Here is a 142,296-nt window from a genome sequence, read left to right on the forward strand (position 1 = left end):
ATTGGAAAATGTGATGACTTGGCAAACTTTCATTTAAAGATTACAATGAAGTTACAACAATTGACTCTGTTTCTATGAGGTCAGTATTGACTCAGTAATCACTTCTGGTCCATTATCCTGTCGTTCTGTGAGTGTATTACATGTGCCATTGCTGCATGGAAATTCACTGAAGTACAGAACACTTGAACAGATTCTCTGTACCTCTTGGGTGCTGAACTAGACTGCACTTTCTACAGCATCTGCAACACCTTAGAGCCAGCAGAATGTTTACAATATACTACTTTTGTGTGGCCTGGTTAACAGTTGTTCCTTACTGCAGTTTCATAATCAAACACATGCCCTTTTTCTGATATTTTCAATACATTGTATTATATTGAATGCATGCTTACTTGTTTTCAGTAGAAAATTAAATCTCCATTTTATTAAAAAAATGAAGCTTATCTCTGATTTAAAATGAAAAAGGAGGGTGAGAATCCCAGAATTCTGAGTGCAATATAATCACTTCAACAAAAATACTTTTGAGTGATTGTTTACAATATATATCATATGTGCAGATGATAAATATTCTTTTAGATATTAGAACAGCTTTTTAGCTGCTTTATTGTTATGAATATATTAAGAATATTTGTTAAATCAGCACAGAGTAAAATGTCACCTTTTATATGAGGAAAATAAAATCAGTGTAATTCCTAAATGACAAGGAAAAAGTGGTAATTTGTGTACAAGATTTTGTAGTTATCTTTCTATATACCTTGTTTAACTGATGCTCCAGGGTGATACTTCAGTCTCAATGAGCAGGTTGTCAAACTTCAGAACTGTTTTTCTGGGTCTACTATCAGTATAGATTGGGTCCTTGGAATAATTCTATGGAAAGCATTTTTTAATATATTTTGCTTTTTCTAACTGTGTTTTGCTGTTAGGTGGTCACAATCTAAATGTTTATTTGGTACGTAGTGAATAAGAATTGATAATTTGTATCATCTTGATTCCTAATGCTAGGAATGCTGTCCCAGCTAGAGAGAAAAGAGGATTGGTACTTGCTGTCATTTGTCTGCCAGAGGATTTGGCATTGTTACTCCCCTGAGTTGTTCCAGCTGTGATCACACAGGATCACATCACTTGTAGGTAAATGCATTCAGCTTTAGAGAGTTTGAGGGGAATGTACCATTACTTTGCTTCAGATTCTTGTAAGAAACTGCCTTGTCCTGATACAGAAGGAGCCAGAGCTCCTATTACAAGACAAATAACTACCATAATATGGGGTTTTTTTCAGCTTTACATGTTGAGTGATGGCTCTTGAGTTCATTCTGTTCTGCATTCCCTTAACCCAGGTGCTAACCACAGACACCTTTGGCACACAAAGCCAGTGACAGCCTTTTGTGGCTGGTAAACTGATTTTTATTTATTTTCCTTCCCCTTGACTGAGATGTGACAAATCCTTTTCAAGGAGAGAACCTGTGCAGCAGTTCTGCTTATTAGATTAACTGAAGTCCTCTACTGATTTCTAACCTTTGCTGCCACCATCCAATGGGGAAGGAGAAACTATTTGGCCATAGGTTCTTCAACACAAAGCCTCTCTCTGAATTGTGAAATGATTATCCATCCTGTGCTTGTCCACACCCAATGGATCTGGATATTTAGTCATATTCAGTGTTGAAACTGAGAGTAGAAAAGATACCAGTCCCGATCTCTTCACTTGTATATTTTATTTTCTGGGATTTTATGAAATAGCTTTGACTTTGTCCTGTCTGCTTGTTCTCCCCCTGCCTTAGTAGCAATGAGAACCCACTTTGTACCATGTCTGCCTTACTGACTACTTCTTGTGCTTTTGAGAGCTTAGATTCTTGGACTCACATGGTTACTGATGTAAGTTTTCCTTCCAGCAATTATTTTTTTAATGAATGATGGATTGTATAAATCACTAAGATGGTGACCCTTCCCCCTTTAAGTAAACTTTTCCAGGGCTAGCATCCAGTTAGGAGATAGCCCTTTTTTCCTGTACCAAAAAAATCCCCAAACCCAAAAGCCAGAGTGGTAAGAAAAAAAAAAAGCAAGCCTTTTCATGTTTTCTTCACATTTTGAGAAATATTGAATCATATTACAGCAATCTGTATCTCATTTCCTTGGACTGGATAAATATAACTTGAGAGATGCATGCTCAGGCAGTAAGAAAATTGGCATAATTTGGTATACTGCACGGTTAAATTATGGTTTCAACTAAGTCTTAATAGAGATTTTAAAAACCCAGGCTTTTCCCAGTTATAACAACCCTCTGATCCAACATTTCACAATGAAGCATGTTTTAAGTTAACTTTCAAATTCTCAGAGAGGCAGAGTAGCAGTCCACACTGCAAATGTGTACTGCATTTTTCAGAGGTCCTGCAAAATATGAAGTACCACAGGAGTTCACTGAAATCAGCCACAAAAATTCATGTTTAATATTTCTATATTTGGCCAGTCTGTTACCTTTCTTCACCACTTAGGAGGGTGTGGAAGGTGCCTTATACTTACATATATTCAAACTTCAGAAGATTTAATGTAGTTTTTTAGCCTATTTTCTCATGGGCTGAAGTAGAGGAGAATATGATTGCAAAGAGTTCAAGAAGCTTTGATATATTTACACAGGTGTACAGTAATACCTGAAAATAAAGACATCTGTCTAATTTTTTAGAATTTTCATAGTATTCTATTTCAGAAGTTGCAGGTAAGACAAACTTTTCTCACCAATGTTAAAGTAATAGGAAAACAAAATGCTTTTGTTTCATCTTGAGCTACAAAAATCAGATTAAATTTAATTTTCAGGCTATCCTGTAATAGTAAAATTTTACAAATTTTCATTACTGTAAATACCTGTTTCTGAAACAACTTTATGATATGGATGTAAATATTGTCTTAGGCTCCAAAATATTTGCATTAGGAAAATGGTAACATACAGGCCAAATCTGACATGCCTACAACTCCATTGCTTACCTCCTTTTTAAATCTCTTTGCTCAGGGTAGAACTTTGTAGGGAAGAAGTTTGGAGCAGTAAAATATTGACGTTTTTTCTCTCAGTTCATCTTCTATCAGCTTGATATTTTAATTTTTTTCTTAAAATGGTATCATCCTTTTCTCACCTGTGGAAACCATAATTCTGCCAGTAGCTTTTGAATATTGTTCTTCTGGCTTTCATTGATCTCGTTCCAGGCTTTCTTTTTGCCAGTGTTACACTAAAGCTACTGAATAATTTCAGTAAGGAGTGTGAAAGCACAGGGTTGTTAAATTGGTATCTTTTTGGTGCCTAAACTGTTGTCTTGCTTTTAATAACATTTTGGTTTTGATAGTACTTTGCCTTTAGAATTGTATTTAGATAAACTATAGTTTCTAAATTGATCACTTTCCTGGTATGATTGTTTTTGTTGTAGTGTGTATTAAAAACAGGAGGTGGGTGGTGGTTTGGAGGTTTTTGGGTCAAATTGTGAATGATTCTCACGTGACTGAATGGTGTGTACTGGGTCATTGCTCCCACACACCACCTGATCTTTTGTTTATATCTCCTCTGCTGCAGTCAGAGCACAGGGAAACCCCCACATACCTTCCTGTTAGCATCACCCTCCACCACTCTTCTCCATTCAAAAAGTATCAAACAAATGATAAGGGCAAAACTGAATTTGGATTATTGCTCTTTTTTCTGGTGGTCAGGTGTCTGCAGAGAAAAACTCTTGCAGCCTCCTTTGTAGGGGAAAGAGGAGAGACACCAGAGAGGATTAAAAATCACATCTGTGTGTCAGGAGTTCTAGCAACCCATATCAGCGTGAGGTGGTTAGTTCAGCCCGAAGCAGAAGTCTGCTATGGTGTCTATGGTGTGATTTTTTTGCCTCTTTTGATAACATGGTGTAAATTTCCATAGCTGAACACTGCAGAAGTTGGTCACAGCTTATAAAAACTATCATACACTTAAGCTATGAAGTATTCCCTCCTGGGATCATAATACATGACACAAACCAGTGATAACAATCTGGAAAATTCTGGAATTTTTTTTATTCAGAGATAAAACATGGAAAGATCAAATTCTTTCCAGGCTGAACTAGTCTTATTTAATGGTATCTTATTTGGCTGATGGAGCAATGGGCCAGGAACAGCTCAATCAGTAATAAGTCTAGCAAGAACTATCACATTTTTCTTCACCTTGGTACTCTCCAATGCAATTAAATAGCAAGTGTGAAGGTAGGCAAACAGTAGTGTGAATGGAGTGCAATTTGTTGATGTTTTGTCTGTCACAGGTTGAGATATTCCAGCACAAACACTTGCAGGATTTTGTTGAGATTGTCAATAGTGGCTCTGTCAAGGTTTTCTTCTGTGTCCTTCATGGTATGCCATACTGCAGGAAAAGGGGATGGAATCAGATGGAGGACTGGAACCCCTATAAAAAGCAAAGTGAAATTTGGAGAAGAAATATTGGAGAAGTTCTGTTAAGCCAACTGATACTTCACCATTTAGCAACAGAGTCAGGTAACTACTCAATCAGCTTGCTTTATAGGGTGTGTCACTACAGCTTCCTCTTACCTTCTCTTGTTTTGATGCTTGTGACTGCATCCCATCATTAAAGAGTGTGTTGTGTAAAGATGCCACCTTCCTTTCCTTTTAATACTTTTCCCTCTTTTATTTTTCCTTTTCTTTTTTTAAGTAATCTGTAGCTACTTGTTGTTTTTGAGATTCTTTGAATTGTGTGTTTAGGAGCTACAGAAGGACAGAAATGACTGCAGCTCCTCACTGAAAACTGATTACCATGTTTTTGTGAAAGTGTTAAGACTGTTTTTGAAGCATTTTTTACTGCTGTATGTAAATGGTGAAATAGGATGTCTTATTTTTACTCCATAAAACAGAGACAGCGTTGCCCTCAGATAAAGGAACTTCCACTTGAAAGGACTGTATCACTGCATATATGTGTGTGTGTCTATATATATATATATATACATCAAGCCACCTATATGTGTTGCAACTTTTAGATAAAAGAGGAGTTAAATCAGTCTTCTGCTTCCTTGATTGCTTTTGGGAAGGAACATACTTTTTTTTCTCAGCCTCCTTCCTGTTTTAATGCTTTTTCTCTGATTTTTCAGCTGCATACCACTAAGGAATCAATTTTTTTCATTAAGGTGTTACATCAAAGCTCTAAAGTTGGATTCAGAAGCCTCAAGATGGGGCAAATAAGCTTGATAAACAGGAGCATATGCACTTGCTCATTTACTAAATGATGCATTTCTTACTGAACATATACTTCAAACTATAAGAATTTCTGGTACCTCTTAATAAAAATGGAACGTGATCATCTTCAACCAAGCCTCGATGTAAAGTACTCTGGAAATACTGACTTTCAACACGGTGATTCTTCAGCAGATTCATGTTGTGTAGCTTTTTCTCTGTAATGCACAATGAAAGTGATTATTACAATTTCTGGACAATGAGGAATGTTAGCACGTTTGAATTATTTTTTCCTCTCCCGTGGAAGCTTTTCCAATCAGAGAAGAAAAAGGCAGTGGTGACTGTCTTTTGCATTTGTTTAATACTTGGAAGACCTCAGGATTGGTGCTATTACCATCATTTTACAGAAGTGAGAGCTAAAACACAGAAATGAAGCAGTTGCCAAATGTCACAGAGTGACAATCAGTAATAGAATCTGTTTTGTTGCTTCTGAGAGTCGTCCTCAGTTGTTTTATTAACTGAGTATCAAAATTTTCATATAGATTTAAGATTTCACATTTACATTACCGAAGATTATTACTGTAAACCAGAAAATTAATCTAAAAATCTGATTTATCTGGGCTTAATACATTCAGAAACTACTCACTAGGTTTTGAAATTCATTCAAAGCACATATCCTTCTGCTTACCAATTGCTTGAAGCCTCTGAAACCATCGAAGAGTGTTTTGAAAATAATTGGGAAAGACTGGGTTTGGTGCACCAATTAAATCCAGTAGTACAAACAGGTCCTAGAGAAGAAAGAATCTTTAGTACAGAACGCTTTCCTACACCAGCAGCAGCAAAGAAATTCTTTGTTTCCTGTATAGGTCATGAGCAGGTCTTTGCTAGCCCTGGCAAAGATGTGGCTTTTCTACCATGGTGCCTGAGAAGAATTCACTAGCAGAACCTGATTGCAATATGATACATTTTGCTGTCTTTCCAAGGAGGGAAAAGATAGGCTATTCCTCTGTTCCTCAGGCTGAAGCAGGCTCCATAGCTTAATATGCAATTTGTGTGTTGTGTCTCTTTAAAAGAAAAACGACAGTAGGTGGGGAGAAAGAAGAGGAAATTGCTTCTTCCCCTGAGAACAACGAAATCTATCAAGGGAAAGACATTTTATGAGTCACAAGAAGCAGTGACAGAAGAGAAGTGCCTCAGCAGTAAACAGGGAAAGTAGAAGGGAACAGACAACCAGAATGTCAGTAGGAATCAAAGGAAAACAGAGGTTGCTGTAGCTTAGTACTGAGCTAGGGGAGATTTGTTCATAGGCCAATACTGTTTGTGCTCTTATCACTTTGAATTACCTTTTCCTGAAGGAGGTGGGTATCCTAGTTTATATTCTAATAAATTGTGTATTTTGATATTTTTATGACTCCTCCTTGTACTTGCATGCAGCAGATCTAATCACCTGAAAATATCTTGCCAATTCTCTGTTATATTTCATCATGTTTCCAGAAGCCTGCTTCTTCCTTTAACTTTAATGGGGTCGTGGTTTCTTGGGAATTTGGCCAGTTACTTACTAATTAAATACATTTTAAAATGCCATTTCCTATTGTTCATTAAGGAGGTGAAAGCCACTTACTATGCCCTGCAGTTGGTTTGTGGTTGTTGAACCAGGTGGGTGTGGAGTCGATGCCATTTTTTGAGCTAAGTGTTGAGATCCATAGAGGGAATCAGAAGGGGACCACCGAACAAAGGCTTCTTCACCATCAAAAAAAATGAGCTGAAGTGAAAGGTCTGGTCTTGACGTTGAGCTGGCCTGTTGGAGGAAGTTAAAAGTAAAATAAATGATTCTGGCCAGAACATTAAATAAAGGGCAAATACTGTATTCATACAGGTAACAGAAATAAGGGAGTATTTTCAGGTATCCCTATGCAAACCTTCCTTTAGCTGTTATTACGGTGTAGTAGTGGTAGTGATCAGTCAAGGTAATTGTTATTTATCTAATATAGTGACACATTCTCCAGTCTCATATGATTTTGGTTCTGGATAAAAGTTTCATTTCTGACTTTGGAAGACATGAGTGTTGAGACCTGCAAAACCAGGTAGCAGCAGCATTATCTCAAATAATGAGGAGATGTGTCAGTAACAACACCTGATGGGAGTGCTAATGTTATTATTCGATTGCATCACAAGGATTAATATAATTGCTACAGCTGTGCATCAGTGGAGGTAAATTATATATTTGACAAGTTGATAGTTCTTTGAGCCCCTTCTTTTCATTCAGGGGAATTTGCAATCACTGAGGCAACCTTATGCTAAACCAAAGCAAAGAGAGTGGGTATGTCAGATATATCTTTCCCTTTCAACAACCAGAAATGTAACAGCATTAAAATCTGAGAATGTATATGATAAATGTATTTAATGTCACAAAAAAGACATTTGTATGAATTTTCTTCTCAATGTAGAGGGAGACTACTATCTGAAGCCTTGTTTGAACTGTCAGAATTTCTTAATAATCCACAGCACAGTGAATCCCAGTCTGGTTCCACTAAATGGACAGTTTTGGGAGCTGTGGTCTTGACAGTTGCTATAAATATTTTAATCTCTCTATGAATTAACACTGCTTCAAGTAAAATTGTACGATGTGGTTAAAAAGGTGGGGTCACTGGCAGCAGTCATGTCCTGGATGGGCTACAACTCCCAAATAGCTGGAGCTGATGCAAAATCAACAGTAGTGAAAAGCTTCTACAGAATGTCACTCAGGCAGGCTAGATGGTATTGATGGTGCTCACAGTGGTATATTGATTTCTCTAATGGCAATGGTTTTCTGCCCTTTGTCCTTTGCACATGACAGAGCTCTGTGGGCAGCAGTCACTTTGCATTACATTCTGGAGGAAACTATCAGTGCTATTTGAGTTTCAGAAAGTAGTACTTGTGTTGTTATTACTATTACTGCTTAACACATTTTAATGTAGAGAGATGTTTTTGCCTGTTAATTTTAAACTTACTCTGTATAACTGTAGAGACATCAAGATAAAAAATCACACCTTCGAGTCAAAGTATAAATATATTTGGCTGAAAACATAGCAAAGTCTGTTTTGCTACCATAAGCAGAGCAAAAGCATCATAGCTAATGTATTAAGCAGATGGATCCCAAAGTATATTTTGTTAACAGACTGTACAAGTGGTGGCCTGTGCAAAGTAATTAGTTGCCTTTTTGTCAAATGCTGTCTTATCTTAAATGATAAAAACCAATTTTCATTGTAAAATAGTGTAGTCATAGTGGAAAATGCCAGTCTTTAAGGTCAGTGTGCAGGTTGTTTCATAAATAATCACTAGGCAAATTTATTATAAATGAAGCTTCTGAATGAAAGCCTTTGTATTACAGGAGTGTTTTGTTTTGTGATTAAAAATATTGGCATATTGTTAATCTTCTCATTCTTAAATATTCGCATATCAGAAGGCACCAATCCAGTTTCTGGAAACTGCTGTTGACAAGTGATCCTAATGCCTGAGCTGAGTGCACTCCTGAAACTTTGTAGAGTGTCTCTCACATTTGAGAGACCTTTTCCTGTAAAAGCTCTGTAAACGTATGAGAATTATTTTTCTGTAAATAGTGAATATTGAACCAGTAGATGGCACTCGTGAATCCGTAATCCTGCAAATTTGTAATCCTACAAGCTTTAAGAGTTTGTAGGCTCAACAGATTTTTGTGCCTAGCAATTGCAGCCCTTTGAAGCAGATTTTTGTAGCATAGCTAACACAGACTGCTAATATCATACTTCTTTCATAAATAAACTATTCAAATTTGTAAAAGAGAAAAAGAGAGAAGAAAAACTCGAAATCCTTGTGGGATGGGGGAACCTGAGTGTGATTCTTCTGCACAACAATTAGTTCATCTGTGTCCCATAGCAGAATACAACTGAGAGGTTTATGCAGGATTCAAAATGTAACAAAAATTTCTGCAGGATTCAAAATGCAATGAAACTTTTCAATGACCCTAGATATTACTTGATATGATAGAAACTTCTGAGTCAGGTTCTGTGCCTTTTAGATAGAAAGTACCATTGTATCTTTCCAAGTCTATGAAACTTCTATTATTCATGTATCATTTGTTATTTTTATATGGTATATGTTTATATAGATAACTTTTAGATATCTGCCCTTTTTATAAGAATTTTTAATGTGATAATGTACTTCAGAGTAGTAGATACTGATCTCTGTTTGTTCTTGGAGTCAATGTGAGATTTATTACAAGCCCAGCAATCAGAGAACTCAGCACGTAGACTATGGAAAAGAATGTGGAAATGCCCTGAGGCCTGTTGCTGTTGGAAGGGCAAATGAAAATGAAACAAAATACTACCTTGATTAACTGAAGCTTGTTATCCAAGGCCCGTGCCAGCTCCAACATCATAGCACAAGGCACAGCTGAATCAGTTGCTCCCACGAACACTCTGTCCTGCCATTGTTGTCCAAAGAATTTTGAGTCATAATGGCAAGCAAGTACGAGATGGCGTTTTGCAGAGGGGTCAAGAGTGCCGATAATATTTGTAAATGTTTTATAGCCATATGGTGTGTATCTCTGAAATGTATCTTCTTCAATTTCCCAACCAGCCTTTAAGGTTTGAAGACGGTGCTCGATATGCTGCAGTTATAAAAGACAATCAGATTAATATTTCTTGCTTCAGAAAGATGTTGCAGACAAATTGTCATTAGCTAATTAATAGTGGCTCCTAAGCTTATTTCTATAAGTTCATGGCGTTTTAAAGGGTAAACTTTATAGCAAAAAATGTAATATCACTGTATAAGTTTGCTACCTGAGCCTTTGCCTCATTTGCTTTTTATTTCTTCCTTTTGACCCTTCTCTTTGGAGCGTGAAGGTGTTTTGAATTATTGCCAATTATTTTGAAACATTAAGATCTTGATCTCTGAAGTTTTTAGGCCAGTGTCTTTTTCACAGATTTCATGTTAATGTTTAATGATTTAATGTTAACATCTTCAAAGCTTAACTCAGATGTGCCTTTAAATTAAAAGTCAGAATTGGCTGCAAAGACCTTGTTGTGGCTGTTTAGACAATTATCATATAGAGATGCCACAGCAGTATACGGAAAAAAAAAAAAAAGCTGTTTGGTTTGGTTGGTCGATCTGAGGTGGTTGGGCTTTTTAGTTTCTGTGAGAAATCTGCCTTTTGAGTGACATAAATTGTTTACAAGGCCATTACAGATAGGTAAATTTGTTTAAATTAAAGAAAGGATGAAACATTTCAGAACAGCATTTTAAAAATGTCTTAATTCTTATCTTTACATGAGCTACACTTACAGAATTTCAATCTATAAGGCAAATTATTCATTTTAGCTATCTTCCTGCCCGAAGATAACACCTCTAACAACCCCAGCTATACTTCAACCAGAGTTCTGGCTAACTCATATGAGAGGGACATCTCTGTTTCTCTGTTGAGCAACTTATTTTTATGGGTCCCTAGAGAGCTTCTTCAAGGCAGATTCCTCTCTCTTTAAGTAAACATTAGGAAAAGCCTCTGAGGGGAAAACAGACTTTGAGGACTTGTTCTGCTCTTAGGAAAGTCAGTAGGAATGATAAAAAACAACAATATTGCCATAGATTTTAGTGCTAGAACAAACTTCCATTTTGTTTGTGGTCACCCTCTGAAAGCTTTTACAACATTGTATGGTTTATCAGCTATCAGCAGGCAGAATGAAAGATGTCTGTTAAGGATTAAGGGGACTATATAAGCCTGGATGGAGTTCCCATCTTTTCCCCTTTTCCCTTAAAGGAGTCTGATGATTTTGTGTCTCAGCAAAGAAGTGTAATCCATTTCAAACTCCATTACTGTGTTTTGACAATAGAGGACTCTTACTTTTTTTAATACATGCTGTTACCTTGTAACAGGATCATCCTATTTTGAACATGATCTGTGGTTTTCTAGCCTAGGCTCAGCTGTTTTTTTGTTTTTCTTCCTTTTCCCCCTTTCACTTGGCTGCCTTCCAGAGTATCACTAAAGAAACCACAAAACTAAATCAAAAGAGAAGTGCACACACACAATGCATAAAAAGGCTGCATTTTTCCAACCTACCAATTGCAGAGTAGCAACTGAATTTATTGTAGTTAGGGCTGTCTTAAAGCTGTTGAGTCAGTGCCTGAAGGGTAGATGAAGGCTAGTGAGATGATGTGAATGTCTTTAATAAACTCTGCTGTACCATTGTCTGTCTCCCTTTTGGCTAATGTGATCCAGAGCCAGCACGGACACTGTCCTGAAGATTCCATGCAGTGAGTGCAGAGCAGAGGTGCTGACAGAGCAACAACCCCTCTGGGTGGTAACTTCTTGTGGCTCAAAGACAATGTGCTGGAGTCGTCACTGCCTTGGGGCCAGCTGCAGCCTGGGCTTGTTAGCCCAGCATTGGGACGCCGCTGTGCCTGGGCTGGTGGAGCTGGTGTGGTTCATGGGCCAGGGCTGCACTTTGTCATGCTGCCCATTTCATCTGCCCCTTTGGGCTCCTCTGATCCCCTTTTGTGTTGATACATCCATCTGAAGCAACATTCCAGGGCACTGTAACAGCACAGGATGGGGCCTCTCCAGAAAAAGTGATGGGGTGTCATTTACTTCATTGCATGCATGATCTCAGGTTTGAACCAGTGACCAAAAACCTGCTCATGTGAGGGAAAGGAGAACCATTGTGCTGTACTTTGGGTACCAGACCTGGGCAAACTTTTAAATCAAAACAACTTATTTTTCATCATGCTATGCAGCCCAGGAAAATAATGCCAGCTAATGTGCAAGCTATGTCATGTAGGCACTATGCAGTCTAGACTTGAACAGTGATAGATTTCATCCTACTGAATGAAAGGAATGTGGCTGTCACTTCAGTGGGATGTCTCTTTGGTGAGGGTCACCAAAGGTGTTACCAGAATATTATTATTATAAATAATATATTCTTAGAGGTTGTCAGGAAGTGTTGTCTTACCTGTCGCACAATGTAATTTCCTTGTGATCCCGGGTATCTTTCTATCAGGATAGGGCGCAAATCATTCTCCCACATTGCAGAAATATCTGTGTTGGCCACAACTTTTTGAATAGCATCAGAACCTAAAATTCTTGGTTGGTGAGAATACTGTAGAGAAGAAAGAGCGCTATAACTATTACTAGATCTCTTTAACCATAGTTTTCTTCAGAATTACAATAAAAATGGCACATTGTGCTACTCCCAACAAAAAGTAATTAAGAAACTCCTTTTCACTCAGAAATGACTGGCTTCTCTGTCTTCCATTTCCATGCAAAATATGCTAGTATTTAAAGTATGGGGGAAAGTTTTACCTACCAGCTAGCTGTAAAACCTGAACCTATGAATGGGTTCTGTTTCCTAACATCTTCATTCTACATGTCATGTCTGCAACCACACCCCCTTCAACTGAGGTTTCTATTGAGACACACACCAGAAGCTTTTTCTAGTAATAATGTTTAGCTTTATGCTGTGTCTATGTAATAAGATGTAGAAAAGCAAACAAACGCCTAAGGTAACTCACTCCCAGAGGGAACGAGCTGTATCATTGTGGCCTCTGCCCACAGTGGCAGAATGGGTGTGACTGCACAGGATGCTGTGGCTCCTTTGGGGCTAGCTGGGGCATTCATCAGCTTGGTTAACCTCAGCAGTGACCTACCTCCCTCTAGTATGTGACTGACCTCCCCAGTGACTTCCCTTCTGTTGCCCAAGAGAAGGGCTTTGGGGCTGTATCAGGTGACCCAGACATCCTTGTGTAGCTGGCAAATGCACATCTCTGATGTGCAAGAGCTCTGCAGTCTCTGGAGTGGTAGCTCAATGCCAGATGGGATTCCCAAGGACATCTCAAATGCCTCTTTTGAACCTATCCAATCTCTAGCAATTGTCTCCTCAGAAACTTCCTGTGCCACTACTGTTTTTATAGATTCCTATTTCAGGCACTATCATATATACCTTCCTCATTTATATCACAGGGTCTTCCCTCTACTCCTGTCTTTCCCTAATAAAAAATACTGCTTTGTTTATTAGTTGTTTGATCAGAACTGCTTTACATAACTGATCAGACTTGCTGTCCTTCAGTGTACCTTGTCTATGTCATCCTTTCTGAGATGAGCAACAGGAGACAAACTGGAACATGAGCACATCGTAGTTTATACTGTAGGACAATGGTATTTTTTATTTTATCCTTTTTCTTTCTTCAAACTGTTTGTTTAGCAGCTGACTTGCTTTTGGGCTGCTCCTGCATCAAACTGACATTTTCATAAATACCTGTAGTCTAACCCTCTCACTGCATATGTAAGCAAAAAATAATTCACTCTCCTGTTCTACTCGTGTGTGTCATTTTACACGTGTCTGAAATAACACCTAAAACCCATGACCTGGCCAGAATGTGAATTGACCTCAAAAGTCAGATATCTTATTACCTGTTATCTTATTACCCTACGTGATGAATATTGTTAAAAAATTGAGGTTGCCTCACTATCTGACTTACTTTCTACTTTGTTTGTAAAAGCAAGAATAAGCATGAGTATTTTCTAGACTTCACTGCAAACATTTAATTCTGCCCTTCTCTTGTCTCCTAGCCGTTTATCTCCATGTGAACCTTTCCTCCAATTCTACTTAGGTTTACCAGTGAAATCAAGCAGAGGGATGACAGAAAGACACTGAATCTCATTGTGCCAATTTTAATACAGTGTTTAAAGCTGAATTTTAAGACTGTAAGGACACCAAAATTTAGGATGGGCAGTTAACATTTTTAATGCTAGCAAATTTAGACATAGATTAAAGAAAAATTGCATTTCATCTGATATAAAGATGAACTTTTAAAAGTTTGAAAATTGTACCATGGAAGTTGTAAAACACTCTTTTGAAATACTAGAAGTTTAATATGGTGGAACTTAGACCATTGTAGAAGAGGCACAGACAAGAGAAAATGTCAGGAAGCTGTTTGGTTTAGGAGGAGCAAGCTGTAAGGGGAGAGTGAAAAGCTAAAGCTAGGTGCTTCAGAAGAGTGTAGGAGGACAATTTAATTAAGGAAGTTCAGAAAATGTAGTTAAACAAGTGAAGAGCATGCCTGGTAATTGGGGTCATTGAATCACTTTAAGAAACATTATTAAAGTAGAAATGCATGAAAATACTTCAGAAAAGAGGAATCAATTCCCACTTCTAATAATGGAGGCATCTTCAAATTTGGGAAGTGAGGGGAGTTACAAAAGTGGTTATGAAATACAAGAGAAGCAAAATAAGATTTGTAAGTGACTCATTCTTTACAGTGTTGGTCAATCCCTATTTTGCCACAACAGAGAGGCAGAACAATATATTCGTGACAGGGTTGTCACTAAGCCTGTTGTACTAAGCTGTATAAAACTGCAAAACTTCAAGTTCTACAAGTGGCCCAGGCTTATCTGTAGGACTTTGAATTTCTGGCTTACATGTCCCTCCAGGGAGAAAGAACAAAAGTTGCTGAAGGACAAGGATTTGATGAGGAAGAGGACGTTGTTCTTGTTTAGTGCATGCACAGGCAGAGGAGCTCAGGGAGGATCAGCATCAGAGGCTGGTTCTATGGCTGGATGACACTACTGACAGCACTGGCGAGGAGATTGACTGGTCAGAATGGAACCAACTAAGAGTGAAGTGCTGGGGCTCAAGGGGGCTGAAGAAAGGAGCGCTGGGGCTACACGATTGCTCGCTGACCAGCGTGACTCAAGATTTAGCCCCACATGTTTTTATGCATATACTGTATATGTACATATACATGTGTTATGCATTATTACAGATATAATTAGTACATAAGTAGATGTATTATGTTACAGATATATAGTCTATACATGAGCTATATATATTATATAGTGAGCTGTACACATATATATGTATGTATTGTAAGATATAATTAATAGAACAGAATGACACAGTATCTCATTAACAAACAAACAAGCCAACATTTCCTTGAATGGGGGCGGTGAATAAAATCAAGGAGAAAGGGAATGACAAAGGGGAAGTGTGAGGGAAGCTTCATTTTACCAGCTTGTCCTGGACTCTGATCTATTGGTGAAGAGAATGGTGAACTGGATTAGTGGAATTCAGTTGCTTCTTGCTGAACTTTGACTTCAGCTCTTCCACAAACACTCGGGGAAGGGCCCTAGAAATATATTTTCTGTTTGGAAATTCCTGAAATGTTTAGTCGAATGTGATCTGCAGTTTTATGCTCTCCTATGTTTCATGTGGTTTAATTATTTATGAATAAAACTATGTTAACGTTTCATAATGGAACACTAAGAGCTGCTACATTGAGAAATCTGTGGTTTAAAGCTTACCACTGTTTAATTAAACCTTATCTCAAGATTCCTTTTTTCAGCAGTTCACACACCACTCTAAATTAGACACAATATAGTTTCAGTCAACAACATATTAGAGCATTATATCTTTTCAAAACAATTTTGTACCAGCTATCAGCACCGTGCCTACTTATTTTTCATTGATATGAGTGCATGCTGCTCGAAGAGGTATTTGTCTTCTCAAACTAAGTCACTGTCCTCCGACTCACCGTAATCACAGTGAAAGTTGGAGTACAGTAGAATGTTATAAGGAATATAATTTCAGATTTTGATCTGTCTTGTCCCGTTTGGGTTTCCCCTTAAATTCAGTAACTGCCCCGACAAAGCTTATCCCTCTTGCTGCCCGGTCCCAAGAGGCACAAAGACAAACGTGTGAAGATTTGTTCTCTGCAGCCACCGAGCTCGGGCTAAGAGGGAAGCCATGCCACCCACCCTCACCTGCGGGACCAAGGGTGACCGCAGCCCGAATTCCCGTTGGCAGCCAGGGCAGGATGGATGGGGCTGTCCAGCCGCACACCCCTGCCCGCCGGGAAGGCGCTGCCCCCACACCAAGGGAGAGGCGAGAAGCGCCCGGGAAAGGCAAACGCGACCAACCTTCTGCAGGGTCCACTGCGCTCCGGCGTCCCTGCCGAGCGCCGGGGGCAGGCAGGCGGCGAGGCACAGCGCCCCGAGCAGCCGGGCAGCGATCCCCGCCATCCCTGCCGGGGCCACGGGGAGAGCCGGGGCTGTGCCGGCGGAGGCGGAGGCGGCACGGAGCAGGCACGGAGGGAGGGAGGCAGGGAAGGAGGAGGAGGCTGCGGCAGGAGCGGCGCTGCCTGCTGGAGCCGCAGCCCTGCCAGTGCGTGCGGCAGCCCGCGGTGCCTGCGAGCCCAGCCCGTCCCCGCAGCACGTCAGCAGTGCCAGCCAGGGGCTGCCCGAGCCCCCGGCCCCCGCCCCATTCCCTCCTCCCGGGCCGCCAGCGCGGGCAGGCACTCGTGATTCCCACCGTGGGAAAAGCCGGAGCCTGCGGCTTTGCCCTGAAAAGCTGGTTTTGTGTTGCGAGGGGCAGCTCCGACACGGGGCCCCGCGTGATGTGGCGGCCCCGGGCAGCGCTGGCAGCCCCGGGAGCGGGGACGCTCCGCGGCACAGCCCGGGCTCTCCCGCCGGCAGCCGGGTGGGAGCTCGGAGCCCGCGCTGCTGAAGGGTGGGACTGCAAGGACCGACAGAACCGCCAAGGGGCTTAATTTACTCCTTTATAAGTTCTTCTGATCATCTCTTTTAGGCCTAAAACAACAACAGTACTTGCTAGAATGAAAATCCGCTCTTCAGGTGTTTTAAATTCTGTAATTATACTATCAACTAACAATGAAGCAGAACCTGTGGTGAGGTGGTATTTTGCAGTACACCAATTTAAATTATTAAACCAAAGATACAAGTTTCGGAGCTCATGTTTTCTTCTTTAGGACGTTTGACATTATCGTTTTTGCTCGAGGATGTTGTAGAAAACATCTAACTATTCTGCATCACAGATACTCCATTTAAAGTCTCCGATTTTTCCGTATTTCTTAAAGTTCAGGCTTAATTCAAAACAAATTAAAAGGAAAAAAAGAGAAGAAATTAAGGAGGGAAGCAGCAGGAGTAATCATATTGCTGCTCATCAGCCTTGTACTGGAAAGGCACATCCTAGTAACTATAGCTTTGCAAGTGAGGGTGATGTTGGAGAAATGGAGTGATTTGTGATTTGCAGATGACTGACCCAGATTTCACAGGTTTCCTAGAAAAGCTGGTGGATCTGCCACCCAGCATATAGATGACACCTCTCGTGGTGATAGCTTTACTATAGATGCAGCATCCTTCAAGCTGATAGTCAGAATGTGGCTGTGTCCATTTTTTTTTTCATATATGGGAAAACAAAGAGTTAATTTAAATTGGTGCCTTTTTTTTTTTTTTTTTTTCCAGTCGTGAAAGTCCACATAGTGCTTTGTTAGGAAATTGTTCCAAATTCACAGCCAAGTCACTGGTTAACAGGAAGAAATGGGCAATCTTTTGATTACCCAGGAAAATCAGCATGGTTGACAGATTTTTAGACAAAAGCCCCAGCATGTCAGAGATCAAGTCATGGGAAATTAGTCTAAATCCCACTACCAAGATGATGGTGATCCCAGCAGAACTACACAACAGAACAAAAATCTGCTGCCCCTCCATGAGATTTCCTGTGGTTAACTATACAATCCAGATGCTGGACAGAATTTCTGGGTGATGTGCCAGGGTTCCCATACAATTTAGCAGAAAAGAAAATAAATACAATAGCTACAGGAGAAATCCGACAAGAATATAAGTCAGGACTAGCTAACACTGCTTTTCCCTAAGGGATTGTGGTTGCTCTGAGGGTTACAAATATTTGATAGATTACAAATTTGGCAAGTGTAAAGTCAGATTAAGGCAGTGTTAACATCACCTACATTGGAAACACACATAAAAATGTAAGTGCTGGACCAGATGTGTGGAGAGATTAAACAGGATTTTTTAAGGACATTACTTTCAAAATTTGGAATGGAGATATATGGTATATTATGGTACACAATATATGGTATACAACACATCCTCTCATAGCCAATAACCACCCCATAAAGTTCTATGTCTATAAAGAAGTCTGAGGAGAAAAAAAAAAAGGACTCCACGTAACAGAAATCAGAACGTTTCACAGCCTAAAATGGAATTACATAACTATTTTAAATATGCAAACTTAGAAAATCAAAAGTGATGGACATTTTGTTTTTCCAGGGATTTTTAAAGGAAAAATGTGTTCTTTAGTCCTGCTTCATACCACCTAATAGAAAATGTGACAACAAATCGCTCAGTGGTCAGCCGTTCTATGATATACATTTTAAATAGTTGGATTATTACTCTGAAAAATCAAATAGATGTAATCAGATATCATCTAGAGGGGGGAAAAAAGGGTAGTTTCTTTGAAGAAAAGCATAAGTAATGAGTGACAGTATGATCTGTACATCGTCCCTTCCTGTGCTCAGGAAGAGACAGCTGGTGTGACAGTGCCATCTACTGAAGTCCCGAAGGACAGTGGATGGCGGCACCGCTGTCAAAGCCTGTTCCTTCTGCTGACCTCCAACATTCCAGCATTTCAGCGAGCTCCGTCATTGCCTGGGCTATTAACTCTGCAGGAATGCACTGCCCAGCGCTGCGGGGTTAATGCACGCCGCTTTTCCCCAGAAGGGCAACTCCCGCACCTTCCACTGTTACAAATGGAGTTTTAACGCTTGGCTCTTCCGACTGGCAGCTCCGGGGCAGGGAGAGCAGAGGAAGTGTGGTTTGCTGTGATTTGGATCCACATCATAAAAGGTCATTTCCAATCCAAAAGGTTGGATGGGGCTCTGAGCATCCCAGTCTAGTGGAAGATCCCTGCCCACAGCAGGTCTTTAAGGTCCCTTGCAGCCCAAGCCACTCTACGATTGTGTAATTTTGAGCCTGAGCTACGGCTGATTTGCCATCAGCAGTGCGGCAGCACATACAGCCTGAGATTTCCAGGGCTCAGCAGCCTGGGCTGCTGCAGACTCAGAAATCCATGGGCAGCTCTTCCAGCCCAGAGGAAAGGGTGGTGGGGCTGATGGTCACAGAGGAGCACAGGGGCCTGCAGGTGCCTGGTGTGCATCCTGTGGGCTTGAGCTGCTGCTGCTCATCCCGGTTAACTCATCACTGCTCGCCTCTCTGGGGCTTGGAGCAGCCTTTATCAGCCTTGGTGATTCAGGTGATTCTCCTTGGTGATTCAGCTTAAAGAGACTCTGCTTCCATGGGATGATGCCTTCTCGGACAAAGCTTTAATAAGTGGAAAGTGTAAAATAGGTTATGTTTACCTTTAACACTTATTTAGGAAAATAACTTTATTTTGGAGCCAATACGGTAGAATTATATATATGATTTGAATGAGGCTACCCATCCTGCAGATGCAAGGATCTGCGAATTCATTCCTTAAACTGGGGGGGAGGAGGGGGGCATAAGTGAATTCCAAAACTCAATTACCTATAATTTTAAATACGAATATGATTTTATTTAATTTTTTAAAAAAGTCAAAATCGTATGTTTATACCAATGATTCTATGTTTTTAAAGCCTATACTAAACTTTTCACTGGTTTATTGGAGGCAGGTTTTGGGACAAAGTTCAGCTAAGGGCTCAAACCAAGACGATGAGGTAATTCAGAGACATACCCACATTTCAGGATTTTATCCAAACCAAACCTGAACTCCTAACCTTTTTTTCAGTTCTCTTATGAGAGATGTTGAGTTGAGAGAATGGGAGAGAAAAGAGACAATGAACAGGAAAAAAAGAATAAAAAAAGGAAAACCGCTTCTATATTTTTTTCTATAGAGACATTACTTCCTCTTTTTTCTGACATTTATTGCAGATCTAGCAGATCCTAAATGAGAGCCTTTGCTATGTAACATCAATGTCAAAAGCAGTGAAAAATAATCATGGCAGCATGTGCTAATGGAATTTCTTGGGCAAATGCACCAGTAACCTCTCCCAAGGCATTGCCTTGAATGTGAAAATATTCAAAACATTAGATTGGTGAATAGAAATGTATCCACTATGTATCCATTGTCAGACGAAATAGCCAAATGCTAGGGATATTATTTTCAAACTGGAAAAACTTAATGCATTTTTAGAGTTCTAAAACAGTTCCAAATGCAGTTTGTTTACATAGACCTTGTGGTTCATACAGAAAAACAGTTTTTTGTTTATAGAAGCAAATAAATACAATAAAAGTTGCCCATTTCCTGGTATCTTGTAGATTTAAGAGTGATTTGTAAAGCACAGCTGGCATCAGAGGAGAAAGCTGAGCTGTGAAAGCAAGCTAACCATCTGAGGGAATGATGTGGGCTCAGAAAAAAAAGTAAGAACATTGATGAAATCCACAGGAAATCACTAATTATGGTAGTCATAAAAATAACAAACCAGAATGCTTGCCCTGTCAGTTACTGCAGCCAGGGCTAATGCTGTCATGATGCTGCAATCACACAGAGTCAGCTGTGCATGTGCACAGATGGATGTGCTGCTCCACACACAGATACTGAATGCAGAGCTGCTTTCAGATGTGTTTTACACATCTTCACAACAGAGATCTTTACAAACACAACAGGGCTTGGATGCTTCAGTGATATTTGTTTAATAGAAAGTAACACCAAAGAAGTACTTAGAACAGTTTGGTTTAGTTTATTTTGGCTGATGCTGTCTTCTGTTCTGTAATAAATTGATTTTAACTAATCCATCTTCTGATTTATGAAAAAGCAGCTATTACAGCTTAGGGCAGCAAATTAAATGGCACCAGCCCTATTGGATGGTACAAAGCTGAGCTTCTTTACAAAGAAATATAATCGTTGCCCAGTGGCTGTGGTAATACCTAATATCCATCTGGTGTTGTCCATAAACAGCTATTTTTAGGGCTGCTACTCAAAATGTGAGATGCTTGCTGCACTTTAAATACAGTAGAGTGTGACTCCTTGCTGTGCTAAGCATCAGAAATCATGTTTATGGAGGCAAGCTCTGTGTTTACAGTGCTGGCGTGTGGGAGTCCCACTTCAGAGGAAAAAGGAAACGAAGATTGCTCAGCTATCTGGTGCAGAGCTTTGGCAAGAACATCCCCTATTCATGGAATTAGCCTTCATTAAAAAGTCCCAGGGTGGTTTTTGGCATTCAAAACCAGTTTAAAGCAGAATCAACCATTAACTGCTATGTTTTTAGTTTAAAGTACTTCCAGATTTTGACAAGAAGCTGCAGGCTAATTATTTATCAAATAAAATGGCGCCAGTCAGAGCAGAGAGCTGGTTACACTCTCTATCAGCTGCACTGTGTAAAGGTCTGATGCAAAACAGGGTGAAGAAAGCGGAAAGACTCCCCTCAGCTTCACTGGCTTTTGGGCCAGGCCTCAGGAGCACAAGATGAAGGAAATGAGAAATGTACGTTACAAACAGAGCTATAAATGACAAGGCACTAATCTGCTTCTCCATCTGTGTCTCACTGAGCTGAGGATTAGAAGCCTTTGAATTTGACAGTTTGCCTTTTCAAGGTGCTGTCGGTCTGGTACGTAACCTAAACTTCAGCAACTTCCTATGGTAGTGATAATATTTTAAGATTGTACACAGAAATTGAATCCAAATTCAAGAAGGAAGATTACGAGTTGTCTCTCAACAGGGAGCTTTTGGGCTGGAGGGAGGTTACAGAGGCAGTTTTGCCTTGCACCAGTTTTATTTGGTACTTCAGCTCACTGCTTTGCTAAGTATCTTGCGTGCAGAAATTTGCTGCTGATGCCAAGAGTGGCATCATTAACGCAGGGCAGAAAATGGGATTTGGGTGAATCAGAGTATTGAAGGGGGGCTGAAACGCAGCAGAAGACGGACAGCGAAAAGGGCCTGGAGAACTTCTGAATTCTTGCACGCACATCCGTGGGGGCTAGCGGGAGACGCGAAAGGCACTTCCAGCTCCCAGGTCAGCGCGGCCACGGAAAAGCCCAGCGCGATGCTGTGACACACTAGGTCAAGCATTTCCTGTGCAGCGATGGAGGGCCTGCCCGGCCCAGGGGACATCCCCGCGGGGCTGCGCCACCCCCGTCCCGGCAAGGTGAGCCGGGAGCGGCGCGGACGGAGACACGGGCTGTGGGTGCCCCGGCCGGGCGGAGCGGGGGGACGGAGCCGCGGTATTGCGAGGTACGGCGGGCAGGGCGGGGGCCGCGCGAACGCGCGCCCGGCGCTGGCACCGCAGCCGGCGGCTGCGAGCTGGCGCGGACCCAGGCTTTGGCACGGCTGGAGAGGCGAGGCCAGGGCGGCGGCAGGGAGGTGGCAGCTGCAGCTCGGAGCGCAAGGCCCCGCAGCCGGGGCCGTCCCGTCCTGTCCCGTCCCGTCCCGTCCCGCTGTAGCGGCTCGGGGCAGCGCCCGCCACGGCCAAGGAAAACTAACGGAAACTCTTTCAGGGAGCCTTGCGCGTGCGCCGCCGCGCGCGCTGAGCCCCCCACCCGCGCGGGGCACGACGGGGCTCGTGGTTCGCTCAGGCCGGGCGGCCCGCGGCAGAAAGCGGTCGCGGAACTACAGCTCCCGGCAGCCCCCGCGGCGCAGCCCCGTCCCGTCCCGGGCGGCTCTGGTGTGTGTGCGGGGAGCCGCGGGGCTGGAGATGCGCGAGCGGTCGCTCCGGCCCGGGGCTGCGGGGCCGCAGGTGAGCGCGGCGGGACCGGGGGCACCGCGGCTGTCGCTGTGGGCGGGGGCGCCGCGCGGTCGCGGTGTGTGGGTGTGTACGGGGGTCGGCGCCGCTGCCGCCACCGCGCCGGGGAAGGGCGGGGGCGGACTCGAAAAGTTCCTGCCGCGGCGGCGGGAGCGGCCGCCGAGCCCGGTACGGGCCGTGCCACGGGGGAGCGCCCGCCGGCCCCCGCGGGGGGATAGAGCCGCGGCGGCAGCTCCGCCCTGGGTGCCCCGGGGTGGGGGTGACGGGCCGAGGCCACATCATCTCCGGAGATGGTGCCGGCGGGGGCGGGTCGCGCAGCGGGGATTTAAACCCGGGAGGGACGGGCAGGACGGGACGGGCGGCTGCCAGCGGCGGCCCGGACGGGGCTGCGTGACCCGCGGCAGGCAGGACGCGTCCCGCCGGTGCCGCCCGGCATCCGTGGCGGGGAGCTGCCGGCCCTCCCGGTGGGAACGGCCCCTGCCGGGGTAAGGACTGCGAGTGGAGCCGCCTGGAGCGGGGCTCGGCGGGACGGAAGGGCGGGTTAAGGGCCAGGTGTGGAGAAGCTGCCCGAGACACGCTTGGTTTGGCGGCAGCAGGAACGGCAGGGACAGCGCTTCTGAGCGAGAGCAGGCTGCGAGCTAGGCAGCAGGGGAAGGAGGCAGAGGAGCTCCTTCATAGCCCCTGTGCCTCTCCGCTTTTTGAGGTGTGGGGTTTTCCTTGCATAAATAAATAAAAATGCAGAATTGCAGACTGCATGTCAATTTCGGCATACACTCACTTGATTTGATGCTCGGAAGAACTCTATCCTCACTACAAAGTGAGCAGTTTCTATGGCTTTCCTTTCGTAGAAGGATCCATTCTTTCCTACCGAGTAACAAAAATAAACTTCTTCAAAGGCTTGGATGCAAATACACATGGTTTCAAAAGGCTTTGTCAATGCAAATGCAGCGTGCTTTTGATAAATATAATTAATGTTCTAATTAGGCAGTTGTAGGTGAGCTTTCACAGGGTGTTTTCACTGTCTAAATTAAACTTGCCTAGCAGACTCATTAATTCTTTCAGATCATAAGGCTTTTCTGTTCTCTATTATGTTGGTTAGGCATTGTTTTTTGTAATTCAAATGCACCCCTAAGGCTTCGTATTTGCCGTGTCTCTGGTGAGACATTGCTGTGAGAGGTGAGGGAGAGGAAAGCAATGTGTAGAAAACAAGAACAAGTCATCTTCAAGCGAACTTGAAGGCACTGTGAAGCTGCTTTCTTGAGAAAGGTCCTTAAATGTTACTGTTGCTGCCCTTACTCTTCCTATTTATGACTTTCATCTGTATTGTGTTTAGCGTGTTCTTTGAGGGAGAAGTTTCTTTTCAGCTGTTGTTACTAAATGTCCAACAAGTCTTCTTGTATTTGAAGGCAAGAGTTTCTAGGTACCTGTGCTGAAAATCCAGGAGTTTAAATTGGTTCTCTCTTCCGTATTCCCTGTTGGGAATTTTTATCACAGTACTAAGAGCTTATTTTCTTTCCAGTACTGCAAATTGTGTATCTCTCTTTCCTTACCTGCCTTTCAGAATGCAGTGATAGCGAGGTTTTGAACTATTTACACTGGTAGATACCAGGAGTGCATAGTGTATTAAAGTCTCAGCTTTATTTCTCAGAAGGATAGCTTCTACTGTGTGCAGATGTGGCATTTCTCTTCTGAAATTTCATTGCAAGAGGAATACACTTTCTGAGATTTTTTTTTTTTTTTTTACATAAGGGAAGGAAAAAATATGTGAGCTTATTGATTCTGGTATCCTGTATGGATCAGTGCTCCTTAAAAACTGTTAGTAATATTTAGTATCTATGTATTTGGGCCACTTTTGCATCCATGGAAAACTTTTCCTGTGGCAGAAATTTCATGGGGAGTCTAGAAATTATTATTTTCAAACATTTCAGTTGTTCATGAAATGATTGAAATATTGAATCGGGTAGTATAGCCTCTTGTAATGAGTATCTCAAGCCCATGCTCACGAAATGATTTATTTTCAAAGGCTGTAGTAGACTTGCTTTTTTAACAAGATGTGCGAGTATTATTAAATGATTTTTTTTCCAAAGGAGCCACATGCTCAATTGTATGCTCTGCATATCTTCTTCTAGTTAGAGTTTGTGCAAGTCATTCTTCAGTTTTCTTGAATAACAGTATTAAAATGATAGCCTGGGTACATGCTGCCGTATAGTGTTTGAGTTTTTATCTTGTATTTTTTGACATTTCTATGCATTTAATGGTTTTCCTTCCTTGCCCACCAGCTTCTCAATGTTGATGTACAGAGCAGAGCTGTGTTCTACTGCTCCCTCCCCCTACCTTTTTTGTTGTTTTGCTCTTGAGTGCTAAGTGCTTTGCTCTGCTAAACCAACGTCAATTAGAAGTTGTGGTAACATATTGGTCAGTGCTAGATCTGATTCTCCTTGTGTATCATACAGTGGGAATGCAGTTAAGCTTAACTTAGAAGTACAAAATGCTTCTAATGTAACACGTTTGAGTAAAAGGAGTTGGTATTCTGCTGCATAAAAGTAGAGTGGTTATGACACGGGTATGCGACTTTATGCATTTCATGTGAAATAGCAACTTTATCTTTTCCCCTACAGGCAGAGTACAACGTTTCAAAATGCTGGAGATTATCTGGGTGATGCTAGAGATTACATTTAATGTGATTGTGTCTTCAGACATTCTGCTCCTCCATTTCATGAGCTAAAATATTTTATAAAAATGAAATCGGATATCTTCATTGATCTTCAAGTTCACCGCGTCCTGTGAATTCAGAGAAGACTTTCTGAAGGAGGAATAGAGTCATCACATACGTGGACTTCTGTTGTTGCTCAAGAATTTTCTTTCATTGTAAAAGGCTATCTGCATGAAGATGAGACTTCATTTAAGATATGATCTGTGTAATTAGGTGAACAAGGATACCTTTAATGAATTAACGACATCTATTTCCATCTGCTTCTCCAGCTTTTATTTTTTAATGAAAATGAAGGACAAGTATAAAACAGCAGAGCTGATGTGTTCCTGTGAGGCCTTTATATAAGTCTCTGTGTTTGGATGTGGTGCTAAAGGACAGGCAATCTGCTTTTGATCAGCTGATTGTAACTGCAGAAAGAGAACCTTTAATTTAAAGTAACTTGCAGCTGTAATTATTTTACTCTTTGGCTTGCACCAAATGAAAGGGAAATTTAAGTTTTACTGGTCAAGAGCATTTTACTGAGCTAAGAAAGGGAAACTTACATTATCCTTGTTTTCATTTCAAACCAAGAACTGATAAGGTATTTTACTTAGAATTTGACTACTAGGGAGATCTCAGCAGAGTAAAGCAAGTCAGATGTCATCAAACGACTCTTCTCCCCCATCCTTACAGAAGTTTTCCCCACCTACGTGTCATGCTGCTGCACCACAGACCCCAACTTTGTCTTCAAGTCCCCAGTCGGGGCTCTCCAGTCGACTCTCCAATGGCAGTTTCAGTACCCAGAGCCTCACCAACTCCCGAGGCTCTATGCATGGCATCTCCTTCCTTCTGCAGATTGGTCTCACTCGAGAGACTGTCACCATTGAAGCTCAGGACCTGTCCCTCTCTGCTGTTAAAGACCTCGTGTGCTCAATAGTTTACCAGAAGGTATGGTATAATGCTACCGTGTTCTGCTGATGGCAGCAGTTGTTTGCTAACAGGCTGTTTAGTAATAGCAACTGAGATATGCCAAGAGTTTGGTATGGTGACAAAGATCTATGTTAGGTGTGTGCAATTATGCAGAAAGAAATTTTGGTAACTCTCAAGGGAGAAACTTTTAATTCAAATATGGATGTCTTTTTCCTTTCATCAATTGTCACTGATACCTTAGGTTTTTTACTGGCTTACACTTACTACTGTTGAGGAATATTCTTAGATCTGTATAGCCAGCCACAGTGACAGGGCCAATTGTGGCTACAGACATGCGTTGCAGGGCCACAGACTTGATACTAGCTGTTCTTTTTGTTTCTAGTTAGTAATTAAAGATCCCACCAAACAGCTAATAATATCCTAGTATTGTTTTTCTGTATACTGAATACATGTGTTACTCTTATATATCAATATAATTTATGTTAAGAGAGGGTTGACCAAGAAATAAAAGAACCTTAGCACACTTTTCTGTTGTGTCTTGGCTACCCTGTTGCAAATTCTGTCTCTCGAGGAAGGAAGTAATGCTGGTTTTGCATCCAAATTTTATCTTTATCTTTAGGTTAGGAAGGTTAGATCCCAGGAAGCAGCCTGAAAAGAAGTTACCAGTATTTCATAAAATAAGAAATAATTGCTGTTTTCCATCAAGGTCGGGGAATTATCTCCATGTCTTTCATTTTGTGATAATTGTGATATTTATTGTTGGTTAGTTTTATTATATAATTCCTTTTCACCTAATAGCCTGAAAAAAAATAAGCACATTATGTTATTTGCATATGCTTGTGTATCTTTTTTTCCCACCTCATAACTTACTGCGTCTTTCATATTTTTACAAACAAGTTGTCAAACAAACCAATTTCATAATAACTTCCAAAATGTAATTCAGCATGTTAGTTCCTTTCTGAAGAGATGAGTTATTTGAGTCAATTTTTTTTTTCATGTGCCATGTATGTAAAAGTGTACCTTTACGCAGCCATTTTAGGGGCTGCTTTTTCTTTCTATATCAGCTTCTTCTCTTTACATCTGCATATTTCCTGTCTTCTATCTTAAAGAAAGATGAAAACAAGTGCATTCACACTTTCCTTTTTTCCTTTCTGTTTTTTCGGCAGGCTCAGCTAAAAGTTTAACTTGAGGTCTTGTTATAGCTCAAACTTCTTACATGCTAAGCCTAATCTACTACAAAACTGATGAGGATTTCATGATCAGTTTTCCTTTTTGTCTGGCTTTGCTGCAGTTTCTGCTCTCCTGCAGCTACCAGAAAGTGACTGCTCAGTGAAAACATGTTGCAGGCAGCAAACTGATCAGGAAACAACCTCATGTGTGGTGGATTCATCTTTCATAAGTAGTTTTGCAGCTAGTGCACGAGTGACAATATGCTCCCTGTACTCTCTATTTGACAGCAATATGTCCTGCCTTGACTTTTTTCTCTTAGATCTGGTGACTGTTGCAGGACTGTTAAATGTTCTAGGATTAGTATATGGCTAATGTGAAAATGATGAGCTGCGTTCTTGTTGGTAGTCATGCGAATGGTTGCTGTTTTTTTCCTGTTAAAAGCTTTGAAGCTGCTGGGTTTGCTGTTGAGATTCAACAGTGTTAAAGCTTCTCTTTCCTCTGGTATTCCACAGCCTGCTTAAACTGTCTTGTCTTGACTGCAGGATACTGTGTGGTTTCTTGTTGTGATAGTTCTGTATTTAACAGTATTTATTTACTGCTGCATTTCTTTGATTAATAAGGAGAAATACCTTTCTTTTTTTTACGGTTCTCTTCTTATGAGTGTGTTATCTTTACTAGTGTTAAATGGACATTTCCTTACTTCACAGTCACATTTCAGGCTTGTTTTCCTCTACGTAATCTGGAACAAAATAAAACTCTGAGGAGTCCTTCTTCACTTACTTGGGAGCTTGAATCGCCTGCCTAACTGTATTTGAGGCTACAATTACAGTCAAAAATGTTGGTTAGGACTCTGCTTTTCTGTGTTTCCTGCTTCAGACACTGGTGTTCAGTGTAGCTTGTTCAGGTTTTGCAGAAGGGTAATTAGAAGCAGCATCAAGAGAACTGAAACTAAAGAGGCATGTGTCTGCAAGGAGAGTGAGATGAGTAATGCAAATATTTGGTGTGTCTCTTAGCTCTATTACAGATGGTCTAAACATCAGGAGATGTTTTTTCTTTTTAAGTGTTTTTCTTCAATTTTTTTTTGCAAGTTTGAAGTTAAGTTTGGGGAGAACTGTGTTAGGGTTGTTGTGTACTGGAATGGTTAATAGAAGCCCTCAGAAAATCTAAACTTTAGACTTTATAGAGATGCTTCAAAAAATTTCTTGCTTATGATCTCCAGTACATTCATGGTCTTCTCCGTTCATTCCTTATCTAGGTTGCTGTGCATTAAAGTATCAGACATAAGACATACAGTTCTCAGGGGCAATCTGAAGAGGAGCCTAAGCTGGACACATGGCTGCTGGAACAGAGGGACAGTGTTTAGAAGCAGAAAAACTTGTAGCAGATAGACTGTGTGTGTCCTTGCACAATGATCAGATATCACAGAGGCAAGTTCTCAATCGTGTTCGGTGTTGGAATACTGTTTCTTCATTCCTCACGTGAAGTAGAACAAAGGGATTATTGACTTAAAGCTAGAAACTCACATGTGGTGATGTTCCTGCAAACTGAGAATTATGTTGGACAGCATACTCTAAATGCTGTATTCTAGCTTACCTTTATTCTGGTTAGAGCTATAAATAAAAAACATTTGATTACTGTAGTATTGCTTGTGCTATTAGTTGTGTAGTATCAGTACCTGCAAGATTTGTTGTAACTTTTTCAGTAAACTTATGTATCTTTACTTTCATGTTTCTACAGCTTCTCTATTTTTTTGGTCCACAGACCTGTCCATCATTTTCACTTTCAGTCATATGCAGCATTCTCCTTCTCTGTATATATTTCCTCTGATGGTTTTGTTATGTTTTGCTCTGAAACAAACGAATTGCTCCCCTACCTTAGAATGTTACCCTGAAATTCTCATGATCCTTTAACCATTGCATTCTTTTCGATTGAGTACTGATACTTTACCCGTGCAATGTTTCTTACTCTTCCCACCTGTTTTTCAAGAACAGTTTTTCTGATTGAACCCACCCAAGTTCACCATTTAGCAAAATCAGAGGGGTATTTCTTATGTCTTGCTGATTAGATTCCACTTCTGTATTTTCATTGCATTACAAGGATCATATTGCAATCCGCCCATATTAAAAATGGATCTCTACAACTCTTGCAGTAACAGCTTGAGTGGTATAAATAAATAACAGTACTGCAACCAGTGTTCTGGGTTTTTCTCCAGGTTAAGCTTGTAATAGTTCATGGTGTTTGTTTTTGAAAGACTCTAAAATGAAAGCAAATCATCTCTTCTGTTCAGATGTGCTCAGATCTATTTTCCTCCTACTGCTCTGTCTTCTTGACTTGTCAGCTGTTTTCTTCATATGAGCTAAGCAATGCAGTGACTTAGCAAGAGTTGAGGCCTGAGAAGCCAACATGCTTATGAGAACGTGAGAGCTGAGGAGTTACTGGTGGTACAGAGGTGTTACATGGGGGACAGATTAGCATTTCCAGCATGGTGATAGGTTTGTATGCTGGAAAATCTAGCCAAGCAGTAGTCCAAGTATGTCTGTACTGAGGCATCTGGTGAGGGAAAGATCTCCTGCAACATGTTTGAAACTAGTTGTCTGTGTGATAATGTGATTTGGCACATGATTCTAAAGAGTGGGAGTGAATAGCTGGGTAGGGGTGCAGGATAATAGAATGGATGACTTCAGTGAACGAAGAGATTTTCCAATGGAGTTTTGGACCATTAGACTTTGGAATTAACTTTCAGTGGTTGAAGCATTTGTTTTGCGTTATGATGGGTCATGAGATATTGGACCTTGAAACAATATCCGCCTACACTATTCCCTAGTGTGAATTTTTGGCGACTAGTCCAGAACTTTGTAAAATAACTCCTGGAACTTGAAGTAAAGGGATTTTTCAGTTACTGCCAAGATAGAAAGAAGCCTCAGTTGTGTTTCGCTCAGTGATACTGACAGATGTATGTTGGTTGAATTCTTCTGGATAAAAAAGACGATGCAATGCACTCTCAGTTAAAGCTAGATATACTGTAATACAGTATGAGCATGCTAGATAACACCAATGATTTTTTCTTCAGTGTAACTGCAATAATGCACTAGTCGTGTTATTTGTGCTAGTGCCATCCAAGTATAAAGAATTACATATATTATTGATAGAAGTTGATATATTGGTGTACCAGAGATTAATTTTGGCACAGTCTAGTGCATATGTAGACTTCCCACAAGAGATTTCCTGTCACTAGATGCTCTTTTGGAACTGTTAAGACTGGGAACAGTCATGTTTTTGCTTTTAGGAAACTTAGTAATACTGGGATTAGTAGTTTATATGTTCTGAGTAACTGTGCAGATACATTAGGCTTGTATGCAGGAAAGTAATAGCTGTATAATCCCGCAAGATAAAACAGGCTTTAAAAAACTCTGTTTTGAATTTTGTTTTCAAGTTTACATTATGAGCTCTTAGCACTTCAAAGGAACTGGATAATGTTCTTCCTTAACAGCTTCATGTAACGGAGCGTAAGACAAGCTATAAAAGCTGTACTTTGCTGCAGTACAAGAGAAAAGAATTTGGTAGTGTACAACTTGAATACAGTTCAACTATTGAACATAGTTTAAGCTTTGCGTAAAAATTCTGTTAAAAGATACCACTTGAAATAAAACCCCTGTTAATCGATGAGGTTATTCTTGGCCGGCAGTCTGCACATAGCCTTCTGGCCAAGGTGCTAGCAAGGAATGCTGAATTCCCGAATGGACTGGGGAGCGGAAGAGAGAGCAGGGCGCCGCATGCCTGTAAGGAGCCAAGCTGCTTGGTTGGAGCTGATTGCTCCCTGCATCGAGGCCCAAGTGCCTTAGGGCTCTGCTGGGCCACCTGCAGCTCATCAGAGCCGGCCGTGGGGAGGGCAGCCAGCCAGTGCTTCCATGGCTTGGGTGCACGGGGCTGCAGTGGGGGCAGAGGAGAGGAATCTGAGCCAGAGTGTGTGGAAAGGAGTTAAGAGGCAGGTACCTTCCTGGGAGGGTCTGTTCTTTTCTAACTGGGAAACTTTTTTTTTTGGTGGGAAAGGAAAGAGCAGGATTAGTTCATCTAACTTGAACATTTTTGTTAGGAATTTGCAGGCTGCTGCAGCACTGTCCCTATGTGCAGCCACGGACAGCAAGACTGACCATGTAGTCCTGATTGACACTAGCATTTGGATACAGGTGTGCAACACATACATGTATACACACAGATCCAAACAGATCAGCAGTGTGTTTGTCTGTGAGCACTCACATGGACACAAACAGCACCAGCGGTCCCGTGCTCTATCAATCTCCAGAGGTCTCGTAGTGGAGAAAAAACCATACAGACACATACCCACTCACCCACCAGTAAAAAAATAGTGAATGTCTCCAGCAGCCAGCTTTAAGCACTTTCTGCCAAGTAGCAGCTGCTGGTTCTTGGTCTTTCCAGTTGCTGACACCTGGATATTCAAGCTCTTGATTTCACTTAACTGACCTCTCCAGTCACTGACCTTACAGGGTCCTTTTGCTCTGATTGCTGGCAGTCAGACTCCCCCATACACACACATGGGCTCAGAATAAGAGAAAAGAATTCAGGAAAATAGCTAGAAATTGAATTGAATGAGAATAGAGGACGGGTGGTGCTGATGATGCACAGGGCGTGATCAGACAATTGTTCTGACCAACCCCTGTTTACAGGTGACCAGCCTCTTTTATCTTCTTATCCCTCGATTTTTTCCCACGTTTATTCCTTCCTGAATCACCTCTTTCCTTGCCTTTGCTTCCTTCTGTAAACATTCCATAGGTATTGTACAATCCTAATTTCCCAGCATTTTATAATCTGTACCATACCACTGGACCGCAACCCCTCTTGGGCCAAAAGGTGATCTAGTGTTGATTTACCTGATCAGTGTATGTGTGGAAACTGGGTCCAAGGATGTCCTATGAAGGCCAGGGTATCTTTTCCCTGGAGTTCTTGATTTGGGTTCCTGTCTACCCTTCTTTCTCTGTGCTCCCCTGGCTTGTGGAGGTGGGACTTTAGTGGCCTGATGGCTCCTGTGCTGGGAAGTTCTGGACAGGGTGTTGGTGGGCTGCCCCCACCTGCATTTTTCCTCTCTGCTGCTTTGTGGATGTGCAGACAAGCACCTCACAGGCAGGACAGGTAAAGGAGCTACTGTGAGGTTCCTCAGCTACTGCCTGTCCTTCTTATGGATTCAGGAAAACATCCTAGCAACTGAAGCTCTCCATACCAATCAATAGGTTCTCTCTTTTCTCATCCTTTCAGCTTCTGGAATTATTTCAGAAATGGAGATCAGGCATGCACAATGCCTAGAAAAATGTGTTGTGGTACAATCTTTGTTGCATACTATAGAAACTGTATACAGAGTCTGTGTTTAGTGAGAGAATTGTTGTACTCTGTACTAGTATAAATTATTCCCTTGTTAGTCGTGAGTGTGTGATTCTGCATCTTAGTCTAGAAGCCATTGATAAAGCTCAACTTTGTAAATAGAATAAATACCTTTTAAGGAGGTTAAATGTTAGAGTTACAAAATCAGACAATCTTTCACAGTCACTTTTTTATGTGTAAGTATATTTGTTTTGGAAGAACAGGGCAGTAAATTTTATTGTGACAATACGAGGAGCATTCATGATACACAGCTTAAAAGGTCCATTTAATTAATGGAGAACCAAATAAGGGTGTCGATGTCAACAGTTCTAACAATCTGTAATAGATGATTTTGCTTTTTTTTTTCTACTCCATAGAAATTAATTTTGCCTTTGTCTGGAATTTATTTGAAAACAAAAATCTTAATTATAGTTATTATAATGTTATTTACAAACTTTGGATCAATACTGATGCTGCTTTCTAAGGGTTGTAATGTCTCACATTTTGTAATGATTATACTTGGTGTCACAAAGAGGACTTGAGTGGTTATCTGTAACTTTAGTTTATTTTGTCATTTAATGCTTTTTAGCAATGAAAACTAATGTAATATGTTTAAAACATATGTATGTTTAAAACATTTTAATAAATCCAAGATTTGTACATGAGAATGGGTAAATAGTGCATAGGCAGAATATATTTTATCATAGCAATTAAGATAAGTGCTGCTTGGCAGTTGATTATGTGACCTCTGGCTACTGAGGTGGGGGATTATGTGTAGGGATGTTCTGGCAGCTGCATGACAGGGTTATTGTGTTAAAGAGTGGGGGGAAAAAAAAGAGAAAGACATATCTTTATCAAAAGGAGACTCAGACCTGTTAAATATCTTAGAGGCTTCCTTAAAATCTACAGTTCATAGGTGGTTCTGTGAACTTAATACGAAGAGGCAATAGTTCACATGATTCCCTGAGTCATGAGTTGTCCCTCCTGGAAGCTGAAATTAATATTGGTGTTATTAAAAAGTATCATGTATATCTGCCGTCAGATATATACTGTTGTAATGTTGATTTTATATCCCTTTTGTTAGAATTAAGTTCTTCATCAGTATAATGCAATTAACAAAAGTTAACAGTCGATCAAGGAATAAAGCCTCACAGTACTTATTTTAATAATGTAAATATATCTTGTTTTCTTGTCAGTCAAGACACAATGGGATTTTGGGTTAGAGCTTAAAGTAAGTTTATGATGTGGTTTCAGATATGAAATTTCAGTTCCCCTGGAAGAATAACTGATGGCTGTATCTTTGTGTGTTCTGAATATAAAGTCAAGTCCTGTGCATACTTGCAGAGATACTGAGACACATATTTGGGCAGCACAGCTAATTCTTAAGCTTTATATCTTCTTTCCTATTACAAATGATCTTTGGGCAATTGGAAAAGTGTAATTTTCAGAATTATATTCGTGGATATTTGCTATTTCACGTAGGAAACATGAGAGTGAGTCAACAGACAGAGGAAGCAGCCAGCTGCTTTGGCATCGGTCCAGTAAATCAGTTTCTTCTTGCTGTGGACTCAATATCTTTGTGTCAGTATAAATTGGTCAGCTCTGTCTTTTACTTTTGCAAGGGTTAAATTATACAAATTCTGCTGCTTCCCTTTGTGACTGTCCAAGGTAGCATGCTTTCTGGAACATGGACTTCTTCAGTATTATGTGTCATGTAATTATGTAGTGTGTACACACCAAAACAGAGAAGACCAGCTTGATATTTCAGATAAAATTGCTGCTGTAAAGAGGACATTATTTTTTCTCTGAATGGGATGAAAGTGTGAAAAAATGGGCATGATGGATACAATACCTTTGTTATATTTTTGATTTGGTAGAACAAATCCTTGATTTTAGTTAAGAACAGGTAATATACCACAAGCTTCATGCAGTTTAAATACTCGTTGATTGTGTAACATGTAAATTACAAACTTGTTACCTCATTAATTAAAAGTTTCTTCTGAGCTTTTCCATATTTTTGCCACATTTTTCCTGTTTTTTTCTGCATATGGGTTCCCACCTCAAGTTTGAATTCTGGTTTAAATCAAAAAGGTCAAAGGAGTTGCTTGAGTGCTGCTCATTGCTCTCCAGAGTCTGTTCGTGCTCTTTTTCCCCATGAGCTATTTATTTTTAAGCTTTTCATTTTAAGGTTTACTCATATTTGACAGTATTTTGAAGAGTAGGGAAAATATGGAAAGCTTTTTTTTCAATATCATGGAAAAGTGACACGTTATTTAGTGTATCTGTTTCCCATGTGGATTTCTCTTATTTTTGTTTCTGTCCTTGTGGGGATTTGAGTTTTTCTTTTCACAGAATCACAGAAAATGGGTAATGTTGGTAGAGATCACTAGAGGTCATTGAGTCCAACTTGCTTGCTGAAGCAGTGTCCTCTGGAGCATGTTACTTAGAATTTCTCACATCTGTAGATCTATTGCTGTGGAACAATGACATGGAGCCTTTTAACTGGCTTGCTCCTCAAGAAAACTGTGGCAGGTGCTGCTGGAGTGTCTCGAGCTAAATACCTGCCTGACCAGAATACCCACGAAATAAGGGTTATAGGTGGTGGTACCCAAGTTAAAGGTCTGCATTGGCTTTTACTTTCCAGACTGATTATGCAGGTCTGAGAGATTAAAAACCCAAAGAAACAAAAAACTTAACACTTCTTTTTTTCAGGTTAAAAAATAAAATTAGAAATTTTCAGAAAAGGCTTTGTTTCCTCAAAAATAAAGAGATTAATTTTGTTACCATGAAACTTTTACAACTCTTCAGTTCTGTAGCTGTTCTTAGAAACATTGATGTAAATAATTATCAAAGAGCATGTATTAATTTAGAGTTTGATTTCTGTTGCAGTTCCCAGAGTGTGGTTTCTTTGGCATGTATGACAAAATTCTCCTGTTCCGCCATGACCTGAACTCAGATAATATTTTGCAACGAATTACATCAGCAGAAGAGATACATGAGGGAGATCTTGTTGAGGTTGTACTGTCTGGTAGGTACTATTTTAACAGTGGAACAGCTCTTTATTCAGTAGATGAAAAGAAAGTAGGACTTGATGGAGCATTATTTTCATGCCTGCCTTGAGCTTTTTCACTTAAGTCTCATAACGCTTTGGGGTAGAGGTTTCCAAGAAAGTCCAGGTGTCACTGATGCTTCAGTACTCAGTTTTGTTATTTTTTCATTGTTCTGTTTTAATCTTCTTCGGTTTTATTATTATAAATAAATCTGAATTATACAAATGGGAATTTGTAAGTATAATAATATCAGTTTTGAATTTTTTATTTAAGGTGAACGGCAGATAGCATTCAGAATTTGTTCCTCCAACCGTTGTGGGTTTTCTTTTGCTTGTATCTGTCTTTTTGTTCTGTAGTTCGTGCTATTGATGGCTAATGCTGTCCTAAGACTTCATATAAATGTTGTTGCTGCATCATACCTATAAAACCAGACTCTTACAGGGTACTGTAGTTCTTAAAAATGGTTTCTTTAAACAATATAGTCCTTAGAGTGGTGGTTATTAACCAATAACGAGGACTAAGTTGCTCTTTCAAATGTTTAAAGTTGCTTTTAGCAAAGCTTGTTGTGCCTGCCTTCAACTTAGTGAGGTTTTCAACAGAGTGATTCATACTGTTGATTAGTTGGGGCCATTAGCCTACAGAGTTCGATGGATATTTTTTCTCAATAAAAATGTTTACTGAAAACTATGCAATCTTGTAAATGCATATTTAAGTGGCATACAGTAAAATGCTGTTTCCTAAATAGCTTGTTAGCATTCTTTAAATTAGCCATTTTAAAAACATGTTCTTTCCATAAATCCTTGTTGATCCTGTGGCAAGAGCTATAACTTACTGCAATTTTTTTTAAAGCTTTGGCTACAGTTGAAGATTTCCAGATTCGTCCTCATGCACTTTATGTGCATTCCTACAAGGCTCCTACTTTTTGTGACTACTGCGGAGAGATGCTTTGGGGTTTGGTACGACAAGGATTAAAATGTGAAGGTAAGTCTCTGATATTTAGTGTATTGTGTGTGTGTGTATATCTATATAAGATGAGGAAGAAGAAGTTATATTGTGTTTGGTATGTTAGCAAGTGATAAATAATAGTATTTCATAGCTGGAAGGATTTGTGCATTGGAAAACCCAAGTTCTGATCTTGGCATTAATGCAAACTGTGCGTGACCTTGGGCTAATGACTTAAGAAGTGTTGTTGTTTCCCACTTTGAAAAAAATAGCTAGCTTACAGCCTTGTGTTCTTTGCACAAGGAACACATAGTTTGGAGAGACTCCCAGAGGGGAATCCCTTTCCTTATGGCTTTCATCCAGCTGGCTGTGGAGCACTCTGCAGCTTGCTGTCAGGTACTGACGCTGCCTTCTCACTGAATTCTTCTTGGTTCTTGTGCTCCAAAGTGAGGCAGTGATGAAAGCCTCCTGGTGGTGGGAGATCAGCTGCTTCCAAGTCTTAGACCTTGTTACTAGAACTGGGCTTACTGGAGAAAGAGCTGTTTCTGTGAATTGCACCAAGATCACTAAAATAAGAGAATATGACACAGCAATCTATTTCTGCCTTTACTATTCTCCTGGGTCATCTTTCTAAAACTGCTTTTTCAAAATATTAGTCCTGTTTTTGTTACTTTGAATGTTGGGAGGTTTTTTGAATAAACAAACTCCTCTTCCAGGTTGTGGCTTAAACTACCATAAGCGATGTGCCTTCAAGATTCCAAACAACTGCAGTGGAGTGAGGAAGAGGCGCCTGTCTAACGTGTCTTTACCAGGAGCAGGGCTTTCAGTTCCAAGGCCAGCACAAGCTGAACACACATCCTCTGCCTCTGAAGAAGTATGTATTGTGAAAGGAGAAACGATTTCTGTTTTAAATTCTTTAACCTCTGGAGAACTAGATAGTGTTTTAAGTGGTTCATGATGAGTATATGGGAGTCCAGCTTAACCATTATGATTGGTTTTAGTGAATTTTAAAATATAGTGATTCTTAGACAGTGACACTTACTGCTTATTATTACAGTGAGAGATGAGACAGAAAATAAATGGTAAGTTTTATATTTAATTTTATTACTAGCTTTTCACTCATGGTTATATGAAATCTTGAGACTTTGGCTTCAGAACGATAAAACATCTTGCCTTCTTAGTAATACAGAGTAATTCTGTAATTATTGTACCAGCATAGATTAGTTACTTGGCCAAAGCAATACAAATTGTAAGCTTTAATACTGGAGAAAATTTTTCCTGATCTGCTGTTAAGCTTTTCACAGAGTTAATCCAAAAAAGCCCCAAACTCTATCAAGGAGGGTGTAGGGGATGAAGGGCTTACAGTAAAAACAGACACCCATAGTAGTTCCTTGTTATGCTGATTGCTGAGAGGTTATCATATACATAACAAATGTCAATTGTCAAGTATATCCCAACTATATTGGGATAAGACAGGACAGGCAGTGATTAGATCAATTTGTTTGTGCCTTAGTCTTTTCTCATCACCTGTTACTTTACACTAAAACTCTTCTTACCACAGTTTAAAATACAAATCATAAAGTCTAATTCAAGAACATAATTTTTTTAGCTATAAAAGCCTAATCTTGAGCAATGAAAAATATCTGTTTTGATGTTTATGACTACTGGTAAGATTTATTCAGTGAACATAGAATTGTAACCATTTATCACAGAATTTAACTTTGTGATTTCTATATGCATGTTTAGTACCTTTTTGATACCTCTTTGTTTTACTCAATGCCTTTTCTGTTTTAATTGCTAAAGTTTTAATTTTAACTTAATTTCAAAGAATTTTTTTGAGGGGGTTTAAGTTTCAAAATAATTTTTGAATTTTCTAAATATTTTTGCCTAATTTAGTAAGCTATCCAGCATGCTATCCTTGCTCTTAAAAACTGATAGTTTGAGGTGGTGATTGGAATTTGGTTTGCCTGCCTCCAGTGTTTTCCATTTTTACCCTCTATATGGAGGTTTGTATGTGCTGTCTGAACCTTGTCAGGTTGCTTAAAAAATAAATGTCATGAGTGAATTTCTAGCATTTTATCTTCTGTGGAAATAAAGGTTCATATATAACTTCCTGCTTTCTGTAAGGCTTTTCCATCTGGTGTTTTCATAGTTTTGTTTTACAATACCAGAATGTCCTCTTAAAGCTTCTTGGCCAGGCTGCTTTCTTGTCTGGTCACTTTTGAAGCCAACACCTCCCTTACAGCCCCACTGACATTTTTTTCATCCACCAGGACCTCAAAAGTCCTTCCCAGCAGGGCTGGCACCAATCCCCAGCCTGTGGTGATACAGGGAGGTGCCCCAGCCCAGGTGCAGTGCCAGCACTTGGCCTTGTTGTGCCACATAAGTTTCACATGGACCCACTTCTCAAGCTTATCCAGGTCCTGCTGGATGGCATTGTGCCCCTGCAGTGTGCCAGCTGCTCCACTCAGCTGAGTGACATCCACAAACCTGCTGAGGGTGCACTCGCTCCCACTGTCTGTCATTGGTGAAGACATTTAGTAGCTTTGGTCCCAGTGTCAGCCCTGAGGGACACCACTTGTCACTGATGTCTGTCAGGACTCTGAGCCATTGACCGCTACCCTCTGGATGTGACCATCCAATTCCTTACTCTCCTGTAAGTCTGCCCATTGAATCCATCTCTTCTCTTTAGAGTGAAGGATGTTATGGTGATCATGTCAAAGGCTGTACAGAATTCCAGATAAATTACATCTGTAGCCTTTTTCTTGTTCACTGATGGAGTCATTCCATAATGGAAGGCCACTGGCCTCCCTGTCCTTAATGTGCTTTAACATAGCTTCTAGTAGGATCTCTGTGATCTTCCCAGGCACAGAGAGGAGGCTGAAAGGTCAGTGATTCCCAGGGTTGTCCATTTTGTCCTTTTGAAAAATGAGTGCAGTTTTTGCCTTTTTCCAGTTCATCTGACTGCTGTGACTTTTCAAAGCAGTCATGGCAGTGGAACAGTTCTGGTGCCAATTATGTATTCCTTCTTTATTCCAGCGTTGCTGCCCAGAACCTAGTAAGAGGATTCCCTCTTGGAGTGGCCGCCCCATCTGGATGGATAAGATGGTGCTCTGCAGAGTGAAGGTCCCACACACCTTTGCTGTTCACTCTTACACTCGTCCCACCATCTGCCAGTATTGCAAACGGCTGCTTAAGGGTCTTTTTCGCCAAGGAATGCAGTGCAAAGGTAGCCATTTAACTTTCTGCTGTAGCTGCAAATTTCAGTAAAGGTCTTGTATTTAAAAGTGTTTGCAACTTAGGTGACTGTGTACTGCAAAATAGGGAAGTGCAATTTTTGAAGAATTGCGTGATTTTCAGAAGATCACAGCAGCCCTCACTTTCATTGTAGTATTCTGTGCATTGTACATTTTTCTGAAAAATAAGATTTAATTGCGTAGATGGAAAACACTATAATTATAGAAGGATAATTATGAATTAATAACAATGGGAAATGCTTCCTTTTGTTCAATATCTGTATGCTAGACTGACCACTAAAGAATCTGTGCGTTTTCATTGTATTATTCTAGTACAGGATACTGATTATTACTTTTTGGAGGTAGGTGCCTGTGCTGAACTTGCATGGTTTTTATGTAGCTTATGTTAACAAGCACAGCTTCAGTTCTCAGGCTCTTCCATGTGGTTCCTAGAGCATAACTAATATGATCTCCTTCTGGCTTTTTATTGCTAGTCAGTGCAGATCTGTCACCTTTGTTGCAGGAAACAAAAGTCTAGTGGTGAATCATAAACATTAATTTGGAAAGGAGTTTCCATTTCTCTCATGTGAGTTTGTCAAATGTGGGAGTATCAAAGGTCAGCTTTTTGAGAGAGGTCACTTAATACATTTTCAGTTTGCTTTATTAGAGGAGAGAAAAAATGGTAAGCTTACAGCTATGTTAACTTTTTTTGGCTAGTAATACTGCTGTCTCATGTAAGTAAGAAAGTAGTTTTATCTTTCATTTCATTTTTATTTGCAGTCTTTGTAGTCTGTTTGAAGTCTGCATCCTGAACTGGTTTTGATATTTTTTCCAGTCAGTATGTCTCTTGGATACACATGATACAAAAATAATGAAGCCTGAAAAAGATGCCTTGTGGTTCTAACATACAGATGCTGCTGGCCATATACAATTGCTGTGACTGTATCCAGCTGAACAAATGGGGCTACCACATCAGTTTCAGGGAATTGAATGACACCTGATAAAAATATTACTTGTATGCATACTGTAAACATTTATGCATGGAAAACAAGCCTAGAGAAATGCTATGTATATGTGCAGGACAGAAATAAGTCTCTTAATAGGCCTCCATTGATGCAGTAAGATCCTATACTTATTTTTAATATATCAGGAATCAATGCCAAGCATTTCAAATATTTTCATACTGCATTCTGCAGATTCTTAAGGTTTCCCACTGACTTCCTTGTGCACATTGACAAAGCTTGGGGTCTTTTAGTAGTTTTATGTTTCTGACTACCCATAAGATTTCTTTCTGATTACCCCTGGATTTCTTGATTTAATTCAGGGTGCTGTTTGGGCTCTGAGGATGATGTTTGAGATGCTAAGGCTGTATTTGTGGTAATAAATTAAATGTGCCCAGAAACATTCCTGGACACTGATGTCAGCTGGGACAGAATGACCCATGTTCATGAACAAGTTTTCTTAGCATCCCAGCCTGGGTGGCTCTACACAGACTGCCTGTTTGGAGCAATTTCATAGGATGCTCCGGTTTATGAGCTGGACCTTGGAACTGTTTAGGATTATGCTAATGCTGTGGGCCAAAAGCATGCTAGGGGATGTTTGTAGCTGTTTACTAGACTAGAGAATTGCATTGCAGTATCCAGGAATGTTTGTGAATGTAGTTTAATTTATTAGGATAGATTCAGTCTTCTAGTTTCCTGACAGGATTTGGAATATCTCTGTTTCTTCCAGCCTACTTTAAAGTAGTGAAGTATTTGTATTCCATAATATGGACTGAAGCCATGGCTGTAAAAAGGACTGTTCATGGGTCTCCTAGGACGCATCCTTTTAGGCACTCAGAGGCTGAGCAGTATTGTATTCTGCTCCAGAATTTGGCTCCTTCGCTACTAAAAATGGAGAGATAATGTTTTTTCTCTTGTCCAGGCTTAAAAGAAAAACACATTGAGCTTGCTTTGGAGAGCAAAAAGAGGCTAAATTATCAATATGAAAACAGTTGTGGGGGCAGTAGGGCGTTTTGAAATTCGTGATGTTGATGGAATTGACAATCACAGGGATGCTACTAATAAAGGAAATTCTTGTTAATACCAGTAATGTTGTACAGTGGACTTTGTTCAGTAGGCTGTGTCTGATAGCTCGGGTGCAGAAATGGCTCACATCCAGGTGAGATTCCATCTCCACATCAGGCCAAATCTGGACATAACGTTATTCTGTCTGCCCCATGTCAGCAAGAAATGGAGCTTGAGTAGTCAGGCAAATCTGTAACCTGAATGAGAGGGGAATTGGACTTCAGGATTTACTGCAGAACATACTTGCTCTGATGTAGTTGTGTGATCGTAGAAGTCTCTGATGTCTACAAGTATTAGTTGGCAGGTGGAGAAAAATGTTAGTGATGAGACAGTTAAATCATAAAGCAATGGAAAAAAAGGATGTGGAACAAATGAAAGAATGGGAGAAATTACATCATGAGGGAAAAAATAGCTGCAGAAAAAGCTACAGAAGTAGCAAACCATTTTGCACTGGAAGGGGAAGTATTGACATAATAAATAGTGGTGGGACAAATCAGCATGTGACATAAGGACAAGATTGTTCATTTCCTCCTGGAGGTGACCTCATTGATGCTGTCTTCAGTTACATGCAAATGTATGAATCTTAACTGAAGTTTGTATTGGAAGATGTGATTGATAAATGTTCATGTCTGGGTGAGTGAGGACTGCTGTTCTGGTATCATGGCCTTATTTATCTGCTGTTTTAGATTGCAGATTCAACTGCCACAAACGCTGTGCACCTAAAGTACCTCGAGACTGTCTTGGAGAGGTTATTTTCAATGGAGGTAAGATGAGAAACATACTTTCAAATAGTGAGAGACCTTTTGAGGCTGAACAAGATGCATTAGTATTTCGTTCTCTCATCTCTGAATATTTGAAATATTTTTATTTATCTTGCCAGTTTTTTCACTAAGGTCAGTGAAAATGAAAAAGATTCACTGTAAAAACTACACACTGGTGACTTAAATTTTACTTAATCCGTCTTGACAAGTTCACTATCCTTTGCTTGGGATTGCTCAAGGGTAATGAAAAATCTACAAGCCACCCCAACGTACAAATATGAAGACCTGTTGTGATCAGTCTGCTCATGGTTCACCATGAAATAGATACTTTAAAATGTTAATATCTGAAGACACATACCATTTTTACAACTTACTCATATCCATGGTTTTTACTGGCCGGAGTTAGCTGAGGTGTTTGAGATAAAAGAGAAAGGACAAAAACCCCAAGCCAAACCAAAAGAAAGAACTCTGCTCTAAGTTCTGGAAACCTCAATGAGGTAGGACTGCTTTCTGAATAGACCTTGCAGAATTGAAAGAAGAGTATGCAGAACACTTTGTGGAAGAATATTTAGAGTATTTAAAAAAGTTTTAGACCAGTGTTAAGCTGATGAAATATGGGAGAGATGAGCAGATAGGGATTAAAAACTGATTGAATGGGTGGGCCTAGAGAGTGGTTATCAATGGCAAGTAACTTGTGCTGTACCCCAGGGGCCAACAAAGGGTCCAGTCCTGCTCAACATGTTTGTTAATGATCTTGATGGGGCGGAGTGTAACCTCAGCAGGTTTGCAGGTGACTGAGGGGACTGGCTGATATGACAGAGAGTTTGTGCTGCTATCCAGAGGGACTTCAACAGACTGGAGAAATGAACTTGGGGGGTTGTTGGACCAGGTGACCCTCAAAAATCTCTTCTGATTTCAGCCATTCTGTGGTTGCCTTGTCACACGTTTGTTAGTACAACAAAATTGGTGACGTGCAGCAGATTGCATCAAACTGCACAACTTGATTCAGAGGCTTGGGCAACAGCTGTGTTAGCTAGTGGGTCTGTTGCCATTGAGCAATATATCCCATTCATTCATGCCAACCTTCTCCAGCTCCCAGGCTCTTCTCTGGATCTGGAGGTTGGTGGCTGTGAACAGCAATGTGCAACATGATGTTTGCATCAAAACACGATGGTTTTACTGCCCTTGTGATGCTAAGGTGCTAAAGGCCACATATTTTGGGAACTATGGTCTCATGTAGTTCTTCTGAAGACGAAGGAGCAATTTATTTTGTGTTCTTTCTCCCACTTTTAGTTGAGCTCACCCCAGGTAAAAAACAAACACACAAATAACCCCCCACAAGCCAACAAACAAAAAAAAAACTGTAAAAAGGTTACAGATGAACATACTTATATTTTTATATTGTTTTAGTTTTCCATAGTACCAGTTGTACATTTTTTGAAAACACTAAATTTCTTCCTGCAGAAAATTATAAGTGAATAAGATCTGTTCTGCTTTTCTCTTTTCCTGCAATTCCACAGCCCCCCTTTTCTTTCTTACTCTATGGACTACAAGAGCAGGGAGAGAAGAGTTGGGTTTCTGTTAATGGAGAATTTCATTTGCACAAGAATAATTCTCTGGGTCATCTCTAGCCATTGAAAGGTTACTTTGTTCTGATTACTTGTGGAACAGAATTACTTAATGAGATTTAGGTTCAGACTTTAAGCTTTTCACTCTGTTTCTTTCAGTATAGTTCATGTTTTAGTTGGGTTTCTCTTGCCTTGGCATTTAGCAAAATGAAGTTGATAATCTTCTTTAGCATACTCTGCTGAAGTAGCAGTACAGTATCTTGTAGCAAAAATGTGAAGATTTTGTATGTTGTGATTGTAGTTTTATGTTTATTTCCATAAGTGTGAACTTAAAAAATAAAATCCTACAACACCCACTTTTTTTTTTTTCGGTTGTATGTTTGAAATAATATCTGACTTGTGCTGTTTCCAGAACCTGCTAGCCCAGGCCAGGACTTGGATATGCCAATGGAAGTTGATAGCAGTGAAATGAATAGTGATGGTAGTCGAGTTCTAGACGATGCTGAAGAGCCCTCTCCTCCAGAGGACAAAATCTTTTTTATGGATCCATCTGACCTCGATGCAGACAAAGATGAGGAAGCTGTCAAAACAATCAGGTAAGTTATAGGATGGATTTCTTTGCTCAGGATATATATTTGCTTAATATTCTGAGCAAATTGTTTCCAATTAGCCCAGTTTTATTGCTGAAAGTGTATTTTCCATTTGTGTGGCGTTTCTTTTATTTTTTTTTTTTAGCTTGAAAATACTTTGTAAAATTCTCCTGTCTCAAGAAAATCTGAAACATAAATAGACTAAAAGAATATAGTCTCTTCTAATTGGAAAAAGTGTTATGCTGTGATAGTTATTGAAGAAATACAACCAGATTATCAAAGCAGGATAAAACATATGGCTTAACAAAGCTAGGGCATGGTTAAGGTCTCTGTGACTTGAACCTAATGTAATTACTGTTATATATGGGTGGATTTAAAAGGCATTAGTTGGGATATTTTAATATTGGCATCATAGTGTATGCATGTCACGTAATAGTTTGCATTATTTATCTTGAAATTGAGGTTTCTGAAGTCTTTTATCCAATAACTGTTAACATAGTTCCTTAAATCACATTTGATCTTTTTATTTTTCTATTATTCTGAGTAGTCATCCTGATTTTCTTAGTCATTCTTAATAAGATAAGCACGGTTGTATTTGGTCAAACTAAACATCACTGTAGCTCAGGGCTTAATAGCAAATTTGTGAGGGAGAGCATAAAATGATATCTCCCAACTTTTAGTGATTTATAGCTCAAGGATCTCCTGAGTGGGAAACAACATCTATCTCTAAGTAGGATTTTTCTATATATTTCTAATCAGATTTGAAGCAATTCAGGTTTTTGGCATGACAGCATCCTGTAGCCAATTCTGTAGTGTAACAGCATGCCATGTTAAAGCATCCTTACATATTTTGTTTTGAAACTACCTCACAATACGTGTTTACAGATGTGTCTGTTAGTGCCACATGTAGCGCTCTAGTGTTAGGCAGAGTGGTTGGCTTAATTTTCAGTGCTGTTAAAATCTGTATGTTTAATTTATGGCTCTCTCAGAATATTATAGATTATTAAACCCTTGTCTGTGGGACAGTTAATATACCTTAGCATTGATAGAATTTTCTAGTGCAGATGTGATTTAACACACCCCAGTTTATGTTTTCATAAGTTGAAAGTTTGCTTTGGTAGAGACCTTCATTATCAGCATTATGAAGCAGCATAATCAACTTACATAGACAAGAAGAAATTATAGTTATGGTGATGTTAATTATATTTCTGTGGTGTAAAATAGCATAAAAGACCAGCAGTCTCAGCAGATTGTTTTGAGAGATGATTTCTGTGGGTGTCCTCATTTCAGTGTGTTTCTTATCTGTTTCTTAAGTACTGCAATACTTGCTAGTAGGAGCTCAGATGCCTTATCAAATTCATCTGTCAACTAAATCTGTATGGGATAAAAAGGTATCTGTTCCTGAAACTTACGGACTAAATGTGTAAAACGAGTATAATTGCAGTACTGTTGTATTTTACTTGTTACATATTAAACTGTTGTATCTTCTTTTTAGTCCTTCAACAAGCAATAATATTCCTCTCATGCGAGTTGTACAGTCAATCAAACACACAAAGAGGAAGAGCAGTACAATGGTGAAAGAAGGATGGATGGTCCACTATACTAGTAGAGACAACCTGGTCAGTTACTTTAGTTTCTTCCTAAATTATTTCTCTAAACTAGTATATTTTATCTCTGATTTAGAGAATCATTTGAAAGAACTTAGTTGTGACATTCATTATAAAGAAATCTGGTTCAAGGGAGAAACTGTAATTTATTAAAAGTTCTTCATGTGGTGATTGAGCAGTACTTTTCTTTCTCCACTTTAAGAAGAAAAGACATCTTTACATTGTCTCAAATGAATTGCATGTGTAGTATTTCAGCTTTCCTGAGAAGGTAACTTGGAATAATTTGCTTGGGTCTTCTTTCTCTTTAGTAGTTGAGCTAAATACTTGTGTCTCTTTTTCTGTTCTGTTCTGTTTCTGTTCTTTTCTGTGAAAAGGTGGAAATCATAAGAATATGATGTGTACCGAAATGGTTGACAGTATTATTCTAATGATCTAGGTGTTTGTAAATAGTTATATGTAGATATGGGAGCCCTTAATTCCTCTAGCAATTCACTCTAAGAGTTGTGGCTTGACTGTATGTTCTTGGGTGTGCAAGCATCCTCCAAAAAGACTGCTGTTTGTTGCCAGTGCCAGCAGTAATGAGCTCTTAATTGAGTAGGCAGACTACTCAGTTTTTGTGTATTGAAGAGGAAGGCAAAATAACAGGGTTCCTTAGTATTGTCTGATGGGAGGAAGTGAATTCTCTTGTTTTTTGGTAAGTGAATGAAAGGATGAATTTAAGAAGTTTCCAGATCTCATGGAGAACATTATAGCATATTGAGACTCCATGAAAGGCAGCAGAAACACTTTTGCATTCTTTATCTCTGTGGCATCTGATTAAAGGAGAGCTAAAGAATTTAGAGAAACGAAGTTATTTAAGTTCTGATTAAATCAAATTGAGGGGTGATAATAGGCAGCTCAGGTTACGGTAATGTTTAACTTTTTGTGATTGTCAGCTAAACTGATTGCTGTAAATGGTCTTCGTGAAATTACCTTAAAAACCATTTCTTTAAGGTACAGTTTTCGAAGACCTAGATGTATTTATCACAATCCAAAATAAGCATCTAGCATATTTTAGATGTGGTTACGGCCAAGACTACATAAAAGTCACAATTATCATCAGATAGCTCTGGAAAAACTAAGGCCAGGTAGCAGACAAAGTTCTAGTATAACATAGTTCTAGCAGAACTGTTCAGGGCAGACCTGGTATTCAGCTCTGATTTAAACTTTCAGTACAACCTGTATATTTTCCCATGGACTTTTTTTTTTTTTAACCTCCCCTTAGAACAGTGATCTGATGAAACACCTTAGCTTAGTTTGATTTTCTTCATCTGTCAGTCTGGTTGCTACTTCGATGACATCAACTGAAAAAGGCCAGTCAAATGGAGTATCCTGACCCAAAGCAAGGTACCTCCAGCCAAACAAGATCTCACAGAGCTTCCTAAGGGAGGAGACTTCCGTGTTGGGCATTACAACATCGGCTATTTCCCTTGAGCGTTCTGTTCTCTGCATGTCAGACTGTTTCCTATTCCTGAAACAACTGGGCTTCCTCTCACTTCCAGACAGGTTCATTTTAACAGCAGGATCTGTGTGCTTCTTGTGCTCCCTGGTTAACAAGATGTTTTACTCTTTAAAATGAGAAGTTTCTATGTCATCATCTTTACTCTTTTTCTGACCCTGGTTCCATCCTTTCTCAGAGTAGGGTATGGGGCAGATTATGAATCCCTGAGGAAGTGACCAGCCTTTTCCTTAATTCCTCTCCTCCAAAGTCTTTCCTGACTCACGATTTAATAAAGAGCATACATGTCAAAATGACAAGTTTACCCTTTTGGTTTCACCTACTGTCCCAGTGCTGTCTGGGAATTCCTTTTAGTTAAATCCATTTTTGATCTAGTTTTCGTTTTCTAACTCCTATAGGTTGACTTAGCTTCTCCCTGACTGAAGGGATTTAAGCTCTGCTTAAATATGGCAAAAAAAATTCTTTTAATATGACAAAGTTTAGAAAATATAAATATAATAGAATAATATTTCAAACTTTTTCATCCTGAGTTAGAGTTAAGGGTCTTGGATTTTTGTCCCAGGAATATGAAAGTGGTTTTCTAACTGTATGAGCATGGTGCAAGCAAAGTATCTTAGATTCATACCAGCCATATTAGCTTTCTAAAAGCTTCTTTGTTTTAAGGAATATTCTGCTTAAATTGCAAGACATTTATAAACAACTGTTAATCCATGTTACTTTTTGGTAGGAGAGATTTCTTGTTGGTGGATGCTTACAGCAAATGGCTATTTAGTCTGTCTTGGGTTTTTTTCCCCCCCCCACAAAGTATTTTTTTCATTTGAATCTCATAATGTGTCTGTTTTGCCACTGTGTTGACAAAAGAATTAAGGACTTGTTAGGCTTACTCAGTGCTTGAACCTCTGCTATGTTGATATGAGGGCACAGAGGGGGAAAGCATGACTTCCACAGTTGTCACTAAATTTAAATGATTCAGATTTTGTGAGAATGTGCACCTGGAGTAAAACCTGTCTAGTAACTGTTTTCTCCTGTATGAGATAACTCCTGTTATCACTGCTTTTCTTGTAAGGTAAGTGATATTTTTGCTAGTTTGTGGGATATTTTTGCTGGTTTTGAGCTTGTTCTTCAATTAAAACAAAGTCCTTATTCCCAAAGTTTATTTTTAAATTTTTGTAGCTAAGATTAAACTGCAGATTAATTTTGAATGATTATCACAGTAATTTAAAGCATTGTCTTTATTTAAATAATGAGATAGCAAAAGCCAAATGAGAGCTTTATTCCTTATGTAATTGTACTGTACATTTTGTAGAGAAAAAGACATTACTGGAGACTGGACAGCAAATGCCTCACACTATTTCAAAATGAATCTGGAACAAAATATTACAAGGTAATTAATGATGAGTAATAATTATGTTTCACTTGATTTATTCAGTGCTTTATAGATATGAAGTCTACTTGTGAGCAGTTTATGTATTATCTCCATTTTCCTATCTCTTTTTGAATCAAAACTGTGACCAGGTTAATTGTTGCCCAAAGCCTGTAAGTGAGAAGGACCAAGACTAACCCTGAGAAGTTGCTTGCAGCTCCTGCTCTAATTCCCTTGAGTATGTCTCTCCTTACATTTTTGCATGTACTGTTCTCCTGAATTACCTGGCATATTAAGCTTTCCTCACAATTACCAGAGAATTTCTTTGGCCACCAGTTGAATGAAGGCTTGGAATTTTGTGTTCTCTGAGTAGTGAAAGTTTGCATGCTTATGTGCTTTATTTCAACGTTCCTCAAATTAAATTACTTCCTTCTGTACAACTGAAAGTTTCAAGCAAGATTTACAGGAAAATTTACTGTATAGCCTTATGTTTATACAAATGGAGCTTAGTGTATTGTCAATGCAGGATTGTGTTTGGTGGTGGAATATTGAGAAAATGCATTTGAATGTGTAAACAGGACTTTTCCTTTTCTTGTCTTATACCTTTAGGTGGGGGTACAAATCTTGCAGCTTCTTCCTTTATAACATCTCTAAGATCAAGCCTTTTCTCTGTACACCCAGCTAAACTTGCCCAGATCCTTTTCATCCCTAGCTTGACCAATGCAGTCTCTTCTCAGACCTCTCTGATACTTGTATTGCCCTGTGCATTCAAAACACAGCTGGTAAAATATGTTCCTGCTTGTTGCTCTGTTATGTCACTGCTTTCACTTGCCCCTTTGCATCCCTTGTCTAAACTGATTAGATGTGATTGTTTGTCTTTGCTGTTAGAGTAATTCACAGTTTTTGCCTTTTCATTTATTTGCTCTTCATCTCAATCAGCTGCCGTCTCTTATCCTCCTAATGCCTGCCTGGTGTTCACCTGCTTATTCACTGCTCTTGCAAGGGACATGCACCTGCACCTTTCCATGGATGTGGAATATCTTCCTCCAGCTAGTGTGAACTTGAAACCATTTCTTCCTTCAGATCTGTTCTGTGATAGTCTTGTTACCATGGTCTTAAAGTGACCAGATAGATAATATCCACTAATATTTGTACAAAAGAGAATCTTTACCCAAAATTATTCTGATGCACAAAGCAGTGCTTATTGATTAGCTTGTATAATTGCATCCTCTCCTTAATGTTTCCCTTTTTTTCCTTCATGCTCCTCTCTGCCTAAGCTGTATAAACTGCAAGGGGAAAATGGTCATCTCTAGTTGTGCATCACTTTACCCATGCGATGGGGAGGTGTGTCTCATGATGAATATAAATGTAGTTTGAGTAGAAAATAGTAGTTGTGTAGAGAGAACTGTGGTGGGCCTGAAAATCTGTCTAGGCTTGTATATAGGAATTCAGAAAACTGGGTGGGCGATGGTCATGTGCAGTTTGAATTTATTTATGAAGCTTGGTGTTTTGGCTTTGGTTTTTTTGGTATATTTGTTTTGGTTTCTTTGCAACGCTTGAAGTTATGGGTGTTAGTATATTAAAATATTATGTGCGTTTTCATTTTTTAATTTTTTAATATCTTTCTTCAGGAGATTCCACTTTCAGAAATTCTCCAGGTGACTCAACCTCGAGATTTTTCACACGTGGTGCAGGGCAGCAACCCCTACTGTTTTGAGATCATCACTGACACGATGGTGTACTTTGTTGGCGAGAACAATGGCAGCGCTCATCACAGTCCAGTTCTCGCTGCCTCCGGAGTTGGACTTGACGTAGCTCAGGGCTGGGAGAAAGCCATTCGCCAGGCCTTGATGCCAGTCACTCCTCAGCCTAGCGTTTGCACTGCTGCAGGACAAGGAAAAGATCACAGTAAGCAGGCAGACAAGGCGCTGCTGTTCATGTGCTGAGGCTGCTGATGGTAGTGAATCCTTTGGGAAAAGTGCTTCTTTAGAGTGAAGTATCTGCTGAATTGGGTCCAACATTTTCCATGAGTCTCTAAAAAGTGACCCTCAGGATTGTGGAGGGTGGGCAAATCCTCTAATCTGTTGTAGCAGGAAGTAGTAAAGAATCAGATTTACAACATTAATGCAGAGTTTTACTGTGGGACCACTAGGAACACAAACACAGACGTAAAAGGGGAGCACAGATTAGATATTTCTAATATACATAACTAAATATATATATTCAGATTATATCCATACACTTTGAAAGAACTAAATTTGGATGTTTTTTGATGTTAGCACCTTTGTGTATATATATATGTATTTTTAAAATTCTGTGAGATGTCAGTAGCTAAGGAGAAGAAAAGGAGTTAGTGTTGCAGTGTAAATACCATCAGTGCTGTAAAAAACTTCTTCTGAGCTGTGGGTAGTTACAAAAAGTACTGTGTTCTTTTTCTTATGCCCCTTCACTGCCTTTTTTCCTCTGACATAGGATTGTATTCATTATCAAGGCTCCACTAAACTTATATATTGTTTTCTTTCTTTTGTCTTTGTTCTTTGCAACTACATTCATTCTCATTCTGTACTGAGATTTATGCTTTCACTTTTAGTTTCCTTTTGAATTCCAGCTACTCTTTAATCTCCTTGCAGTAAAATTTTCTTTTGCAGGAGATTCTAAGATCAGTTTCTCTGTCTCTGCTATCTGGCTACTCTGCATCAGCAACAGTTAAGAACATGTAAATGTAGTCTGAGGTAAAGGCACTTTCTGTGAATGCCACAATGGTCTAAAATAGTAAACTATGAAATGCCAGTACTGCCATTGGTATTTAATTACAATGAAGAAACATACCTGTGAGATGGTACCTCATACATGCTTTATACATACATAAAATGCCACTTTTGATACGGAATTTTTCATATATATATATCTGTATATCTCTCTCTGTATATATACACACCGTGTTTTTTTCTACCACTTAAGGCTTACCATTGCTGACAGACTTGCAAAGACACTTGATTTTTCCAAAACTAATAGTTTTTCATATATAAATAATAAAATTTCATTGACATTGGTAGGCAATAGAACTGCAGTGGTAGATGCTGAGAGGAAGTATTTTAGTATGTTTAGGATTGTAGGAGTATAAGAAACTGTTGTGAGTTGGGGGAGTGGCATTTGCATAGTTTTAGACAACTCAGGTTGGTTTTTAAACTCTCAGAAGGCCACAAAACATCTGTTCATCCCTCTTCTTCCTACACTTTGTGAATCATGAAATGTATCTCAAGAGCCTTTAAGATAACTAGATTTTAGTTGGAAAAAAGTCTCAAATGCATGCTTTTAAATGAAAAGAACAAAAGGGGGAGGGAGAAATTGCTAGTGCTTGAAATACTTGCAGCAGCAGGGAATTTGTAGTGTCAAAGTGTCCACAAGGCACTCTCTAGTTATTGTACACCACACTGCAGCCAAGGGAGTTAGAAATGAGGATGTTCTTCCAGTCTGACCGATGGCAAAGAATCCTTTGTAACCTTGTACTTGGTGTTTGGGGTGGGGTGTTTCTTTGTGGCGTGAGTCTGAGCTAAAATGAGAGAGAAAATAAGCTGTTTACCTGCTGTAGATTACATATTGAATTGTGGCATTACTAATTTCTTTAGAAGTGACTACTTCTTAGCCCTTACTCTTGCACATTTCAGAAGCTAGAAAAATGGATTTATTTGGAAGGAATAACTCACTCTTTACCTCTGAGTTACTTTGTATTCTCTAGCCATCTGTGGACAAGGGTTCAGTGTGCTCTGGTAAACACTTTCAAAAACTGTATCTTTATTTTCTAGTTAGCTTGCAGCAGTTTTTGTTGACCGTAGGAATTGTTTTGTCTGACTTCTTTATTGCTTTCCCTTGTGTTCTGTATGGTTACTTCAGTACTGACTTGACCATAGTCAATAATCAGTAGGCATATGCAAGACTCAGAGTTCATATTTCAGATGCAGAATTCAGTGTGCCTTTGAGAATTAGTATTTGTTCCTATCTTCTCTCTGTAAATCTCTTCTTTGAGATAAAGCGCAGGTGGCAAAAATCAGACATCTTTTTTCTCTAAATTCCCTTTAGGATAATAAAGGCTCTTTTCAAAGTGCCAGTAAGTCTATAGTGTGTTTTCTATCTACCTTATAGAGGAATTAATTCTTCTTTTTTCTTTAAGTTAACATAATATCACAGAATTGTTAGGGTTGAGAGGGACCTCTGGAGATCATCCAGTCCAACCTCACTGACAAGTCAGGGTCCAGGTTACACATGTACACATCCAGTTGTGTCTGGAATGCCTTCAGAGAGACAGACTCCAAGTGGTAGATGTCTGTTAGTCTGTGATGCTTTACTTTGGCCTTGGAAGTAAAAAAAGAAGGGTTATTTCCTGCCTTCCTTGGTATGTCTCTTCTTGCCTGTGCATCAATGTTATTCCTGTAATGAAAAATCCATGTCAATGCGTGCTGCAGACTGAAGAATTTTTATCTGATACATTTACTAGGAAATTGCACTTCCTGAATGTATCCTTATATTCCAAGGATGGTTATGCTCCTCTAGTTCATCGATGAAACAAAGATTTTTTAAACATTATGGTCTTTATTGCTTTTTAAATTCAATTATTCTGTTACTTAGTTTCTTTGATTTGTTTCCTTTTCTTGTGCATTAATTCTGTATGTCTTGATGCCACAGAAGATAAGAAGCCACATTCATTTGACTGTGAGGGATCTACCTGCTCTTCTTGCCTGTATTTTTCTTTATTGCTACCAGAAATCATTATTCATTTAATGACCTGTGATACAGTTGCTATTGCTTTTGGTTCTCCAGCTGTCTATTGTGTACACACTTGTATTGTTCTACTATTTTTGTAATCAGGAATAGGACAAAAAAAGACAACCCCAGCAAAACTTCCATAGTTATTTATCTAGTGAGTTCCAGAGTATGAAGTTTCTGCAAAACAACACTAAAAATTATTTCACTGATACTGGGTTAGAAGTCAGTAAAGGGTTTTTGTTGATTTTCATTTTTCCACTCTTTTTAGAAAAAGTCTGCCCTTTTTACTTACTTACTGGGCTTTATCTTCTTTATTGCAGAAGAATTGTCTCTAAGCATCTCTGTTTCAAATTGCCAGGTCCAGGAGAATGTGGTGAGTCATTTGCATTCTATTATAGTGATATTTATTTATCTGAGTATTACAAAGTAATTGGTAGTGGCAGTGTCTGGATGAGAAAGCAGCACCAGAGCACTGTAGGTAAAGAAGTCCGTGTTATATGCAGGAGGTAATCTGCTTACCTGCCATGGCTGTTAGTTCTTATGAATGTATGTCCCTGCTTTTGGTGCAGCTCAGTGGATCCTCTTCAGGAAAAGTTTGTTGTATTTTCCCACTCCATTCAGTGTAATGATGGTACCTTTTACAGAGTTTTATTAGTGCCAAAGATATTACAGCCTAGCTGTAATAACTAATAATAATAATAATAACTAATATGTTTCTGAACATTTTGATAACTCCTGATATTTGTGATTTCTTTTTTTCATGCATTAGGATATCAGCTCTGTGTACCAAATATTTGCTGATGAAGTGCTGGGTTCTGGTCAGTTTGGTATTGTGTATGGAGGTAAATTGCATTATGTTCCATTATGCATTTATTAAGGTGGAATCTCTGCTTGATAAAATTATCCTTTTCATACTTACTTAGCTGTATCAAGAATGTTTAGGTGTAATTAATCTTGTTAAAAGTTTTGTTTGGATTACTTTGCTGTGTGTCTCTGCAGTTTTATGTAAAGTATTTCTTTACAATTAAATTCTCTCATTTACAGTTTTGCATTGGCATCCTAATCAGTTTAGAATATGCATTGCATTTTGACCATAGTTAAATACAAAGCAATCCAGTTTGGCCATGTTTAATGATATTTTTAAATTGCAAATTCTAACACTGTTGTTTGTGTTTTACAGTATTAGAATTCATATATTTGCTATCAGTTATACCTGTTTTAAATGACACCTGAGAGATGTGACCAAAAGCAATTAGAAAAACACATAGTTGATGGTTTGACAGTATGGATGCAAACATATTATTGACATACTTGATGTGAACAAATTTCTGTCAGCAGGGTAAAGTAGGAAGAGGCATTCTTTGCCAAGGGTGTTAGGTGCTAGGTTTCAAGTCTAGTAGTATCACCTAGTTTTTTTAAACCTTCTATTGCAGCATATAACTTGTTTTTAGTATGTAATCACAAAAAAGAAGTACTGGAAATGCATATGAACTCTGTTTCTATCTCTCTCTTTTTTTTTTTAATCTCGTGTTATATCTCAAGTGTTGAGAAAACCACAGACCATAAATCTGGAAAGAAAGAAAAAATCATAAGTTATGATTTACAAGTGGTAATCTTTCTGCTTCTGTCACATTTTCTTCCTAATGAGGAAGTATTTTTGCTGTGATTTTTCTATGTGCCAATTGTATAGTTAGATACTTTATTACTTCTAAACTGCTTGGTGGAAATACAGTTTGGTCTGGTTTTACATCACTCTTGATGGAGGTCAGGTTTTTTGCCCCCTCTGTATTTCTTAAAGCATAGTGTGAATCAAAATGTCCACCCTCTCTTATGAATAGAAATTAACAAATGCAGACACTTATTTTAATGATTGGATTTTATTGTTCCTGAATTGCCTTGTAGATAAATCTCAGCTTGGTATTTTACATGATTCAATGCTTACAAGTGCTTGTAAGTGTAATAAATACTTAAAAAAAGCTTACATTAATTTATTTTTTCTGAATGAGGGCTTAAAATATATAGGATATGCTTATTCCTTAATATAGAATCACAAGTTGAAAGAGTAGGAAAAGACAATATAAAAGACTATGGTTTTACTGGCTCTACACACTGCTTAATTGTTGCTGGTATTTGGGGAGAGTAGATTTGGTAAATTCTCATATTGGCTTATTGATCTGTGTAGTCATACTGAAATAATGGTAACAATGGAAAAAATAAGTTGCTTTCATTGTTGTCGGGTTTGGATTGGGTTTTTCTTTTTTGATGTATTTTTTTGCGACCCCTATTCTTGACAAACATTTCCAAAATTGCAAATCAAAAGTTACAGGATATATATATATCCAACTCCTGCATCAGTGAGAACAGTTACCCTCTGCTTTTCCTATTTTGTTTAGTTTGAAAGATCTGAAAAAGGTAGACAGAAAAAACCTACTCTTGCCATTTTTTTACTGATGTAAAACTTGCACTGAAAACTGGCTGGTTGTGTTTTGTTTAGCAAAGGAATTTTCAAGCTGCTTTTCTGTTACTCTTCATGGGCAATTTTTAGCTGTAGTCTAGCTTGTGTAGTTAGGTGTTTTGTTAGATGGGTTGGTTTGCTTTACATGCTTTAGCAATCTAGCATTTGCCTTCTGTCTTTTGCATCTAGTTTGTAACTGATTGTATTTGTGCTACATTTCAATATAATTTCCTTAATCTGGTGGAGATAAGCCCTTTATTCATGATGATGTTAAAGGCAGGTGCAGTAGTTGGTCAAAGAGTCTGTGGAGCAGTTCCTGTGCCCTGCCTAAGCCCTGGCCAGGGAGCAGCAGGAGAGGCTGGCTGGTGGCTGCTGAGGTATAGCCAGGCTCCCCACAGCAGTGCTGGTAGAGTCTTCTGTGCCACTTGCACTGTAGCTGTGTGTGTCGTCCCTTCTCCTAAAGTGGCTTTCAAACGCTTCACTGAGCAGATAATGACACTTTTCTTTGGTGCAGACTTACTGTTCTGTTGTAGTTTAGTATTAAATGTCTCAGATTTCCAAGGTCTTGCAGTGTATGATCCCATTAACCTCTCTGATGAGACTGAAAGAAACAGTTCATCAGCTGTGAAAAGCTGGGGAAGCATTAACAGCTCTTCATTTAGCCCTGGACACAGCCTCCCTGTGTATGCAGAATGCTTCTCATGGCTGATGCAGATTGCACCAAGGAATAATATGTGGTGCTGTCAGCATGGTGTTTTTCTTACCACCTTTTCTTACCATAACCTTTTAGAGCTTTCTGATCACAGCAGACTGACCTGGGTGTTAAATGTGTTGCTGTTCTTTGGGGCACCTAATTACTCTCATGTTCCCATAGAATATAAGGTGTCTAATTTCCTGTGCACATGGAAATATGACATCACTGGAGTGAGTTTGTAGATCTGTCTTCACTTTGACCTTGAATTGCTGTTGATTTTACAGGAAAGGCAATAATCTGTGGGGTAGTTACTGCTTGCTCATGTGCAAGTCCCTTGCACAAGCAAAAACTTCACCCAATACATGTAATGTCAGTGTGTGTGTGTGTACCAAACACTGACAGACTGACAGCAGAGTGGTAACTGGTTTAAGTTTAAACTACAGAATTCCTCTGGAGGCTGATCACTTCTTTTACTTATATGCCATTTGCAGTTCTAAATGTAAATATGGTAATACTGTACACTTGATAGAATATACTCGTTTCCCCAAAAAGGAATTTCTGCTGCAATGTTTTGTAGCTAGGGATTGCTACTACCTCTTGATGGCTGACACTGACTTTCTGTTTAGGAAAACATAGGAAGACTGGAAGAGATGTGGCTATCAAAGTCATTGACAAGATGAGGTTTCCAACTAAACAGGAAAGTCAACTTCGTAATGAAGTAGCCATTCTCCAGGTATAAAAGTGTTTTGAATCGCGTTGAAGTTTTGTCTTAAATAGACAATAAGATTATTAATGAGATTTGGCATTGTGTGTAAGTGCTGAATTGATTTTTAAATTTATGTCTGTGATTTCTAAGTACTTTTGGAAGAGGGAATCTTATAAAAGCAGGAACTCCTGAGTACTTGGTAGAGTTGATAAGGTGAGGGTGATACCTACCCTGCTGTTGGGGATCCCACTGAAGCCATGTACTCTGTTTCCCTCAGTATTATTTTCTGCTGTTTTCCACTACTGGCTCTCAATCTTTGAGTATTATTTATATACTCAGTAGCTTGAGTACAGAACATGCATCAACTGTAAAATTAATCATTGCAGCTAATTTGTATTAAACAAGTTATCCTTAGTAGTTGGCATGTTTTATAGGTTGACATTTGTTTCAAGCTGGTTTCTTTCCTCAGGTGCTTTTTTTCACCTGTATCTATTGAACTGTTTTTTTTGATTTGTGGCTAGCATTTCTGTGTAATTCAGGATACTTCATACTGTTTTATTTTAGTGATGTACCTATGCTACTTTGTTTTAGAATTTGCACCACCCTGGGATTGTGAACCTGGAATGTATGTTTGAAACCCCAGAACGGGTCTTTGTTGTGATGGAAAAGCTGCATGGGGATATGCTAGAGATGATTCTTTCCAGTGAGAAAAGTCGACTTCCAGAACGAATAACTAAGTTCATGGTCACTCAGGTGAGCAACCAGTTCCTCTGCTTTGAGAGGAAATGCTAGATTTGGGATTTGTAATTATAAGACAAGAATTTGGAGAAGGGCTTTTCTGTATTGTTATTTAAAAGAGACAGCACAGAGAGCTACATATCTAATGAAAGTTGAATAAACAAGAAAAGAACTTTGAATGTTAGTTACATTAATTTTTTTGGCCCTTCTTTCCCAAGACATAACATTATGGACATCTAAAGATGAATGTCAGAACAGTAAGCATTCAACAAGACAGAAGAGAAGAGGGGGAAAAAGGTTGGGGAAAATAAACCCCCTTGTTTTCAAGTCTTGGTAGGCTAGAAAAAACAGTACTTGCACTGTATATATGGGTTAGTTCTTGAGGACTATATTGATAAAAATTGCTGTATTGGTTGGTATGTGTGTCTTTTGACACTTCTGATCTGCTTGAATATGTTCTGAAAGTGTTCTTTCATTTTGCAGATACTTGTTGCTCTGAGGAATTTACACTTCAAGAATATTGTGCACTGTGATTTAAAACCAGAAAATGTACTACTAGCATCAGCAGAACCATTCCCTCAAGTGAGTGAAGATTAAACAATATTTTTCATTACTATTCATTGGGGTTTTGTAAAGCAATGTTGACATTGCTGCTTAAAAAGCAACCTCTTGTGGGATTTTCAACTGACTTCTAGAATTACTTGAACTGCATGTATTGTAGTTGTCTCTTTTTATTCCCTTATCTCACTAAGTGCCTTTAATGCACTGCTCTTTCTTACACTCTGAGGAGGGTTTATTGACTTAGGGTTACATGCTGGACTTGATCTGGATCCTTTTGTCTCCGAAATGCTTGCTTGTGTTCAAGTTAAGGAACTGTTGCAGGATCATGAAGATTTGAGCATCGATGCATGTGCCAACTGTTAATGCATTTTACTGGGGTGTTCTGTCAAGAGCTGGCTGGGTCTGAGTTCAAGCTAAAACTCATTGTTTAATTTCTGTGTAGCCAAAACCTCCAGCTTCTGGAATATGATTAAGAGGAATGTGATTTGACTGGGATTCGTGTGAGTTTTTAACTTTGGTTCTGTGCATTTCGAGAGTGAGGATTCACCTCTGAAAATGAGCTGGGTTTGGAATCAGGGTAGCTTTCCTTATTTGCACACTTCTGGCCATGTAATATACAAACTGCCTCAGACCTGAGTCTGTGCAGGACCAGTTCAGTCTTGATCTGAATCGTGGCTGATCTGCATGCTGCAAACCCAGCAACCTAAAACCTGAATGGATTGGTTTACACGGGGTTTTGTGTCTGTTTGCATACATACAATGTTTAAGTGATGTCAGAAAGGGTGTGAAGTCAAGCAGAGATTTCTCAGTTTAAAATGTGCTGCTTTTGCAGGTGAAGCTGTGTGATTTTGGCTTTGCACGCATCATTGGGGAGAAGTCGTTCCGGCGCTCGGTGGTGGGCACTCCTGCCTACCTTGCCCCTGAAGTGCTCAGGAGCAAAGGCTACAACCGCTCCCTAGACATGTGGTCAGTGGGAGTTATTGTCTATGTGAGCCTCAGTGGTACATTCCCATTTAATGAAGATGAGGATATCAATGATCAGATTCAAAATGCGGCATTTATGTACCCACCAAATCCTTGGAAAGAAATTTCTAGTGAAGGTAAAGAAATTAATTTTTTCTATTTGGAATGTCTGTGTATGTAGGTAACATATTCAAATGCTTAAATGTCAATGTTCATTTAGGAAGGAGTGGGAAAATTATTAATAGTTTGAGTTTAGTAGACTATGCCAAAGTGGGTGAATACGAGGTAAATATATTTGTGAAAGATAAATTGTGAAATAGAATGCTTTAGATCATTTTCAGCACAGGGAGTCAGGAGTTTAGCAAGAAAAATGAATTTCATGCATGATGAGTGGAATGAGTAACTTGACACTTCCCAAAAGTCCCAAAAGAAAGTTAATTCATAGGTGGGTATTTGCTGAATGCTGGCATATTTTATCTGAACTATAATCACAGAAACGGTTCAAAGTTGAATCTGGAATTTTAGTTTGTACATTAGGAAGTACAGATTTAAGTGTCAGGTCTGAACAACCTAGAAGTTTAAAGTCTGTTCCCTAGAGCTCTCCAGTGGCAGCTTTGGTTCTATGTTGTTACCATGTTTGGTTAATACATAATTAATACACAGGTAGATGTGGAAGGTTGTATACTAAAGTATACAATAGTGGAAGTACCTATATCTTAGTGGAACACAGGATTATGCTCGAGCTTTTTAGGCATATCTGAAAATCACTAAAATCAGTAGGGAAAAAGATTTACAAATAACACAGTAAAGCTTTTAGTGTTTCCATCAAAAGTAAGGGGGACTTAGCCCATACCTATTTCATAGCCACATTTAACATAATCAAAGCTAAATATAAAATTCAAGAGCTTGGTTAAATTTAAAGGAGTTCAATGGAGGATACACTTACACATAAAAAAGTAATTTCTGTTGCAGCATGTGAATGGTGATAGTGGTGATTAGTATTTAAACAATATAATTTTTGTTCTTCTTTGCCAGCCATTGATTTAATAAACAATTTGCTTCAAGTGAAGATGAGGAAACGTTTCAGTGTTGACAAATCCCTTAGTCACCCATGGTTACAGGTAAACCCATCTGCCTTTTTTACTGTGTTTATAATGAGTGAATTTTTTTTTTTGCTGAAATCCCTCAGAGGCTTATAAAAACTGCAAGTGTCACATTCTGTTAACAAGCATTCATGAAGGCTTGAGCATTTCTGGTTTTAGCTTTACATTTGATGTGCTCCAGGGTTCTGACCATCTGTGAATGGCTTCTTTCCTCAAGGGAAATTTGTCTTTCTCTCTCACCTTTTCCTTTCTGTCTGGCACAACATGGGTTTACTCTTCTGGCTGTGGGCAGTGATGAGTGCATGGAGCCCTGTGAAATCAGCATGGAGACAAACATTGTTTGCTTACAGCTGAAGTTAACACACTGGTGTGTGCCATACCTTGTAGTCGGTTTAGAAGATATTTGTTTGGAATGGAGTTGATCTGCTGCTTTGACAACCTTAGATACTAGCCTGTTTAATTTTCAACTATTCTTTGTGGACAGTATTGGGGTCCCTTTTTTTTTTTTTTTTTTTTTTTTTAACCAGATCTTGTTGGTTATATCTTGTGGCTATTTACACTAAAAATGGACACAAGCTGCAGAATTTATCTGTGGGAATGTTGTGCTGCTGTTTCTTAAAACTGCTTCCTTCAATCTCTTACTCCTTAGGATTATCAGACTTGGCTTGACCTCAGAGAATTTGAAACACGCATTGGAGAGCGTTACATTACCCACGAGAGCGACGATGCACGCTGGAAAGAACACGCTTATGAACACAACCTCGAGTACCCCCAGCACTTCATTATGGCTCCTAATCCAGATGACATGGAAGAGGACCCTTGATTTGCTCATTATGCTAAATTGCAGCAAAGAAGGATACTCCAGGCAGAAACTGGAGATAAGTTTTGGAACAGCTATAGCTCTTTCCAAATGCTATACACATAGTTTGGTGTGTAAAGCCCCAGAGGATCCTGCATTGCCATGGGAATTGACTGTCATCTGGCAAGCTTTTCTGCATCCCTGACTTTCTCTGAGTAGTTACTGGACAGTGGGATACAAAGCCTTGTAACATTTCACCGAGCTGGGTGGCTACAAAGCCATTACTGAGGTGTAGTGTGTACAGACTGAATAGTTTGTGTTTTTCAAGGGGTTTTGATATTTTCATAGCCTACGCAGTAAGAGTTTTTGTAATAGTTTTCTAATCCCTATTTACTAGGCCATAGAGGACTGTTTTCTGTTACTTAGATACATCTCCCATTTCTCAAACTGTGGATGATGAAAAGACTTTACAGTACAGAATACCTTGGCTAAAGCAAAACGTGGTGGTTTAGTTGAATACAGCTTCATAGATGAAGGAATAATTTGCTGCTGTTTAGACAGTTAAATATGTGTGTCTTGGCCTTAATTGAACTTTTTACAGATAGCAACAAAAAAAAAAAAAAAGAAAACCCCCTAACTTCTTACATTCCTCTTGAAATGCTGGCTGACAGTCTAAGGAGATGACAAAGCTGTGCTAGGCTTTTATTTTGTTTGTTAAAAAAGCAATAAGCCACAGTAGTGCGCTGCTGTGCAAGGCTGGCATGTCATTGATGCACCAAAGGCATTTTGCCTTAAAACTACACAAGTAAAGCACAGAGAACATACAAGACTTGATGTAGCATATCCTTTCACTCTGGAAGACCAGCTTCTAGCACAAGGATGTGGAAAAATAGGGAAAAAGACATGCAGCTTTCTTCTGTCGTTTTGAGTAATAAGATTTAAAAATTTTTCTAATATTTTTCTAACTTTTTTAAGGTTCCCTGGACTTACATCAGGAGTAGTTTGTAGCCTGTTAGCTTGTTATGTTAACTCTGCTCAAAACCTAGAAGTAACAGTGGATACCACATCACCTGTTGCTTCTGCCAGGGCAGCTGGATTGTAGGAGAAAGGACTTCATCTTCCCACTTTAACCTGCAGCTCCCCCCATCCTCTTTACTGTGCTCAGAACTGTTTTGAGCTGAATGAAGAGTCCAAAAGCAACTCCTAACTCAGTCTTTTCTGTGCACATGCCTCAGTTGAAGGATTCCCAGCCACTAACAGAACTTGTGGCACAATAGAGGGGAAACAGCAGTGCTCTTTGGGAATTATTCCCTTGGACAGTTCAAGTTAATGGTATTTCAAAGAAATTCGAGGCCATCATGCTAAATGAAAATGGAAGAAGGTTTTTTGGTCTTATTTTAAAAAATGAAAAGGGTGAAATCCTATTTTTTTGTGGGATAAGAGTGTTGTGCTGCTAGAGGGTGCTGGATGGCTGTGTGCATCCCTGATGTGCCAAGCTGCTTAACTGGAGCTTAGTTGGAAATATTTCTGAAATACTGATACAGGCTTGAACTGCAAAGGCAGTGACAGGCTTTGGGATATCTCCTCTCTCCTACAAAGATTTTTCTTTTATTGTTTGTGTGTAGATAAGTATTTTTTTCTACTGTTGTTATTCAGGTAAGGAAACAGGTGAGCAGATTTATAAGTTGTTAGATATACCTAAAATGATACATGGTTAGTTCAGAGCTGGCAGCTGCTTGCAATAGCAGTGACCTGGCAGTGGTCAGTGGCAGCTGCAGAAGGATGTACCCACAGGTAGGTTTGAGTCTTTAACTAATTTTTTCTTTTCCTGTTGTCCTTTATCTGTCTGCCACTGCATTTCGTAGGTGTCCCTGTTGGCAAAGGCTGAGCTCTGGATTCCTAATCCTGCTTAGGGAGGGTTTCAGGACTGATTGTTCAAAGAGGCACTGCTTTTCATCTCTGGGAACAGGGCAATCACCTCTGACATTGGTAGTTTGGTATTTGCCCGCTCTTGGCAAGGAAAGCAGTGCTGTTTTTCAACTTCCAGTGCTCAAGTGACCAAATTTCAGTGAAGCCATTGCTATATTCCATCCTAACTGTAATCATGTAGATACAGTTTGGTTTTAAACTTCAGATTTTTTTACTTGAGCTGTTACTTGAGGTTTACCTGTGGGTTTGTTGTTGGTGTTGTTTTAAGGGAAGAAATAAAGCAGCTTAGTCACTTGAAAAAGCACAACAGGAATAGAGGAAGGAGGGGACAATAATGAAGTAGAAGGTCTGGCTTTTGTCTCTCCCCATTAAGTCTGCTCTGCTTCAAAATATTTTATGAGCTATTTATTCTTCTAGTTGTATTAAAATAAAAATAATGCTGTTGGCCTCTGGAGGAGATTGCCTGATCATATGCAGACTTATGGGGCCAGACAATAGAAGCCACAAGCAGCTAGTAGTCAAGAAAACAAAAAAAATCAGACTTACATTATGAGTAAATTTCCTAGAGTAGTAAAAATAGCTGAGTTTTTTATTCCCTTTTTTCTACCTTTGCTGCAGACTTTGACAGCAGTAGGTTACAGTGTTTAATATCCTTACTCCTAGAGGAATTAAGTTGCGTTCATTCAAGCAATAGTGCTATGGTGATGCTAGAAAAAAAGCTCATGTAAAATTTATAGCCTGAAAATGACACTGTCAAGTACTTTTATATTTTTATACACCCCATTGTTTGTAAATATCCTCTGGTAAGCTTGAAAATAAAATTTATTTCCCTATCAGACTCGTTCTTTTTATTTATGTGAATTATCTCTCCTATCAGATGTTCTTAGGAGTAAGTGGTTCTATACTTTGTGGATTTGTTATTAGGTATGTCTTGCTGTGGAAATTCTGCCAGCAGAACTCCTTTTACGTGCATCCTGTCACTATTCTCTTTATAAAAATATCTTCAAAACTGTCAAAGCAGCTTGATTTTATTCAAGTACCAAAACCTGAATACATTTAAAGACTCCTTAGTGCATCTTTGACAAGTTTTGATTCCACTAGTAAATACTTCACTCAGTTCTGTCGTAAGACCCCCAAACCATTTTTCGTTCTCTGTTCTGTGTGTGCTGGCTTCTGTATGTGTACTGCTTTATTTCCACTCATGCTTCTTTGAGCAGTCACTCAGTAGGTTTGGTGTGCTGCACCTGACTTGTTTTGAAACAGCCATCACACATTTTGTGATAATATTTGAAATTACTTTAGTAAAAGTTCATTAAATCCAGCAACAGGTGGTAGGGGAGACTTCGATTTTGGCTTATCTTTCTTGTCAGGATGTACAAGTCTGTGGTGAGGCAGCAGGGCAAAAAAATTAAAACAGTCCCCCATCTTGTCGGGATTCATCAGCATATCATAGCTGTGAAGTAACTGCTCGCGGGTTGCTGTGTCACCAGAATTCTGCAAGAGCACCTGGGGAAAAAAAAAGCAGGTTAGAGCCTTTCTTGCATTCCTATAAATTTCTGCAATCCTTTCTTGCATCCTCCTCACTTAACAGTGCTGTGATGGTTGGTAGAACTGGTGAGATCACTGGTGGTGGTCCACAGCCCATGCACTGATGCAAGTTTTGCATTAGATGTTCCTACATATAATATGATCAGTTTGCTTTCAGGGATCTGGAGTAATGCACATCTAGCAGAAGCACCTTTCTGATCTCATACCTACTTGTTATTTTGAACAACTTCATTTTAAACCCAAAGATTTTTACTAAAGCTCTCGTGCTGCTTAAGAGTATTGCCTGTGCATTGGGAGAGTTCTGTAGCTGTGAACACTCTCATACCTGCAGTCGGAGGTCAATGCCCATGTTCTTTAAAAACTCCCGCTGTTTTATGGGGCCTAATGTTGCAGTTTTTCCCTGTGCCATCTTTCGAAGGTAGCTGAAATCAACATCTGCTGTCAGGTCTGCTGTACCTGGAGCACTCAGCACATCATGAAGTTTGTGGTTCCGGAAACCCTGAAAATGAAATTGGAAGATTACACTCGGCTATAGTCCAGTCATCATAGCTGGAGCCAGCAAAAAATAAGTTGTGCCTTTGAGGGGTGACAATAGCAAATTATACATGGAAAGTTTGAGATAAATGTAGCAAGAGCTCAGATTACCCTATCCATCTGACAGAAACTCTTCTGGGTACTGATAAAATAGGAATTACTCAGTTTTATGCAGTTTTTGCTATTATGCCCACCTACAAACTTTATCTTAGAAGAACCTAATGATGAAAGATAAGAGTCTTTTGGCTTATTGCTACAGGCCAAGTGCCTTACCCGGAAGGTGTCTGTTTTGGTTCCGTCATGGCCGTAATCCGCAACCAGGGCAGCTCCACCATCCTTCTCTATCCGAGAGGCAAGCCTCTGCACAATGACACCAGCCTCAGGACACACTTCCACGTGGTCTCTTGTTTCTTCTGGCTAGTGCAGAGTTCAAAGACCAGAACACCTGTATTAGCAGACATGCACAAGGCAAGTATCCCTCACACTGGGTTTCTTGGGGCTGTTGCATTGCTGGGACATGCAGGTACAGGAGGTGCATTCCAGGCTGCCTGTACTAGCTTGAGCTGGTTTTTGTTATCACTCATTCTTAATTAGTATTTTCTGACTGCTGGATTTCAGTTATCTCTTCAATAACTTGTAGTCAAATGAAAAATTTTCTACCAAGAATATGTGTATCAGGTGAAACTTCCTTACTGTGGTCCTTAAGGAAAATAATGCTTCAGCTGTGCACACCCTTCTGAGAGGCCTTCCTGTCTTTCTGTGTGAGACTTTTTAGCTCCCTTTAATCTCCAGTACTTAATTTTGTAGCTTTGAGTATCCAGTGCATTTATGGACTAAACCACAGCCACTTTCCATTAAAGGTCAGCCTGGCACAGAAGCAGGCAGCTGCCCTGAGTACCCTGAAGAGGCTGAGAGCCTGGCTGGGGCAAGGCCACTCTCAAGATGGTGATGCCACACACACAGTGCAGAACTCTGCCTGTCACTTGCTGCCTTGGTTTGCTCTCTGACACATTTTGTGTAGTTTGATACATGTGGTAATTTCTGTGCTGTAGTTTCAGAGCATACAGAGCTAAATGCTTGTGGAAATTTTAAGCTCTATTAATTTACAGACTGAGAGCCCTCCTCTTGCTGTCAGAGTAACTGAGAAGCACTAAATGTTCTTGAAAGAGTCAATAAAGGTGTAAGGATGAGCTCTGATAGGCATAACCTCACCTGAATAAAGTTCTGTGTCGCAGGGGTCCTGGATGGTGACAGGACAAACCGCAGCTGGCCAGGAACTTCTGGATCAATGTCAACCAACACCTCACGCCAGCCTTTCTCTGTTCGCTGTTCAACGAGCCCAAAGTACCCATGTTACACTCCAACAGGTACCACAGGATCTTGTTCACTTGATTGAACTAGTATGTCAAGCCTTTTCACAAAGGTTTTAGGAACAATACATTATTAACAGCTATTACTCATTCCTAATTAATTCCAGTAACTGCTTTAGGAAAAGCTTGTGGAGTCTCATCTGCAGAGCCAACAAATACAGGTTTAATTATACTTAAAATGAATGAATGATGCTGCCTCTTCTATTGACAGTGCAACATTTAACTTATCAAAACAAAAGATTTAATTTTACTGGTGATTTTCATAAATTTGCTACTTGTGAATCATAACTAGCCTCTATTTTGCTGCTCTCATTACTACTCAAATGAAAGCCTTTCAGTCTTTTGTTAGCAGTATTAAAGAAAATCATGTGGAAAGCTGCATTAATGTAGCATAAGAAATAAAAAAAAACACCAAAACCCTGAGAGTTATCTCAGCAGAAAGAAATCCTTAGCTTTCTTCAAGTTTTTCCATCTAAGAATAATTATTAATTTTACAGTTATCAGCTGAATTAGGCCTTATTTGTCCAAATTCAATTAGAATTATGTCATCGCCAGAGACAGGGCATGTGTCTAGTTTGCCACCTTAGTTCTATTCTTCCTCAAAGAGAAAAGGTGTTTAAGCAGATGGTCACAATTAAAATAATAATCTTGCTATACCTGAAACTTATGTATTGGCAGGGCATCAAAGAACTCATGTGCTAGGTAAAAGCTGTAACCTGTGGGAAGGTAAAAAAAGAATGCATTAAATTATTAATGCTTCCAGAGCAGCTTCCAGGTTAAAATATTTTTATGATTTCTAATGAATTAAGCTAGTTAATGTGATTGTGAAAAAATTATAATTACTTCCAGCTTGCACACATTAAAGATACCATTTATTTCTACAGCTACCTCTAGCTTCCAGTCCATAAATTTTAGATCACTGTCTTGTGAAAGAACATTCACACAAAGCCAGTAAAGGTTTATTGTTTTTTTTTCCCATGAAAATAAAAACAATATAGGAAATTGGGTAGCTATCCCCAAATGAAGGTAGACAGAATAGGTCACAGTGATGAAAATAAACCAAGATTCTGCCTCAGACTCATACAAGGAAGAACAAATATGTAACTACTTTTCTGTCCAGTGTGAAGGCTAGCAGAGATGCCCTTTGCTATCAAAAGCTGTCAGTGAAGGGAGAGCACCATCCCTTTAACAAGGCATTCAAGCTCCTTACCTGGTGGCACATCTTGAATGTCTCTGTACCAAAAAATGGGAATTCCAGTCTTGCTAATGCCTTTCATATAAGCAGACTCATCCTCAGGGTTTGGCTGCACCTTCCCTCCTGTCAGCATCACTGCTTGGATCTCACTGAGTTTGGGGCTCACTTCTACCAGATGAACAGAGACATCACATTTACTAAGAACAGAGGAGAGCTGCTTGAAGACCTATAAAGGTAGATGAATTCTATTAGGCACAGTCTTGTGCTGTGTACATTAAAGGCTTAAGTATTAACCTTTCTTCTCACTATTTACTATTCACTATTAATTATTCAAGATAGAAGATTTTAGTTGGCTTTCACTAACAAAACAATCTCAGTGAGAGAGACTGCATTTTGTTCCTTCAGAAGGCAGTATGAGTTTCTTCATAAGTCTTAATAAAAGCTGCTACACTTCAAAAAAGTTGGCTACACATTACAGGGCTGTAAGGACAACATGAAATGCTAATTTGGAAGAGTAGTTGCAGCTCCTCTAAGACCTGTAGAATGTCTAGCATTAGGAGTGAAATAGTTCAGTTTTCCCTGCCACCTTAAACAAGTGTTTGATATCCCACATTTCACTATATTTACTAACATATGTAAATAGAATAAAAGTTCTTATGTAGTGCTAAATCCCATTAGCAATCTGTTTATGAATCAGCAGCATTTTAATTAGGACAGCCATGCAGGCATGACTGAACACAAAGTGTTAACTCCAAAGAAATAAGGTCCTGCCTTAAATACGCAAAGGAATTGACACAATTTCATTCTGTGCTATTGTATTCCCCCATTCTGTTCCTTGTACTAAGGTCTCCATCCCAGTTACACACAGCAACACCTTCCTGGATGGTTTTCAGTTTGGATAATGTTTCCCTACACAGAAATAATTTACAATGGAATGTTCCTGCCCTTGCCATCTATCCAGTGGTGTTTGGAAGGTCACAGGTGTATCTGTGCAGTGTGCACACACTGGCCCCTGTTCTGCTTCCACCTGAGAGCCGTGGTTGCAGAAACTCATCTAGTCTAGTTAGAGTCTGAGCTGCCACCCTGACTGAAGTGATCTGGCTACTAGGGAAGGGTAAACCTTGACAGCAACACATCTTCAGATTTCACTGTAGCTATTGAAGATAGCCAGAAACAAAGAACATGAATAGTTTTCACCTACCCGCAGTATATCCTCAGTGAGGGTGCCCCTCCCTGGGCCCAGCTCCACCAGCTGGAAGGTGTTTGGTTTGCCCATGGCCATCCATTCACTAATGTACCATATTCCTATTAACTGTCAGGGAGAAAGCACACAGGGTTACAGGAATAACTCCAGTACTTGTGGAAAATCATACCTGCCTTCTGTCTGATAACTAAGATAACATGGGAACATTCTGTCTCAATATTTTAAAGTTAAGAAGAATTATGATACATAAGGTCACATTCTTGTCTTTAAGTATTAAAATTGGTAATTGATTGCTGTCAGCCCAGCAGAAGCAACTGTCCATCAGGAAATGTGGGGAGTCTGTTCTGGCTGGAGTAAGAACTTTCACTTAAGGCTCAAATGCAGGTCACTGCCCAGGTGCCTTTGGACAACTGTTCTTCCTGACATTGCATTTACCAAAGTGTCACTGAGAACAGGATTTAGCTACTCTTCACTTCTGGAAACGATACACAAACCAGAGTGAGCCAGACCAAATTGTGGAGATTATTTTTGAGGGGATTTTTCATACTGGAAAATCACCATAACTCTTTTTATTTATAAGCAAGTTCTGTTTGAAAGTAAAGTGTTATTGAGCACAGATGGTGTTCCAAACAAAGGACTTTCTGAAAAACAAAACCCCCCTTCTTCCCTCCAAACCAATTTTTCTCTTGGGAAATAACCTGAACTTTATCACTGTTACCCCAGTATTTTGACACTGATAAGGTATCTGAACACTGGCTTGGAAATCAGTTGGGAAGGAAATTGGAAGGGACCACATTGGGCCTCTGTGCTCAAGCAGGGTCAGGTTAGCGCACATGGCCCAGGATTGTGTCCAGATGGTTCCTGAGTGTCTCCAGTGAGTGAAACTCCACAACGTCCCTTGGTACTGAGTGCCAGTGAACATCTTTCTCATGTTCAGATGGAGTTTCCTGTTCATCAGTTTCTGCCATTGCCTCCTGTCCTGTTGCTTGGCACCACTGAGCAGAGCCTGGCTCCATCCTCCTGGCACCTCCCTGCAGATACTCACAGACATTGATGAGCTCCCCTCTCAGTGCCTCTTCTCAAGGCTGAACAGCCCCAGCTCCCCCAGCCTTTCCTTTTCAAGAGAGATGCTCCAGTGCCTCAATCAATCATCTCTGTAAGCCTCCACTGGAGCCACTCCAGCAGCTCCGTGTCTCTCTTGTCCTGAGGGGCCCAGAACTGGACTCAGCACTCCAGATGTGCCTCAGCAGGGCTGGGCAGAGGGGCAGGATCACCTCCCTTGACCTGCTGGCAATGTCTATCCTAACGCCAGGATCCCATTGGCCTTCTTGGCCACAAGGACGCACTGGTAGGTCACGGATGGCTTGCTGTCCACCAGGATTCCAGCCAGGCCCGAGTGGTTGAAGTAAAACAAATAACTTATGGCTCAAGGAAGCGCGTTACCTCTCCGAACACCTGACTTATTTCGGGCGAGGTGATGAAGTCGCCGCTCTCGCCGACGCCGCCGCGGCGCGTGTAGTAACCCTGCGAGGGGGAAGCGGCCCAGGGACCGGGGGTCAGCGCGGTGAGCGGGGGCCGAGGCACAGCACCCCCGGCCCAGCCCGGCCCCGCCGCACCTGCCCGGGGTTGGTGAGCGCCTCCCTCATGTACTCGGCCACCGTGACCGGCCCGCTGGCCCGCAGCTTGCGCGCCAGGTGCCGCAGCATCGCCCCGTCCCCGCCGGCCGCCTCCGCCTCGCCCGAGCAGAGCCGCGCCGCCGCCGCGGGAGCTGCGGGGAGAGGAGGGGAGAGAGAGGCCCAGCGGTCACCGCGGGCAGCGGCGACGGGACGAGAGAGTCGCCGGAGGCCCGCCAGGAGCGCACGGAGAGGCAGCACCATGGCAGCCACGGCTCCCGCTTCTCTCGCTCCTCCTCCCGCTGCTGCTGCTCTCCGCCCGGTCCCGCCGCCCGCCGGAGGCCGCGGCACGGGCCGGATTCGCGTCAGCGAGTGCGCGGGAGCCCTTCCGGCGGGCGGCCATGGCGGCGACGCTCTGGGACTTCGGCGTGCGCGACCGGAGGAAGGCGGGCGGCGACAGCGGCGAGGAGGAGGACGACGAAGACGGTGATGAAGAAGCAGAAGACGGAGATGCGGGAGAATTCACGCTGGACGAGGTGCTGCGCCTCGGCGGCACCAAGGTGAGGGAGCGGGAGCACGTGGCGGCCGGGATCCTTCATGCCGGGAGGGGCCCTTGTGTGCGGGATCCCGCGCGGATGTTGGGAACAACTTTTTGCTCAGGGAGTGGTGAGGCACTGGGACGGGTTGCCCAGAGAACTTGTGCATGCCCAATCCCTTGGCAATCCCTGGAGGTGCCCAAGGCCAGGATGCATGGGACTCTGAGCAACCTGGTCTAGGGGAAGGTGTCCCTGCCCGTGGCAGGGGCTTGGAACTGGATGGTCCTTAAGGTCCCTCCCAAGCCAAACCATTCGGGGATTCAGTCTTGGCAAACCTTGCAGCAGATCTGCCCGTGACAGCTGTGCCCTGTCTTTGCAGCAAGATTACCTCATGCTGTGTGCCGTGGACGAGGAGGCCGAGATGGTGGACGGCGGCAAGAAGGACACGATCGATGACCTGAAGGAAGGGGAGCTGGAGGCGTTCGTCAGCTCCCTGGGGCTCAGCAAGTATGCAAAGAGCTGCCTGGTGGTGGACGGGGATGAGGATGATGGTGGCAGCGAGGAGAAAGAGAAGCCTCCAAAGAAAGAGAAGAGCAAGAAGGAAACAAATCGTCCTTCGCTGGAGGTGAAAAAAGAAAAAAAAGGAAAGGAAAAGGCAGGCAGTGTGAAAGACAGCAAAAAGAAGCAGGCCGGCGGTGATCAGGGCCCAGTGGCTTCAGCAAAGAAAGAAAAGCTGGAAGAAGATTTTGAATTTCATGCTAGGCAAGCAATCCTGATCAAACCGGGGGGTAAGTGGTATGATCTAGAATACACGAATGAATTCTCTCCAGAGCCGCAGAACCAGACACTTTTGTCCAAGTATAAGGCCCTGGCCCAAAAGCTGTATGAACATGAGACAGACCTGTTTAAGAATAAAACAGACTATCAGAAGGGGGCCTCTTCGGCATGGATTAAAACTGTTGTGTCCTCGGGTACCTTGGCTGACAGGATGGCAGCGATGACCCTTCTCATCCAGGACAGTGCTGTCCACAGTCTGCAATTTGTTGAGAACTTGATAAACCTCATAAAGAAAAAGGGCAGCAGGCAGCAGAGCCTTATGGCTTTAGATACTTTCAAGGAGCTTCTCATTACAGATATCTTACCAGACAATCGAAAATTGCGGTCTTTCTCTCAGCGACCGCTTAACAACATAGTGCAGATGTCGAGTGGCAACAAGGATTCCAGAGACAGGCGGCTGATACTCTGGTATTTCGAGCATCAGCTGAAGCTGCAGATAGCAGAGTTCGTGCAGGCCTTGGAAACAATGAGCCATGATTGCCTGACAGCCACGAAATCCCGAGTGCTCGTGGTTTCCCACGAGCTGCTCTGTAACAAGCCCGAGCAGGAGAAAGCTCTGCTGGTCCTGCTGGTGAATAAACTGGGTGACCCTCAGAACAAGATCGCCACCAAAGCCTCTTATCTCTTAGAGACATTACTTCACAAGCACCCAAATATGAAGGGAGTAGTGTGCAATGAGGTGGAGAGGCTTCTGTACCGCTCAAACATCAACGTGAAAACTCAATATTATGCTATCTGCTTTCTAAATCAGATAGTCCTCAGTCATGAGGAAAGTGCATTGGCTAACAAGCTGATAACTTTGTACTTCTGCTTTTTCCGGAACTGTATTAAGAAAAAAGATATTGAATCCAAAATGCTCAGTGCTCTTCTTTGCGGGGTAAACAGAGCTTACCCTTACGCTGAGACTGGTGATGAGAAAGTGAAAGAGCAAATGAACACCTTGTTCAAAGTTCTGCATCTTGTGAACTTCAGTACCAGTGTCCAGGCCCTGATGTTGCTGTTTCAAGTGATGGACTCTCAGCAGACTGTATCAGACAGGTACTATGCAGCGCTGTACAAGTAAGTGGCAGGTTTGCATTTTTATATAAATTTCATTTTAAGAGGTAGTCACCATTAATTTAAAGTTATAGAAGCACTTACTTTGCTTTTAAGATCTTGCTGGTTTTGTGTTTCATTTGCTACAATTTCTGATGTTTTGTAGGAGCTGGAAGAAAATGCGTGTGATTTCTTTATTTAATGTAAGGATAAAAACAAAAGACAGTAATAGGTCCTGAGAATCCATGTGCATTTCATCCTTTGCCACGCTTGTGGTGGCTTGTTTTACTTCTAGATGTTATTTGAAACTAATTGATAACTATTTCTTCTGAAATCACCTTTACAGGTAATAGCCTGTAAAGTAATTAGGCCTGTAAATTACTCCTGTAAATAACCAAAAATCTTGTTTCCTTTTTTTCCCCTTATTTTGAGGAGGAGGAATATTATCTTAAATTTTTTAGATGATTTAATTTGTGTAGATGGGATGCCTTGTGTTATAAAAATACTGCTTTTTTTCTTGTCTCAGCTGATTGTTTAGACTCTTTATAAGATCCTTACAGGCTTCTGTTTAGATGCCCAAAGGGAAGTTAGGTTCCCTGAGAATGTGCAGTGTACTTAAGGGCCTTACTGTGCCTGGCAGCCTGGAAGAAAATTTGAGTAGAAAATGAACTTGCCAGTACAAATGTCTGATCTGATTGTGAAGTGTGCTGATTTTTAACCATTTGATTTCTATTTTTTTAAACATATGAACAAATCAGATTAGTTTCTTAACACTGAATGCATCTAGTTTTGAAATTATTTTCAGTTGAACTCAGTTTCTTTTTACTTTCCTGCAGTATTTTGTTTACTGAGGCAGTTGGTTTTTTTTTTAAATCTTCAGTGTCTCATATATATTCAGAAATACGTCACAGCTCTTGACAGTTCAGGATTGATCTTAATGGTTTTGAGTACTGAGGAGCAAACTGTCACTAGTTTTTTAGATGGCACTCTGAAAAATGTAGATAGTTGATGTTAATAGCAGTTGTTCTCTTGTGTGCGTTGTGACAATCCGCAAAATTTCTCCTGTGTGTCCTACAGGAAGCTTCTAGATCCTGCTTTAGCAACGTGCTCAAAGCCATCCATGTTTCTAAATCTTGTCTATAAGTCTCTGAAGGCAGATGTTGTGCTGCGGCGCGTGAAGGCCTTTGTGAAGAGGCTGCTTCAAGTCACTTGTGGACAAATGCCACCCTTCATTTGTGGAACCCTGTACCTTCTGTCTGAGCTTCTGAAAGTAAAACCAGAGTTAAGGGTCCAGCTACAGGATCACGTGGTATAAGATGATTTCTATATCTCACTGCTTTTCCAATAAGAGCTGTTTTCATAAGCACCTTTTCCTAACCTGTTTATTAGTAACCATTTGCTAAGATGTTCCTTGATGTGGGCAGGGACCATTACAGTTGTGTGTTCTAAGCAGCAAAGTTCAATTTTCGGTGCTATATCAAGAAAAAAAAATCTCTATTTCTTAAATATCAACCATCATTTGTTTAGATTTTTATAAAGCTCAAGAACTTTATGTGCATTTTCCTAAAAAATCAGAGTAAATCTGGAAAGGAAAAGCTGATTGCTAATGTTTTTTGTTTTTTAGGAGTCAGATGATGAAGAGTGCTTTAAGGATCAAGAAGAGGCTGAAGAGGATGAGGAAAAATTTGTGGACGCTGACAAAGAAGTAGAAGATGAAAAGAAAAGTACAATGGAGAGTTCTGCTAAAACAAACAATTCAAATTCATCAGCCTCGTGGGTGCATCATCTGAATATGGGAGGTAAATCAGCAAGAAAATATATAATTTAACAGCTAATAGACCATAATAGTGAAATGTTGATCAAGAGTTGTTGTAAAATTAAGTGATTAAAACATTAATTTAGTTTTTAAATTTAAGTTTGTTTGAAGGCAACCAGTCAGAGCAATTTATCTGTTACCTCAGCAACGATGAAAAGACTCTATGACTCGTGTATTTCACTTGATGCAGTTTGTAATAAACACATTATTTGTGCCTTAGCTGTTAACAGGCTTGGGATTCTTTGCTTCCATGTTCAAACACGTTCTGAGCAGTGTAGCCAAGGTTAGGATGTGTAGCTGCTCTGTGGCTTGTGAGGGCTGCTTGAACAGTTTGTCCAGCTTTGAACTTGTGCCCAGTTTCACTCCTCCCTGAAGGCTTCTGGAACAGGCCAGGGCTTTTCACGGCCTTCCTTGGAAGCAGGCAGGAACTCAGCACCTGATCATACACTGTGAAGGGCAGTTGAATACAGCCTTTTCCTGCTGCCAGATGAACCCTGGCATGTCCAGCTGGGAGTGATGGGCAGCATTACTGTTGTGGGAAAATGAGAGTAATACTCTTGTAAAGCTGCCTGACAAAATTTGTTTTGCTTCCCTCCACCCCTCAGGCAGGAAGAGTGGAGCTTCTTATGATCCTATGCACCGAAGTCCTTTATACTGTGGTGCTGAAAGTACAAGCCTTTGGGAACTGAAGAAGGTAGGACTTTCTTGCATTGCTGTTGCTGTGTTTATAAGTGTGGCCCTTGTACACAGAGAGGAAAAAGAACTTGGTTATTCTTGAAGTAACTACTTGACTAACAACAGAAAAATAAAAGCTAACACTTTGTTCAGCTTTAAGCTTGTATACGTTCCATACAACACTGATATTCTTGAGTATAGGAATTTTTAAAGTGGAGATTTGGACAATATTAATATTTTTTCACTATTGGATCTTATCTTTGATCATTAAAGTTTTTTAGTGTTGACTTAAATAAAATGGTAAATGAAAATATATTTAATGCAAATGAAAGATTAGAACTTAAAATTCTTCAGTTGTTAAAGTGCTTCATCAGCCTTGCACTACTATGTCTATTATTTGATAAGTCACAGGGTGGTCTTACAGCATATTTTTAAATTAGAAATAAATGAATGACTCGTGTTTTTCAGCTTTCTGAACATTTTCATCCGTCTGTGGCCCTGTTTGCAAAAACAATTCTAGAAGTAAGTGCTTTTGCTAGCTTGTTGCTTTGAAGTTTGATATTTTACATTAGGTGTCTTCTATAATTTGAAAAAAATACATTATAAAGTCTCCTTGCACTTTGTGGTTAACTAGCAGCTCTGCAGAACTCTATCATATTTTCAAATGCCAAGCTTTTCGTGGAATTACAATGTTACATGTAAAGGGGACTGCCCACAAAAGTTTTAATTTTGTAGAAATGTAGGTATTATATGATTCTCAAAGCTTTATTAGAGTTTTTTTAATATATTTTTATTAATTTTTTTAAAATATGGGGAGTCCTACTACAGGATCAATTTTTTTGAAACTACTGTTGTGCCCGTGCCAAAACCACTCAAACTTTCACAAATATGTGTTTAAAAGATTTATTTTTTATTTGAATATATGGTCTTGAAATGATGTTGAGTATTAACTGCTGTTAGCACAGTAAATTGCAAAGCGGTTTATCACTGAAACAAAGCAAAGGAGGTGTGGTTTAGTTCAGAAAATAGTGAAATTGCAAAAAGAAGAACCTGGTCAGGGTTATGTGGCATAGTATCCCCAAGTCTTTATCTTTTTAAAGTTGTTTGAATGTCGTTCTTGAACTGATTGAATCCTCTGTGTTTAGATGGTGCCTTTCTAAAATGAAGATTTTAATGGTTTTTGGCTCTTTCCTTCCTTCAGGGAAATCACATCCAGTACTCCGGTGACCCTTTGCAGGATTTCACGTTAATGAGATTCTTGGATCGTTTTGTGTACAGAAATCCCAAACTCAGCAAAGGCAAAGGTAGGCACTTGTCTGTGATCTACCATGTGATCTTGGTTATAGGTGCTGTCCAAATTCTCATTCTCTCTGATGGGCCTTGTCAAGTATTTGGGGTGCATGTGGTGGAACAGAGGAGTGGGATCACACCCGCAGTGCAGACCTGCTTACTTGGCAGGAATAAGCAAGGGACAAGGAGACGTAGGTACTACAGAATGGTTGAGGCTAGAAGGGACCTCTGAAGTCATGGACTCAAGCAGAGACACCTAGAACAGACTTTCCAGATGGCTTTTGAATGTCTCCAAGACTGGAGACTCCTCTGCCTCTCTGTGCAACCTATGCCAGCGCACAGTTGCCCGCAGAAAAAGTGTATCCAGGTGTTCAGGTGGAGTCTCCTTCCTTAACTTAGTGACCCTTTCACTTGATTCTCTCAGTATGCCCATGTTTGCCTTATACTGGAGAGCCCAGACCTGGGCACAGGGCTCCAAGCATGGTCTAAAAGTGCCAGGAAAGCCATCGGCCTTCTTTGCTGCAAGGACAGTGTTGGCTCTCGGTCACCTCGGTGTCCATCAGGACTACCAGGGTGTTCTTAGCCAAGCTGCTTTCCAGCTGGGCAGCCCCCAGTGTATACTGGTGCATGGAATTGTTCCTCCTTCAGTGCAGAACTTTGCCCTTCCCCTTGTTAAACCGCAGGAGGTTTTTGTCAGCCCATTTCTCCAGCCTCTTGAGGTCATTATATGGATGGCAGCATGACCCACTGGTCTATCAGCCACTCCTAACAGTTCTGTATCAATAGTCATAAAATAAAAATTCCTCTCTGATTTATATTCTGATACAGAAAACACCAGCAGTGTGGTAATGCAGCCGAAGAAGAAGCAGTTTATGAAGGATATGCAGAATCTTGCAGGTAAGTCAGCCCCTTAAGTCAGTTAAGATTATGATCACTAAAAAATCCTTGGTTGGTTAATGTAGATGTGTCATCTACACTGTCTATGCTGTTTGTCTTAGCAATAAAAGAAAGTGCCTTCCATCAGGAGTGCAGTGGTCATGCCTGATGTTCAGGATTAGACCTCATCTTCTTGTAAGGATGTATGGAATCTGCACAAGAGGAACTTTGGATCTATTGAATCATTTGAAGAAAAAATGATGTAGAGAAAGTCAGTTATTCTATAGCCATTTTTATTCTGTTTATTATGATTGAAAAATAGTTCAAAATACCAGAAAATGGATCTAGATAATTATTTAAATCACATTAAGTTCTTTCATTAAGTGATATGGATTACTCCATACAATGCCATAGTTGTAGCTGTTGTTAGGATGGGTGTAGGTTATCTTTGGCGCTGTTATTTTGCAAAGAGTCTTCCTGCCTCCAGAAATAAGCTGCCTTTTGTCCAGTCCCACTGTTTCCAATAATCAAGTGTAGGATTTGGTGTAAGAACCAGCAGTTAAAAAACAGAGCAAACTCTCAGTAAAATATGTTGCTTGAGGACAGAAGACTGTGGCACATCTTATGTGTCAGAGTCTCAGTAGCATTTCCAGGGATGTGCTTTTCCACCAGCTTTGGGTCTGTTTGCAAAGAGGTTTTAGTTATGCAGATTAGTAAGTACTACTGTACTTTTATGGCTGTTTTTATAGCTGGTAAAGCTTAAAATAGAAATTTTAGCCTATACACTTTGTCACATTCTTTAGTTTATTCTGAGTTGAAGGGGCAGGCTGAGGATTTAGGACAGAATTTGGGGAATTCAAGTGTTTTACAAATGAAACATGATACAAAAATATGGATATATTAATATGGCTGCAAAAGTCTGCAGTTGTTGCATGGAGCTGATCTCTGCTGAGCTCTGCTGAGCCGAGATTGCGTCCTCTGGTACCTTCTACCACTTGAAGAGTCCTTCTGTGAGTGTGCTGATCTGGTTTCAGAAAATGGGACCCATGTCACTTAGAAATTATTATACTCTGTGCCCACTGAGATAATCTGTAGCCTTTCTTCTTTTGATTTACTTCTGAGGAGGAGGGAAGGGGAATGTGAGAGGGTAAAAAGCTCCTCCACAGGGAACCTGGTCATTACCTTAGTTGATGTGCTGTTGCAGTGTCATATTTTGCCTGAATTCCTCAGAAATGGAGGCAGGTTGAGGCTTGATCCCTTCCTCAATGTGCTCAGCTGCTGCATCGTCCTGTTCTGCAGCTCCTGACAAGCATTTCTCCTGCCAGGGAGTGCTGGGTGGAAGTAATGACAGTGTTTTAGGGCATGGCAGCAAGTTCATCTGACTCCCTACTTTGTTTCCTGTTACTGTTTTAGCTCTAGGTGATTGCATCCCTCTGCCTTGCTAATACATAACTGAGAACCTGATTAGGGATGTGCCACTTGACTTTTTCCACAGGGTCTTTTCCATACTTCACACTGGAGTACAGTGTATGTACTGTGTTACTTTGAAAAGATTTTCAGATAAACTCCCCATTATTGAATGAAGGACACTCTTCTTCTGTCTGTGTGTGCTGTTTAACCTCTGGAAAGAATAACCAGCATTTCAATTTGGGGTAAAATCAGTGGTTTTTTGGTTTTGCAGTCAACAGTAAGGAATTCCGGGCCAAAGATGAAAGCAAAATCCCAGTGGATGAAGTGTTCTTTCACAGGTAATGAAATACTTGTGAATGTTCATTTTAAGTGGTGTTTTTTTAATGCAATGCCATTAAAACTGCATTTTGTAAATATTCTCTGATATTTCAAGTGCTTGCAAATTTTGATTAATTTGAATGACTTAAGGTAATAGTACTTTTCTTGGGCATAATTTTAAGATTTGTTAAATGTTAAATGCTTAGGAAAAAATATCACCTATGAACAAAGGCAATTGGGGTTTGTAGTTTAAGTAAATTAAGTAAGCTGACATTATAATAGAGAAGTCTTAAGTAATGGGTAATGATGAATATCTTGTGGATTGTAATTCTTAGGCATTAGAGGTATATATAATGAAAGCTGGAATATAGCTTATGTTATTAGCATCAAAGCTTATTAGAATGGAACAAAGCAAGAAAAAGTCAGAGGAGCTACATTTCAGAGTGTTTAGTTCTTTATTACTTATAGTTCTTTCTCTTTCTTTGAGTTTCTTTTGAGATTATGATATAAAGATGCAGTTGTAGTACTAAAATTGAAGTGATATCCATTTGGCAAAGATTTGTATATGGTCAAAATTGCCTTCTCTGTTTGGCGGTTCTTTAACATGAAATGAAGGTGAAAACAGTTGACAGAAGATAACACTAAGACCCAAAAGAAGAGGGCTGTGTGAGAAAATTTAATAAAACTTTATAGGTGAATGTCTTCTTTATTTTTTTCTGATTATGTTCAAGTTGAATTTGATCCTTTCTTCCTTCTCAGTGTAAGGCAGATTTTTACACCTTTGTTATGCTCTTTTATAAATTCATTATGTTAAAAATAACTTCTGCCACCTTCGGCCAGTGAAATGTCATTGTTTTAAATATTACAGTAGTGACTGATTTTTGAAAAACAAAGGAAGTAAAAATCTCTTGATTTTAGGTGTATTTGAAACATCACTTACAGATTTCAGCTGCCAACATACATGGGAAACAATTTGCAGGTTTTTTATTTAAAAGTCATAAAGATCATCTCCTGGAGTTTTGTGTCTGAGAGCAATATATTATTTCAGATTTTATTCGAAGTTCGATAAGAAGAGAGAGAAACAAAAGCGTCTGGATGATGAAGAAAGTGTGGAAGATGTGGATGATGATGAATTTGAAAGAGCATTGGGTAAGGCTGTTCTTCCTTTCAGTAACTATCCCACTATTGCTGGATTTTTCAAATTACTAATTTATCCTTTTTATAGTTCATATTGTGTAAAAGAATCTGATAGAGGAATATGGGAGAAAACTGGCTTTGTGCTCCTGCAGACAGCAGTTCCTGCTCTCTGCTGTGTGAGCCAGCTGTGTGGCTGTTTGTAAAAGAGGCCTTGCTCCCACCACTGCAGTAGTCAGCTTGTTTAAGTGGCTGGAAATTGTCTGATTTTGAACTTACACTCATGAGTGGCCGTTCATGCCCTTTTGCTCTTCCTGATGTAGTCTGAGTAACCTTTTCTAGCAGCATGTAACATTTGCCTCTATGTTTTCTTGCTTACAATTTGTCTCATAATTTCTAACATTTTTCATGAGGTTATGAGTTCAGCAAGGCCACTGGCAAACTTCTGCAGTAGCTTCAGCTCTTCCTGTAGCATGTACTTTGCTTTGGAATTTAGTATATGATTTGTCCAGAATTTAAATTCGTTAGTGTAGCAGAAAATATCCATTATTTTATTATTTCAAATTTTACTTACATGTATTTTAAAAAAATCCAGTTAACTCTCCATAACTGTTTTGTACAGTATTTTGAGAGAATTCTACATTCTTTTATCAGGGTTCTTAGTGACTCATTTAATGTGGTCTTAGTTATGACAAGAATCTGTTACTAATTGCATTTGTCTTTTATTGTTAGTGTCTCTAATGAGAATTTGCTTCATAAGTTCAGAGGCTTAAAATAATGGCCCTACGTCTGAAAATTAGATATTTTGCAATGCTAGAATCATAGAATAGCTTGGGTTGGAAGGGACCTTAAAGATCTTCTCATTCCATCCCTCCTGCAATGGCAGGGACACCTTCCACAAGACCAGGTTGCTCAGAGCTCCATCCAACCTGACCTTGAACACTTTGAGGGATGTATCTGCAGTTCCTCTGGGCAACCTGTTCACCAGTGCCTAATCACTCTCACAGTAAAGAATTTTTTCCTAATACCTAATCTAAACTCTCTTTCGGTTTGAAGCCATTCCCCCTTGTCCTATCACTACATGCCCTTGGAAAAAATCCCTCTCCAGCTCTCTTGTAGCATCCTTTAGGTACTGGAAGACTGCAATAAGGTCACCCTGAAGCCTTCTCTTCTCCAGACTGAACAACTTCAGTGCTAGGAGAGGTGCTCCAGCTCTCTGGTTGTCTTTGTGGCCCTCCTCTGGACTTGCTCCAGCAAGGTCCATGTACTTGCTAGACACAGTGACTTGCATATTTCTTTGTAGTAAGAACATTTTTTCTTTCTCCCTAGATGCTTTTGAAGCTGCTGATAATGCTGCTGTTGGTCAGGATGACCTTGATTTTGCTGGGTAAGACTTCAGATTAGTTCTTACTCTTCTTGATTTAACATCTACAGAGAGTTTTACTCTGTGAAACTAGATAGACCTTTTTCAGAACCACTCAGAATATCACCTTGCAAAAAAGGCAGTAACAGTTTTGCACTGAGAAATGCAGGTTTTCTGCATGTCCCATAATAGTTCATGATGACCTTGGGATGTTTACATGGATGTTTGCTGTCTTAAATGAGACCTGTGGTATTGGTTTATCTTAATTAATTAATTAATTATTTTATATAATGGAGTGACCCAGTGAGCAGTGTAAAATCTTGTTTTTCATTGTCTCAGGTTTCTATTTGAGAATTACCAAGTACAAAAGCAGAATGAGGCATAATGGCATTGTTGCCATAAGGACTGGTTGTAACTGGGCCTAACACAGTTAATTAGCTTTGTGAGATCCAGAATCACAGAGCTCTGTTCTCCTGAAGTCAGTTCATTAATCATAGCATCATTTAGGTGGGAAAGGGCCTTTAGGTTCATTGAGTCTAATTGTAAATGATTAAGTAGCTTCTGTTTTACTCAAAGTATCTATAATGCAGCATTTGAATTTGCACAGAGACTTTTTCCCTTGAGGTGACAGCAGAATCAAAGTTTAAACTCCTGGTGAAACCTGAAGCATTTTTGTGATCTTGACTGGTGTTTAATAGAGCAGTTTGTGTGTTTTACAAAGGAGCAAACACACAGAGGAGATAAAATACTGAAGTTGTAATTTCTGCTAATGTCAGAATAGGATTTTCTCCAGAACTTCTTAAAATAGTTGACTTTTATAATACAACTGCCTATACTAATGTTGAAAACATACCTGAGTGTATAATATATATATTTTAGGTTGCAGCCTACATTTGCAGTAGTTTGCAACGATGTTGAACTTTCTAATATAGTGTTTGCCAGTAGATAGATGTCATCTAGATGCAAACAGTATTTTCCCAGATGAAGTGCTAAGCTTGTTACATCTTCTTTTAGTAATATAAAAAAAAATCCCAAAGGCGGAAAGAAAGGCCAAGGTGGTGAGGGATCTGGTGCTGACTGGGAGGATTCTGATGATGAAGATGACTTCAGCGATCTGGATGATGAGGAAGTCTCCTTAGGAAGTATGGATGAAGACTTTGAAGAGGATATGGATGAAGAGGGAGGTGTATTTATGGATGTGTCTGAAGATGATAACGACCTAGGTAAAGTGCCATTTGTTACTGAAAAACAAGAAGAAAAATCTTTAAAAATAGGTTATCTAATATGTAACTATATATGCAAATTCCAGTTTAGTTATCTAGGTGGGAAGTTTGGCTTTTAAGCAAAGAAATGGCAAGTCCTTCTCTGTACAATGAAATCTTAAGAGAAGCATTTCCTGGCACAATCTCCTAGGCAAGAGTGGGAATTAGGTATCTGGGTAGAAAAACTTTCAAATGAGACATGTTTATTTAATTCTGAAAATTGCATAACAACAGTAGCTTTATATACAAATAACTGGCTTCAGTAGGCAGAAATATTAAGAGCTAAAGGAGAAAAATTTAAAAATCTGGTCATTGATCATTTTTGTATTTCTTTAGACATAGTTAATGCTGATTTTTTTAAGATGAATTAACTTTTAATGAAATGGCTGTTTCACAAGTAACAGCTTACTCTTGCAATACAGCTCAAAAAACCTCAAGTTTTTATTACCACTGTAGTAGTAACTGATTCTTGTACATGCATGGTTTTATTTTTTACCTGAAAAGCACAGTTTACACAGAATACTGTGCACGTGGCTGGAAAAGCAGAGATTAGTGGAGTATTTAAATGAATAACTAAAGTTCACAGGAAGATTACTGAGGGTAGAGGAGGTAAACTGTTGTTAACACAATCTTTCATGAGATTATTATTTCATCAAACTTACCACCAGACATTTGAGGTTTTCCTAACATCTGCTTTCAGCTTTTGTATTTTATGTATCATAGTATGACTCCCTTCTGGTGCTGTGGAAACAATATAAAAAACACCACACCACAGACCAATTTTTAATTGTCTAGCTGGAGGAAATACTAGATTTGCTTACGTGCACTGCCTTTTAAAGACTTGGACCATTATGACAAGTATACCTAAAAAGGAATTTTAGTCTCTGCTGCACTTTAAATACATGCACGTGTGAAAATTGGAGACTGATGGTTTTGGGTTTTTTTCCTATCAGACTCAAACAATGACAAGCAACTGAAATCCGTCAGTAAAAAAGGCAAGAAAAAGAAAGATATTAATTTTGCGGGATCACTGGAAGGTAAGAAAACACTGACGTGAAAGCTTAATGCAAATAAAATAGTCCAAAAACCTTTGGAGTAGAGGGATTTACTACAGTAGATTATCACATTTTGGATCTAGGTTCAGATTTGAATAAACCATAAATGAAAAGGAGGTTGTCCCCCAACCAGCATAATTCAGAGTAACAATCTGCTTTTGAAGAGATGAGAGTTGAAGGAGGAATTTTGAAGGATGGAATTGTACTGGTGGTTTGTGGATCTGTTACACCTGATGCACAGACTTGTGCTATTTAATTCTTGGTTGGGAACTCTTTTTTCTTTTTCTTTTAGGGGAAGTGGGGAATAAAGATTTCCAACATAACGAATTCAGATGATCTCATTAAGAAAAGTTCTAAAAATTTAAAACGTGGTAAAACTTTCTTTTAATGTCTTTGTGAACTTGAAGTTGTGTCTCATAATACTCTTTCTTTGAAGGATCCGGGCGAGGAAAGAAGAGAAAACTCCAAGATGCTGGTATACTGGCATCTGCAGAAGAGGTGAGTTGGATCAGGGCTTAACAAAAAGTGATCAAGCATTTTATCAGTTGCTTTGTAACAGAATACTAAAATTTCTCTCTTTAAAGTTCGGCTATCTGCTGGATGAAAATGCTGGGTCTAAGTTTGACAACATTGGAATGAATGCCATGGCCAACAGAGATAATGCAAGTAAGTACATGCTGCAAGTAGCAAGCAGTTTTAGTGCTGAAATTCACTTCTTTCCCTGCAGGTTCTGTATGTGAAAAGATGAACCACCTTTAACTGGAATACAGGGTCAGAAACCACACAGCAGGGACAGTAGCTCAACATCAGTAAGATGTGACAGTTTTCTCTGGTGATGAGAGATGACCAGCGCTAAGTGTTAACTGGGAGTAGTGGAGGGAATAAGGCTTCAGAGAGGAGGGAGAGGCTGTCGTTGCCCTTTCACACTGTAAACAGGGACAGGTAGGATGCTCTTTGTCAAGCATTTGTGTGAATTCTGCTCAGGTAAAGTATCCTTGATTCCTTGGGAAGGGAAGGCATGAGGTAGTGCTGTCTTTACCTACCTACTGGCCTGTCTTCTTGCAGTATCAGTGAAACAGAAAGTAATTTTCCCAAAATAATGCTAATGAATTACATGCGTATATGCTGGCTGAATAAAGCTTTGTAAAGCTTTTGCAAGTCTTGCTGGTGTTACGTGAAAAATGTTAGGAGTACTCAAACACTGCTCCTAATGCAAATGTGTCTAGCATTACATTGACTAAAGCCGAGATGGTAGGGTTTGTTTTGTGAATGAAAAAACCCACAGCTTTCTCAAAAAAAAGGCAGTTTGCACTTTATTAACTTTTATAAATACAGTAGTCAAGTTTTAACTTCTGCATGATTCATCTGTATGCCACATCAGGTCAGAGGTATCCATCGGCTCCTTATTTCTCACCTTTCCTCCTACAGATGTCAAACAGATCCAGTGGGAAATAGAGCGTGACAACTGGCTTCACAACAGGGATGTGAAAAGCATCATCAAAAGGAAGAAACAGTTCAGGCACAGAGGGCTGAAAAACAAGTACAAAGGCAAGAAATCAAGACGATGAGCTGGACATTTAAAAAATAATTATTCTTAAATAGTTTTTTATTTAATCATGTCTTTCTTACTTCAGTTTTTGCTGCTTAACCATGTCATCTGGTCATTCTCCCTTATGCCATGAATTCCAGACCACTCATTGGATTTGTAATAAACTGAAAAACAGGAAAATCCATGTCAGCTCTAAGTTAGACATATTTGACAAGCAGCCCCTTTGTGTCTAGTTTTATTCAGTGTGTAACCCTCCCGCTCTGAGGTCTCTATCCAACAATCTCACACTCCATGCCGTAACAATAAAAACTTCTGCACTGTCTCCTGAGGAAAGTTTTAAGCCATCCTAAGATCAGTTTTATATATTAAGATGCAGTAGAAGCTTCAGTCATCCTTCTGAATCCAATGACTGCAAACCCACCTTCCAGAATTGATGGAAACCTCTTCTGCATTGTGTATCTGAAATCTGACAAGAAAGATAAATCACAGTTACTTCTCAGCATATATTAAGATGAATAATTAAATGCACTATTTTTCTAACTAGGTTTGTTTTATTGAAATTTGTTTGAGCTCTTTAGTTACAGCCACCATTAAATAATGTGATAGGAATTTATTTTTAAAAAATAGTTATAGATACTTTATTCAGGTTACTCATACGTGCAACCCCATCATCACAGTGTTTTCTGAGCTTCCTCACAATTGTGATAATTCAAGTCCAAGCTACAGATTCACAGGAAGCTGCATGCCTCTCATAGGCTGACATGCAAATAAAACCAGGGAAAAGCGCTCTGTGCCCTTGTGCAAATTTAGATTTTCACTGAATCGTTCCATGCGCCACTCTGACAACCCAGTATAAAACTACAACATGTTTATGCTATTTTAATTATTTACAGCAGCTCGTAAAAAGATATTAACCATTCTAGTACGAACACAAAGAAAGCAGTAAAAGCCTCACTCTGAGTTCACTGAGCTGTTAGATTGGCTCACTGCACCTTACAGAACTGCAATTATAGAAAATATGCAAATGCATATAAAAATTGCAAAAGAGGAGAAAAAAATCCCAAAGATGAACGCTCAGCACCAAGTTACGATAGGCTGAAAACATCTTCTCCATGTTTTTGTTATATGTATTTTCTAATAAAAATGCTAAGATGGCTGAAATTTAACTGGCCGACATCATCTGGATCCTGGAAAGCAAATGCAAACTGATGTGAAGGTAAAGCTCAGCTTGCAAATTATATGAAGACCACATCACTCCTGAAACAAGTGGATTCTTGCCCTCCCAGCCACAGCAGCAGCTGCCTTTTGGCTCGCCCTGTCCCTGCAGGTAGCAGGACAGGCTCTCTTCCCGCAGGGACACAGATCTATGGAACCAGCGCTGCACCCTGCAGAGCCCTGCATGCAAAGTGAGGCCGCTGCTCTGCGGAGCAAACCTCCTTGTAGTAACCAAACTGGTGCTTGGCTTATTATTTGCTTATTATAACGGGTGCTCTGTTACCTGGGCACGGAGTTGTAAGTGTAAGAGACCTGAGGGACTGAAGCTAAATAATCCGGGAGACGACGCCGGCCGCCTCCTGCCAGCCGGGTCTGTCCTCAGCCTGGGAAATGTCAAATGGCAGAGGCTGCGAGACACAGACACAGCCGGGGCACCCCTTCAAGGGCTCAACAGATGCCTGAAACAGGACTGTGCAATTCCTGCCTCATTTGCGGACAGCCTCTGTGCCTTTTAAATCCTTATCTGGCCGGTGCTGTTACTATAAAACCGCGTAGGATTCCTCTTTGTTCCTGGTGTAGTCGTGTGCTGCCCCCCCACGAAGGATTCCTGGCGGGCTTGGGTTTGCAAAACTTCAAGAGCAGCTCGTTCTTCACAGGTAAATTCTAGGGGGGCCGCCCAACAAGCCGCCCATGTGCGCCTGCACTCACCCAAGCCGAACTCCTGACCCCACACGGAAGCATTTCCCTACAAAACCCGGGCGGTGCGCGGCGGGCCCCGCGCGGAGGAGCCTCTCCTGCCCGCCCCCCGCCCCCCGTCCCCGGTCCCCGTCGGGGCGCGGCCCCCTGCCCTGCCCGCCGCACCTTGGCTGCGGTCCATGGCGCGGTAGAGCAGGAGGGCGCCGAGCAGCCCCGCCGCCTCCAGCAGCAGCACACCCTTCACGACTCGCCGCGCCATGGCCGGGGCTCGGCGCCTTCCCCCGCCCGCAGCGCTGCGCAGGCGCCGCCGCTGCCCCGCCCGCCTCACGGGCCCCGCACGGGCCCCCGGCGGCGAGGGTGGCAAGATGGGAGCTGTGGAGAAAGCGTCTCAAGAAAGGGTGGGATTTGTTGTATATCCGGCCTTATCAACGAGAAAAGAGATTAATCCGTGAGGCAGGTAGCGGATAACAGGCGAGCGCTAAGCGATGGCCACGTGTTAGAAATACAAATGACCTGTTGGGCCCGACGTGCTTCAGTCCCCTCAGACCTCGGGAGAGGTTAATAATGCCCGGCGAGAAGGATGGACTGCTGAGTGGACACAAAGAATGCAGCGTTTATGGGCCGCAAAGACATCCGGCAGAACCCCCCAAGAGAAGGAAGAAACCGATAAAGCAAACTCAGCTCTGACTGGGTAAAAGGTAGTTTTTGGCAGGGGTGGATTGTGATCACTGACTCATGGCCATGAACCCAAGAAAACCACCGACCCAAAAGAAGAGAAAGACTGAGCACGTTGACTGGTTAGCATGAGAAGCGAGGCCGTCATTAACTAATAGAAGATAGAAGACTAATTAATAAGGGAACTATGTCCATTGCAGTGAACACTAATTTCTTAATTTGCTAAATTGTATAAACAATAAAAACTTTTGATAGTTAGTGTGCTTGATTTGTGGAATACCTTGGAGCACTCAGGTTGTGCAACTCTGAAATAAACAATCAGTGTGTCTCCCAAGTGTCAGGAGAATTAATCCACGATACCAGAGGTTTATGTCCAAAGAGGAGACAGAGGAGTTCTGTAACTTTATTTGAATAAAGGCCATGGGCATTTCCCATAGGATCTCTCACATTGTTGGGGGATGCAGCCCCCTTCTTATCCTAAGTTCCCGACCGCATCTCCCTCTTCCTTTTCCCCGTTGGCTGAGGTACTTGGAAGGTACAGACTTCCCAAATTGCCTGCTCTATGCTCCCCTCTAATATGCACCTCCCCTTTCATTGTATACAAGAAAGAAAAACCTATTCATAATTCCATTAAGTCTTTTTTCTTCTCTAGGATCAGGAATTTAACGCGTCCTTGGCTGGGCAACAATCTGTGTTGATAGTAACATGTTCTAGAACTAAGAGTTTCTTCTGTTACTTCCCTATCTAAAGTTCCTAGCCCTATCTACAAGCAGATTCACATGGTCTGTTTGTAAAGACACATTCATTTTATTCCTTTCATTTTCATTGTCTTCTATTACTCATATTACTCTTAACTCATATTATGGGACTGACTTAATTGCCAAAATAAAAGCTCTTCAGATTTTCCTTAATAGGGACTTTATTTTCTTTGTAAGATGCTTCCCCTGCCCCTCTTCTACTAGAGTTTTGTAAGATTAGATATAATATTTTTGCTGCTCATTCTTACAGGATGATTAATTTTCCAATTCTTTTTTCCCTGGTGGCTGGGTTTGCAAGTATTTTGCAAGTACTTAGTTGCTTGTACTCAGTGGGATTTTTTAGTAAAGTAATTCCTGCTCTGAGGATTTTAAGTGAACAGATCAACCCAAGCAGCAGAAGCTCAGGGTTGTTGGAGAAAACAAGGATCCAGGAAAGGAATTAATTGCATTATCATTGTAGCAGTTCTGGCTCTAACCAGAGAGGGTCCTAGGTCAGTGTCTCATTTAGCATATAGAATTTGCATTGGTTGGCAAGTTCTGATCTGGAAAGAAACTGTAGTGTATTTAGGGGCTTAATAAATATGCCTGTAGTGTTTAGAGTGAATTTATAGCAGCTGTAAGACAGAACACTGAACTTTTAAGAGGCCAAATATAAAAGGAAGGAGCAGGCACAAAACGTGAAATATGCATCTTTGTTTTAAGGAGCCCATCATCCCTTTGAGTTTGGTTCCAGACTCCTGCTGGACCCTACACAGAGGTTATTTGTCATATCTTGGCACTGACTTTTATTTCTCATAGAGTTTGGAAGAGTTCAGGTGTGGAGACATGATATGGATTTTCTCTGAGGTTTAGTAACTCAGTAAACCTCTCCTGCTCAGGCCAAAGGATGAGTAGATAAAAAAAAAAGATGCCTCACACTGCTCAGGTCGGACAGTCTGTGGTAGTTCAGCAGGGGAATATTTTACTAAAGACCACTGCCAGTTGTTCAGTAGGAAAGGAGGTACACAGCTCCCCATGGTTTGCTGAGGAATGCAGCACCTTGTTACCTGGTGGGCACTCTGGTGGAAAAGCCTGTATGGAAGGTTTCACAGAAGAAATGGGAAAGCAGGAGGGAGAGAAAATTATGCATTTGTGCAGTGCAGCATGGTTTCAATCTGCAAGTAAATATCTTGGAATTTTTTCCCATTTGGATATTTACTTCTACATTTTAAAACCGTGCTAAATAGATTCCTTGCCCTAATTTCCTATAGCTTGCAAATCATGGTGAAAAAAGGCAAGACTACAGGAAAAAAGAATGAAACGGAAAGATTACCTGCCTCAGTCTGAAACTAGAAATTGCTGGGCTTCCTCTTGCCCCTTGATGTGACACTTGGACCCACCAAGCCATAGTGTCATCAGGCAAAAATAAAAATGTCTCTGCAGGTCTCTCTCTTGAGCTGAGGGGCCCTGATGTCTGGCTTCCTATTCCAGATTCTTGAGTGTTTTCCATGCTGGGCTCAAACTCTTTGGCATTTGCCATGCTTAGATGGCCATGAACATGTGTGATGAAAGAACTTGCATTGAGGCCATTCAAAAGCTTTGTTTCTTAAAGCTGTAATGTTATCCTCATTCCTTTTACTTGTTAAGTATTATGAAGGTTAAATTACAGCAAAGTCTAACTACTAAAGGTTTTCCCCAACTCAGGTGTATGTAGTAGAGAGAGAAACTGATGGAAAGGACTATTGGTGAAGTAGGGATTAAAGACAGTGGCTCTTCAGGAATCAGTAGTTCCCAGGAATGACTCATGCAGTTGAGAAGCCATTAGGGAATTTAGAGATTGGGAATTTTAGGCTTATCAATTGTAGCTTTTTGTTAAAATGAAATTTGCTTTTGTGCCCATCTTGGAAGATGTGAGCATGGATTTGTAAGTAAATGGGAGAGTGATATAAATGATATCCATCATACAATGTCTTATATAAAATCATGATATTAGGTGGTATATAAATGATAAATGTGTTATAAGACATTGTATAATGTGTACATGTTATATATACATTACTGTATAAATGACATGTATCAGCTGCTTCCACCCAAGCATCTGAGGACCTTTAGGTAAGATAGAGTGGAATTTATTCCTTTCTGGGAATAACTTTCCACAAAAAGCATGAGCTGTTTGCACTGTGTTTTCCATGTTAGTGCATCTGGCAGCTGGATTCACATGGGACTCACTGCAGGAGGCAGGGGCAGCTCCACAGCTCCATCGCAGGGGCCCTGTGGGAAGCCTTCCAAGCACTTCCCCACAGGGACACGGGGAGGGTGCTGTGGGTCAAGGTGAACACACTGTTCCCTTGCTCTGTCCTGCCAGCAATTGGCAGAGCAGCAGTGGGGCAAATGGGAGCCGTGGAAGCCTTGGGGAAGCTGGCTCTGTGGTGCAGCTCCAGGAACTGGCCACAGGTTCATGCTGGAATGGGATGCAGGATGGGGGAGGCTTTGCTGCAAGATGCCTTCCAAAGGGTAAGGGGTGGGGAGGGATGCAGGTGTCTGGGGGAACAGCTCTTCTAGCACTTGTTCTGGCATGTGCTTTATGGACACAGCTACAGGCACAGCTGAGGACATGCACGGGCAGTGACATTGAATAAATGACTCCACTTTGCACTTGACCCAGGACAGCAGAGAGAGGCAAACATTTCCCTCAGCAAAATGAGTGGAGTTTCTTGCTAATTCCTGCCTTCTCCTACCCAGAATCTTCCCATGTGTCTCACTGTAAAAGACAGGAAATCTACTGTCATTTTTCTATCACTGACTATGTTATGAATATATTAAAAAAATATTAAGTGCATTGTTGAGTCAGTTCTGCCTCCAGTTATTAGTGAGTCAGGAAGGTCACAGTTATAAAGCTGGTGAGGATCTCATTAATGGAAAACATTACTTTGTTTATAATAATTTGAGTGCTTTGGTGTTGTCATTTGATGACTATTATATTGAATTAAACTTTGCAATGAGAAGGCTCTGACATCTCATTTTAACCTCTGACATGTTTTATTTTGTTCTCTGGGTTTCTTGGTGCGGGTATGAAATGGCTTATCTAAATTTTAAATGATTTGATATTTACAACTGTTCAGAGTATACATGTAAGCACAGAACCAATTTTATTAAATGTGGAGATCCAGGTAAATACCAGGTTAGTGAAACAAAATTGTCAAACCATTTAAAAATGTATTTTTCTCTCTCCTGCATTTCTGCACAAAAGTTATTAAAATGAAGTCATGCAGCAAGTAAGGCTATTTCTCCTGAGATGGGAAAGAAGATGATTTTGGATGACTAATGGCTTCTGATTAGGGGCTCTTTCACACAGGCAGCTCTCACAAATCATTGCTGCACCTGTGTAAAAAACATCATCTCTCTTCTGGTTCTGTTTAATTCTGAAGAGGATAAAACAGATTCCATTTCTAAGGATTTTGATAACATATCTGAATTGCCTCCCTAAGTCTATTTTCAAGGAAAAAGGTACAGTGAGTTTTTTTTATTTTTCCAAGAACAAGCCTCATCTCTCTGACAGTATCAGCATGCAAGACTAATTGTGGGGCCATGTCCTTTATTTGCACCCAAGCAGGTGGCACTGAGGAAAAACAACTTGGAGACAATGGGAGTCTCATGATACCTGGGCTCCCCGTACAATTTACAGTAGCCTCAGGGGTGTTGGAGTTGACATAAGCGAGGACATAAAAAGAGCTGTTGCAGTGCTCTGAAATTGCTGGAATGTCGTGATTTCCTTTTTTATGCAACTCTTTTCTATGCACGGTCATGACGGGAATGAGTGTGGCAGCAGTGTCTCTGGGACATTGGCTGTCTCTTTGCAAAGAATCATGATGCTAAAACTTCAGCATTTCTGGTATTTGGTCACTGAACAGTGGCAGATGCTTAGCACTTCCAAGATGCACTGCAGAGGAAATGAATAATTGGTTAAGGGATAGAGATTTTTTCCATGTATTACTGTTATTTTTTCCTGCATGAGACAGGAAAAAAATAAAATGTATCTGGCAAAAATATTTAACGTGTGTAATGTGTTTTCAGAAGTGTTTATGCTTCTCTGAGGATTACAGTCTCTTAAGGATTTCAGGAAAATTATTGAAAAATGGGAGATGGTTGTAACAGCTGTGATTTTCTAAAGGAGCTTTTCCTGACAGGAGGTTGGCAAATGGTTCCTTACTATTTCTCAGGTCCCAGGTAGTTATAGGATAGTATTCAATGACAATATTACAGTTTTTCCAGTTACTTCTTTCTACAGTTGCTTCATGATAGAAATAAACCTTAGAAGCGGTGATAAGGTCCTTATTCTGATTGCATTATAATTTTGTTCTGCATGTCTTTATTAATAAAATATGTTATAACTCCCAGTATGTTGCTGGTTGCAAAATGTTTGGTTATACTCCCACTTCGGTTGCCAGGGTAAATGAGTGATCTAAAATTGCTGACCTCTTTCTCCCACTCCAGATAGTAGTGCTGTTTTGAAACCCTAAAGATACAGCTGTTTCATTTTTCCATTTCCATAACAGTGTGCCAAGCGTCCCCAGTTACAGCTCTGGGGATGATTACTTTTCCGGATTAATGACAGATCTGCATTTTTACAGATACTGATTATAGTTGAAAAAGCAACAGAAAAAAATATTTTGAAAACAACTGAATGGGGCCAGTGGGAAAACAGCTGTGCCATAATTAATTTCCTGATGGCCGTACGTCACAATAAAGGAGGCAGCTGAGTGCCAGAAGGGGAGAATGTCCAAAAGATGCTTTGCTTCTGGGTATTTGCTCTTCCAGCAAAGGGTGAGGGAATTGCATGGCAGCTGGACAATGGCATTGGGTCAACATTCTGCCACTTAGTGCTGGAGGAAATGCTGCAGGTTCAGTGTTAATGAAATGGCAGTTAGTTTCTTTCATGTTTCTCCACATTAAGCCAAATACCTCATTAGCAACCTGTATTTTAGATTTAGGCTAATGCCAGGCTTTATCTGTTGAAAGATGTTTACATGACAGTGTGGTCACAGAAGGGAAGCACATAGTGAGATTCATGTTTATGTGTTTACCTACAAAAGTTCAGAGCAAACCTCTGTCATTCTCTTGTACAGACAGTACCACGGAAAGGATAGGGTGTTCTTTTTGTCTGCATTGATGTAACCAAAAGGCAACAGAAGGCAATTCTTCAGTTGTACAGAAAAAAAAGTACTTAGTTAGAAAGAAAGGTCACATCAATGCTTTTTTCTCTTCTTTACAGTCAGCTGGGGATCCTGTTTTGATCCTGCAGTCACCTGGAACAATCACATTGAAGATAAGAATGCTGTAATCATAATATATGAAGACGGGATAGGGGTAAAGCAGATGCTGTTTACTGACAGCCAAAACACATCTGAGCCCATTCCTTGAAATCTGCTGAAATTAGGAGGAAATGGCACAGGTTTCAAAAAGAGCAAAATCAAGTTGATTTTAGCCACAAGTTGAGTCTGGCTATACAGAAGCAGAGCTCCAGAAAACAGAAATGCAACACAGAAAATAGTGAATGAAATTAGTAGATGATGGCAATGCACATCCCAAGTGGGGAGCTCCCTTCTTTAGAGGAAGCATATTGCACATCTCGCTTTCACTGTACTGCTTTTAGAACCTGACTGCCAGTGTGAAGCAGACAGCTGCATTCTTTGAATTCTCACCAACAGCTGAGCAGATCCAGGCCATTGCAGGAAGGTACACTTTCCAGCCAATGACTGTTAAAGCTCAGGAGACTCATGGTGCTGTTGGCTTGATTCTTTTCCATAAGGGTAAATCTGTGTTTTGCCAGAGCAGTGAATGGTAGGTAGCTCTTTGTCTTGGGCAGACAGGAATTTGGATCGATAGCTGGTTAATATTTATGTATAATTTTCAAGGCTGGGTGTTGTTTAAGAAACACGGATTGTGCTTCAGGAATCTCAATTGATTTCACCCCAAGAGCCAGCACCATTCAGTAAAGCCCCATGTAGTATGATTAGCAGAGGTGCCCTACAATTAGCACATCCCCCGTTGTGGTATGCACTAAGCACCAAATAAAACAAAGAAGAATTTTATCTTGGCTTCTGTGATTCCTGTGAATAGCCAGTAGACTGAGTGCCTCCACAGATCTCTTGGGTTTTCTAAATAACCCTCGGGGTTGCCTATGGAACACAGTCAACTCACAGAATCCAGATGCTCCACAGGTTGAGCTGTGTTTTTTGGATTAGGCTAGAATCTCATACAAACCCCAACTGTGGGCTCTCCAAAATCTAGATTAAAGGTAAACTGCAGTTTAGAGCAGTGTCTTGTTGCAACAAACAAAGCTCTTGCAGTTAGAAGCCACACTTTTGAGTTTTCTGGGTTGGTGTCACAGCTGCTGGTCATCTTTTCTAGTCTTCTGCAGCTATACATGGTATATGCCAGAGCGAGGAAGGCAGACCAGCAACTTCCCATGGTTGCTTTATGTTCACATTCTATTGAAGACATCAAACATAAAGCAAATGTGTGTATTCTTCTGTCAGATATCTTTTCTTACAGGAAAAAAAAATATTCTGAAATATGATAAGAGAGAAAAGTTAGTCTTTGGTTTTAAATGATACTCTTTGGTTGTTAGACTCAAGGGTAATAATTTCCTCTTCTTTATATTCAATATATTCTTTATATTCTTGGAGACTGGAAGAATGTTTTTGCTGAAGCTCAGAGCCAGAAATCGGCTACCAAATTCACGGTGTGATTATAAATAGCTAAGCTGGAAGTGAAGTTTAGATATGATGTGTATTGCAAGGTCTGTGAACATCCTTTGTAGAAAAAACCCAGTAATGTTCAGGCTGTTTTTCATTCACTTCTATGAAATAAAATAGAAACCAGGACAACATCCAATTAAAAAATTTTGAATATCCATGCAATTGGCAAACCTGTTTCTGCTGGCTTAATTTACACAAGCAGTCCTTGCTTGTGCAGTTAGTATCATTGAAGGCCACTGGGCTCTCTTAAACAACCAGTAGAGCTTTGGCCTCCTGTGTTTTTAACACTGACTTCTAGCTTTGATTTCGTGTTTCTAGTAGAATCCAGTGTGGAATATATATGCAGTATTTAAACCTACTGAAATAATTGGAAATATATTCAGTAGGTTAGGAGTGATTTTCCAAGAGGTGTTTTAAAGCAATCATGAAGTGTCATTTTGATTTTTAATTTCTAACGTCACGAGATTCATATATAATTTCCAGGCTCATAGTGTAAAATGAAGTTTCAGAAAGTCTGGTCGTTGCATTTTGCTCCTTTCTGAATGTGCTGATCTATTTAAGAAGAAAGGTAAAAGAACTCAGTGGTGAAAATTTTCTCTCCCTTTCAACAATATTGTTTTTCTTGTCTTTGATAGTTTGAGATGACAGGAAATGGAGCCTTTGTCTGGGTTATCTATATTTACCTGGTTTTGCTTGGGTTACTTTATGCTTAAGAGTAGTACATACGATCTCAGAGCCAGGATGTGGACTTTTCCTGGATGTCTGTCTGAGAGCTTTGACCTGTTGCTGTCCAGAACAGAATGACTGTGCTTTGGTGGAGCCAGAAGACCAATGTGCACAAGATGGTTTAACTCTGAACAGCCTCATAAAAGGGTGTCTTTTTAGGCTGCAGTTTTCCCTTGAGAGGCTGGTTAAGCATCAGCTTTGGCAGCTGGTTGCTTTTCTCACCAGAGACATTTCTTTATCTCCGAAGAAAAGGAATCCAAGGGAAAAAGTGCTTGGAGAAAGAATATGTAGATAATGGGCACACAGTTGCTAATTTAGCCAGTAGAGAAGGTTACAGTCTTCTTTCTCATAGTTTTTCAGCTTCTATCTGATAAATAATTGCTTGTGGTAGATGTGCCTTGGCCAGAGTGAAAACTCAAGTGTTGGATACTTTAGGTGTTGACACAAATGAACTCGGTGAGAGCATCTGCTGCCCGCTTTGTTAGCTGATAGTAAACACAACAAGCTCCCAGCCATTCAGTGCTAACGAGAATCCCCTTCTACAAGTCTGTCAGTGACAGGGGAATGATTAACACAGCTTAACTGCAGTGCACAGTTTGGAACATCTTGTCATTTTGTATTCAGGTCTCCACAAAATCTTGTTTTGTTTGTCTTTCCTAACATATTACCCTTTACTTTTCTTCTCCTGTTCTAGGCATGTTTATCACAGCAATGTCACCTGTGCACTGCTCACTGATGGTGAAAAACCCTCCAGCTGTTGGTCCTTTAGGCTGACTAGCTAAGATGCCAGTGTCCTGAAGACTGGCATTCACGTGGTGGGAAGAGAGGATCAATGCAGCTCTGAATTTTCTTTCAAAATTAAAAGCTGTAGTAATAGTCATTTAAAGTAAGTAAACAAAAAGTGAGGTACCAGCGAGGATGGAAGAGCTAAATAGAAATCACAAAATCAAGCTGTATCAGAATGAAGTGGGTTAACACCAAACAAATGAAAGTTTCTAGTCACTAAAGCTATCTTAAATAAATATGAGGTTCCCTATAACCTTTACGTGGGTACTTGGAAAAGCAGCAGCATTCCATGGCTATTTGCCTCACTGTACCTGCTGCAGCAGTGGGTCAAGATCATTGCTAAGCAATTAGAAGTAAGTAAAAAAGGCTTTGGTCAAGGATGATGTTGAAGCAGGAGCATTTGTTGAACTTCTTCTTAAAATAGGTTATCTGAATTACTGATAGATCAGTAATAGCTAGCCTGTGCACTTAAAGTTCAGTGAAATATTCCAAAACAGTTCAAGAAGAAATTTTATCTCAAGATGTTAAATAGACTGCTCTTAAATATTCTTAAAAACAGACTTTTTGACCAGCAATGTAATTTAAAATGAGGCTGTTTAGTTGTCTGAAGGAATATCTTATAGGTGACATTCTAAAATTCCTTCTGTCTGATCTGCACATTCTTCCCAGGGCATATTCACATACTCAGTAATTGCCAGCTAGTGATGGGCACTGAAGAATGAATATAAGATTTCTGAGTGTGAGGGGCAGCTGATTTTTTTTTGCAGCTGTGTGTTACAGGTTTGGTTCTGTTAAAAATGATGTGGTGGGGTAACAAGGAAGAAAGCTAGATCTAATGTCACTGGAAAAAGGGAGAATTTGTACCTTCTTCAAGCATTTTAGCACATTCAGGATGAAAAAGAACTGTGAGGTGCTTTGAGATGGTAGCATTATCCACCAAGTCAAATCCAGTAGCTCACAAAGATTGCAGCTGTTGACAGCAGCTAAACCAAACAAACAGTAAAATTAAGTTCCTCATTGTGGAAACTCACCATATATTCTTTCCATCATAGATACAGGAAGCAATTTTGTATATGTATTTTCCATCTCTATATGTTATACTCTATATGTTTTAGCTTTTTAAAAAATTATTATTATGGTACTCAGCAGTAAAACTTTGAGTGGTATTTTTGACACACAACATTTAAGGAATATATTGGATCATTTAGCTTCTAAATGAGAGGGTGTTTTCCATTCTTTGACCACAGTTTTGATATTACCTTCTTTCTGTATTTATAATCTGCTTCACACTTACTATTTTCCATCAGTTGTAGGTATTTATGATGTCTACATTTATGGTAATTGGTAAATGCTGTTCTATTAATACTTCTGTCACCTCAGTTTTCCTTTTGAGCTATTCAGTAATGATCATAAGGCAGGAAAGTATATCTAAATGGTATTGAAAAAGAAATTGGAGAAGAAAAGAAAAAGTGTATCTTTTCTATACAAAACATACTTCTCTTGTGTGTGTTTGGGTGTCAATAATCCAGCCAAGAAGGAGAAAAATTCTGGTATTGAATTATAATAAAATTAAAATAGGATTAAAGCAGACAGAGCTGAGCTCAGTTTTCTCATTGTGAAATGTGAGCATTTCATATTGCAGCATTATTCAGTACATTAATTGGAAAGGTAATGAATGTTGAATTACAGTAGAAGCATTGTGAAAGCACAGGGCACATATGACATCTACAGGAACATCAAATAATTTTTTCTGAGGCTAGGCTGTTACAAAGGGTGCCAAATGGATTTATAATGAAGAGGGACATGAAATACAACAATCACAATATTTTGATGACAACAGATGCCTGGACTTGTATTCCAACGTGTTGGAGGGTGTTTTTTTGTTCAAGTCCAAACATTGATCTGAATTTTGGCTGAAGGACCTTTGGTGGGGATTAGAACCTTCTGTTTTACTTGTAACACCCTGCAGTGCTTGGCAGTGTACACTGGAAGTGTCAAAATGTGAGTGGTTAGTGATTGTTACAGATGTTAATATTGACAGGATTGATGTAGAGGAGAGAAACAAAGAACAGCAACATTCTGAATGAGAGCACATTGTGTCAGTGCTGTGTCTGAGTGCATTGCTAGAGCACTCTGGTAAAATGTAATTTATATTCAGGTGTTTATGGTCTTAGATACAATTGTCCTGGATTGCTATTGCACTCTGCAATGCGTGTCAATTGCATATATGAAGTGTTAGCCAATAAAATACTCAGTTTGTATCTGAACTAAAGGTTTTTTATATGATTGTTTGGCTTCTGCAAAAACTCTATGGGCTTGAGGAAGAAAGAAAATGAGTCTTTTTCTTAGCTCAAAATGTGAGGCAGTCAGGAACAATCAGAAAATGAAAGGGGGCTGGGAAGCTGGTGTCTTGGGAGGCTTATGTACTTGTGAATAATTTAAGTTTATTGACATATGCTTGTGGGCTCTCCAGTGAGTTCCCTGCTGTTTTATATTTTACAAGCCAGTGAAGCCATTTTTATTGCTAGAATACTCATTAGCATTGCCCCAGCAGGTAAATAACTCATAGTTGCATTATTGTGTATTTCTGATATATCCATAGGCAATGTATTTATATTCAGAGGAAAAAATGAAATAGTAATCTTAGGCATTAGACATACCTCCCAATAAATGTTAAAAAAACAAAACAAAAAACCAACAACCAACTAAAAATACCGGTTTTCTCATTTATTTCTCATTTATTTCTCACAGACAGCTATTGGAACAACTTCTGCAGATGTGGTGAGACCTCGTGGAGGCTGGGATTCCGTGCACCTCCATCCCTGCAAATCCAGGTGGGTACACCTGGCCGTGTCATATCAGGTGTGAACCCATGGCCCTTGCCACACTGGGAGGAGGCTGCAGTGGGAAACTCCCTCTCCCCTTGCCTTGGGAGCAGTGGGAAAACTCCATGGCTGCCACAGCCCACTGCCTTGGGGCTCTCCTGCTGCAGGATCTTTCCCTCCTGGACTGTTTCATGCTACATGGCTGGCTTTTAGAGCTGAGAGAAGTTGTTCTCCATGTTGGAAAATTGAAGCCTAGCTCTTGGAGCTGGGGCAGACACAGCTGGGAGTCTGTTCCCCTCCTGGTGACAGGGTCCCAGCCTGCCTGGGGTGACTTGGTGGTGAAAAGCACAGTACATTCCCTATACTGTCTAAATCCCAAACTCCTAAGGGTTTTTCTAGCAGTAAAACCTGACTGTGTTCTTGCCAGAGAAAGAAAAAACATGGCATAGGGGCATGTGGGGGAACAGAACCACATAAAACAAGAGGGTACAGAGGGAGATCAGCTCTGAAGGCTGTATGTGTTTGATGAGTGTGTTCCCCATATGGCTGGAGATCATAATTTGGAGCAGAAAGCCTCAGGAAAGCCACCTGCATAATGGTGCCAGTGGGAAGTGTCTGTGCCCTCCAGAGTCTCAGCAGACAAACAAATGTGTCAGAGTGCTGGGGTTTGCTCAGGTCCTTGTTGGACACAAAGCACAGTATTCATGGTCAGGAGTAATCAGGGCTGTAAACAATCTTCTGTTCTTATCAAGTCCAAATTTCTCTGTGGCACTTAACTGCTCTTGCAGGCCATTTTATGTGTCTCCATTCCCCATGTTCTAACTGTTGTAATTTTAACTCAGCAATCTGAAGCACAAGAGACAGACAGTGTATTTTATACATGGGTGATTTCTGGACAGTTTCTGGTCAGGCCCTCCAGATCTCTCTTGTGTTGTTTTTCACTGTCCACGTTTTGAATAGTTTACAATTTGAGGGCCATACAAGTGCTTTGTCCACAAATGAATTGTTTGCTGGAAGGCCAATGGCACTGAAAGAGAAATGCATGAATATAGAAAGATGACTATGTAATGAGTAGAATAAATATCATTGTTAACTGCTGTAAACAGCTGTTTGCTGGCATTGCAGACCTTCCAGAATAACGATAACAGAAGTAGCCTGAGTTTGCTTCAGAAGGAAAACTGCTCCAAGTCCAGCATTAAATCATTGAGGATCAGAGGAAGAGACAATTCATAGCTCAGGTACAGCTATGCTGCAGTTTTTCAGAAGGTGTGGAGGCTTCCAGGACTGAATCCTGCTTGCTCCCTCTGTAACCCACTTGTGGCAGCATGTCACTCCCCTGGCAGGTCCCACTGCACCCCACAGCTGCCCTGCTGTCCCTGAGGCAGTGACAGGCGTAGTGTCTTGGCCACAGGAGCTGCTGAGATGCTACAGCAGTTTTATGGTGAGCTTAAAGAGACAAAAGGAGTTTTCAAAAGCTCCATTCTGGGAGGAACCATTGATTACTGCAGTTCTGAGGACCCACATCAGCAAGGGCCAGCCCCTCTGAGTGACACTGATGCTCAGCAGTGTGACCCAGAGGAAAGCAGAGTCCCTCAGCATGGATGCAATAAGTGTGAGTAATCCAACTTGCCGACTCTAAGCCAATTTGTGAAATGTCAGTGAGGTGAGCAGGGTGAATAAATGCATGGCATCATGGAGCTGCTCATGGGTGTACATGGGAGAGTGGCTGCAATATTGGTGCACTGGAAGAGTGAATGAGTTTGTTTGGGGATGGTCTGGAAAATGGCACTTGTTATTAGCACATTAAATATTGATACCTGCACTCACTAATCTTTTTAATGGCAAACTGAGTGCAATTTTATTGTGTTCTGGGGTGATTATATAAAAATCACCTTTGTTTAGAAAAAGTTGTTTAGAATTAAATGCAATGTTCTATTTTTGCTGGGTTTCATGGATTTCTGCTAACTTCTAAGAACACAACAGTTAGTTGGCATTTAATTATATATCCAAACCAATGCAATATTTTATAAGGATAATTGGAAGCTGTCATGTAGGTGGTTTCTCTAAATGGGTTCATAGCATTTAGAAGGACAAAAGAAATTTCACATAAATAATAGGTTATTAGAAATAAATGGGCATGCAGTTATTCATAGTATCAGAAGTGGACAATTCAGCTTACAATGGAATTCTCAGAATGCTACAGCTACAGTATTTGCATAAAATAACTTCTGAAATTTGTACTTGGCTTTGTTTCCCATTTAGAATGCCTTGTGTAATTATTATATTAGTTCCCTTTTGAAGAAATCCATTATAATGTTAATTATGTTAATTCAGATGCTGTGAATAATTGGCCATGTATTCAGTAAAATTGACTTTTGGTTTTGGCCCCTGAAGTATGAGTGAACCATCTTATGGGGATATGTGCTTGATGTCTTTAGGGCCATATTTTTCTAATTTTTGCATAAGAGCTTCATGCAATTAATGCTCTATTGGGAGCTAATTTGAAGTTGGGGAGGAAGTTTTGACCTATATTTATCTTGGAGAGCAGAGCTAGATGCTGGGGATTGTTACAGCAAAAAAACCCTTATTTTTTTCCTTCTGTGTTACCTGAAATTAAATAGAAGAGAGCAGTGCCACATTCTGTTCTCAGATAAATACTCTGCTTAGAATCAGCTGCTGCTGTGGCACTGGCATCAGTCTCTTGGGGATGAGTTTGACCTCTTAAGTGCTCTCCCCTGTATACTGGAAAATGCTCCAGGTCTCTTTCTATTGAGGGGAACAGGAGGGAATTAATGTTGTGCTGGTTTTTCGTGCCATGTGAACACAATTGGGTTGCTGAGGGGCCGGCACTGGTTTAGTCACTAAGTGCTCGTTTTGTTCCATCTGTTTGATTACCAGGTTCAGTCAAGAGTAGTACATGAAAAGACCTATCAAAATGCCCTTCAGCAAAACGTGGCATGATCCTGCCCTGCAGATGTCAGATTACTGTTTGTATTGTGACAACCCGTTCTCTGTGCAGATGGAAAAGCCCATTATATTTTTGCAGCATTACAGGAGAGAGGAAAATTCTGAGGGACAGCAAAGTCTCTCTAGTTGTATGTAATTTCATCACTTCTACTTTCAAGGCAGCAGTCCTGAGAATGAAGCCATCAACATCTAGGCACTGGCAGTGGTTACAGGGCATGAGGAACACACATTGTTCTTTACAATGCTTTCCTGAAAATACAGTCTCAGGTTCCTTCAGGTAGATTTCAGGGGGAGGTCAGACATCGATGCGTCCCCTTTTTTGCTATTCTCCACCCCACAAAACAAAAGAGCAGCAGGGACTGTTCCTCTCTTTGTTTAACCAAAGTGGTGATGCCAGTGTCCCCTTCTTGTGTTTATGGAATGACCTTATAGTGGGATCTTACTCCTAACTTTAATTCCTTCTGCAGATGGAGGACTCAAATCTGTGTCTCCCAAGACAGAACAAAAGTGCCAAGTTGTGGACTCCTGTGATATAAAGAGCCTACTCTCCTGTTGAAACTATTCCACAATCAAAATTAGTCAGGCAAGACAGAGTGACTGTGACTGACTGGGCCAACATACATGCTATTGGGAGATGGGAGCTGAGGCAGTACACTTGAGCAGGAGGGAAGGAACTTACTGGTCCTTTGCACCCTGCAGTAGTACATTCATTAATCACTGAACTTTGCACTGTGCTCTGTTTCTCGAGTGGAAATGGCTGCTGCTGCTGTGCCTGGTGTGGACAGCAAACCTATGGGTGCATGTCAGGCAGGCACGTGAGGTCAGAGGTCCTCAGGGAGACTGGGAAATATCCATCTGCTGATTCTGGCATGGGAGAATGAAAATATATGGACATATAGGCATGAAAACAATATGATTGTCAAGTCAAGTGGAAATTTCTGCTTGCAGAGTAACATTCATCTGGGCAGACTCCTTCGCCTGTCTTACATTTGCTGGATATGAGAGCAGTGCCCTGTCTCCATCATTTCCATGTATCTGAGTATAAGGAACAGGACTGCTGGAAAATAAATGTAAAGAAAGGAGGCTGGAGAATTTTGAAAAAAAAGCAATTCTGACAGATGAATGGTGGTAAAAGGTTTCTGAGGATTGCTAAAAATTCTGTGCTACCCAGTTGTACAGTTCTGGTAAGACCTCTTTGTTTAACTGTTCTGTACCTTTCAACATCTGTTGTATCCTAATCTGTCTGACAATATCCATTCTGGCATGTGCAAGAAAGCACAGCATGGCTTTTATGACTGCTTTGTGCCACCTGCTCTGTGCCAGTGTGGACACACCTAAAGCAGCACAGAAAGTATAGGAAAATCATAGAACCATAGAATTGTAGAATGTTTGAGTTGGAAGGGACCTTGAAGATCATCTAGTTGCATACCCCCTGCCATGGGCAGAGGACACTTCCACCTAGACCAAGTTGTTCATAGCCCCATCCAATCTGCCCTTGAATGGTGTCAGGGATGGTGCATCCACAACTTCACTGGGAACCTGTTCCAGTGCCTCACTACCCTCACAGTAAATATTTTTTTCCTTAATATCTAATCTAAATCTACTCTCTCTCAATTTGAACCTATTCCCCCTTTGTCCTGTCAGTTCATGCTCTTATAAATAGTCGTGTCCCATCTTTCCTGTAAGTTCCCTTCAGGGACTAGAAAACTGCCATCAGGTTACTCTGAAGCCTTCTGTGCTCCAGGCTGGGCAATCGCAATTCTCTCAGCCTTTCCTCACAGGGAAAGTGCTCTATCCTCTGGTCTGAACTTGGTGGCTTTCCTCTGGAGTCATCTAAGAGGTCAATGTTCTTCCTGTGTGTGGACAAGAAGTGATTTATTTGCTTTTGATGGCACTTTGGCACTGGTGCCCAGAGGGAGAATGGGTGGGTTAATCTCTAGTTTGCAGTGTCATTTCTAGCCTGTCCTGTCTCTGCAACTCTTCTGGACAGAAGAGATAAAAGAACTCCAAGATTTGCCAGCATTACATAGAAATCTGGGAGTACCTGTCATTTCTCAACTTCTGAAGTGTCATTTTTTTCCCCACAGTTTTTTTTTTTTTCCCAGGAATCTATTCAACAGCACAAACCCTGCTCAGCTGTGGTCCTCTAGGGAAGGCCTGCTGAAGAGGTGAGCCCAGTGCTACAAGCTGCAGGTGTTGAAGATTTGTTAATAACCTCAGGTCAGTTACTTCAGGAGGGATAAGTGAAGGGATTAGCAAGATGGAGACAAGGAAAAGGAACAGCAGGCAAGATAAAAAAAAAGAGGTACCAGGGAGTTAAAAATGTAGTAAAAACGTTGGTGTTAGCAGCATTTCTTCACCAGTCTGTTCACACTATAGAAGACTTCCTCTCACTGTAAGTCTCATCTTGTTCCAAGGCTGTGTGTGTGTTTTCAAGGTTTGTAGTGACTATTATTTTTTACACAAATGTATGTTAAAAAACAATTTTTGTAGTCTTGCAAACTTCTCATTACCAGTTGTATTAATCTCCAAACAAATCTGAAACTGCTGTAGTTGCTGTTTATTGACCAGCTAAATAACAGTTATCTCCAGCAGAGTTTACTGACTTTTTTTGGTGTGTGTAACTGCTACTACAATTTGATAACATTTTACTTGTAAGGAGATTTTAGGTTGATGATGAAAGATGTGTAATTTAGTTTGTTAACTCTTAGCATAACTTTCCACTACAAATTCTAATTCTGCTTGAACAGAAGGATGTACTCTGAACCCAGTGTTCTCCAGGGTGTTCATTTTGAATCAAAAGTAACTTATTTTTGTCTTGTCCTGATAAATGCCTCTATTGATTTTTTTCTAATGCTTAATACCCTGCTTTAAGGAAACACTTGTTTAAATCAATCCTTATTCTGAAAAACATGTGAGAAGAGGCTTACTTGCAGGTCCTCTGTTCGCTTCATGGGTGTGCTCCCTGTACCATAAGAATGTTTCTATTATGAGGCTGTTTGGGTTGGGTCCATTAGTAGTGGTCCCCTTCACCCACCAACCTCCTTGATCTCAAATGGTGGTAAAATATTGCCTCCAGACAAATAGCTGTTCTAAGATGGGGGACCCCCAAAGTCCTTCAGGAAATAGTTGCATGGGCTGCCCCTTGAAAGCTTGAGACTGCCTTTTCTCCTTCTCACCTTTGGTCTGGGCTCCTTTGTCCCTGTGGGCTGCAGCTGTTCTGTCAGCTTCCAGACAGAAGTGATCACTGCATGTTCCCTGAAATATAATCCCCCAGATCTCTAATTAGCAGGAGTCCAAATGTTCAGTGCCTTAAAACACAGGTATATCTGGGATTGGATTGTCCTGTTTTCGATAATGTGGCCAGCTGAGAAATGCAGAGTTTTAACCATGGTCACTTTAAGAAAGAGCTTTTGTACTTAGCATAGAGATTCAGGCACCAGTTGATTGAGAGCCTCTCTGCCAGTGCTGAGAACTTCTCTTACCTGGTAAGCATGGAGACATTTAGTAAAATAACATATATTTTAGTGCAAGCATCTGTCATATGAAGCATTGCAGAATGTTAATGAGGGTGAATGGAGGGTAAAAGAACCCAGTTCTTTTACCACAATGGTAGAGTGCTTGGCACAGCAGCTATGGGCTTCTTCTCAGACTTTTAGGTGAAACTAAAATATTACTAAAAAGAAGGAAAGAGTTCATTCTCTCCTCCTTCCTCAATGGATTATTCTAGAACATTTTCCTCCAGTCTGCTGTACAAAATGCCTCACCTTCTGTGAGGTTTTTCATACTTACATGCATAACCACAATAGAAAGCAAAAATGTAGAAAGCCCTGCATTCAGTCATCCCTGCATTAGCTACTCATCAAATAAGTTTGACTTATCCTGATCTTTTTATTGAAGACCTTGCATAGCTTTTTAAAAGTACTTAAAATTTTCTTTCTGTTCCTTGTAATCTAATGATGTAAGACTTAATGTTTATGGTGAAAGAAACTCCTATTTCTGTAGTTTATCTTCAGAGGATATTTTTTGCTGTCTTTCAGAAATATAGAAATTGCTCCTGCATGGTTACACATGGCATTAGGTTACTCTAGGTTTTGGGGAATTTACAAGACTCAAGGGAGAGCATTCATCCTGATACAAGTTTCAGTCTTACCCCTAACAATTTATTGAGCTAAAGATCAGATGTCTAGTACCGAAAAAATTCTGATATAGTTATATTTCTTTATGTAGTTGCTATAATTCTAATTATTCTTTCTTGAGTCAAGTGGTGGGTGGTTCTTCCCTTCAGATTGCTTATGCAATTGCTTTGTAAGTTTGTAAAAGTATTCGCTGTTCCTGTGGCTTAAGGGGTCAGCTGTTTCTTGGGGTTCAAATGTAGTTTTGATGTAGCTTTCATGTGTATTGCCAAATGTCAAGGATTACTAAAACCTTGTTTTGTCACAGGCATGGAGTGAGGTATGGGGTTTTTTTGAAGAAGATAAAGATCCTAAGAACAGGTGATTTTTCTGGAAGAATGTAAAAGGCTTGCTGACCTTTTGAAATTAAGTGTAACTGAACTCCAGTGTTTATTGATCTGCACAAAACCCTCCAAAATGCCACAAATTGTTTTGTGAAGTACTTCTGCCTTCTGGCATGAGGTGAAGATTGAGCACTAGAAAGTGTTTTGTTTATGCATTTAAAAATGTGAAACGTGTGAATATGCATTTATATGGATTCTGTGGGTTACGACAAAGTCTCAGAGTGTTAATGCCAGGCTGCAAACTTAATTTGATTGCAGAGTCAGTCCTTGCCTCCATCCTCTCTGTTTATCTCTAGTGTGGACTGTAATTTGAAGACACTGAGAGGCTGCCAGTAGGAGGCTCTCAAATTCCAAGTTGTTTCCCTGTGTGTACAATGCTGAGCACGATGAAGTACATGGTGTATCTTCTATATCAGTGCATTATATGACTGAGCTCTCAGGGATGCCTGACTCAAAGAAAATTAGTAACTCCTCTGTTTGTGGTACAGTGAAAAGGTGTAAGAGGTTGAATTTGGACTATTTTTCTTCTTAAACAATAGTCGAGGTTTAGGGATTCGTATTAAAGTCGAATATCTCTAGGCTTTTCACAATGACCTATAAAAAGGAGTTGTTTAGTTTTTAAAGTTATCCTGAGATGAAGAGCCACAGAGCTCACAGTGGGCCCCCTGTAAATTTGTTGGCCTTGACTTTAAGCTGTGCTCCTGATCCAAGATGTTGGCAGCAATTTTTCCTGAACATTTCTCGAGGCTGATGTTTACTTTCTGGCAGCCTTCTGTGGATAAGCCACCTTGCTGGATGCTGCCAGAGGTCTTAAAACTGGTAACTGCCCTTCTCAGTTGTGCTTACATCTATGCCATGTGACTTTTCCAAACAAGAGTGGATCAAGGCTTATGGGTCCAGAGCAGAAGTAGGCAGCGTGTCTTGTGCTAACACAAAATATTCTTGGATAGTGCTCAAGAGTCGTTCACCCAGGGAGCCTCTGGGCATTTCTCTGTGTGGACTTGTTCCCTGCTGTCCTGTGTTTGCAGCACTCCTCAAAGGCTTTGTGTGGTGTGCAAGAACAGCACATATACTGCACAAGGAGTTGTAACTTATGCCCAGTCAGTTCTTGAAGGAGCTTTCTTTATGTCAGCACAGTTTTATTGTGAAGTTGCCTGTTATGAAATGTGATCGCTATCTTAAATGTTTATGGAAACCTTCAAACGGGTCTGAGCTTCAATAATAACATTGTAAGATGCCTCCAAGAGAAAAAGCACTACAGACCTTCTCTCCTTTTCCCTTATCTATTTCTTTTTATAGCTACATGATTTTATTTAGAAACCTTTTAGTAATACTAGTATTGAAACACTTTCAGTTGAGATCACACCAGGTTTTTGGCAATAATTTCCAGCACTGGAGCTTCAGGAGGCCCCTGGGATGCAGCTCGGCATATAGAGGACCAGTTCCATAGCCCTACACCACATAACCTCAGGCAAAATCAGGCTTGCACAGAGATCCTAATCAATATATTTTGTAAATAAGAGTCAGATACCGTGTGCGTTGCAGCCATCTTAGAATAGACTTTTTCAGTTGCAAGGTACCTACAACAACCATCTAGATCAACTGCCTGAGCAATTCAGGGCTGGCCAAGTTAAAGCATGTTATTAAGGGCATTTTCCCAATGACTTGTAAACACTGACAGCCTTGGGGCATCGACCATCTCTCTAGAAGCCTGTTACAGTGTTTGAGTACCCTCTTGGTAAAGAAGTGCTTTCTAACCTCCCCTGGCACACCTTTGAACCATTTCCATATGTTCTGTCAGTGGATACCAGGGAGAAGAACTCAGGACCTTCCTCTCGCCTTCCCCTCCTCAGGAAGCTGTGGAGAGCAGTGAGGTCATCCCTCAGCCTCCTTTGCTCCAAACAAGACAAGCCCAAAGCCCTCAGCTGCTCCTCATGGGACATTCCTTCTGGTCCTTTCACTGGTTTTGTTGCTGTCCTCTGGATGCACTCAAAGACCTTCACATCCTTCTTAAATTGTGGGGCCCAGAATTGCCCAAGTATTCAAGGTGAGGCTGCACCAAAACTGAATTCAGTGCGACAACCACCACCTTTCTTGACTGGTTGATGATGCTGATTGAGGCACCCCAGGGTGCAGTTTGCCCTCCTGGCTGCCAGGGCACACCCTGCTGACTCAGACTGAGCTGCTGCCAGCCATCCTCAGATCCCTTTTTGCAGGGCTGCTTGCTGGCCACTCCTCTCACAATTAATACTTGTGCTCAGTGTTACTCCATCCTAGGTGCAGAATTCAGTATCTTGTTCAATTTCAGCCCATTAATCATAGTCCAGTGCTCCAATCTGTATCCCTCTGCAAGGCATCTTGTCCCTGGAGAGTCAGCAGCATCTCCAGTTTGGTATCATCAGCAAACTTGTTAATGGTTCACTCAACTCCTGCATCCAGATTGTTGGTAAATATATTGAGCAGGACTGGCTCTAGAATTTAACCCTGAGGAACATGCTGGTATAGATCTCTGAGCTCTGCCCTTCAGCCAGTTCTTCCCCCAACACACCCTGAACTAGCTCATCCCATAGCTGGACAGCTTTTCCAGAAAGATGCTGTGAGGGGTAGTATCAAAAGCCTCCCTAGAATCCAGAAAAATTGCATCCACCATTTTCCTTTCATCCACAGGGCAGGTGACCTTATCATAGGAGGGTGTCTAATGGGTTAAACCAGACTTTGCTTTGTGAACCCCTGCTAACTGTGCCTGATGAGTGACTGATTATTCTTCAAATGCCTTTCCATAGTACCCAGTAGGATCTGGTGCTCTGTAATGGTTGCAGGTACTGAGGTTAGACCAACAAGTCTGGAGTTCACTGGGTCTCCCCTCACTTTCTTCTTTGTAGGAGGATGGGGAATAACTTTGGGCAGCTTCAGTCAGCAGGGGCCTCCTCAGACTCCCAAGACCTTTGGTACCTGACTGAGAGAAGTCCTGCCATAACTTCAGTAGCTCCTCAGGACTCTGGGATGAATTCCATCAGGCCCCAAGGACCTGAGAACATTCAGCTGATACAGCTGGTCCCTTACAGCTTCAGCCTCCATAAATGGAAAGTCACTGTTCCCACACTCATGGTTCTTTTGCTAAGGGGTCCAGGCAGTCCAAGGCTTATCTCAGCTTTCCAAATGTATATATCTGTAATTGCAGTGGAATATTCTAACCATATTCTTGCTAGAAAGCATACATACATGTGCATATATATATATATATATTTTTTTTTTTTTTACAGTATCTTGAGAACTCCTCTGTGTGGCATCTTTTTCACATGCAAATCAGGATCATACCAAGATTTGTGTGGTTATAGAATATTCCCCCACCATCTACTTGGTAGAACTGAATTACAGATCTTATCTTGTAATTTGGAGAGTGAAAAATCATTAGATACAACTAGGCCTGTCTCCTACTCTTATCTTATGAAAAGTTTAAAAATCCATCATTTTCAGATAAATAGGATTACTCTTGTGAGTAATAAGCTAGAAAGGTGGGCTAGAAGCTATACTTCATCTGCACTAATCTCTGTGACTAATACAGAAGATGATGGATAGTAGTGAAAATATCTGCTTTGAGTTGTTTTTAAAATTGAACCAGATAAACAACCTTCATCAATTTCCAGTCATTGCTCTTTTCTAAGAAAGAAATTTTAGAATTGCATCATGGCTGTGGCCTTGGATTCTGTGCTGACTGTCATTTAATAAAAACTAGCGAAATTGAGCAAATGTGGTATCATTAGCTAAAGTTACTGCAAGAAGAAGAGCTAAGGGCTGCTGCAGACTTGAAATGTGGAATCTGTCTTCAGTGAGAGATTTGTTTTCCTCTTTGAATTAATAGTAAAAATATGGATGACTCTGAAAACTGTTTTTTAGCAGTATTTCCTTTCTTGTACATGTCCAAGTCTGTCCAAAATACTAAGATCCAAGTCTCATTTTAATCAACTGTATTTCCTCGGTTGTTATAAGTGGTACTTGTTTTGTCCTTAGCTGTCATGTGATTCTTGAAGTCACCATTTGTACTATTTTTTTTTCCTTTGGTATTTTGCAGTGCCTGGTAGCTATTATGCCTAATTTTCCATGGGGAAGATTTATGAGTAAATTGAGGACAGAGAGGTCGTAAGGAAAATTGTATATGCTCAGAACCAATGTTAGAAAAGTTAACTTCCTTTTGGAAGTGGAATATAGTTTTGTTGGTTTTTTTTTTTTTTTTTTTTTTTTTTTGGTGATTTTTTTGTTTGTTTGTTTGTTTTTTTGTTTTTTAATTACTGATGTGCCTGCACTTGTTCCATGATTGGTCAATCCAATGATTTTGTCAATGTGGGCGGGCTTCATCTTTTTAGATTAGCATGGATGAACCATGAATGCCCTTTATTTGATTTCCACACGAGATTGTTTTTCTTGGACAGTCAAGCAATCCAATAAATAGCAGAGAAATGCCTGTTGAATACAAGCAGCCCTGCCCTTTGAGCACTTTTTGATACACGAGTGGGTAACCTTTCCCCACAGATCCATTTGCTCAGAAGAGCTATCAGGATAACCTTTTCTTCCACACATCTGTCTGCTCAGAACTATCAGCATAACCTTTTCTTCCTTGCAGAGAGTGAGTTTGATGTCTGTTTAACTAAGGCAGACCTGCTTTTCTCAGCACCAATAGTGTTATCCAGGGAGGCAGGTTTAAGTGCAGCCTTCCAATGCAGCAGGCAGAGCTCAGAGTGAGGGAACGAGCCACAAGAATGAGATTCGGATGATGTGTATGGAAATTCTGATTCTCCTATGTGACCTTAAGCAAATTATTTCTTCTTTTGTACTTTAATTTTCTCTGAGCTGCAGGCAGATTGTTTCTTGCTCAGAGGCACTTAGCACCACGGGTCCAGCGTTACTCGTGCTTTCATCCTTTATGCAAAGCCTCTGCATGAGCCTTGGGAAGCTCAGATAACTCACTGGGTGAGCTAACCTGCAGGTCCTGAGCTGTTCCTGTCAAGCCAGGGCAGCTCTATCTGGTTAAACATTGTATGCCTGCAGAGTTCAGGCTTGATCCAAACCCTTATGGATCTCTTTTCACTAATTCCAGTGAGCTTTTGGAGCAGGAGTTTAATGCTTTGTGGGATATTTTCAGCGTGGGAAGCATGCACTCATTCCTGGTTATTCAGTACAGTTTTAAGCTCCTGACTAATTCCTATTTACAGGTTTTGCAGTCTAATGATTTATAAATTTGTAAAATGAAAGTAGAATTATTTAGGTTTTCTGTGGAATACAGCTCTAGGCACACCTGGTCTAATTAGAGGTTTAATTTCTCTCCTGAGTGAAAGTCTAAATCTTTTTAACACTCCAGAGGGACAGAGAATAAAAATGATTGTGAAGTATTGAGCAGACCCAATTACAGACAGAAAAGGGTGTTGTTGGATGGCCATAAATCCTGCAAAGCACAGCAACAGATACAGGATAAGATGGCTCACAAGTTTTTGTCAATCTATCTCCACAGCAGCCTTGTTAGTGCAAGAGAAACAATTTTGAGGCATGCATCTTTGCAGATGTAGCTGTAGATTAATTCCTTTTGCATGTGAATGGTTTTCTTTTCTGGTTGCTGCAGGGTCATCCCACTTTCATCTCTCTCTGCATGTTCCTTCTGGAACTTCTGACTGTATTAGTGGACCCATAGAATTTAGGAACCTCCCTGGCTCAAGGCTAATTGCATAGAAAGATGGTAGAAACAAGACCAAATGCAAGTTGGAATTTATATGCTTGACTTCTGATTTAAGATAAATTCAGGTCCTTGATTCTTTTGTTTAGGTAGTATTTAGAGCCTAGAGGTTTCTAATTTATGTAGGGGCATCTTTGCTTGACTGAAGTGTCTTCACCCTGCACATGTCAGGGATTATAATTTTCTTGGCAAGTGAAGCACCTCAGGTATTAAATAATGTCTGAACTCTGCAGGCATGGGAATGAAAGTCCTGCCACTGGCTTGTGGGCTGTTTGATTCTGCAAGTGCTCATGGAGTTGGTCTATTGTAGGAGATACTCTACAAAACAGAGTTTTGTGTGACTAATTTCTTTTTAATTACATTTAGAGAAGGGGTAATTTTGCTGCTTAATGTGGTATGTAAGCTTTAAAGTTCTGTCTGGAGTGTCTGTGTTTGTGGTTTAGTGGTTAAGATTTGTAGCTGGGAGGAGGCAGGCATCAGTTCTGGTCTTTATTATCTGGCTGTGTTTTAGTGAGTATTGAATCCAAAATATAGACTTGGTTTGTCCGAAAACACAGCTTGAAAGAAAGAACCCACTCAGCTGTAAGAATATAAATGAGAGTAAATAACGATTAAAATGCAGTTGAAAACCAATTCTACTAAGTTCTGTGCTCAGGAGCAGAAAGCTGTAAAAAACATTGTAGTCAATCTCTGTTGTATATTTGAATTAGGCCCTCAGCCAATAGCACTTGCTAGTTTTCTGAATCTCTCTTACAACATCAAAGTTGAACTAAAAATGTTATCAACAGGACAGTATTCAAACAGAGAAGTGTAAAAATGTGTGAAGGGAGGATAATTCACGAAGTCTGTTCTAAATAAACATCTTTCCCCAGCTCAAGAAAGTGGACAATAATCAGCTCGTGATCCATGTTTGGATAAATTTTTTTATGGCAAATATATGCTTAAAATGGAGAGAAAACCACATAAATATCTGCAGCTGTTGCTCTGCTGTCTTCTTCAGGGTACTTGTCTTTCGTGGGCAGTGTGCATTTTTTTGGGTGATAATTACAGATCTCTTCAATACATCTTTGTTAAAAAGGGAGATGGATGGTTTTGGGGTTTTTTTTGCACAGGTTATTTTACTCTTGATTTTCTTTTATTGATTTATTTCTTAAGAATACTTGTGCTCTTGCTGTAAGTGCTGAAATTATGAGAGGAGAGGATGGAGAATTAGGAGCCTCATAGAAGGACCTTTATGCACATACAACTGGCCCTATAAATGGGTTTTCTGCTGAGTGTTTACAAAAAGCTCATTAGTTATTCATGACATTTTGGTGTCAGGCTTCCCCAAAAGGATGAAAAATTGGACCTTATCTCCTGAAATACACAGGCAAGTGCTAAATGTGACAGTAATTGCCTTGTCAAATAGTGGAGAAGAACGGGACATCAGGTGAACAACTTTTCATTGCTTTATCTATATCATTGTACTGTTGTGTACATTTAATGCCTTTCTGTCTTGAGTAATTTTATTTTGATGATTTGGACTTGCAACTATTTTTTTTTTTGAGGATTTGGCCTTTCTAATTTTGACTCCTTCCAATATATTTTGAACCATGTCTTAAGAACAAAAGTAAAACCTTGCTGCTTCATTTCACTTCAGTTTTTAAATTACTTTCATTATTTTTTCCCTGATTTTTATTATTATTATTTTTTTTGAAAGAGAGTGCAATGGTGCAGCAGCTCAGGGTTTGGCATTGGGCAGTGCCTGGGGGCAGTAAGGTGGTGATTCCTTTAGTTTTCTCCCTCTGAAACTATTTAGATCTGCTGTTTACACAGGCACAGCAGTTTTAGATTAACAACAGATTTTTTGAGTGGCCTGTATTGAGTCTCTTAAACTCCATTGATCTTTCCCATTGACCACCACCTGAGCCAGACATAGGAAGACCTGAGGGTAAAAATAATTGTGAGAATCTACCTTTTAAAATATCCTGTGATGCTGGTACACAGCCAGTACACACAAATATTGCCTCTCAGACTGCCTGCTGCAGACACTACCAGATATTTCAAAGCTCTCCATATTGAATGGATTTGGGTGTGCTTTCATTCTAAAAGGTTGTTCCTGGGTTCTATTTCTTGACTTGGTGTTTGTTTTTATTATTGCCCACTGCCCTCCTCAATCCCCCTTTTTAATATTTTGGGTATCTATCTGTATTATTCCTGTTGTGGGAAAACTGCTCCCTAGCCAAGGTTAATCATAGTGAATGATTATCTGTTGTATTTTCAAATTGAAATATGGAATAATCATTGGTGCAAGTTTTCTCTTTTCCAGTAGTTATCCTCACTTCTGACTTCCAGGCAATTTCTTCTATTATCCCTCTCTTTATAGATCACCATTAACCTAGAGCCTTAAGTAGGGTAAACAAAATCTGTTTTGGTCAATGGATTAGGGGGCAACATTTAGTTTGTATCTATCTACCCTGAAGATAGATATATATATACACACACACACATGTATGCAGTGAATATATATGGGGACAAAACTTTTTTTGGGCACAAAGTTTTTTCAGGGTCTGTTCCAATAGGAGAAGGGGTAACAGTTTTAAACTAAAAGAAGGTAGATTTAGATGAAAAAATTTTTTATGATGAGTAGGGTGGTGAAACACTAGAACAAGTTGCCCAGAGAGGTGGCAAATGCCTCATCTATGCCTGGAAATATTCAAAGTCAAGTTACATGGGGCTCTGAGCAATCTGATCTAGCTGGGGATAACCCTTGCTCATTGCAGGGGTGTTGGACCTAATGGTCTTTGCAACCCAAATTAATCTATTATTTTATGATATATGTAGAAAAGATGGCTCTAGAACACTGTTACAAATCAGTTTGACTGACTTTCCGGCCAGGAGGGAGTGTCTGATACGAGATTCCCTGGTGATTGAGGATAAGGCCAGGGGGTTTGAGCAGAACCGGGTGGGATGTCTCGTGTGTAACATCTGGAGACCATCACTAGATGGCAACGTTACACAGCCCAAGGGCCGTCTCTCTTCTGTAGCAAACTTTATTTCTTATAATCGCTAGATGAAACAGTCTTTTTCGTTCGGATTACATAGCCAAGGCAGAGTCTCACGAGCCTGTAGGATGAAGGAAAAAGTTATAATTACAGATTACACAGCCATCTCAGAAAATAAATAACTATTTTTAGAGCTCTTGTTAATCCTTCTCAGGTTTTCTGAGGATGTATGCTGCTATACTTACTGTCCCTTAGGGTAGTGGCTTGAATTTTGGATAAAGATCCTTAAAGCATAAAAGCCCAAACTGAAGGATTGTTATTGCTTTGTATCTTCATGGAAACATGCTTTTGAAGTTGTAATGATTTCTGACAACCCTAAGCTTAGGCACTTTTTGCACTGCTGCAATTTTGCCCATTCTGTGGTTGATGGGTGATTTTTCATGTGGCTGTTCTAGAGCCAAGTGTGGTGCAGGTTCTGTGCAGGTAAACAAATCCAGCATGAGCAGCATGCACTGTGGGCTGATACTGTGACAACTCTGATAACGGGATACACTGCATGTGCCAGAATGAGTAAACACTGTCTTACAGCTCAGCTCTTGTCCTGAGAGCAGGCAGAGCAAAGGATTTCCTGAAAGTTGTGAGATGGAGAGGTGAGAGGCCAGGCACTCATTGACATCTTTGTTATGAAGTTCTGGGTGCTTTTGGTCAGAGGTACTGGTGCACTTCATAGGTTGTACCAAAAGGGCCAAAAGTCTGTCCCTAAAATGTCTTCAGCTCCTACCAAAGCACTTCACAGAGCTGAAGATAAAGAATATCTTTGGAGTGCACAGATATACTACTAGAGAGGTGGAGTTCAGAAATCATTAGTTAAGTCAGGAAATACTATTTCTTAATTAAAACAGATCAAAATTATATTAATCACTTGAGGGTTAAGGAAATATATTTATTTAAATGCAATATGAACGTTGAAGGTTAACCAGAATAATAAACAACTTCATTTATGGCAGAAGAGAAACAATTTTCTGCTTATACAGTGGCAGATGAATATTGTAAAATAGTAGCTCTTTTGAGTGCAGAGACTTCAGATTCACCATTTCACACAAGAATTTCCTTTGCAGATTGCAGACTGGGGAAATACTACATGAATACATCAGCGTGTATGTATCTGTAGCATTCTAGTATTAAAAGTAAGCATAGGATGTTTCTGTTAAGGTATTCCCAGGGAAGAATTAGTGCTCTGGAGAAGTTAATCTCTTATCCTGAGATATCTCTATATCTTATCTCTCTCTCTCTATATATATATATATGTAAAATCTAAATCTGATAGTTCTGGTCACACTATGTTCAGGGAAAATAAACTTGGAATAGGATAAGTGTCAGCACAGCCCCTGTGCCTATTCAGCTGTAAAGTACAAGAAGAGACTTCAACTTTTCTTATTTGACCAGCAAAATGAAAGTTGAGAAGCTGTTTAGGGGTGAAAATACAAGGGAAGAAGGGGAGGGAAAAGCTAAAGAACCATGGTAGCAAAAGAGCAAGTGGATGTACACTAGGTATCTGTTCTAGATGAGAAATATGCCTTGCCATCAGAACAGGGATGTCTAATGTGGGCAAGATAAACCCAAATGATGCTTTTCTTGAATGAATTATATGGCTTGGTTGACTCTGGGAGGACTCATCTCCTCAGCTCTTTTCATTCCTTGAACACACACACAACTACAATGTTTGGGGCCCCAGGGAATAATTGTGCAACAGTGGACTATCCTGTGGCTCTAAGCCACCTGCTTTGGGAAGGGCTGTGTGCAGAATAGCTCAAGGATGCACTTGAGACACCCACTGTTTTCAGGACTGCTGTGGGAATATTTACTTGTAGCAGTAGTCTGAGTCTTGGATGTAGGGATTTCAAAAGCTGAACTTCTCCTCTGCTGGTATTGGAATGGACTTAATTTGTTCTCTTATCTCTGCCAAGCTGAAGATCTTTTGTCAGCAGTAGAAGCCTCTTTTTTTTTTTTTTTTTTAGTATTAAGAAGAAAAAGGGAAGATTTAAACATTCATTTTTGTTCTGTTTCCTTGCTGCTCTCATGGTCTGGGACAGATAGAAACTGATCTGAAATGTATAGGAGGGAATGTGGAATACCAAGGTGTTTTATCTCCCTCAGGTCTTCAGGTGTGTGTTGCTGTGTGTTTTCTCACATGTACACCTGCAGTGATAATGTCTGGTCTTGTCCACTTCACAATCTGTATAGCATAAAATGATTATCACAGAATTGGTAGGGTTGGAAGGGGTCTGTCAAATGGCTGCTGATGTTACCTTTCCAACTCTCTGATCCTGAGCACCACGGCAAGGAGGGATTCCAAGGTGAACAGCCAGCTGATCTGTCCCTCCTTGTCCCGTCGGGGTGAAGGGTGGAAGGAGAAAGGGACACATGCTAATATATTCGCATATTTTTAATATAACTAACACAGGCACTGGAAATACCAGACATGTTGAAACATGAATTGAGCTGCTTTCTTCCTTCCTTTCACAAGAATATGTGCCAAGACATCCACAAGGAGGAGCCCGAAGCTTGCCAAGGACAGATCTATCCCTGTCCCGTTTTTTGCTGCCGCATCCACTGAGGGTAGCCTTGTCTTGAAGCGTAATTAGTTCTGAGGCAGAATTTTATCAGCTTAGTCTTTGGGGAGTGGTAGCATGTAAACACTTATTAAAATGTTATTTTGGGGTCATAATTCTGTCACGAGCCAAACTTGACAGATGTAGATAGAAGAAGAGGTTATCTTTCCACAGGGACCATTTGTGTTTGCTTCTGATGATTTAAATCAAATGGTGCATCTCCCTTCAGTCTGTGGGATCATACAAGGATAGAGAACATTTTCATATTTAGAGCAAGAAATCATATAGCCTCTTACACTGGGAAGGATGTGGATGGTATAGATTCTTATAAGCAAGATTTTTCCTCCTGGTAGCTTCAGAAAAAAAGAGTAATGGGCATCAGGTCTGTTTCTTTTTTTTTTTTCCCCTCTTTATCTCTTCCTTCCTGAAAACTCAGCTTCCTTGCCACTCAACTTCTTTTGAGTATTAGGAGGGACAAAAGGACTGTATTTTCAGCTCTGCAATCTTCCATAGGCTTGCTGTGTGACTGGATAGATTTCTTCATCTCTGCATCTTTGTTTTCTTTTGGGAGAATCATAGAACGGTTTGGGTTGGAAGGAACCTTAAAGATGGTCCATGGCAGGAGGGTTGGAACTAGACAACCTTTTCCTAGACCAGGTTCCTTAAAGCCCCATCCAACCTGGCCATGAACACTTCCAAGGATGGGGCATCCTTGTTCCAGTCCCTCACCACTCTCACAGAACTTAATATCTAATCTAAACCTGTCCTCTTTCACTTTAAAACAATTTCCCCTTGTTCTATCACTACATGCCCTTTTAAAATTTCCATCACCATGTTTCTTGTAGGATCCCTTTAGGAACTGGATGCTGTAAGGTCTTCCCAGAGCCTTCTCTTCTCCAAGGTGAACAGCCCCAACTCTCTCAGCTTGTCTTCTGGAGGGATGTTCCAGCCCTCTGATCATCTTCATGGCCTTTGGACTCACTTCAGCAGGTCCAGTCCTTCTTGTGTTACTGGATGCAGCACTCCAGGTGGGGTCTCACCAGAGTGAAGGGCAGAATCACTCCCCTGGACCTGCTGGCCACACTGCTTTGGATGCAGCCTGGGATTCCATTGGCTTTCTGGGCTGCAAGTGCACATTGCTGGGTCATGTAAAACTTCTTGTTCAGCAGCAACCCTGAGTCCTTCTCAGAGCTGTACTAAATCCATTCTCTACCCAGCTTATATTTGTGCTTGGGATTACCTTGACTCGTTTGCAGGACCTTGCATGAGGTTTTCACAGGTCCACTTCTCAAGCCTCTCAAGGTGTCTTTAGAGGGAACACAGTTCTCTGTGCTTTCTGCTCTGGTAAGCTCTCAGATATAGTCTCACATGAGAAGGTGTGGCTACACTGGGGCTAAGAGAATTTTCCAGGATGCCTTTTTTCACTTTTCTAGTTGGGAAGTGATTATGTTTAGATTATAGGCAGATCAGTGATGGCTTTGAGGCTCTCTACCACTGACTGATGGATGCATCCCCCTTCCTATTGAGTGGAATATTGTGTGTGCTGTCCTGTTGTCTTGTGCAGTGTGTGCTTCCTTGGGCAGCAATGCATGGAAGGGTTTACAGGCAGGATTACGGACATCTAACTACATGCCTTCTCCTCTCCAGTTCATCTGTTCTTGTGACATGGTTGCCAAAATTTCCCCAGAATTCAACAGGACTAGGAACAAGCATTTAGAGCATGTTAAATTTTTTAGGGTTTTTTTTTTAGGAGGAATTGCATTTGAAACGTGAGTAGGAATTTAAGTGCAACCTTCTAAAATCACCTACCAATACTTTTGCTAGCTGAATGCACAAATAGACTTCAAAAGCAGGATACCAACATGTTCTTAAGTTCTTACTTTTATCTTGCTGTTGCACATTGCTGAATCAAATGCCCCAAGGTAGTTGACTTCACTTAGAAGCCTAATTTTCATCTCGCCTCACAGAATTTTTATTCTGGGGCAGCCCCAGTACCCACATTTGGTGATGTACTTTTTCCACCGGTGTGCCTACCCTCCTAACAGTGGTACTTCTCCTAGTTTAGAGGGAGAGCTGTACTGGCTTCAGGAAATCATAACAATCAGATGACCTGCTGATCCTTGTTGTCATTTCTGGACACAGGTATCTGCCTCTGAGGGAAGGATATGCACCTGTTCTCTGTTAACTGTGTGCAAACAGCACCTAACACTTCCATTTGTACTTACTGAAAACTATTCTGTTCCTCCATGCTCATTAGCAGTGAAATTGATAACATCATCTGATTGTCCCAGCATGATCTGGGGCTTCAGTGATTGATTAAATGCAGAGGCAAATTTGAGGCATTAAATTAGTTGTGGAAGTGGTTTCTTGCAAGTGGACTGTGAAAAGTGGCACTGATTGCTATTGCACAGTGAGCCACAGGGGTCTTTGTCCTTTACCTCTGTGGAGGCTTAAATATGTTGTGACATTTTGTTTCCTCCATGGCTCTGTAATGAAGAGGGATTAGGTTGTGGTCATGGAAAGGAGCAGTGTGAAGCTGTGTCAGGAGATTTGTGTTGTGGCTTGGCTGTTTCAGCTGGACTCCCTGCTCATATCGGGGTGAGCATCTTTGCCTCTGCTCTCTATGTACAGAATTAAGCTAATGTGCCTCTGCAGCTGCCTGGGGACATCAGGACACTCGATGTTAAAAGCTGATAATGACCACCAGCAAGTGAGCCTCTGGAGGGGAATTATACTAAAGAGATTTTTCAGCTCAGTAGAAAAACACATCCCTTTCTGTTCCTCAAGAGAGGTAGGACATGGGAGCTGATGGCTCCTGGTTGTGGAGTGTCTAAGAAATGCAGAGCTGGGTTGGAAGGCTCTCTACCTTTGCACACCCAGAAGTGAAGAGTACTTGGAAGCCCAAGAAAGTAGCCTACTCTGTGTTTCTCAAATTTAGAGAAAAGGACATTCCTGTGTACTCTTAGCACAGCCTTGATAAAGGTTACAAAATGTAATTCTCTCTCAATTTTATTAAGACCTGCTGAAACAGGTCTCTGCTTGCAACCTTTCCTGTCACAAAAGCCATGCTGGTATTGGTTATGTGCATCTTGGATCCTCGTTCTGACAGTGCTGTGTAAAACCAGAAACTGTTCCTGTGCAGACACTGAGGGGATGCTTGACATGAATAATTGAAACATTTAAAATTAACCACTAAGATTAAACATTGAATTAGTGATTCAGAGATCCCTGTTGAGTAACTAAATGAAACAGAAATTACCCCAAGACTACTCTAGCTCTTTTAAGGGCAAATAAAGGACTCTTTAAGTGCAGTTTTTCACTGGTGTCAGTTTTTGCTGGGGCACTGTTACCTTGTGAGAGCAAGGATCCTCCTCATCCTCTTCTGTGGTGTGCACTCAGCTGAGCAGTGATGATAGCACAGTATTTGTGCTGTGCTTTAATACCTGGAAGCCTAATGTGGCAATGAATTTATGTTCCCACTTCACTGTCCCTTCCCCTGGTCTCTCATTTTCACCAGTGCTGATACTACTTTGAAGGCTTGATTCTGCTCTGCCATAGCATGTGTAGCACCTGCCAGCCATGTGCAGAGAGAGCAGGGGACCGGCTCCTCCACATCTGAGGCTTTCTGAGCAGTTTGAAGTGCTCGTGCTCTTTGCAAGTACGATTCATTCCATTTCCCTCTGGAAAAACTCAACAGGCTAAGATAGTATCTTGTAGTGTTCTTGTCATGTTTCCTTAGCGACGTCCCTGCCATCTTGTCCACATGAATAACAAAGCCAGATCTGCAGTTTTGTCTTGAGAGATAATAAAAATGAACTCCAGCTGCCTTTGTTCTGGTGTATATAAATTGTTAGCCCTACTGTACGCTCCAAATTCAGAATTTGTTTTCTGTTTTCCGGCTATTGGTGGTGCTGATGTACGGGGGAAATGCTGTAGTCTGCATTTTGCAAGCAATGTTGACAGTGTGGAGCAAAAACTAATACAAATGTGGCTATTAAAGTGTGTAATAAATTAGGCAATGCTGACATAGATGTGATAAGATACAAATAGGTAACATCGAGTTGTTGTGCTTACTGGGGCAGCTTCTCTAGAGGCATAATCAAGTAGTGATTCTTATGTTTTTTCACTTGTCTTCCCTCCCTCCTGCATATTTTTCTGTCTGTTCTCCAACTTAATTTTTTTGCATGCATCTTCCTGCCATGTCAGCCTTGAAGTCTAAAGACCAGCTTTTTGAGTGGGGATTGTTCCTTTAGAGGGAAGGACTGACAGTAGAAATTGGACATGACTTATTGTTTACTGAAGCAAATGGCACAGACACAAAGGAACCTTACTGCCTCACACCTGCCAAGGACATACTGCTCAAAGTCCCATTTCCAGTTGTTGAGAGTACAGGCTGCTTCTGGAGACACTTCTGCTTTGGGGGGCATTTGACACGAGGCATGTTGGGGCGTGTGAGATTCTGGCAACTGAAGTACACTTGGGAGAGGTTTGTTTGAAACCTCTGTGTTTATTTTGAAGGAATTTTTGAAGATGTCCTTTTTTTTCCATTTGGGAAGGAAGATGGGACAGAGGGCTAGGGTCAGGCTGTCCTACAGCCAGCTCAGCCCTGCCAACTTGCAGCTGCTGTGTGCTTGGAAGGAAGTGCTGTAACCCTTGCTGCTGAGATAAAAGTGATGGTGTATTTCAGTTTGATTACCCTTTCCCGAGTTCATAAGGCCCCTATCATTTATTGCTTGGTGTGACCATTAGGGTTTTAGTGTAGTGAAGGTCACCCATTTGTAGTTTTGGCTTTGCTACCTAATTGTAAGTGACACCCCCTTTCCACAGCTTGCTTTTAAATTAAAAAAAGCAAGGTTACAATTTTGGAGCCTTGGAATTTTTTTTTTTAATGAAGCAAAGTCATGTCTTTCCTCTAAGGAAACACCTGGAAAATTAACATTTTATGGTGTGCCAAATTAGCTCCTTTGAAACTGCAAGGCAAGAAAGGTTGTTAAGTCAGATACTTTTTCTTCAGTTCAGTGAAATACCTGCATGGCCAGCAACAACCTATTCCCTCTACAAGTAGCTCTGAAGACAAGATCAACATTTTGCTTTACTTCCCCCACTCACAAGACTTATTCAGGACTGATTTAAGAACCCTGAATACTAGCAGTAGAATGTTTTAACAAACTACTAGTGAAAGAAGGATTCAGCACTGCATGTGAAGGCTCTGAGGCTAAATTTAGCCTTGATGTTATTGTTCTGGAATTTAGAATTTCCAGTTAGGATGATCTTATCTGTATTATCTGTGTATTTTTTTTTTTTTTGCCTGTAGTCTTCTCTAAATAGGAGATAGACATTCACTAAATGTTTACATCAGCTTGGCTGTAAGGATGGTTTAGCACCGGAAAATAATTTAAAACCCTGGATCTTTCATGGTGGTAAAATCCATCCAGGAATTCAGCAGTTTATATGTTTGTTGTGCATGGCTCTTACCCAGGAACCACAAGCAGGAAATAAATAAAAAGAGGTAACTACTTCAGTTGTCTTGTGTCAAGCTCCCTGAACATCCTCTTGACTAATTACAGTTGATACGTAAGAAAAACACAAGCTACTTTTAGGAGTTTTTGTATTCTAAGGAGGGAGATGGGAGAGAAGCTAGAGCAAGATGCCAAAACGTTTTATACTGAGATATTGTCATCTCAGACACTCTCTTTCTGATTAATGATTTAAATATATAAACCAAATAGAGCACTCTTGACAAGAACTGTGGTTTGCATTAAACAGGTCAGTAGGCAAGGCTGCTTAGGATCAAAGTTCACTTAATGACTTTGCATGAGGATTTGCTACACTCTGGTCTTCAAGTGCTATAATAATTTCACGTATTTTAGAGGACGAGATGCTGTGCTGATTAAGTTCATTCTGCTTCATTTTTTTTACCTATTAAGAAAAGCCTTGCATATTGAGTAAGAAAATAGGTTGTTCAATAAGCATCCCATCTTTCAGTGCCCTTATACTCCAGCAAGGAACTGGAGCTACTAAATGTTCGTCAGTGATGGAGCCCATCAGCTTCTATGTTGCCTGATTTGGGAGGTTTATATTCAGTCTTTTGAAATCCCTCAGTGATGAAACTTTATATCTAGGTTGTCAGGTTAAATGCATATCAGCCAGGGCATGTGGTATAGTGTTGCTGGGGAAGAGTGCTTTTTAGGACCTCTTCCTCCAAATTCATGGAGGTACAGGTACTAATTAAACATTTATATGTGCTGTATACAAGTGTGGTGCTTGTTTTTTGGAATTAGTCCTGGCCCTCTCAGAAGTGCTGGAGGAAGACCATGGGGCTTGTCACTGTTTAGGGTAGTAACTGGGTTTTCTCAGAGTCCTGGGGGTATGGTATCACTGTAAAGAGAGATGTTTCTTAGAGAACAAACAACATCTAAATTCACAGAGACTTCCCTGAATGTTTTTTTGTCACTTTTGGTCCCAGAAATGCAACAGGGTCCTCAGCCCTGTATTTAGAACCTGGCCTTCCTGTGGTGTATAGTGTGCCTGTAGGTGTTAAACTGCAGAGGAACATGTGCATAAATAATTCCTTTTTTTTTTTTTTTTCATTACAGGCAATCTAGCAATCAAATTGCCATGGGGAAGAAAAATTCTATAGTCATATTAGAGTTTCAGGGGATTCTTCTTATTTTCATTGTAGGCGGAGGGGAAATCCCCATAACATTTACAATGTGACATAAATGTCAGCTTTACTCTAATGAAGAGTCCTGCAGGTTGATTGCTTTCCACTTTTGAAATCATGACAGAAATAAGCCTGAGGAAACAGAATAGTGTGCTTTGTCTTTATCTTACACTGTCTCAGAGACACCCACAGAGAAATTGGTAGAAAGTATCTCTTGATCATGAAAGATGGATAGGTCCATGGCAAGAGCTTAGCTACCAGATTCCAAGTTTAGTATGAATTTTTGCCACTGGGTTTGAGCTGTTTACAACAGGTTTTAGCTTGAAGTGCAAAATTGTGGTTGTAGGGAAATGTGGCATTTTTGCTCTTCAAAGTGTATAAGGAGGTGTGTGAAATAGATATGCTCTTTTCACTGCCTAAGCAAGTCAATGGAAAAATCCAGTTCCTGGGTATCCAAGCATCAGGGCTTCTAGTACAGTCTGAATGCCAACAGGTTTTTTTGGGAAGCTGTGTTCTGTGGTATTTTATCTTCAGCAGACAGTTAGAAGCAAGTTTCAAGCCTTGCTACTCTATCTTGTGTATTTTAAGAAGCTGATTTGTGATTCTGATAAGAAGCTGTTTCAATCTCAATACCTTCCTCTCAGCTCTGCTAATTGAGTTTGTATGCATCCTCTGAAGGTGAAAATATATGCTTGGTGGAGGGAGTTTTTGTTTCTAGATGTTTTAATTTTTTTAAAAATGTGCTTATCTTACTTTATTTCCATAGAAAATACCTACAGCACTTGCAATCTGTGCAAAGTGCTTTACTATCTCCCCAATTACCTGAACATTTTAATTTTTAAGTTTAAATCTTGTTCCTAGCTCCAAATTGATTGCTCCCTAGTGTCTGACAGTATTCTAAACTCTGTTTTCTGAATATTATTTTAGGAATAGCAGAAATGTAGTGAATGATCTTGCTAGTTTAAAATAAAGTTATACAAGAACAAGTCACTGCAGAAATAAGTCTTCTCTGCAGTCTGCAAGGAGACTGGTACTCTTATCAGGCTGAAAATTGTATGAGATGTGGCCTTATTACTTTTATGCCACATTAGTGGACTCTCGATTCCACTCTTGGGGTGCTTCAGCCCCATCTATAAGGAGTAAAGGAGTCTTCCTCAAGAGGAATCTCATGGTCCATTCCATGAAATCCAGTTTCTGCTACTGATCAGTATTTTATGATCCAGAGAAAGTTTTGTGTTACTTAGAGTGATGACTGTTGTGATGGGGAAATGATGCCTTCATTTTTAGCTTTTATATTTTTCAGATTCTCTGCTGCTTGGTGTGTAACTCTGAAAGTTCATGTTAGGTGTTAGTGAGCTCTCTTCACAGGGTGGTTAGACAAAACAATCCCTTCCCAGCTTGAGAATCAAGGACAACCATTACCCAAAAAGCAAAAACAACAGTGAGGGAAAGGGGGCAAGCCAAGGGGCTGAGGCTTCATAACCTGGGGCTGTGGTTGGATAATTGACCAATTGTAATGAAGCAAAACTATGAAAGTGTCAAGAGTTGTGGCTGGGATCCATCTTGGATTTGATTTGGGTGTAGCCCCGGTCAGGCTCTTGCACTGCTCAAGGTGCATCCTTTCAATAAATACCTGTTCTATTCCTTTTGCTCTCTCTAGTCTCTGTCTCAGGTCAGCCTTTCCAGGCATCAGTTTGACACTGGTTTTCACTTCCCATGTGGTTAGTGGTTAATTCATCCTTTGGGTTTTGACTGACTTCAGTAAGTAGGGATGTTGGGATATCAAATCTTCCTATGAATAGGTGACTTTGGTAATGCAGTGTTTCTAGAAATTAATATTCTCTAGGAACATTAGTAAACTTAGTAAAGAGAGGACAGGAAAGTGACTGTCTCTATGGAGGCACGTTTATTCCAGAAATCTGTAGCATCTGTGAAGTCTAAACTTTATTAGAATAACTAAGTCAGCTCCTTTGTAGTGTACTCCCTTCCCTATATTTTCTGTCTCTCAGTTTAACAAATCGTGTCACAGTTGTGTGCTTTAGTCCCTACTGTAAGCACTCTGTAAGTTTTCCTGAGTGCCCGAGTCTTGTGTGAATGACCAAGCAGCACACTCTGTGTCCGTGGGGTGTATTTTTACTGTGCCGTTCAGGGAAAGAAGGTACAATTAGAACTAACCCATTAACTGTAATAGCTCTTTATGTACTGCACCGACTGCAGACCCCTCTGAGGGTCAAGGCATTGCCAATTAGCCTACATCTGTCCAGAAATAAGGTTCTCTTTGATCTGTCTAAGTCTAATTTTATTTGTAAGTACAATTGGACAGTGCAGTCTAAAAGAGATAAATGGAAACTCTGAAAAATGGCCCTGAATTTGGTATTGTAATTTTTGGAGGATATGTTTTTGTTTATACTGCATTTTCTGCTGTAAAGTGACTTAAGCCTGGTCAGCCAAGCTGGCATAACTCAAGACCTGTTGGGTCCTAACAATTCTTTCGGGTAATAAAAGAAACATGTTCTGAAACAGTGTATGTGCTTTGACTTGGGGACAGGCATTTTATAGGGTAATATCAGAGTCTTTTATTCATGTCTGTTCTAGTAAGAATGTTGATGGAATAAAAGGAAGGCTGCTTTAGACTGAGCTGGAAAAACTGCCATGGATTCTTGTGAAGATGGGGAAATGCAGCATGACTTGGTCATTTGGCAGTCAGGTGTTTCTTTTTCCTCCTCTAGAAGAAGTTTTGCATTATCAAAATTATAGGGCATCTAAGGAATATTATTTAAAGATTACCTGCAGAGATAGTTTTCTTTCCTTCTGTTTTTCTCTGACCATATGGCCATCTGAATTTATTGTAGCATGTTTGTTAGGGATGTTATACTTTTTGATACATGGAGGGTTAACTGCTCAATACAGCTCAAAAAGCAGTAAAACAAAGCAAATACATCAAAACTTGTCATCAATAGGGACTTACATAAAAGTAAATTCACTTTTTCTGCAGCTCTCTTGGAAGAGATTGTAGATGAAAAACTATCAGGGACCACATGAAGAAATAAGTCCAAAATAATTTAAAAAAAATCTTTTCAGAGTAAGTGAATGCATGCATGGCTGCATTAAGTCACAACCTTTCTGAACTGATTTCTGTTGATGAAAACTGCATGTCTCTAATCAGACAAAATTTTGAAGCATATCATTAAGAACTGGGTGACAGCTTTTAAGACCTCAAAAGTATAAGGCATTCCTTATCCCATATTTGCCTACTGTGTAGCTTATACATTTCTCTGCAGAATTTGATGCAGCATTGTTGAATCAGAGGAGTCATCACATGTGTTTATTCCTACAGTCCATCCTAAATGCAGATCGCCCACTTGAAAGTAGTTCTTGCTTTCAAGGTACAAAAAGAAGTAATTTTATACAATTCTTTCTAGTGCATCAGGAAAAAGAATTGGAACTTTGTTTCATTGCATCATTGAATACAATAACTCAGTGTTTTTCAGTGGTGTTGCTAAAAAGTATGAATATTAGAGACAATCCTACTCCCAGTGACTTGAAGCTGAATTTTGTTCCATTTGAGAAGTCAAGCTGCACTACTACAGCTGTGGAAGAACAAGCAGCAGGTTCAAACAGCCTGGAAACATGCAAACCAGAAATGATATGCAAATTATGCAGTGCATGAAACAACCTTACAGTATCTTCTTTATATATTCCAGGCAGGTCTATTTTTCATGGTATGGCAATGTCCTAATGGAGCCTTCTCTAAAGCTCTGGTCCTTCAAAAGAAAAAGCTAGGAATGCCTTAAGAGAGAGGGAGAGCAACCCTGCTGAGCTGAAACTTGCTGGTGTCCCATTGCATCAGATCTTCGTGGTGTGTGGTCTTTTTCCTATCAATAAGCCTCTGTGGGTTTTTTTGTTGTTGTTCTGTACAACAAAATAGACTGTAGGGAGTGGTTTCTCTCTGACCTTTATTCAGAGCTATGCATATGAATTCCTGGGTTTTTCTGCTTAATGCTATTATCATCCCTCCACTGACCGGAATTGTGAGCACAGTGAGACTATATGAAGCAATAGGGTAATAGGACAAATCTAGTCCTAGATTAGTTTCACCCACTTTTATTCTTTTTCCATGTCCTCTTTACTCATTTTATCCACTTTGGCTGGTATTATAGTCATGCCTCCCACTCCAAAGCGTTCATTTTGGTTAACAGCCTTTTCACTGTTACCATAGAGTCCCATTACCTTTGTTTCTGTTGACAGTGTGAATAGATGTCCATCACTACATTGTCCATCATGACGTGCATCAGTAACACAATAAATTGTCTAGGGAACTAGTCAGCTTCTAAGAAGAAATGTGCTGTGGCTGCTAATGCCTCCAAGGAAAAAGAATTTTATCTGGGGTGGTAACTTTAGTGAAGGACACAGCAGCCAGCATAATTGGAAATGCATTGGAAAATATAAAGCCTGTGAGGGATGAGGAAAACAAGTTTAATGGGAATCTCTGATTTCCTTCTTGTTGACCAGGTGAAGGTAGTTAAGATGTGGTGAAGCAACCAAGTGCTGATGTCTGATTCATGTTGCAAAATAAAAAATGAAAAGAAAAATAAGTCCTACTCTGGTAGGTTATATATAAAGCCCAGAAATGTACTCAAATTTGAGTTTGACCTATCAACTACCAAAAGGGATCCAAATGTTTATAATAATGATCATGTGTTCCTTCAAATGCATCAGGAGCATGAAACCTGCTTGGATATGTGTAGGAGTAACAGGCAATTGAGATGTAACAGGGATACTCCAACTTGTTAAGGCAAAGGTAAGGACAGGTCATCGATTCTGTGAATTGTTCTCTATGGAATAACCTGGAGGAATTTCCCATGCCACAACCCTTCCTGTGGGGTACCATTGAGAAATTCTTTCTGAAACTGGAGTGACTCTAAAAGGTTATAGAAGAAATAATCAAAATGAAGAGTAACAAATCACCTCAACTAGATTGTGCTCATCCAAAAGCTTCAGAGGAATTGCAGCTTACAGTACTATGTGACTCCTGGCTTAGAGATGCCTTTGCACCAGGAGGTGATAACTATGATCAGCAAGTTTGACAGAAGTACTTGATACAGCATAGAAACTACAACAAAATGAAGAATTAGAGGCTATCTGGATAAGTATTGTGTGCTTTGTAAGAGTCAAGTTGCACATCTGCCTTGCAAATGTGTTGCTGTTCTCTGTAGGAGTCAAGCTTGTTGATAAAGATGATGTGTGATACAGTCTCCTTTGTCAGAGACCTTAGTAAAAACCAACTTGTTAGAGGATTTTAGGAAAGCTAAGAAGTTACGCCATCAGAATAACAGTACTGGTGTGGATAGATAATTTGGAAAACAAGCTCAATAGTCAGTCCTTGGAGTGAGTGGAAGGAGATCACTCAGGAATGTGTGTGCTCTTGGCTCTGCTCATACATGGCTTGGAGAGAAACTTCTGGAGATACCATGCCATCATAGTAGGGGTGAAAATATGAAGTCTATCTGGAGGACTGCAGGAGAACCTCATAAGACTGATTGACTAAGAAAATGTCAGATGATCATTACCTCAGTTTAAGTGATGATAAATTGATCCATGTGGGGAACAAACAATCCAGTATTCATTAAAGATGATTTGTGAGCTGAGCTTACACTGGGAATTGGGGTATCTAGAGCGAGAACCTGAGGCTTTAGTGGGTAAATCTGTAAAATGTCAATTTACTCACTTGTGGTTAAAAATGCAAATCAAATGTTCGCATTTATAAGGAAAGGAATACAGAACAAAACATGGTGTGTGTGAATATGTGGTTTTCATGCCTCTAAATAAGGTATGAATGTTTGATCTCTGTATTTAAAAATAATGTAATGGAACTGGAAAGGTTTGGAGCAAAGGTGATCAAAAGCACAAAAAGTCTTTTGTAGGCGGCTCTGACTGAACTGGGACTCAGTATGGAAAGAGACAGCTGAGCAGTCTCTGATAAAGAGGCACATAAAGGGTTGAATATTCTGTGTGTTCCAATTCAGGAACTGCTGAGCATCAAATGAAGCTAACAGGAGACAGGCTTAAAAAAAAAGTTGCATCTTCATTCAGAGGGTATCGGACACAGAACTTTTTATTAAAGGATGTTGTGAACGCATTTATGTTAGTTTTATGGAAATTGGAGAAGATAAGAGCAAGTTGGTGTTGGGGGCTACTAACTACACAGAAAATATAGCAGCTCATGTCCCTGAGCTGAGCCAACAGGAGATTGGAAAAAATGCCATGCTTATTTGGTCCTTGATCTTCTCTATGGCTCCTGCCAAATACAAGTTATGCCAGGCAGTGCTGAACTTCGAGCTGGATGTAGTACAGCCACTCTTCTGGGACAGAGCACATCAGGGTCTCTGCTTTGAGCAGCACCATGACCTGGACACAAGAGCAGGGAGCTGCAGCAGCTCTGGTGGCCACTGTACAAAGTGCAAAAGATGAGCAGGTTTTGTAGTGTCCAAACACTTTTCTAGCCTTTCATCCCAGTGCAGGATTGTTATCAATGGCTAGCAGCGAGTTTTCCAGTGTTTTGCAAGTGCTTCTCCCAGATGTTCAGGCTGGCATGTAGCCCAACTACTGAAAAATCAGCTTATATGGATTTGGCTGGGGGGAGTTGAGATTGGAGACTAGAGAGCAAGTTACAGGGCAACAAATGGAGTAAGAGTGCTCACTGTGCTGCATAATGCTTTTGCAAGGTTTATTTTTCTTTCTCTATTGCTGAGGCTTGATTGGTTTTCTGCATTCCATTTATCTTTACACAGACAGCCTTCCAGAGCCTCTTTGAATCTCACCAAAGTCAAGGAGAATCTTTTCCTTGACCTCCCCAGCTTTGGAGTCAGTCCAGCAGTGTGCTGTGCTGTACTCTGCTTTCTGTTAACTGCAGCGATGCAGTCTGGGAACACCAATGTACCACAGCCTGCACCTGAAAGGTTTGATAGCTGAATGTGCAAGGCATCTGCACAGTCAGAAAATGTGAATTTATATTTTTCCTGTTGAACTGGTGTGTATTTCCACTTCTGATTTCTGGGTCTGGATCAAGGAAAAGAACAGAGCCAAGTGCATGTTCATCTATTCTTTTCCCCTTGTACAGAAAGAAAAAACAAATACAGAGAGTGTGTCTATTGGAAATTAAATAGCAGCATGTTCCTTTTAACCACTTTCTATTAAAGTGAGATGCAAAACTTTGGAATGGTCAACCTGGATTTGAATTTTTGCCCTGAGTTGTCGCAGACTGTGAGTGTCAGAGTTTTGTTTAGCTTCTAAAATCTTGGGTAAAAATGGCATCCTGAAAGAGGAGGTCAAGGGGAGGTCCCATGTTTTAGCATCATTCAGATCCACGTGGGTCACATCTGATAACTGCATGTCATGACTTGCTGAGGCCAGGCTGCTGCTGTGCACATTGAACTATCATGTTCATGAGGCTGAAGCCTGTGGCCAGTCAGTTTTACTTTGTTTGCCCTATTTTGTGCTGACCCATACTTGTCCAGCAGGTGTTACACATGGCTGGGGGGCTCTTCAGATGCTCAGCAGGGATGCCTGACTGCTGTGTGGACAGTATGGATCTACCAGAATCACAGCTTTTTCTAAGCTTGCAGCACTGGGCTAGGACTGCAGTGTGGGTGATATGGAGTGATTTTTGTGAGCTGCCAGGTGCCAGGAACAAACACTTTTCTATCTTTTCGTTGGTCTTTCCCCCCCCCCCCCCCCCCCCAAAACATGCTTGACTGACCTGCTCTCACTGTCCCTTGAATATTCGTGCTCTGACATCCAGCAGAACTGCTGCTGTTAGTCTGCTTTTGGTCATGGCTGTTGTCTGCGTTTTCTGAAAGAGTCTGCTGGAACCCAGCTGCTGTGAAAGGCTCCTCAGAGCTGTGTTTGTGCTTGAATCTTCTCTTACCAGCCTGATAGTCAGTTCTTCATCCTGGAAAACTATAGCTGGATCTGTGAGATGCACTTGCTGGGAGCTTGCCTGTGTATCATTCGTTCAGAAGCAGATGCTGGCAGCCCTCATGAAAAAACTGTGTCTGTATTCCTGGTCTTGAGCAGAGCTGCAGTGTGTCTGATTGCAGGGGAAACAGAGGAAGCTACCTAGTGGAAAAAAGGATGCTTGCCAATAAAAACAGAAAAAAAAAAACAACTTGGAAAGCATTCCATGTTACCATAATGGAAAAAGAGGGCACAAGCGAGGGGACCCCTAAAGTGGGTAAATTGGCAAATAAAACAATTATAGCAGGAAGAGGGAAAGTAATAAGGTTTGGCTGGAAAATCAGCTGTATGAAGTTACTTGCAAGATGGATATTAAAGGCTGGGAGCATCCATTTTTGAAAGTCTTGTCTTTAGACTTCATCTCTTCTTCAGACTTCTCTTGTGGATGTATATTTTCTATGGTTTTAGCTGAAGAATGGGTGTTTTCCATCTGCCATCCAGCATACCTTCCTATGTGGACTGCTCTATCTAGAATCTGCAGAGGGTTTTCCTGCCCTCATGTGAGGCTCTGGTTAATGAGAGGGCTATGTGCAGCCTCTCTGTTGGTTTTTTCAGGGAGGAATGAAATGTTAATTAGATAGCACTTTGCAATGGAAAACAAGCAAAACACATCTGCTTCTCAAGCCCTTGATATTACCCAGTTTACTTTTTACTGGTACATCCTGCTGCCAAATATGGCCTTGGCTTGTGCTTGCCAATTCATGTTCTGAAGAGTGAGTATTCCTTTCAGACACGGAGCTGAAATAGCATGCTTGGACACAACAGAGCCCATTTTGTTGAAATGTTTAATAGGATCTAAATATTACTAGATTCCTCTGTTAATGAACAGTTGCGAAGTCTTTGAACTGGCAATAAGCGAAATTAAATAAATAAGGACATTTCTTGGTGAGTTATAGGGGCTCTCACCAGGCCCAGTGGCCATTCCTACACCAGATTTTTAAGTGATCTTCAGGAGAGACATGAGACCAGATTAATGAACTAGGCTGTTGATCTGTTGTAGAATGTAAAGACTGTTTTAATGGTAACCAGGGTGGTATTTAACAAACAAAAAGCTGTTGTCTGTCTATGCATTGGAGGACACTCAAATGCATCCTTGCTATTTGCATTAAAGCTTTATTGCTCTTTCTGATTCACACATCAGTGCAAGACCAGAGAGGATATCTTACTGCTAATGTTGACCTGTCTCTTTCTACAGTGGAGACCGTGTATTAGGGGGTAGGTGGGGCTTTTGGGTGGCTTTTTGTGCCTGGCTTCAGTACAGGCACTGCCCATGCCAGATTGATTGAGGCCCCAGGCATCCTCCAGGAGCTGGCCATGAAGGAAGGCTTCATGCCAAGGCAGGGGCTTATTGACACATGCTCCCTTCCATGCTTTCCCAGAACAGTGGAGAAGTTAAATGAGCATGTGCTTCTTTCTTTTATTGCGGGGGTGCAAGGCAGGGATGGGAAAAGACAGCTACAGGATAATTCTTTAACTTTGTGGTTTCTGCTGGATCCAGAACAATTGATGCTTACTGGACTTGAGCACCAGAGTAGTTATTTACTGCTAGCTTACCTCTATGCTTACAGTAAATAACCACCAGCCTGCAGTGCAATTCCCTCCTGTGGCACTTCTGGAGCAGCTCAGAACTGCATTCCCTTTTGTTAAGGATGCAACACAGCCCTAAATATAAATGGTTGTTTTGGTTCAGCTTTTCTGTGGCTTTGTGCAGTAAATGAAAATGGGTGTGTGAGCTATGCAGGTGTCTGTGGAGTCAGTTAAAGAGAGATTTTGGAAAAAACAGACTTATGAAAGCTCAGAAACAGTACCAGCTGATAACTAAGCAGAACTAAATATTTCTTACATGGTATAACATAAATATGTCTGAGAAATATTTTGGAAAGTGTTTAAAGTATTCATTATATTTTCTAAGATAGACTGAGAAGAAATAGAATTATTTGTGGTGAAACAAATGGATCTCTTATTGCTAGACATTTTCTTTCTCTAGAAACTGATGAATATAACATCATGCTAGCTTTTGTAAGTGTCATATGAAATAGATGAGGAGAGTGACTTGGAGAAAAGCTGTAATCAATCACAAGGTGACACAGTTCTCTCTTCTCTGTTGATCATCTTCCCAAAAAGCAATTTGAGGAGGGAAAGATTACAAGTATAAAGAGAACAAACCCAAATCTCCCTCCCCTTTGTTAAGGTGGATTAAGTGAGCCAGCAGCCTTTTTTTTTCTGGAAAAGAGAAACCAGAGGCTAAAGTGTGGTCTAGACTTGACTAAAATCTTCCCAGTTATTTGAATAAATGGAAAGGATAATGGCGTGTAAATGGCCCATTCTGTAAGCTGCTAGTTGAACTAAAGTGGAAACAAAGTCATTATAGGGAAAGAAGCAAAATGGGAGGGTGCTGTTGCACCAAAATTTAAGATGACACCTTGAGGTCAGGCCAGATGATGATAATAATTCAATGAAATGCTTTTATAGCACCAAATTGTGTTCATACTTCCAGGAATGGCTCTGTTGGAGTTGTGTAACTCCATGCTTTTTTTCCCTCTGGTCATTTCTATTAAACCCTTGCTGCAGTTTCATATCATTGAGGTAGGTGGTCCCCCTCTCCTCACAGTTCACAGCTGCCTGCTGAGGGTCAGAGCTTTCAAGGTGCTTGCACAAATTAGGGAAACACGGATGTGCCACCTATCTGCCCTTTGGCAGGCTGTGTGCTCAGAGGACACACTGGAGGAGAAACAGTGCTGCTGTGCTGTGGGTGGCCTTATTTTAGATGTAGCCTATGGTCAGCTTGACATTTCAAGGGTGAAGCAGCAAACTTCTGCTTTAAGATTTGGGAAGGTACAATAAGTGTACTTGCACTCTGCAGCAGATGATGTGACTACAGCAACTTGCCTTCACTTGCTTGGGTGTGAAGTGTGTCAGTGTTAGTGACAGCTGAGCAGCTCCTCTGCTAATTGTTATCCTGAGGTTCACTGGCTGCCACTGAGGCACTTCACCACCTACACAAGAAAACCATTTTGGGCAGGCACTCTACAAAAGCGCTTAGCATGGAAGCTTCAGTGACACGTGAATTCTGCAGTCAGAAATCACGTGCTAAATGTGACAAAAATGAAGAGATTATATTTAAAGCACTGCCTTTAAAAAAATAAAATTTCTTATCCCTTTGATAGTTGAAATTTCAGACTTTCAGGTGGTAATTTTCAGAAACTTTTTTTTAAATGAAAGAAGACAAAATCATTCACATGTAAGCCTGTGAATATGAGAAACTGGGTTTTAAAAGGAGAGATAAATAGCATGAGGTTCATCGTGCTTGCTGTGGTGGATCTGTAGCAGGTGAATTTGCTGCTGCTCAGCTGACCTGTGGAGCATGGGAGCAGCAAACCCATGGGAGCACTGCCTCTGAGCTGGCTCCAGAATGGCCAGCTTTCTCCTTACAGCGTGGTTCTGCTTGCAGCCTTGAGCTTTAACCATTCCTTTAACCTTTTCTGTGGGAGGGCTGCAACATACACTTGTTTTTGTTTCCCCTCCTTGTCTACAGACACCTTCAGAAGCCTTCTCCTGGATAGAGGGATTGGAAAGCTGCTGATGTTAGGATGGGTGGCATATACATTTGTATACAGTGAGGTTCCTTGGATTATCTTTTCCCAGCATTTCTGCATCAGGCACTTGGGCTGATGTAACACATCTCTGACTGCTTTAAACATACAACAGTGTCGGGTCAATAAAAAAGTCAGAAAAGTAAGGAAAATTTCAGTGAATTTTGTTTTCTTAACTCTGGCTGCTGACAGTGTTGTTGGGGGCTCACTCTATGTTCTGCTGTCACTTGCAATATGCTCAGATGTGTAAGGATCTTCATGTTCTGTAATGATCCAAGGCCTTCTGTATCACTCTCCACTGATCTGAAAAATAAGCAATTTCAGAGGGGTTGTCATCATAGCTGAAAAAAGCTTCTGAACAGTAGTGTTTCTTTGTTTTTTTTAAAGCCTACCTAACCCCTGTGTCTGAAGCACTGGACATGTGTGAGTTCAGTAGGCAACTTCAAACAATATCACACACAATTGTGAGCTCTTCTGCAATGGCCCTTCTTTTGAAAAAAGCTTTTCTTTTATTTTCTGGTTCAGATCACAGTGTGGGCACATGGAAGTGTGAGGGATAATGGCCAGCAAGGTTTGTAAATTTTAGATATATAGGGAGTTTTGGAGTGAAGGAATTTTGCTGAAGCTGGAAAATGGGAAATGAAACAGATGTGGCGAAACCATTTTCACTAGAAACTATGAAAGAATTTCAGTTTGCATGAACAAGTCTTCAAATCACCTCTTAAACCTGCTGGAAAAAATGACCAGAAAGCACATACCCAGGACACACATTTTGTTTTTTGACCTTACAAGTTTTTCAGTCAATACAAGAAACAAACAATATCAGGGAGAACCTAAAATTTATTTTATGCTTGATATCAAAATAGTTTTATATGGATTAGCATGCACCCTGCAAATGAGTCTCTCAGTTGAGTCCAGTCCTCTTTTGCTCTTCAATAATTTACTCGGACTGGTTTGTCCCTCTGGAGCTATACCCCTATGTCTTGTAAGGAATCCCATACCCCTTTAGGCAGTAACTCAGCTTTTAAGGAACTGAGGAACTGCCCCTGTTAACTCAGAGTGATGATTTTAACACCTGGACAGCAGCACTGATCACTCCTCTTGAGAGGAGTCAGGGCATGAGGCTCCCTTTTCTCTTATCAAGTTATTGGTGTTCTCATGCCTGGCATTCTACTTCTGTTCTTATTTGTGTTTGTAGACATGAGCCTTCTAAACACACAACCTGACACTTAGGTTCTCTACAAAGTTGAAATCAAGGCTTCTTTTACGTGAAGGGAGGAGGAAAATTTTTAGAAAGAAATTCTTCTCTGTGAGGATGTTGAGGCACTGGAGCAGGTTGCCCAGAGAAGCTGCGGATGCCCCATCCCTGAAAGTGTTGAAGGTCAGGAAAGATGGGCCTCTGAGCAACCTGGTCCAGTTTAAGGTGGCCTTGCCCGTGGCAAGGCAGTTGGAATGAGATAATCTTTAAGGTCCCTTCCAACCCAAACCATTCTGTGATTCTGTAAAAATGGCAACTGAGTCTCCTTTTGGCACTTGGAGGAAGAGAGATGGCACTACAGTGAAAAATGAAAAAGCAGTGTGAAGTGAAGGAATTGGTTTAGAGGAAGGGGAAAGTACAAAGGAGAAGTCACACCTTGACACAAACGATAGGCACAAACCTATGGGTTTTGCCCCATATTGAGGAAGAGAATATGGGTGAGGAGACAGGAGATGATATCAGCACTATACTGAATGTGCTGTGACTGTGACACGTCGTGCAGAGTGAGAAACCAGGCTGGGCAGATTGGGGTACTTTCCTTTTGATGTACATGCCTGTGTGGTTACTGTCCCAAAGTGTCAGTGTAACCAGTATTTCATTCCCTGGATCAGCCCTTTGTTTGCAGGACACACCTGCACTCCTGAGATGCTCTACCTGCTAGATTCCTCCCTGAAAAACAGGGACACTGACAAGACAGCTTGAAGCTTGTACCTGAAAGTGAGGAGAAATATCTCTCTAAACATATAAATTATGTGTCTGAGCTTGACCTCTCAACTGAAGGCATGTAGACATGGAAAAGCTGTTTACATGTTTTTAGGACATTTTACCTTCATTAACTTTCAGGTGGTAGTATGGGAAATTAGAGCAGTCTGTGGTAACTCATTAAAACTGAGAAGAAATAGTTCATGAGACTAACACAGAAGTCTAGCTAGTGGTCAGTGGTGTGGAACGTGAACATCAAGAATTGCAGAGAAAAAACTCCCCTAATTTCTATAAACAGGAGTCAGAAATATGTAGCAGGAGGAAATGTATTTTCAGCCAAACTCCAGATAAGGTACAGAACAAGAATTAAGTTTCAGAGATGGTTGCTCCACCCTGCCATTGGAGAGCACAAACCATTGGAAAGGATTAGCTATGGGGCTACCTAGTGCCCAGACAAAAAAATATTATGGGTGAATTAAAGAATACATAATTTTTATGAGGTTCAAAAGCAATAAATACCTTCTAAAACTCAGAAGAATGATCTGATAGAGCAGCTGCTGATTAAAGCACAATCACAATCAACTGGCTTCTCTCAGACACAAAAACATTTAACCAGTTATACCATAAACAATTCTCTTGCTGGCACAGTTTGCTCCCAGCATGTATTCCTGCTTGGTATAAGTTCTGTAATTATAGATGAGAATTTCTGTCAACACATTAGAGTAATTTATCTGTATGAATATTTTTCCTGACTGTTTAGAGAAGCATTCATGTGCTTTCACTTAACTACTGGGTTTAGTTGCTGCATGTTTCTTGACCCTGCCTCGTTATCTGGTTTTCTTTTCTGTGTGTTCTAGTATTCATTTATTTCTTTGTGGAGAGTGAGACATGAACATCATTTTTGCTTAGGATGCTTGTTTCCAAGATCCCTTTTATTCATGTAAATATGAATAGGGGAGAATGCTTCTCCTGTTCTTTTGATCAAAATCTAAATTTCTCAGCATCCCCAAAGCTGTTACCCATATTCCCTTTGGATAAGTATTGGTTTATTGCATCCAAGAAAAAGCCCTTTAGCTGTGACTTTTCCTACCTTAATGCTCTAATTTATTTCTCTACAGACTAATTTTTTTTTACCTGCAAAGTCTTCCTCGTTGTCTGTCATTGATCTGCTTGCCTGTTGGACCATCCTCTGACTGCACTAGAAAGGCAACGTTACTTGCTCTGTTACATACTCACATATACATAAAGTGTAGCATTACATATCCAGAACTGCTGCCTATGTGCCATTCATCTCTGAGCCTTTGCTACACATCTCTTTCTTCTGAAGTCCTTTCCAGGTTCCTTTCCAGTTTCTCTGATTTTGATTTTCCCTCTAGCTTTTTTTAAAAACAGCTTCCAATAGTCCTGCTTTTTGATTTTAAGTTTTTGTTCTAAATTCATGAATGTTGACTCTCCTGTTCGTGTTCTGGAGATCCTGTAAGTTTTCTGATTCCTACTTGGTGTTCTACGTATTTGCTTTTTTATTGATGGTACTTTCTGTGCTCATGATTTCACCTTCAAAGATTTTGGTTGGTTATGTTTGCCTCCTTTCCTTGCACACATTGTCAGTAAAAATGACTCTGGATCCCTCTGCACTTTAACACACGGACTATGTTATCACATAATCTCAGTAGTGCAGCAACAAGAATTTGTCTCTTATTTGGAATTTCATCTACTGAGTGCTGCCTTTTCATAAAGCTAGTTCACCTGTTTCCACCTCATCTCAATTATCTTTTCTCTCACCACCTTTCTTCCCATTTTAGCCTAAGATCATAGCTTATGATCTTATCTCTCTAACTAGCTTTTAATCTTGTAAATCCATTCGAGATAAAAAAATGTTAAATTGTATTTATAACTCTCTTCAAAAACATTGCTATTTAACATTTATAATCTCTTTAC

The 142,296-nt window shown here is 40.3% G+C and overlaps 5 protein-coding genes across 6 annotated transcripts; 2 read left to right on the forward strand and 3 right to left on the reverse strand.

Moving 5' to 3' along the window:
• Nucleotides 1-4,005: 4,005 nt before the first annotated feature.
• On the reverse strand, nt 4,006-16,381 carry QPCT (glutaminyl-peptide cyclotransferase). Of its 2 annotated transcripts, XM_088161348.1 has the most exons (8): nt 16,106-16,232; nt 15,198-15,315; nt 12,144-12,290; nt 9,527-9,808; nt 6,803-6,979; nt 5,870-5,969; nt 5,283-5,399; nt 4,006-4,402 (listed from the first exon to the last, which is right to left on the reverse strand). In XM_088161348.1, the coding sequence occupies exons 3-8, from the start codon at nt 12,216-12,218 to the stop codon at nt 4,257-4,259; spliced, it is 897 nt and encodes a 298-aa protein (XP_088017474.1). In that variant the 5' UTR covers nt 12,219-12,290; nt 15,198-15,315; nt 16,106-16,232; the 3' UTR covers nt 4,006-4,256. The 2 variants fall into 2 exon arrangements, with proteins under 2 accessions (XP_088017474.1, XP_014745348.2); XM_014889862.2 differs by lacking the exon at nt 15,198-15,315 and having other exon boundaries at nt 16,106-16,381.
• Nucleotides 16,382-22,612: 6,231 nt separating this feature from the next.
• PRKD3 (protein kinase D3) lies at nt 22,613-62,986 on the forward strand. The gene is made up of 19 exons (XM_014889861.2): nt 22,613-22,713; nt 25,338-26,359; nt 35,774-35,912; nt 36,784-36,915; nt 37,593-37,750; nt 39,916-40,105; nt 42,865-42,942; nt 44,920-45,103; nt 46,593-46,716; nt 49,509-49,586; nt 51,197-51,473; nt 54,650-54,702; nt 55,099-55,171; nt 58,105-58,211; nt 58,776-58,937; nt 59,406-59,504; nt 60,316-60,583; nt 61,482-61,567; nt 62,199-62,986. Exons 2-19 carry the CDS (start codon nt 26,069-26,071, stop codon nt 62,370-62,372), a joined length of 2,673 nt encoding a protein of 890 aa, XP_014745347.1. The 5' UTR covers nt 22,613-22,713; nt 25,338-26,068; the 3' UTR covers nt 62,373-62,986.
• Nucleotides 62,987-65,287: 2,301 nt separating this feature from the next.
• On the reverse strand, nt 65,288-72,084 carry NDUFAF7 (NADH:ubiquinone oxidoreductase complex assembly factor 7). The gene is made up of 9 exons (XM_014889863.2): nt 71,745-72,084; nt 71,572-71,652; nt 70,126-70,236; nt 68,940-69,150; nt 68,387-68,445; nt 67,572-67,685; nt 66,633-66,776; nt 66,151-66,324; nt 65,288-65,783 (listed from the first exon to the last, which is right to left on the reverse strand). The coding sequence occupies exons 1-9, from the start codon at nt 72,003-72,005 to the stop codon at nt 65,571-65,573; spliced, it is 1,368 nt and encodes a 455-aa protein (XP_014745349.2). The 5' UTR covers nt 72,006-72,084; the 3' UTR covers nt 65,288-65,570.
• Nucleotides 72,085-72,124: 40 nt separating this feature from the next.
• Nucleotides 72,125-87,437, forward strand: CEBPZ (CCAAT enhancer binding protein zeta). Its single transcript, XM_088161349.1, has 16 exons — nt 72,125-72,301; nt 72,657-74,173; nt 75,227-75,458; nt 75,774-75,948; nt 76,571-76,659; nt 77,109-77,162; nt 77,842-77,944; nt 78,759-78,827; nt 80,488-80,554; nt 81,583-81,683; nt 82,998-83,055; nt 84,046-84,254; nt 85,247-85,330; nt 85,785-85,846; nt 85,933-86,014; nt 86,777-87,437. The coding sequence occupies exons 1-16, from the start codon at nt 72,143-72,145 to the stop codon at nt 86,914-86,916; spliced, it is 3,201 nt and encodes a 1,066-aa protein (XP_088017475.1). The 5' UTR covers nt 72,125-72,142; the 3' UTR covers nt 86,917-87,437.
• Nucleotides 86,635-89,104, reverse strand: CEBPZOS (CEBPZ opposite strand). Its single transcript, XM_088161350.1, has 4 exons — nt 88,974-89,104; nt 87,319-87,363; nt 86,978-87,061; nt 86,635-86,877 (listed from the first exon to the last, which is right to left on the reverse strand). Exons 1-3 carry the CDS (start codon nt 89,065-89,067, stop codon nt 86,979-86,981), a joined length of 222 nt encoding a protein of 73 aa, XP_088017476.1. The 5' UTR covers nt 89,068-89,104; the 3' UTR covers nt 86,635-86,877; nt 86,978.
• Nucleotides 89,105-142,296: the final 53,192 nt, after the last annotated feature.

This window comes from Sturnus vulgaris, chromosome 3 (genome assembly GCF_052056855.1).
Source record: "Sturnus vulgaris isolate bStuVul1 chromosome 3, bStuVul1.hap1, whole genome shotgun sequence".
Lineage (NCBI taxonomy): Eukaryota > Metazoa > Chordata > Aves > Passeriformes > Sturnidae > Sturnus > Sturnus vulgaris.

What these genes read in the sequence shown, in the direction of transcription:
- QPCT (XM_014889862.2), bottom strand. Translation starts at nt 16,207, where the DNA reads ATGGCGGGGATCGCTGCCCGGCTGCTCGGGGCGCTGTGCCTCGCCGCC. An exon ending in GAAATTACATTGTGCGACAG is followed by an intron (nt 9,809 to 12,143) that starts GTAAGACAACAC and finishes TTATAACTGCAG; the next exon opens with CATATCGAGCACCGTCTTCA. An exon ending in CGTTCCATTTTTATTAAGAG is followed by an intron (nt 4,403 to 5,282) that starts GTACCAGAAATT and finishes TGCTTTTTATAG; the next exon opens with GGGTTCCAGTCCTCCATCTG.
- CEBPZOS (XM_088161350.1), bottom strand. Translation starts at nt 89,067, where the DNA reads ATGGCGCGGCGAGTCGTGAAGGGTGTGCTGCTGCTGGAGGCGGCGGGG. An exon ending in CGCCATGGACCGCAGCCAAG is followed by an intron (nt 87,364 to 88,973) that starts GTGCGGCGGGCA and finishes CTTTCTTGTCAG; the next exon opens with ATTTCAGATACACAATGCAG. An exon ending in GTTTCCATCAATTCTGGAAG is followed by an intron (nt 87,062 to 87,318) that starts GTGGGTTTGCAG and finishes CCTGTTTTTCAG; the next exon opens with TTTATTACAAATCCAATGAG.
- PRKD3 (XM_014889861.2), top strand. Translation starts at nt 26,069, where the DNA reads ATGTCATCAAACGACTCTTCTCCCCCATCCTTACAGAAGTTTTCCCCA. An exon ending in CAGCAGAACCATTCCCTCAA is followed by an intron (nt 59,505 to 60,315) that starts GTGAGTGAAGAT and finishes CTGCTTTTGCAG; the next exon opens with GTGAAGCTGTGTGATTTTGG. An exon ending in GAAAGAAATTTCTAGTGAAG is followed by an intron (nt 60,584 to 61,481) that starts GTAAAGAAATTA and finishes CTTCTTTGCCAG; the next exon opens with CCATTGATTTAATAAACAAT.
- CEBPZ (XM_088161349.1), top strand. Translation starts at nt 72,143, where the DNA reads ATGGCGGCGACGCTCTGGGACTTCGGCGTGCGCGACCGGAGGAAGGCG. An exon ending in TGAAGATGATAACGACCTAG is followed by an intron (nt 84,255 to 85,246) that starts GTAAAGTGCCAT and finishes TTTTCCTATCAG; the next exon opens with ACTCAAACAATGACAAGCAA. An exon ending in GGCCAACAGAGATAATGCAA is followed by an intron (nt 86,015 to 86,776) that starts GTAAGTACATGC and finishes TTCCTCCTACAG; the next exon opens with ATGTCAAACAGATCCAGTGG.
- NDUFAF7 (XM_014889863.2), bottom strand. Translation starts at nt 72,005, where the DNA reads ATGGTGCTGCCTCTCCGTGCGCTCCTGGCGGGCCTCCGGCGACTCTCT. An exon ending in CATTCAAGATGTGCCACCAG is followed by an intron (nt 68,446 to 68,939) that starts GTAAGGAGCTTG and finishes ACCTTCCCACAG; the next exon opens with GTTACAGCTTTTACCTAGCA. An exon ending in GCATTGACCTCCGACTGCAG is followed by an intron (nt 65,784 to 66,150) that starts GTATGAGAGTGT and finishes TTTTTTCCCCAG; the next exon opens with GTGCTCTTGCAGAATTCTGG.